This window comes from Ranitomeya variabilis, chromosome 4 (genome assembly GCF_051348905.1).
Source record: "Ranitomeya variabilis isolate aRanVar5 chromosome 4, aRanVar5.hap1, whole genome shotgun sequence".
In the NCBI taxonomy this organism is placed as follows: Eukaryota; Metazoa; Chordata; class Amphibia; order Anura; family Dendrobatidae; genus Ranitomeya; species Ranitomeya variabilis.
The window spans coordinates 278,896,067-279,040,245 of NC_135235.1; the positions used below are offsets into that span (position 1 = coordinate 278,896,067).

The 144,179-nt window shown below is 43.1% G+C and overlaps 1 protein-coding gene and 1 long non-coding RNA gene across 6 annotated transcripts; both read right to left on the minus strand.

The window, feature by feature from the left end:
- Positions 1-375: 375 nt before the first annotated feature.
- TTLL10 (tubulin tyrosine ligase like 10) lies at positions 376-78,818 on the minus strand. 5 transcript variants are annotated; one of them, XM_077249993.1, is made up of 12 exons: positions 78,588-78,818; positions 65,625-65,992; positions 59,236-59,392; positions 45,597-45,715; positions 45,111-45,222; positions 43,059-43,144; positions 41,234-41,399; positions 24,061-24,232; positions 5,133-5,273; positions 4,703-4,819; positions 3,499-3,592; positions 376-2,870 (listed from the first exon to the last, which is right to left on the minus strand). In XM_077249993.1, the coding sequence occupies exons 2-12, from the start codon at positions 65,947-65,949 to the stop codon at positions 2,191-2,193; spliced, it is 2,169 nt and encodes a 722-aa protein (XP_077106108.1). In that variant the 5' UTR covers positions 65,950-65,992; positions 78,588-78,818; the 3' UTR covers positions 376-2,190. The 5 variants fall into 5 exon arrangements, with proteins under 5 accessions (XP_077106108.1, XP_077106109.1, XP_077106106.1 ...); XM_077249994.1 differs by lacking the exon at positions 78,588-78,818 and adding an exon at positions 68,326-68,860; XM_077249991.1 differs by lacking the exon at positions 78,588-78,818 and adding an exon at positions 68,194-68,330.
- Positions 78,819-92,361: 13,543 nt separating this feature from the next.
- Positions 92,362-136,876, minus strand: LOC143764441 (uncharacterized). Its single transcript, XR_013213194.1, has 3 exons — positions 136,325-136,876; positions 103,335-103,418; positions 92,362-92,649 (listed from the first exon to the last, which is right to left on the minus strand). It is a non-coding gene; the product is annotated as an uncharacterized LOC143764441 (long non-coding RNA).
- Between the last annotated feature and the right edge of the window lie 7,303 nt (positions 136,877-144,179).

Below are 144,179 nucleotides of genomic sequence, written 5' to 3' on the forward strand. Positions count from 1 at the left end.
CTGTCACTAAGCACCCCACCGTACCGGAGTGCCAGCCATATTGCCTTCTGGGGTTTCTACTAAAGGTGAGTCGAAATTTTAGGGCCACTAGTCATGGGGGGTAGTAATGAAAAGAGTCACACAGGTGTTATGGGGGGCTTGTATTCAGAAGAGTCACACAGGATGCTGGTATTTGAGTGCCGGGTGATGAAGTTCACGCTTTCTGGGCTAGCTGCAACAGAGCACCATCTTGCACGCCGGACCAGGGTCTTGTGAATCTTTTTACTTATTTCTAGATTCTAATCATTGTGAACCATCTTAGGAAACATAATACTATTATTTCATTGCATTTTTTAATGCAAAATCAGGCATAATAAACACAAGAAAGAGTAGCATAGTAACTGCTATCACAAGTCTTCTACTGTATGTAAGTATTTTAATGTACGAGTTTATAAAATATACATGTTTTATAGCATATAGATTTTGGCTAAATTGATAATACCCGTTTATCCAATGCACCATCTGGAACTCAGAGCAGCAAAAACTAAACAAAATAGGTCCGATTTTATTTCCAGAAATTGTGCCACTTTTGTCTGTAGGCCACAACTGGTAATGCAGCACAGATATGTCGGAAGGCAACCCATGGACAAGAGAGAGGCTACGTTTTTTTTTTTAATACCGTGCAATCCTTTTAACATTTGTAAAACAGGCCACGAGATCATAAACTGGAATACAAGAAGATTTCAGCACAATTAATATGAAATACTAAACGTATCGTATAAAACTGAAAAATAAAATATATTTAGACGACAAGGTTGTGAGCACTCAATGGTAAATTAGAGGACCATTAAACCTAGAAATGAGTGTTTCAATTAAAAAAGGAATATGGTTGTCCTCACTGCTTGTCCTTGATCCTGAAACAGAATAGCAAAAATACTTCTGAAAACACGGGATTTAACTCCTACTAAACAATTCTATCTCAGTTTCCAACAAAAATCAAGGGTGTTTGTGTTAATGATTTTTTTTTGTCCTATTGCACACAAGAGAGTGGGGAGAGGCTTCTGCTGCAGCTAGTTGTCTTACAGCCAGACACTTGACAGTGAGGAGATCCTGAGAAACACAGAGACATTTTTTTCATATATTTGTCAGTTTTGAAGGGAATCTGTCATTAGATATTTACACCTGACAGAAGCACAATGTAGAGACAGAGACCCCGATTCCAGCGATGTGTCACTTACTGGGATGTTTGCTGTAGTGTTAATAAAATCAAAGTTTATCAGAAGGAGATTATCACTATAAGGGTTCTCTCTGATCTGCGTATAAAATCGGAGAGTGCAATGTGAGAAAAAACTTGCATTGCACTAGCACCAATGTTATTCAATTAGGCAGTGTTCATCTGCGAGTTTTTCCTCACCATATATCATATCCACTGTGGCTTCGAACATGAGACTACCATCCTTATATAGACAATCATCTTGGCCATCTCATACATAAATTTGACTTGCAGCTATTTAGCATATGATTAGTTATGCCGATTCTTGTCATGTCACTGCATTGTTACTGTTTTCCTCCTAAAAAAATCTAAATTTTAATTTGTATTATTTTGTTAATATTTCGTAAATGCACCTTTCCAATCTTCTACTGTCCACTACTTGTACTTTTCTACAAACTCCAGCTGACGTTGCTTATGACAATATTAAAGTTGAGTCTTCTTTACTTTTTTTCAGGCCACCATTCCAGACTTGTGTAACGTGTGTTCCTTGGTGCTTGCATCAATGTCTGTGATCTCACCATTATGAAGCTTACGAGCCTCCTCCATTACCATGTTTATCACGCCAGAACTGATAGACCTTGTGATGAGCCGACTGGTTGACTACGATATTTCTCCTGGACGTCCACCTCTTGGCTTCTGAAGTTCTGAATGGATGGGCGGACTTAATTTCATATTCTTCCAACGGTCATGGCCTCACATGATGCAGTTTGTGCAATCATACTAGTCATTTTATCAAAACTGCAGCAAGCAGCCTAGTAAGTGACACATTGCTGGAATCAGGGTCTCTGCGCCTACATCATGCTGATTAACTGCTATATGAAGCAAAACGGGTTCAAACACAATGAGGAGAATTTCTTTTTTTTGTTTTTTGTGTTCCTTTTAACAACACAGAAAGGCATTTCCCATACTTCACACTGACTTTATTGCATATTTTGGACTCAGTCCGTCAACGATTCTAAGGTTATCTGGTCACTGCTATTAGTATCTTGTAGACAATTGAGCCCCCTGGTATCTTCATGCTCCTGTTGGAAACCTGCACTGGAACGTTGAGGATTCTGTCCTTGGTTGATGACGGTGCTGGTGGTTATCATTACTTCAGGTGTGCTCCTCTTCATGTATTGGTGAGTTTTTCTGCCGATGACTCGAAACCTTTGTGGACATGTGAAGGATATCTTGGCTACCGTGGTCTGTTGTTCTGTTTTTCCTCTTCTTTGGCTCTCCTCTGTTACACAGTTTGAGGGGCTTTCATTCTTGGTTTTATGGCTTCTTGTATAAAGAGATAAGTTATCGTAAAGTCCTGTCATGTTAACGGGAGTTACCGCCAACGTTGCCCTCTGAGGAGACCTCGAGAAGGCTCTTTTAGTTATAATGTGGTTACTGTTGTCTGAGGAAGCTTTTAATGGTCTTTGAGGCTTTTCGAGTTGTTTCACAGGTCTATGAAGATTTTCTGTTGGCACGGTCTCCTGTGTCTTCACCGGACTGCTGCTCCTGGGCCAGTTAAATTTTATAGTCTGCTCATTTGTATCTCCGTTATATAATAGTATGAACTTGCTTTGAGTATTCAGGGGTAAAATGTGATTACTTTTTATGCTTTTTTTGAAGATTTCGAGGGCCAAGTCTATAAAAGAAAAATAGGAGAGCGTTCTGTAAAGCAGGGCTAAAAAGAAAGTGAGGTTAAAAACAATCTTAGGTCTAAAATTGCAGGGACTATGAAAGATATTGTAATAAATGGACTATCTCCTAATCACTGTATTCAGAAATCATGTTGTCTTACCACCAAAAATATCACCACAAAGTGCTGTCCCCTAGCTGACTCCTTTTTGTGTAGCCTGATTGTCCTTTTTGTCTTTCTGCTCCTGAGCTCCTGTCTGCCAAACTGCATACAGGAATAACTGAGAGGCGGTGCTTTAGTTCACAGCAGGCAAACTATTGGACAATGGCAGGTGCGATGCATACTGGGGAAAAGAAGTTCCAGCTCCTGGAGTGCTAGCTAAAGGCTGATTAAAGTTTGCAGAAGGCTGATGATAATCAGTTTCTGGACATATTAGACTGAATGTCCTAAGAGCATTTTCAACATGTTGTGGGTATGAGAGCATCAACACTATGGTTTTCTACAGGTTTTGAAAGGACAGGTTCAATTTTTGACTGTTGTTTAAAGGAGATCCATCATTTGATCATGCTGCCTTCTGTAAGACCGGCATATTACAAATGCACATCTATGTCAAGTCCTGATAAGAGCAACTTACCAAGAGTCTCATTGACGACACTGGGGATGACGTCTTTCAATACCTCGCAGTTGGTGTGCAGGGCAGGGTTACAGTTCATTTCCAGGAGCCACACCTGGAAGATCAAAATGGGGAAGTTTATTTCATGTACAAACATTTACAAAGTTATAGAATGTTACAGACTGAAGTCAAACCCAAAACTTAAAGCCTTCACTTTACTGAGCAATGGTCTCAAATTTGGTCGCCATAGAAGCCTAATTAAAGGGGAACAACTTGGAGGTATCAACTCCAGCCACAAACTGCTGACTAAACGTCTCGATACATATTAGATGAAATTGAATCAACGAACAACCGATCATCGATGGTCCACGATACATCAAATTGCATATTTTTGGCTGATGAAACAGCCAGTGGCGATCATCGTCAAAGAAATAATCCAACATGCCTCACTTATGTTTTGAGCAATCATGAATATTATCGACGGTTGTTTGGAGGTCCAAATGGTCGATTATTTAATTGACCCAGCCAGTGATCGTTTGATGTGGTTGAAACCGGACATTTCTTTCAACTCCAATGTGTATGGGTTCCAGTGGTGTAACTTGAAGCTCCTGGACTGCAATGCAGAATCTCCAACAGACCCCATCACCCAACTATCACACGTCTTTAATAGCATTGGTCTTTTCATACACAGGAAACTTTTGGCCCCCCCTTAGGCTCCATGCCCCATGTGAGACAGCAACCCCTATAATTATGCCCCTGGTTAGCTCAAAATATCTGTACAACATGGGAATACTATAGTCAAAAGTAGCACATAACAGTATAGCTTGCTCCCAAAGCCCTAGAACATATACTGTATATTTTGATCATAGCTACTACCAGAGTCGGACTGAGGTGCCCAGGGGCAACCACTGGCATCGATTCTGAGGGCCCATTGTTCAGCTAAGTGGAATATTTCCTGACCCTTTTTCACATATTTGCCTCTAACAATAACAATAATGTTATCCAAAAAAATAAAAATAAAAAGGTATACCTTCTAACCCACAGAAATGTGAGTATATGCAAATTGGTGTTGCCGGTAACGCTCGAGCATGTATCCACCTGACCTTTTGTCTTTTTTCATATTATTATTCAATAAAAATGTAATTTTACTATTGGTGAGTACCATTATTTTTGTAGTCTAGATTTCCACCAATAATGACAGATTTCCTAGGCATGCATTTAATACCTTAAAATCATCATCGATCAGGAAGTCACAGCCGATAAGGTCAAAGAATCCCCGGCGGCACTCCAACTTTGATTTCACGCTCAGGAAACAGTGGATCATTATCTGCTGCATCCTTTTCTATCAGTGACAGGAAGAAAATGACATAAGATGAAAACAAGAGAGAAAATTCCTGCAGGACCCTGCTTCCTATATTCAAGATGACCGGCTTGTCAGAAAATCTTTCAGCAAAGGGTCTACAACCCAACCGTGAATGCATCATGTCTAACGACATGACTGCAGCACTTAAAGCCCTAGGACACGAAATATCCCCAAACGTTGGATGTTCAGTAATATACAATGATGAGGGTTCCTGGAAAGGACTCGTAGACAGAGGAAATCTAACAGTATTGCTTCTTCTTATATCTCTGGTCGATCATCCCTGTTGTCTCACCGTAAAGGTATTCAGGACCCAGTCTTTAGGTAGACCATTGCTTTCTGCAAACTTCTCATTGACGTAGCTGTTGAATCTTTCCATTGTCCATACTGTCTCTTCTTTCAGCTCATTGTAAAGAGGGTTTTTCTTCTGCATGTACTAGGAATAAAATTAAAAAATAGAATACTCAGCAGAGAGATGTTTAAGTCTTCAAATTGTCCATTCAAGATCTGCAGCAAACAGTCATTGGTAATTTAGTTGATTCTCATTAATGTAACATTGGCATTTGAAAATGAGAATATAGTAATGGCTGTACAAAAATACAGTATTTCTACCAGTAGGTGGCATGGCTTTGTAGTAGACATGTCTAAATGAAAATCATATGGACTCTGAACAGCAACCCATATGGTTAGGCATGGTACTACAAGTAAAACGTGCAAAATAGCTCATAACTCTGCGTCATTTATATTACTGTAATTGCTTTTAAGATGCATAAACTATAAAGAGTGAGACAATCACATAACTATTATTATTAACTTTTTTTATGAAGAGAGGAATTAATGACACTTAAAGAAAAACAGTCCACTTAGCACATCAGTCAGAAATTAACTGAATATACTGAAATTACAGGTATAATGCTAGCTGATCCCCAGTAAGTGGCAGGGGTAGAGAGGTAACAGTGGTCACTGGATCTTGAGAAAGCCCAAAATGCGCCAGTATACTTAAAGTCACATGGTACATGAGAACTCGGATAGAGAATTTGCATTGGAGCTGGTAAACAATCTATGGATAGGGGAAAACCTAGAGGAGAACTTATCTTATGGCTATAGATAACCTAGGAGAGAACATCTTATGGATATGGATAGCCTAGGAGAGAACATCCTATGGATAGGGATAACCTAGGAGAGAACATCCTATGGATATGGATAACCTAGGAGAGAACATCCTACGGATAGGGATAATCTAGGAGATAAGATATTCTATGAATCGGGATAATTTAGGAGAGATAATTTAACCTATGGATACAAATAACTGAGGTGAAAAATTATCCTATGAACAGCTTGAACATTTGGCAAAACCCTTTGATGAAATGCTGCACCTTGTTATAATGCAGCCAACACTTGGTAACTGAGGATGAGGAACTTTTTCCTCTACTGCTCAAATTTATTTTCCAGAGCCTCCTTTCAGCTGCCAGTTAGACCAGCAGCTCTTATTTCATTGATATGTGGCACAGTAACACCTGCACGGTTGAAGGCAACATATAACAATCCCTTGAACTTGGAAATGTCATATAGCAGTGCAAGACGTCAGCAAAGACATACCAGGAACCTAAACAGGACGCAGCTGTCAGCTTATCATACAGAGCTTCCATTACTCTACTTCTAGCCGCAGCAGTGAGTCCTCCGGAGGTATGGACGCATAAAACATGTAAGGAGCCTTTTACATGAGAAACATAAACTCCCAGTAAATATTTACATCCTTGAGTCGTTGTCTTTTTGTTTTTTTTTGCAAACTATGTTTCAGACCACACAATGGTTGTCACACTAAATTCCCACACACCTGGGCCAGTATCTGGGTTTTCAGAGCTACATGACTTCATGGCGTTGGCCATTAACGTTAATCAAAATCAAGATAAGTAAAGCAAAGTATTGTAAAAAAAAATACAATGAAAATATAATAGTCATAAAAATAATATTTTTTATTTTTGGAATCTTTTTTACAGAAGAATTGTTATTTAAAAAATGGAGGTTTCTCTTAAAGGGGTTGTCCAGCCCAAACTGATAAGTCTGTGGTCCGGCTGTTTGACTGCAGACTTATGAATTCTCCCCAGCACACATACTGTGTGTTGTGGGGATTCGCCGGTCTCTGACCCGGGACTGGGGGGTATGAACACTGTGTGCAGAATTATTAGGCAAGTTGTATTTTAGAGGATTATTTTTATTATTGATCAACAATTATGTTCTCAATTATTATTATTATTTTTTATCATTATAGCGCCATTTATTCCACGGCGCTTTACATGTGAGGAGTAGAGTGGAGCGACTTTTACTTTTTTCGGATCGAGTCGGGTTTCGCGAAACCCGACTTTGTCAAAAGTCGGGTCGGGTGAATTCGGACGATTATTGCGAAAAGTCCGGGGCGGACTGAAACACGAAACCCAATGCATGTCAATGGGGAATCAAAGTCAGCAGTGAGTGGAGGACAGGAAAACACCTACAGTGCCCATTTTAATGCCAAAAACATCAATTCTTATTACTAAAGCTTGTCAATCTTAATTTACTTTATAATAATAGTTAGGCATTGAAAACTGGAGGTCATTTGGCTAAAGTTGTGGGGGGGGTAGGGCTGGCTCAAGATTTTCGTGGGCCCAGGAAACACGGAATACGTCACGGTGGTGGAGCAGGGAGAGGTAAGTATTTCAACTTTGCAAGTGCTGTGATCCTGAGCAAGCAGGGGGGGCCCACTCATTGGCATTGGCACTGGCACAGGGCCCCTCATAGTACGGCGGTGTGTTTGACGGCGGGTGGCGCCTCCCACCGGCAGAGACACTTTTGCATACTATGATGGGCCCTGTGCCAGTGACGTCGCCAACGAGTATGCCCCCCCACCTGATGAAGGAACCTGCACTTTCATCTGCACCTTCCTCTTTGTCCCCGTGTAAGGTGGTATAGTATGCTGGAAGGAGAACCTGACTTTCAGCAGGGTCAGATTCTGGCTGTGTAGAGTGCAAGGGGAATGTAGTGGTCTGGGTCAATGTACCAGCAGACTCATCTAGCAGTGGCTGGGAAATGGGCAGGATGAGGAGGAAACACAGATATAGGCCCAAATAATAAAGTGAGCTAAATACAGCTCAAATGTGGTAACAGGACTAAACAGGCAGCATTGCTTTGTTCAGTGGAGGACAACTGTAATGAGTGGCAGACACAGTTAGTAGGCCCAAATAATAAAGTAGCCTAAATTCAGTTCAAAATTGGTAACAGCACTAAACATGCGGCATTGCTTTGTTCAGCGGACGACAACTGTAATGAGTGGCAGACAAAGTTAATAGGCCCAATTAATAAAGTAGCCTAAATGCAGTTCAAAATTGGTAACAGGACTAAACATGCGGCATTGCTTTGTTCAGCGGAGGACAACTGTAATGAGTGGCAGACACAGTTAGTAGGCCCAAATAATAAAGTAGGCTAAATGCAGTTCAAAATTGGTAACAGGACTAAACAGGCGGCATTGCTTTGTTCAGTGGAGGACAACTGTAATGAGCGGCAGACACAGTTAGTAGGCCCAAATAATAAAGTGGGCAAAATGAAGTTCAAGTGCGGTAACAGGACTAAAGAGGCGGCATTGCTTTGTTCAGTGGAGGACAACTGTAATGAGCGGCAGACACAGTTATTAGACCCAAATAATAAAGTAGGCTAAATGCAGTTCAAAATTGGTAACAGGACTAAACAGGCGGCATTGCTTTGTTCAGTGGAGGACAACTGTAATGAGCAGTAGACACAGTTAGTAGGCCTAAATAATAAAGTGGGCTAAATGCAGTTCAAATGTGGTAACAGGACTAAACAGGCGGCATTGCTTTGTTCAGTGGAGGACAACTGTAATGAGTGGCAGACACAGTTAGTAGGCCCAAATAATAAAGTAGCCTAAATTCAGTTCAAAATTGGTAACAGGACTAAACAGGCGGCATTGCTTTGTTCAGCGGACGACAACTGTAATGAGTGGCAGACACAGTTAATAGGCCCAAATAATAAAGTAGCCTAAATGCAGTTCAAAATTGGTAACAGGACTAAACATGCGGCATTGCTTTGTTCAGCGGAGGACAACTGTAATGAGTGGCAGACACAGTTAGTAGGCCCAAATAATAAAGTAGGCTAAATGCAGTTCAAAATTGGTAACAGGACTAAACAGGCGGCATTGCTTTGTTCAGTGGAGGACAACTGTAATGAGCAGCAGACACAGTTAGTAGGCCCAAATAATAAAGTGGGCTAAATGCAGTTCAAATGTGGTAACAGGACTAAACAGGCGGCATTGCTTTGCTCAGTGGAGGACAACTGTAATGAGCAGCAGACACAGTTAGTAGGCCCAAATAATAAAGTGGGCTAAATGCAGTTCAAATGTGGTAACAGGACTAAACAGGCGGCATTGCTTTGTTCAGTGGAGGACAACTGTAATGAGCGGCAGACACAGTTATTAGGCCCAAATAATAAAGTAGGCTAAATGCAGTTCAAAATTGGTAACAGGACTAAAGAGGCGGCATTGCTTTGCTCAGTGGAGGACAACTGTAATGAGCGGCAGACACAGTTATTAGGCCCAAATAATAAAGTAGGCTAAATGCAGTTCAAAATTGGTAACAGGACTAAACAGGCGGCATTGCTTTGTTCAGTGGAGGACAACTGTAATGAGCTGCAGACACAGTTAGTAGGCCTAAATAATAAAGTGGGCTAAATGCAGTTCAAAATTGGTAACAGGACTAAACAGGCGGCATTGCTTTGTTCAGTGGAGGACAACTGTAATGAGCAGCAGACACAGTTAGTAGGCCCAAATAATAAAGTGGGCTAAATGCAGTTCAAATGTGGTAACAGGACTAAACAGGCGGCATTGCTTTGTTCAGTGGAGGACAACTGTAATGAGCGGCAGACACAGTTAGTAGGCCCAAATAATAAAGTGGGTTAAATGTCTGCCAAAAAATTGTTCATAAATAAACAGGTGGCATAGCTAGGTACAGAGGTGGGCTCCTCTGCTGAGTAGCAGACAGTGATAGTAGGTGCAAAGTATTAACTGGTCCAAATGGAGGCCAGGGCCCCTGTATATTTTAACTATCATCTATCATTTCAACAAATTTGTATTGGCAGTGCCATTGAAGGATTTAACTGCACAGACTACAAAGTGGTGGAGCAGGGAGAGGTAAGTTTTGCAAGTGATAGAGCACTGTTCGAGCTGGGGGGAACTCTCTCTTGTGGGTGGCGGTACTGGCACAGGGCCCCTCATATTACGACGGTGTGTCTGACGTTGGTTGTGCAACACCACTGTCAGAGACACTTCATTGTACTATGAGGGACCCTGTGCCAGTGCCGTCGCCCAAGAGTGGGCACACCCACCTGTCCAGGCAAACGGCACTCGCACGGGTGCATGCGCCAGGTGGTGACCACGGCCCTGTGGGGGGAGTCAGCCCATTTAGGGAGGTATAAAAATGGCCTTATGGTGGACATTCAGCAGCTGCAAATGGAGGAATTGGAGCAGTCAGTAAGAAGAGGCCAAAAGCAAGACATTTTACAGGCAAGCTACGTGTCAGCAGGGGAAGGTGGGGAGAAATAATTTGAAATCCATGATTGGTTCATTTTAATGAAGGTTAGATCATCAACATTTCGGGTAGCCAGACGTGTCCTTTTTTCAGTCAGTATTGAACCAGCAGCACTGAAAACTCTTTCTGATAGCACACTAGCAGCTGGGCAAGCGAGCTCCTGTAATGCATATTCTGCCAATTCAGGCCAGGTGTCTTTTTAGATGCCCAGTAATCAAAGGGGAATGACCTGTGAGGGAGAACATCGATAAGGGAGGAAAAGTAGTTCGTAACCATACTGAGGAAATGCTGTCTCCTGTCACTTTGAATCGATGCAGCAGTACCTGTCGTGTCAGCGGTCATTGCGAAATCACTCCACAACCTGGTCATAAAACCCCTCTGTCCAATGACACTTCGGATTTGTGCACCTCTAACACCTCTGCCATGTTGCCCCCTACGGCTCGTGTGAGAACCATCACTGCCGCTGTGTGCTGGGAATGCCTGAACCAAACGGTCTACAAGAGTTGCTTGTTTGGTAGCCAATATTTGCGCAAGGTTCTCATGTGGCATGATATTTTGTAATTTTCCTTTATATCGTGGATCCAGGAGGCAGGCCAACCAGTAATCGTCATCGGTCATCATTTTCATAATGCGGGGGTCCCATTTTAGGATATGCAAGGCATACTCAGCCATGTGGGCCAATGTTCCAGGTGTCAATTCACTGCTTGTGCTGGGTTGAGGAGCACTTTCTTGCAAATCAACATCACTTGTGTCCCACAAAAACTCAGTACCTGATCTTGCAACGCCACCAGTTTCTATTGCCCCATGAGAAGCATCCTCCTCCCATAAATATTCATCTCCATCAACCTCCTCCTCCTCCTCTTCGTCCGCCACCTCGTCCAGGACAGTTCCCTGAGCAGACAATGGCTGACTGTCATCAAGGCTTCCCTCCTCCTCGGCTGCAGACGCCTGCTCCTTAATGTGCGTCAAACTTTGCATCAGCAGACGCATTAGTGGGATGCTCATGCTTATGATGGCGTCGTCTGCACTTACCAGCCGTGTGCATTCCCCAAAACACTGAAGGACTTGACAGAGGTCTTGTAGCTTTGACCACTGCACACCAGACAACTCCATGTCTGCCATGCAAGTGCCTGCCCATGTATGTGTATCCTCCCACAAATAAATTACAGCACGCCTCTGTTCGCACAGCCTCTGAAGCATGTGCAGTGTGGAGTTCCACCTTGTTCCAACGTCGATTATTAGGCGGCACTGGGGAAGATTCAAAGATCGCTGATGGTTCAGCATACGGCTGGAATGTACGGGCGACCGGCGGATGTGCGAGCAAAGTCTTCGCACCTTCAGGAGCAGGGCTGGTAACCCCGGATAATTTTCCAGGAAGTATTGCACCACCAGGTTCAAGGTGTGAGCCAGGCAAGGTATGTGTTTCAGTTCTGAAAGGGCTATGGCAGCCATAAAATTCCTTCCATTATCACTGACTACCTTGCCTGCCTCAAGATGTACACTGCCCAGCCATGACTGAGTTTCTTGCTGCAAGTACTCGGCCAGTACTTCCGCGGTGTGTCTGTTGTCGCCCTAACACTTCATTTGTAACACAGCCTGCTGACGCTTACCACTAGTTGTTCAATAATGGGACACCTCATTGCAACACTGGCAGCTGCGGATGGAGTGGTCGTGCGACTGCGCTCTGTGGATGAGCTTTCGCTTCTGGAGGAGGAGGAGGGGTGGCAAACGCCTACAGCCAACTGTTTCCTAGCCTGTGGGCTAGGCAGGACTGTCCCACTATGGCTGTCCCCTGTGGACCCTGCATCCACCACATTAACCCAGTGTGCCGTGATGGACACGTAACGTCCCTGGCCATGCCTACTGGTCCATGTATCTGTTGTGAGGTGCACCTTTCCACTGACTGATTGCCTCAGTGCATGGACAATGTGGTCTTTGACATGCTAGTCGAGGGCTCGGATGGCTTTTCTCGCAAAGAAGTGCTGACAGGGTAGGTCATAGCGTGGTACTGCGTAGGCCATCAGGGCTTTGAAAGCTTCGCTTTCAACCAACCGGTAGGGCATCATCTCTAACGAGATTAGTATAGCAAGGTGGGCGTTCAAACCCTGTGTACGCGGATGAGAGGATGAGTAATTTCTTTTCCTAACGAAAGTCTCTTGTAGGGTGAGCTGGACTGGAGAGCTGCATATGGTGGAACTACCGGTGGTGGTGGTGGTGGACATGGCGGATTGAGAGAGGGTTGGTGATGGTATTCTTGATGTTTGCCTACATACAGTGTTTCCTACCAATAACCTTGTGATTCCCTGACTGCTTTGGCCTTGCGACGATACCTCCACATTTGCTGCTGGTGGTGTCCTAACCGGTGGGCTTACAGTGAGGGAAGCAATGTAGCGTTGCTGACTACCTTTATTCTGAGCAGGTGCACCAACGGTACGTGACGTTTGGTAGTTAGTCCAGGCTTCTTCCCTCTGCTAAAGGTCTTTGAGCATTTCTTACAGATAACTTTTGACTGATCATTCGGATCTTGGTTAAAAAATTGCCACACTGCACTCTTCCTACTATCGAATACTTTTTCAGGCATTGCACGCTGTGCTACTTTCACCGGATGGCCACACTGTCCTAAAACTGTTTTTGTTTTTGACACACGACACGTTTTGGCCTGCCAGATGACAGCTGTTGCGATGTAGATGACTGCTGCGGATCATCCTCCCATGCTTCTGAGCTACTGGCAGTGGCACCCTCTTCCCCGAATGGCTGCCAATCTGGGTCAACAACTGGGTCATCTATCACCTCCTCTTCAATGTCATGTGCACCTTCCTCTGTGTCACCGTGTAAGGTGTTATAGCGTTCGGGGCGGGGCACCATAGTCTCATCAGGGTCAGATTCTGGCTCAGTACACTGCGAGGGCAATGTAGTGATCTGAGTCAATGGAACAGCATAATAATCTCGCTGTGGCTGTGCATCAGTGCACTCCATGTCCGATTCACCTTGTAATGGGCAGTTAACAATTTCCCTTTCTAACCCAGGCACGGTATGTGTAAAGAGCTCCATGGAGTAACCGGTAGTGTCACCTGATGCATCCTTCACTTTTGGTTTGGGTGAAGGACACAAGGAAACGTCTTGTTCCTGACCGGGAGCCTCCACTGACGACTCGCTGCTTTTATATTTGGAACTTTCTGAAGAGGAGGCGAAAGAGCTAGAGGCTGAGTCAGCAAGGAAAGCCAAAACTTTTTCCTGCTGCTCCGGTTTTAAAAGCGGTTTTCCTACTCCCAGATAAGGGAGCCTTCGAGGCCTTGTGTAGCCTGACGATGACGCTGGCTCAACACCTCCAGCCTTAGGTGCTATTGTGCTTTTGCCACTACCACCAGATGCACCACCACCACCATCAGTACCAGCTGGCAACGACCGCCCATGGGCTCTTCCACCAGACTTCCTCATTTTTTGGAAAATCTAACCAAAATAGCAACCATTATATCGTACTGTAAAACAAGGTAGAAGATGTGTATAAACTTGTTGAGAATTTGAATCTCCCTTTTTTGTTGGGGAGACTGAACCAAAACTCAGGCCCAGTGTATAAAACAACACAATGTAAGTGGCAGAAAGTGGCTGGCTGATATATGACAAACTAACAGGACTGAAGTATATCCTCTTTGTGAGAATTTGAATCTCCCTTTTGGGGGGGGGGAGACTGAACCAAAACTCAGGCCCAGTGTATAAAACAACGCAATGTGAGTGGCAGAAAGTGGCTGGAAGATATATGAAAAAATACAAGGACTGTAGTACAATTTCAATCTCCCTACAATGATCTCAGGACAAGTATGGCAGCAATAAAAAGGACTGCTGCACACAAAAGTGCACTGTGGACAAATAAACAAGATAACTGTGCAGAAAGGAGCAACAGGATTTTTGCTTTTAAAAAGCAGTTGGTTTGCACAGCAGCGTGCAAAAAGCAATGCAGCTATCAGGGAGCCTTATAAGGCAGCCTAATAAGCTACAGAGCTGATGCACAAAAATATAGCCTCCACTGTCCATGCAAAAAAAGATGGTGTTGGACAGTGGAAATCGCTACAGCACAAGCGGTTTGGGGGTTAATCTTCCCTCCCTAACTATATCCCTTATTCTGATGAAGCTGCAGCAACCTCTCCCTATGCTAAGATCGGCAGAAGTAAGATGGCGGTCGGCGTGCACGCCCCTTTATACCCCCTGTGACACCGCAGAAAGCAAGCCAATCACTGTCATGCCCTTCTCTAAGATGGTGGGGACCGAGACCTATGTCATCACACTGCCCACACTCTGCGTCCTCCTTCATTGGCTGAAAAATGGCGGTGAAAGCGTCATATGAAACGCGACTTTGGCGCGGAGATCGCCGAAAGCATGACCGATCCCACATTAGGATCAAGTCGGGTTACATGAAACCCGACTTTGCCGAAAGTCGGCGATTTTTTAATTTGTCCAATCCATTTCGCTCAACCCTAGTGAGGAGGGGTATACATAATAAAAACAAGTACAATAATCTTAATCAATACAAGTCACAACTGGTACAAGAGGAGAGAGGACCCTGCCCGTGAGGGCTCACAATTTACAAGGGATGGGTGAGGATACAGTAGGTGAGGATAGAGCTGGTCGTGCAGAGGTTTGGTCGATCGGTGGTTACTGCAGGTTGTAGGCTTGTCGGAAGAGGTGGGTCTTCAGGTTCTTTTTGAAGGTTTCGATGATAGGTGAGAGTCTGATATGTTGTGGTAGAGAGTTCCAGAGTAGGGGTGATGCGCGAGAGAAATCTTCTATGCGATTGTGGGAAGAGGAGATAAGGGGGAGTAGAGAAGGAGATCTTGTAAGGATCGGAGGTTGCATACAGGAAAGTACCAGGAGACGAGGTCACAGATGTATGGAGGAGACAGGTTGTGGATAGCTTTGTATGTCATGGTTAGGCTTTTGTACTGGAGTCTCTAGGTAATGGGGAGCCAGTGAAAGGATTGACAGAGGGGAGAGGATGGGGAATAGCGGGGGGACAGGTGGATTAGTCGGGCAACTGAGTTTAGAATAGATTTGAGGGGTGCGAAAGAGTTAGAGGGGAGGCCACAGAGCAGGAGGTTACAGTAGTCAAGGCGGGAGATGATGAGGGCATCAACCCAAAAGACTCATAAATATCAAAGCTTAATATGTTTGGAAGTTGGAGTGTTTTTTTTTTTAGATTTGGCTATCTTAGAAGGATATCTGTTTGTGCAGGCAACTATTATTGTGTAGAATTATTAGGCAACTTAATAAAAACCAAATATATTCCCATCTCACTTGTTTATTTTCACCAGGTAAACCAATATAACTGCACAAAATTTAGAAATAAACATTTCTGACATGCAAAAACAAAACCCCCCAAAATTAGTGACCAATATAGCCACCTTTCTTTATGATGACACTGAACAGCCATCCATCCATAGATTCTGTCAGTTGCTTGATCTGTTTACGATCAACATTGCGTGCAGCAGCCACCACAGCCTCCCAGACACTCTTCCGAGAGGTGTACTGTTTTCCCTCCCTGTAGATCTCACATTTTATGAGGGACCACAGGTTCTCTATGGTGTTCAGATCAGGTGAACAAGGGGGCCATGTCATTATTTTTTCTTCTTAGAGACCTCTACTGGCCAGCCACGCTGCGGAGTAGTTGGAGGCATGTGATGGAGCATTGTCCTGCATGAAAATCATGTTTTTCTTGAACGATACCGACTTCTTCCTGTACCACTGCTTGAAGAAGTTGTCTTCCAGAAACTGGCAGTAAGTCTGGGAGTTGAGCTTCACTCCATCCTCAACCTGAAAAGGTCCCACAAGTTCATCTTTGATGATACCAGCCCATACCAGTACCCCACCTCCACCTTGCTGGCGTCTGAGTCAGAGTGGAGCTCTCTGCCCTTTACTGATCCAGCCTCTGGCCCATCCATCTGGCCCATCAAGAGTCACGCTCATTTCATCAGTCCATAAAATCTTTGAAAAGTTAGTCTTAAGATATTTCTTGGCCCAGTCTTGACATTTTATTTTATGTTTCTTGTTCAAATGTGGTCGTTTTCCAGCCTTCCTTACCTTGTCCATGTCCCTGAGTATCGCACACCTTGTGCTTTTTGTTACTCCAGTAACGTTGCATCTCTGAAATATGGCAAAACTGGTGGCAAATGGCATCTTGGCAACTTCACTTTTGATTTTCCTCAATTCATGGGCAGTTATTTTGTGCCTTTTTTGCCCAACACGCTTCTTGCAACCCTGTTGGCTATTTGCCATGAAACGCTTGATTGTTCAGTGATCACGCTTCAAAATTCTGGCAATTTCAAGACTGCTGCATCCCTCTGCAAGACATCTCACAATTTTGGACTTTTCAGAGCCCGTCAAATCTCTCTTCTGACTCATTTTGCCAAAGGAAAGGAAGTTGCCTAATAATTAAGCACACGTTATATAGGGTTTTGATGTCATTAGACAACACCCCTCCTCATTACAGAGATGCACATCACCTGATTAACTTAATTGGTAGTTGGCTCTCAAGCCTGAACAGCTTGGAGTAGGACAACATGTATAAAAAGTATCATGTGATCAAAATACAATTTGCCTAATAATTCTGCACACAGTGTACAGTATAAGTTATACACACTCCTGGCCAGTGGGCATGGCCTCACTTCCATACACTTGTATAGAGCGAGGCCACGCCCTCTAGCCAGCCACGCCCACTACACCTCCGCGTTACTAGACAGGGCGCAGCCTCACTCAATACATGTCAGGGAGAGACTTGGTGAGCGAGAGCTAATAACCCGGGCTCCTGCAATTTCCCTAAGACTAGGGAAACCCTGACTGACCCTCTACCTGAAGTTTACACTGATGGTGTGCAGGTTCAGGCCTCGAACCTCACCCTAACTCCTGAGCTCAGCCCTAGGCTGAAACCTCCACCCACCACCCAGTGAAGAGGTAATACTTAAATACCCACAGTTAGCACAGACAAGGGTAAAGGAAAATATACACCACGCCGCAGACACTCAGGAATACACTATAAATGTGCAGGGCAAAATAAACACAAATATAGGAAGGAGTAAATAAGACGAAGGAATATACACCACCAGCAACGAATCTCCAACCACCAGCTCTCCTCTCCAGACCGAGATAACAACGCAAGACAGAAGCTATAATCGGCGACGCCCAATGATCAGGAGAACTATTTAAAGGCCATGGAAATGGCCCAGCTTCCAATCCGAGGATCAGGTAAATTAACCCCGGAACAGCTAGACAAAATCTAGCAGACGCCAATGAGTAAATAGTGGTCAAAAGCGGAATTACCGCTGTCTGTCGGACGACCTGGTCTGAACAGCGTCCGACATGACAGTACCCCGCCTTCTATGAGGGACCCCAGGGCCCTCACGGCTTATAGGACCCGGCTTGTCCGGATGACGGCGGTGAAACAACCTGACCAGCCGGTCAGCATGAACGTCCGAGGCTGGTACCCAGAACCTCTCCTCAGGCCCATAACCACGCCAGTGTACCAAGTACTGTAAAGTGCAACGCACTACACGAGAGTCAACCACCTTGGAGACTTCAAACTCCAAATTACCATCCACCAAGACTGGAGTTGGCATAGGCGCCGCGTCCACAGAACCCACCACCTTCTTTAGAAGAGACCTGTGGAACACATTGTGTATCTTATACACCGTAGGGAGCTCCAATCGGTACGCAACTGGGTTAATGATGGCGGTGACCCTAAATGGACCAATAAACCGTGGACCCAATTTAAGGGACGGTATCTTGAGTCTTATGTTTTTTGTGGATAACCACACCCAGTCATCCACACTCAGGTCTGGACCTGGCACACGCCTACTGTCAGCCACACGTTTGTACCTAGCACCCACACTCAACAGGCGCTGTTTAACTCTCCTCCAGACTGATGACAATTGTGTTCCTAACTGGTCCTCCTTCGGAACGCCGGAAGAGCCCCTCTGACTCAAGGTACAAAATTGAGGATGTAGCCCGTAAACACTAAAAAACGGAGACTCCCCAGACGACTCCTGGTGGTGATTATTGATGGCAAACTCAGCCAAAGGAAGAAAGGTAGACCACTCCTCCTGGTTATCAGAGACAAAGCAGAAAAAAGTACTGTTCCAAATTTTGGTTCATACGCTCAGTCTGACCATTTGACTGAGGATGAAATGCTGAAGAATGAGATAACTTGATTCCCAGCCGTGAGCAAAACGCTCTCCAAAATTTTGCCACAAACTGAGTCCCCCTGTCAGACACAATGTCAGACGGAACCCCATGAAGTCTGACCACCTCCTGCACAAATACCTGAGCCAGAGTCTTAGCGTTAGGCAACTCAGGCAAAGACACAAAGTGCGACATTTTAGAAAAACGATCAACAATCACCAAGATGACCGTGTTTCCAGCTGATGAGGGCAAATCAGTGATGAAATCCATGGAGATTTCCGTCCATGGCTTACTAGGTACCTCAAGAGGAAGTAGTGTGCCAACAGGACAGGAGCGGGGCGTCTTAGCCCTAGCGCACGTGGTACAAGCTGACACGTATGAGACCACGTCCTGTCGGATCTTGGGCCACCAAAACCGACGTGACACCAACTCCAAGGTACCTCTAACCCCTGGGTGACCAGCCAGGACGGCATCATGATGCTCCGCCAAAACCTTTAGGCGGAGATGAAGCGGAAGAAAAGATTTGTTGTTGGGAAGCTCAGATGGTACCTCCTCCTGAGCCTCGGCAATCTCAGCCTCAACCCCGGTAGTGAGAGCCGAAACACCCTTTTTTGGAGGATGGGTATTGGATCCTCCCGAGGTTCTCCCCCCGGAAAACACCTGGACAGAGCATCCGCCTTAGTGTTTTTAGACCCCGGTCTGTAAGTGACCACAAAATTGAACCGCGTGAAAAACAATGCCCAGCGAGCCTTCCTGGGGGACAGACGCTTGGCTGACTCCAAATACAGCAGATTCTTATGATCGGTAATAACAGTTACCTGATGGACCGACCCCTCCAAGAAGTGTCGTCATTCCTCAAAGGCCAACTTAATTGCCAACAACTCCCTGTTGCCGATATCGTAGTTACGTTCGGCGGACGACAGTTTCTTGGAGAAATAGGCGCACGGACGTAAACCACTCAAAGATGAGCCTTGAGATAGTACCGCCCCCACACCAACCTCAGACGCATCGACTTCCACAACAAATGGTTTAGATACTTCTGGCTGCACAAGAATGGGGGCTGAAACAAAACTGTTCTTAAGAAATTCAAATGCGCGCACAGCAGCCTCAGGCCAAACAGAGAAATTTGTACCCTTTTTAGTCATGTCAGTTAGCGGTTTAGCAATGATGGAAAAATCCTTGATAAATTTCCTATAGTAGTTAGAAAACCCGAGGAACCGCTGAAGTGCTTTCAGGTTATCAGGACGTTCCCAATGCAGCACCGCCTGCACCTTAGCGGCGTCCATTTTAAAACCAGAAGCAGACACAATATAACCCAAGAAAGGCAACTCTTGAACAGAAAATACACATTTCTCAAGTTTAGCATACAGCTTATTCTCTCTGAGAAGCTGTAACACCTGCCTGACATGATCTAAATGAGCCTCACAATCGCAAGAATATATGAGAACGTCATCTAGGTACACGATAACGAATTTCCCCAAAACATGCGAGAACACATCATTGATGAAATGTTGGAACACTGCAGGTGCGTTAGTCAACCCAAACGGCATCACCAAATTTTCAAAATGACCCTCAGGGGTATTAAAAGCCATCTTCCACTCATCACCTTGACAGACTCTTATGAGGCTGTACGCCCCCCTGAGGTCAAGCTTTGTGCACCACTTAGCACCTGCCACCTGGTTGAACAAATCTGGTATCAGAGGCATAGAGTATGGATCACGAACCGTAATCTGGTTCAACTCCCTAAAATCCAAACACGGGCGTAATCCGCCATCTTTCTTCTTCACAAAGAAGAACCCTGCTGCCACCGGCGAGGATGACGGCTTGATGTGCCCTTTGCTCAAGCTTTCCGCAATGTAATCTTTTAACGCTTGTCTCTCCGGACCAGAGATGTTAAACATCCTTGCTTTAGGTAATTTGGCCCCTGGTTTAAACCTGATAGAACAGTCATAAGGACGATGTGGCGGCAACTCTGAACAACCCTTCTCAGAGAACACATCCACAAAATCCTGAAGTGACTCCGGAACGCTTGAAGTCACCGCAGCCACACATGTGGCCAGGCAATTCTCCCGGCAGAACTCGCTCCACCGAATTATGTCCTGAGTTTTCCAGTCAATTACCGGGTTGTGCATAGACAACCAAGGAAAACCCAAAACCACCTGAGCAGGAAGATTCCTGAGCACCTTACATGTAACCCGCTCAGAATGTAGAACTCCAATGTGGAGTTTCACCTCAGCCACAAATTCAGTAATCTCCCCCTGAGAGAGAGGAGCAGCATTGATGGTGACCACGCGGATAGGATGAGACAGTTTTTCAATCCTAAAACCTGCTGTGCGCACAAACCCCTCATCAATGAGATTTGTGGCTGAACCACTATCCACAAAAACAGTAATTGGCAGCTCACTGCCAGCAACAAAAACCTTAGCAGGGAGCATGCACTGAGAAACCACCATGGAGGATACACATAAGCTCAGACTGGTCTCCTCCACACCCTCTGAGCGTAGAAGTTTTCCGCCGTTGCGTTTTTCTTAGGCAGCAGAGGACAGATGTTAATAAAATTATTATTATTATTTATTTATATAGCACCATTAATTCCATGGTGCTGTACATGAGAAAGGGGTTACATACAGAGTTATAGATATCATTTACAGTAAACAGGTTTACAGTGACACACTGGTACAGAGGGGAGAGGACCCTGTCCTTGCGGACTTACATTCTATGGGATAGTGGGGAAGAGACAGAAGGTAGGGGTGAGGCGGCGGCAGCGGCTCGGTTATTGTAGGCTGTAGGCTTTCCTGAAGAGATGGGTTTTCAGGTTCCGTCTGAAGATCCGAGGGTGGTGGATAATCGGACGTGTTGAGGCATGGAATTCCAGAAGATGGGGGATATTCGGGAGAAATCTTGGAGGCGATTGTGTGAGGAACGAATAAGTGTGGAGGAGAGTAGGAGGTCTTGGGATGAACGAAGATTACGTAAGGGAAGATAGTGGGAGATTAGTTCAGAGATATAGGGAGGGGACAGGTTGTGGATGGCTTTGTAGATCAGCGTTAGTAGTTTGAACTGGATTCGTTGGGGGATTGGGAGCCAGTGGAGGGATTTGCAGAGGGGAGAAGCAGGGGAGTAGCGAGGAGAGAGGTGGATTAGGCGGGCAGCAGAGTTGAGGACAGACTGGAGTGGTGCAAGAGAGTTAGCGGGGAGGCCACAGAGGAGGGTGTTGCAGTAATCGAGGCGGGAGATGATGAGAGCATGCACAAGAGTTTTGGTAGATTGTGGACTGAGGAAGGAACGGATTCTGGTAATATTTTTGAGTTGGAGGCGACAGGAGGTGGCAAGAGCTTGGACGTGAGGTTTGAAGGACAGGGCAGAGTCAAGAGTTACTCCGAGGCAGCGGATTTCAGGAGCGGGAGAGAGCGTGATGCCGTTCACCATAATAGATAGATTGGGTAGGGGGGATACGTGAGGTGGGGGAAAGATGATGAATTCGGTTTTGTCTACATTGAGTTTTAGGAAACGAGAGGTGAAGAAGGAGGATATGGCTGACAGACACTTCGGGATTCTGGACAGTAGGGAGGTGACATCTGGGCCAGAGAGGTAGATCTGAGTGTCGTCTGCATACAGGTGGTACTGGAAGCCATGGGACTTTATGAGTTGTCCTAGGCCAAGGGTATAGATGGAAAAAAGTAGGGGTCCTAGGACAGAGCCTTGAGGGACTCCAACAGAGAGAGGGCGGGATGAGGAGGTAGTGTGGGAGTGGGAAACGCTAAATGTGCGGTTGGATAGGTATGAGGCAATCCAGGACAGGGCGAGGTCTTTGATGCCAAGGGAAGAAAGAATCTGTAGCAGTAGACAGTGATCGACTGTGTAAAATGACCAGTTTTACCACAGTAAAGACAGGCTCCCTGCTTCCTGAGCTCAGGGGCTCGATGCTTGACATGTGACACCCCTGCGATTTGCATAGGCTCCGTGGGCTCACCTGCAGCAACCTCACGTGAACCTAAACCCTCTCCCATAGGCGGTGTCTCATGCTCCCCCTGACGCAAACGGCGATCAATGCGGACAACCAGACTCATAGCGGAATCTAGAGAAGTAGGAGTCTTGTACATCAGAAGGGCTTTTTTAACCCTTCCAGAAATCCCATGTATAAACTGACTCCGCAATGCTGCATCATTCCATTGGGTATCGATCACCCAGCAACGAAATTCAGAACAGTAATCCTCTGCAAATCGCTCCCCCTGGCGAATAGAGCGTATCTTAGATTCTGCCAGAGCCATTCTGTCAGGTTCATTGTAGATTTTCCCAAGAGAAGAAAAAAAACTCTCCACAGAGACAAATGCCGCAGAATCAGATGGCAAAGAAAACGCCCATGCTTGGGGATCCCCACTTAACAATGACAATACCAGGCCCACACGCTGTGCCTCATTACCCGAAGATATTGGGCGCATGCAGAAATATAGTTTACAAGCTTCACGAAAAGAAACAAATTTACTGCGTTCCTCAGCAAATTTTTCAGGCAACGGAAATTTAGGCTCAGTAATTCTTCCTGTTGCTCCAGCTTGCACATTGGACACTGCTAGTCCCTGTTGCTGCACTGCCCCCCTCAACTCAGTGACCTGTAGGGACAGCGCCTCCAACTGGCGGGTTATGGAAGTCATGGGATCCATGACAAAAAAAAAAGAAACCCCCTTTTTTTCTTTTCTTTGTTGTTGTTGGGCCGATTATAATGTCAGGGAGAGACTTGGTGAGCGAGAGCTAATAACGCGGGCTCCTGCAAATTCCCTAAGACTAGGGAAACCCTGACTGACCCTCTACCTGAAGTTTACACTGATGGTGTGCAGGTTCAGGCCTCAAACCTCACCCTAACTCCTGAGCTCAGCCCTAGGCTGAAACCTCCACCCACCACCCAGTGAAGAGGTAATACTTAAATACCCACAGTTAGCACAGACAAGGGTAAAATATACACCACGCCGCAGACACTCAGGAATACACTATAAATGTGCAGGGCAAAAGAAACACAAATATAGGAAGGAGTAAATAAGACGAAGGAATATACACCACCAGCAAGGAATCTCCAACCACCAGCTCTCCACTCCAGACCGAGATAACAACGCATGACAGAAGCTATAATCGGCGACGCCCAATGATCAGGAGAACTATTTAAAGGCCATGGAAATGGCCCAGCTTCCAATCCGAGGATCAGGTAAATTAACCCCGGAACAGCTAGACAAAATCTAGCAGACGCCAATGAGTAAATAGTGGTCAAAAGCGGAATTACCGCTGTCTGTCGGACGACCTGGTCTGAACAGCGTCTGACATGACAATACAAGTGTATGTAGAGGCAGGCCGATCTGATATTGATCACTTATTAATACGCCATCAATGTCTAAGGAGTGGCAAATGCTTTAACAGATTCCTTGACTCTGTGACTATGGAAAAAAGTCAATTTTGCCGAAAATTTTGCAGAAATTTTTAGAAAATGCCACGTACCTGATTGGTTAGGTGACCGGTGAGGTCATCAGACTCCGGGTCGTAAGTGTTGCAGGTTAGACGAACATAACCATGGCGGAAAAACACAAAGTAGGGTACAGTAGAAGCAATCAGCAGGTAGGAACGAATGTCGAACTTCTTCCCTTCGAGAAGCAAAGGGTTTGGTATATACCTGCAGTGCAGAAAACAGGGTGTGATAATATAGACAACTTTATTGACTGTATTGATGTGCGATCAAAAAGATTAATAATGCAATAAGAACATATTTTCAGCGATTGAATGTGTATAAGGGAATTCTCAACTAGTTGCTAATTTATCTGCAATTTTTCAATTTGTTTTAGTATCTCTATGACAAAACTATCAGCACTGACGTCCTCTCACTGTCCAGATTCACCCGAAAGTGGTTGCTGAATTTCCAGCTTTTGCTTTCATACAGGCTATGATAATCCCTCCTGATTGTCTGTGATATACCATGAGATGTGATAGCTGCTGTCACACCGGTAACGCGCATGCCTCCTCAGCGCCGCACGACTCACTGTGGTCACCACACTGATTCTCCTCGTGTCAGGCCTGCTCGCTGAGTTTGCCTCTTGTAGCGTGCCTCAGCACTACTGCATCAGCATGTGGTTTCCATTTGGCTTTAGGGGGCGTGGTCGGTTTCTGCAAGAATTTAACCCTGAACATTGGTTCCTAGTCTGCTAGCATAAGCATATCTTCATATTCTATCTCCAGCTACCCACCTAGCATGTTTACTCTCTCAGTTTGACTTTTCCATTCCTGACTCCAGCTTTGTATTGTGAACTTGTGCTATCTGCCCAGACCTAAGACTACACCTCTGTCTTGCCCTCCTGTACCCCGCACCCACACCTCTGATCCCCTGAACTGCAGCTGTAGTCTCAAGGACTATTGGCAGCCCAGACTATCCTCTTTATCTGAGTCCTTAGTGAAATCCCAGTCAAAACTTATGTAGTCACGGCCCCCCACAGGGTAAGCCCGGCCCGTGGCGCATTATAGGAAAGCCCACATGGCCATGCCTTAGATCATGTGAGCCTTCTCTTCCTGATGCATCTATAAAGTGGAAATGGTGGAAGCCTTTTTAGGTGATTCGCTCTGCAATTAAAGCCCCTGAACCTGCTTCTTTTTGACATGTATGGCATATTCTGTGGCTATGCCACAATGCACCTGATGGGAATAACTCTTTATATTGACCACTACTTGGACAACCCCTTTTTAAATTAAACAAGGCCCCATTGAATATAAGAACAGACTATATTCACCTCCCAGACCAGGATCAGATACATCAGCCTGGAACACATTTCTCACTTTTCAGTCGTTTTTTGTTCCTTTAGTCTTGATTAAGACATGGCACTGCTCCCTGCCCAGTTCTTCTCACACAATACCCTTTTTACTAAAAACGACCAGGGTGAATCTGGACTTTATTGTAGTCCTGCCATCATCTATTACTCCATGGTTGTTACAGAGCCGTAGTCCTGGGAGCAGACAGCTCTGGTTATTGTGCTACTATTGCTGGTATTATTTGCTGAGGCTTTTTATGTCATTTATTTGTATGGGTCCATTATATTGCTTAGAGTATTGTTCTTAGATGTCAGGCCATTTCTGCCATTATATTCCAATAACAAAGGACAATGACAAAACAGTCTTTTCATTAATCCCTTAATAGAGGCAGAAGAAATGTTGGAAAGCAACTTGGAATTTTTAGTGACATTTTTATTAGTCTTGTTTCTGAAATTGATAAAGAGAACAGCGCGATCTGAAAATGGCCACAAATTTCATGGTAGATCTCTCCATACATATCTATGGTTTCGTTGCAGTTTCTAACCTCCAACCTCCTGGAACAAATATAAGTTTTGCTTTCAGACCTATAAATGATGTGAATATCGATATCTCATCTTTAGGGGTCTTTTGTGTCTTACATTCCTTTCTTTTCCACATTTATGAGATGTTTTTCCAATAAAGGAGCAAAGTAAAGAAGCACTTAATAAGCCATGCACTGTACGTAACAGTTTAAGAGGAAACCTCCTAATTTGAAGATTTTTATGCTGTCAGTAGTCTAACCTCATCCAGTCCTTTATATGAATCCACATAGAAAGGGTTTCCTAGTGGAGCCTATTACGGTTCCACACAGCATGGTAACCATTTCATGCCCCTACAATGCCCCCCATACATTATGATATCCATACAGTACACTCTTCCCAACACACAGCATTACTTCCCCGTCAGTCCCACACACAGTATGATGCCCCACAATACATCCCCTACAGTGTGATGCCCCAATTAGACCCCACCCTCAGAGCCCCATAGACCATATAATGCTCCCACACTACCTGGTCCCCTTAAATAGTTTGATGCCCACCATACACAGCCACCCACAGAGCCACCCACACGGTCTGATGCTCCCCACACGCACACAGGTCTGGTGCATAAACACACACAGATTCATCAGAAGTAAGGACAGGCATTGATGAGCAGTCAGTCAGGATTGATGGGTGAAGAGTTTGTCCACTACTTTTTGAATGATGACCTATTCTTAGGATAGGTCACAAATGTCTGATAGGTCAGAGTTTGACATTTGGCGCCCCCCATTGATCAGCTGTTATCGGTGTCTGTGGTGGCGGCCACTGAAAGGAAGTACTCACATGCCAAGCTGCTCCATCTTCTGGTAGTGGCCGGGGATTGGTACTACACATTTGCCTCTTATTCAAATCAATGGGAAGCAGATGCGCAGTACCCTGCGGTGGCCACTATCAGACGACGGCCAGCTTCGCAAGAGTGTACTTCCGAATGGCGGCCGCCGACACCGATAACAGCTGATCAGCGGGGGTGCAAGGTTTCGGACCCCGACCGATCAGACATTGATGACGTATCCTGAGGATAGGTCATCAATACTAAAGTAGTGGACAACCTCGTTAAACTTTCAAATATGCTTGTACAATCATTTTGAAATGTATATTCAAAATAAATATGCCAACATCATAAGATCCAAGTCTAAAAGATCAATATAATAATGTGCACAGTTTTTTTAATCTTCTACTACGGACACTCCTAAAATCATGTCTCTTGCCTGTTCTGTATGCGTTCTCCTACCACAGGGATGAGGGTCAAATGGAGGAGCTAATAGAAGGAGTATCAGAGCATGAATAAATTACATAGGGTTTATTTGTTGTCTGTCAAGTGCAAATTCATCAAAGTGTTTAGGTAAAACATTTTTAAAAGTTGCCACTTTCGGCCAACTCCACCAAAGTGGGAAGATCTCGGGAGGAGCCGGTGTGCGGTTACGCCCGCCAGACAAATTCATCAAAAGTGGCTGCATACATCACGTTGGAAAGGTTTCTCCAGCCCCTGACTGCAGTAACATTCGTGGTGAGGCGCACGCCACTGAGAAGATGCGTTGAATTCTTCATGAAATCTTATCCCTGAGCACCCCTCATTAAGACTGGGGCACAAAATGCTAGTGTTAATGAATCGGGACATTAGTCTACACAAAATCGTAACTAAACAATTTATTACAAGGTTACTTCATTTATCTGATGCAAAGGCAGGAATAGCTAACCTGCTAAAAGAGGCCACTTGAGGTTTCATTTTTAAGTGCATGTATTTTAGGGCTAAAAGTGATTTTTAAAAGGTAAGATTTTTTTTTTTTATGTGGTCCACTTGCCTCCTTCAGCTTCTATGTCCCCATTGGGGCTCAACATCTACATTCCCTACCAGTATGTCTTTGGAACACCAAAACATGGAGCAAAAACACCACCAAAAGACAAAGAGTTTTTTTAATAGAATAAAATGTTATATTCTTCAATAGCATAATAAATAAAAGCGACAATCAATGAATTAATATTGTGTATAAACAGAGCTACACGAATATGGCCACAGATGCCAAGATGTAAAACATGATGCTACAAGCGAGACAAAATCATGAGAAAAGGTAATGCATAATTATCGACAATAACCCCAATCTGAAAAATAAAGTGCCAGTGCATATTCTCCAAAGATATAAGAATGGCCAAGTCCTAAATGCCATAAAGGTGCAGTAAGTAATACAACACTTCTCAAAAAAATAAAGGGAACACTAAAATCCCACATCCTAGATATCATTGAATGAAATATTCCAGTTGTAAATCTTTATTCATTATATAGTGGAATGCGTTGAGAACAGTAAAACCTAAAAATGATCAACGTAAATCACAACTAATATCCCATGGAGGTCTGGAGTTGGAATGATGCTCAAAATCAAAGTGGAAAATCGAATTGCAGGCTGATCTAACTTCAGTGGAAATGCCTCAAGATAAGGAAATGATGCTCAGTAGTGCGTGTGGCCTCCACGTGCCTGTATGACCTCCCTACAATGCCTGGGCATGCTCCTGATAAGGCGGCGGATGGTCTCCTGAGGGATCTGCTCCCAGACCTGGACTAAAGCGCCCACCAACTCCTGGACAGTCTGTGGTGCAACGTGACGTTGGTGGATGGAGCGAGACATGATGTCCCAGATGTGTTCAATCAGATTCAGGTCTGGGGAGCGGGCGGGCCAGTCTATAGCTTCAATACCTTCATATTGCAGGAACTGCTGACGCACTACAGCCACATGAGGTCTGGCATTGTCCTGCATTAGGAGGAACCCAGGGCCAACTGCACCAGCATATGGTCTCACAAGGGGTCTGAGGATCTCATCTCGGTACCTAGTGGCAGTCAAGCTACCTCTGGCGAGCACATGGAGGGCTGTGCGGCCCTCCAAAGAAATGCCACCCCACACCATTACTGACCCACTGCCAAATCAGTTATGCTGAAGGATGTTGCAGGCAGCAGATCGCTCTCCACGGCCTCTCTAGACTCTGTCACATCTGTCACATGTGCTCAGTGTGAACCTGCTTTCATCTATGAAAAGCACAGGGTGCCAGTGTAGAATTTGCCAATCCTGGTGTTCTGTGGCAAGCATCCTGCATGGTGTTGGGCTGTGAGCACAACCCCTATCTGTGGACGTTGGGCACTCAGACCATCCTCATGGAGTCGGTTTCTAACCATTTGTGCAGACACATGCACATTTGTGGCCTGCTGGAGGTAATTTTTCAGGGCTCTGGCAGTGCTCCTCCTGTTCCTCCTTGCACAAAGGCTGAGGTAGTGGTCCTGCTGCTGGGTTGTTGCCCTCCTACGGCCCCCTCCACGTCTGCTGGTGTACTGGCCTGTCTCCCGGTAGTGCCTCCAGCTTCTGGACACTACGCTGATAGACACAGCAAACCCTCTTGCCACAGCCTGCATTGATGTGCCATCCTGGATGAGCTGCACTACCTGAGCCACTTGTGTGGGTTGTAGAGTCCGTCTCATGCTACCACGAGTGTGAAAGCACAACCAACATTCAAAAGTGACCAAAACATCAGCCAGAAAGCATTGGTACTGAGATGTGGTCTGTGGTCCCCACCTGCAGAACTACTCCTTTATTGAGAGTGTCTTGATAATTGCCAATAATTTCCATCTGTTGTCTATTCCATTTGCACAACAGCATGTGAAATTGATTGTCAGCCAGTGTTGCTTCCTAAGTGGACAGTTTGATTTTACAGAAGTTTGATTTACTTGGTGTTATATTCTGTTGTTTAAGTGTTCTCTTTATTTTTTTGAGCAGTGAATATATATATATATATATATATATATATATATATATATATATATATACACACACACACATCAGGATGGGGACATATGTACAGTATATACCAGGATGGGGGGCCCGATCCAAATCTTGCACCGGGACCCATCTGCCTCTAGTTACAGCACTGGTGTCTCTTATATACATATCAGGGAGTTATTACATTATTTTTTTTTTAGCCTAAAAACAACTTATAATGGCACATTGTTATACTGGACTGTTATTATCTAACTTATTTTGCTTGTGTTTGCATATTTATAGCTTCACTTTTATTGCTTCCTTTTCCTGTACCTCTCTCAGCTGTGACCCTTACTGTAAATGCTTACGGAGGTCCTTTTTTGGTGGCACCTTTTTTGGTGTTAGTTCTAGTGTACTGCGTTGAAATGAATAGTTTTTGGTACATGGACTAGAAGGCTAATATCATATGTCTTCTTTGCTAGTAAAGGCAGAGAGATAAAAAACAAGAGGTGCTCCCTGTGTAACACCGTGGGCAACAGGTGAGGGTGAGTCGGAGTGTTGGTCGCTCACCTGACCAGCTTATGAGCAGCACAACTACGTAAAGAATGATGCACTGTATATTCCAATCATGGCCGCTGTACTCACACCAAGTGAAGAGAGGACATAACAAGTAAAGGAGAGCGGAGTGCGGTGAATCCCGGGCGCTGCAGCCGAAAAGGTTCATCCAGGTGATAAGTAGAAAAAAACCATTAAATTTAGTGCAACTCGTTTCAAGGTAAATCAATTCCTTCCTCAGACAGAACCTAATTTTTACAGGAGGACGGAGAAGGTTCTACTCTGAAACGTGTTGCAATAAATTGGAAGTTTTTTATACTTACCACCTGGATTAACCTTCTCAGTAGCAGTGTCCAGGATCCACCGAACTCCTTTTTTAGCTATCTTTGCAAGCTCAGATGTTTGCCCTCTAAACATTTTTTACCTTTAGTATTGAGGACAATATAAAGTAATCATCATCAGCCATATTTGATCTCATGTTTAATATGCATTATCTGTCATTCAGTCACCAAAACTGTCCTTCTGTCAACTTTCCATCTCTTCCAGGTAATCAATGACTGAAAGACCCGACCCCTCAATCTCTCTCACCAATCAGCACCCCCTGTGAAGTGAAAACATTGGATTTATATGTCCATGAAGCATGGGGCAGACAGGTAAGGCGTAGATTGGTGTAGGTGTAGGTTGGTGTAGAACAGAGAACCCTGGAAAATGCAGCTCAACATTGGCAGCAGTGAGGAATAGTGTTGAGCATTCCGATACCGCAAGTATCGGGTATCGGCCGATATTTGCTGTATCGGAATTCCGATACCGAGATCCGATACTTTTGTGATATCGGGAATCGGTATCAGGATCGATATTAATGTGTAAAATAAAGAATAAAAATAAAAAATATTGATATACTCACCTCTCCGACGCAGCCTGGACCTTACCGATGTAACCGGCAGCTTCCGTTCCTAAGAATGAGCGCTTGAAAGACCTTAGATGACGTCGCGGCCTGTGATTGGTCGCGTGAGCGGTCACGTGACCGCCACGCAACCAATCACAAGCCGCGACGTCATCTAAGGTCTTTCAAGCGCTTGAAAGACCTCAGAAGATGTTGGGTATGGTAAATTCAACTGACCAATTCATTTATTCTCCCAGAAGAAGAGTCCGTAATCCATTATTCCAATCTCCCAATGGATAACACATGAACGCCCGGCTGAGCTGAACGTGCATGTGTGTGGGGGATGTCGGGGAAGAACAGATGCGTCTGAGTTCTACCTAATGTGTATGGGCATTTCAAAAATGAAAAAAAAAAAAGTGAAATCTCAAAGTTTTTCATGCAACTTGTGGCTCATGTTTTACGCCAGTCCCAGCCTCCTTTTTGTAAAGAGGGTGAAACTTCGCAGAGGGGATGTAACCGAGCACGACCGGAAAGTTAATTCTAAATTATGCAAAAAAAAAGTGTCATAAGTTAGGACAGAAAATTGCTCCATTCCGAATTGGAGTAAATTTCTGGAAGTGGTGCAGGGAAACCGAAACATTCGCCTACTAATGAATTTGGCACCTAGTACTCGAGCTCAAGATTAAAATGCCTGTCACGATGAATCGGGGCCTTTGTTTTTAATATATATATATATATATATATATGAGTTTCCTGGAAAGTGGGGCAAGCTGTAGAGGAATGTTCCTCGAATATAATGTCTAAGGTCTTTCAAGCGCTTGAAAGACCTTAGATGACGTCGCGGCTTGTGATTGGTCGCGTGGCGGTCACGTGACCGCTCACGTGACCAATCACAGGCCGCGACGTCATCTAAGGTCTTTCAAGCGCTCATTCTTAGGAACGGAAGCTGCCGGTTACATCGGTAAGGTCCAGGCTGCGTCGTGGAGGTGAGTATATCAATATTTTTTATTTTTATTCTTTATTTTACACATTAATATGGATCCCAGGGCCTGAAGGAGAGTTTCCTCTCCTTCAGACCCTGGGAACCATACATGATACCTTCCGATACTTAGTGTCCCATTGACTTGTATTGGTATCGGGTATCGGTATCGGCGATATCTGATACTTTTCGGGTATCGGGCGATAGTATCCGATACCGATACTTTCAAGTATCGGACGGTATCGCTCAACACTAGTGAGGAAGGAAGTAGCTAGCTTCTCCTCCTATTTGTCTTACTAAAAATCAAAACACTTGGTGGCTTATCATTTGAAGGACCCAATTTGTAGGGCTAATAGTTTTCCCCCTGAGATATACCGGTATATTAATTCTATGGGCTGGTATTATTTTGACAATAGGAATTTTTTTACTTATATTTTACTACTTTTGCGCAACAAAAACTTTAAAAAAAAAACAAGATTTTGTATCTCAGTATTTCAAGACCCATCTCTTTTTATTTTTCCATTGACAGAGCTATATGGGGTCACGTTTGTTGCAGGGTAAGGGCTGATTCAGACGACCCATGCAAGAACCTGGCTGTGGGTCTCCTGCTATAAGCTTGACAGCCTCATAAGCTGTCAAGTTCGGTTCAAGAGATCCACAGCCATGCCTGTAGATGGACGTCAAATGAGGTTTAGGGCCAAGTTTTCTCAGAGTACTATTGATTGCTGGGGGACACTTTTAATCTGGTCACCCCTGGTCAAAATTACTGTTATTGTGAACAGTTAAGCAAGTAGAAGATGAAATGATCTCTAAAAGGCCTAAAGTTAAAGATGACACATTTACTTTGTATTTTAGGCAAATTAAAATTATACATTATTCTTTACATTTAATAATTACAAAAAGTAAAATGGGCCAATGCAACAGTTTGTGCACCCTTGGAGATTTGTGAGCTCAGATAACTTTGATCAAGGTTTCAGACCTTAATTAGCCTGTTACGGTTATGGCTTGTTTGTGATCATCGTTAGGAAAGGCAAATTTCCCAGCTTTATAAAAACCCAGCCCCCTCTAACCTTGTGCCAAGAAACTGCAGCCATGGGTTCTTCTAAGCAGCTGCCTAGCACTCTGAAAATGAAAATGGTGGAGGCCCACACAGCAGGAGAAGGCTATAAGAAGAGAGTAAAGTGTTTTCAAGTTGTCCTTTCGTCAGTTTGAAGTGTAGTTAAGAAATGGCACCTAAGGCCACGTTCACACTTTGCGGCGTCCCTCTGCGGGTTCTCCCGCAGCGGAATTGATAAATCTGCAGGGCAAAACCGCTGTGGTTATCCCTGCAGATTTATCGCAGTTTGTTCCGCGGTTTCCGCTGCGGGATTACTCCTATACTATTGATGCTGCATATGCAGCAATATGCAGCATCAATAGTAATGTTAAAAATAATAAAAATTGCTTATACTCACCCTCCGATGTCCGGATCTCCTCGGCGCTGCACGCGGCGCTCCGGTTCCAAAGATGCTGTGCCGAGAAGGACCTTCGTGACGTCACGGTCATGTGACCCGGGCGTCATCACGGTCATGTGACCGCGACGTCACCGCAGGTCCTGTTCGCACAGCAACTCTGACCGGCCGGCCGGGTGCAGCGCTGAGAGGTGAGTATAACATGATTTTTTTTTTTATTCTTTTTTTTACCCCAAATATGGTTCCCAGGGCCTGGAGGAGAGTCTCCTCTCCTCCACCCCGGGTACCACCCGCACATTAACCGCTTACTTCCCGCAACGTGGGCACAGCCCCATGCGGGAAGTCAGCGGTTCAATGCATTCCTATGGGTGCAGAATCGCAGCGATTCTGCACAAAGAAGTGACATCCTGCGGGTTTTAAACCGCTGCGTTTCTGCGCAGTTTTTCCCGCAGCATGTGCACAGCGGTTTGCGGTTTCCATAGGGTTTACATGTAAATGGAAACGCTATGGAAACTGCTGCGGACCCGCAGCATCAAAATCGCCGCGGTTCCGCGGTAAAAACCGCAAAGAGTGAACATGGCCTTACAGGAAGAGTGCAGGTCAAGATAAGGTCTTTTTGCACATATCATTATTATATAGTGGTCTTCACATATTTATATGCTTTATGATCTAAATGGTCAATAGATGAGCCTGAGTGCATATATATGGGTGTGTATATATATATATATATGCATAGGTGTCATACACATTCAGAAATTATACTATATTCTATATTGAGTCCTTATATATACAAGATAATTTTCTGGATTATACGTATTTACTTTATCTCCTTGGAGGTTTTATTAACCTGATATTTTAATATAAGTGGGTCAGCCTGTATCATCTCCCTTATTGATTTTAATCCTGTTATTATATTATATTGTTCCTGGTGTGCGCACAATTGTCATATTTTATATATTTTTTATATTATATCGCTGCCAATTTAAATAAAGGCATTTTATATTTACCTCTGCTTGGTAGTATCTCTGGGTGGCTCTATACTGGCTGTGGTTGCTATCTCTGGAAGACCAAGCAAAATTTCAGTGAGAGTTGCTCATAGGATTGCTAGAGAGGCAAATCAGAATCCCCGCTTGATGGCAACAAACCTTCACAAAGATTTAGCAGGCTCTAGAATTGTGGTACACAATTCTACTGTTCAGGGACACCTGCACAAATATGTCCTTCATGGAAGAGTCATCAGAAAAAAACCTATCCTGGGTAGTGTTGAGCATTCCGATACTGCAAATATCGGGTATCGGCCGATATTCGCTGTATCGGAATTCCGATACTGAGTTCCGATATTTTTGTGATATCGGAAATCGGAATCGGAAGTTCCTATAAGTTCCCAGGCGTGTGCGGTGCGTATGGTTCCCAGGGTCTGGAGGAGAGGAGACTCTCCTTCAGGCCCTGGGATCCATATTCATGTAAAAAATAAAGAATAAAAATAAAAAATATGGATATACTCACCCCTCCGACGGACCCTGGACCTCAGCGGTGCAACCGGCAGCCTCCATTCCTAAGAATGCAGTGAGTGTAGGACCTGCGATGACGTCGTGGTCTTGTGATTGGTCGCGTGACCGCTCATGTGACTGCGACGTCATCGAAGGTCCTTCACTCACTGCATATGTAGCACCCCCACTGCCGCAGGGCCGAGGGGTACCCGGTGCCGGGCCTCTGAGTCTCTGCTCCGGGGTTGTCACGGTGGCTAGGCCCGGTCCGTGACCCTGTCGTGGGGCGCACAGTGTAATAGGTATAACGGATGATGGTGGTGAGGCTGTAGTGGTGCAGTGCAGTAAATAACGAGGACACCAGGTTGCAGTCTCTTTACCTCTTTACTGAAGATCTCTGGGTCCTCAGTCCAGAATATGGTTCACCAGGCTGCGCAAGTCCGGCCGGTCCAATGGCACTTCCAGAGTTCCCTTCACAGGTGGAAATCGGTGCCTTCCTTCTAGCGCTATGTGTTGCGGTCCTTCCCTGCTGTGCTTACGGAAAGTCCCCACAACTGTTGTGTCTGTTTCTTAAGTTCCCTCACAACTCAATTAGATGGTGTTCTGCTAATTCTCCGTCCCTCCCTGGTGTTCTGGTTGGGACGGCACCCGTTTGACGGGTAGGCTCGGAGCTCTTCCGGGACCCTAGAGTCGCCCCCCTCCACAAGTTGCCCCCCAAGACTGCATAGGTGATTTAGGTTAGACAGCCCGCCTCAGACTGACTGTCCTGCCGCTGTTTGGAGTATTGCTTGAAGCTGAATGTTATTATACTCCCTCGGCGTTCCGGCCACCGGTAGTGCGCCTCAGTAGGATGTTGCCTCGGTCTTACAGCACGACCCCTACTGGTATTTCTCCTTTTGCGTGATCTCGTTTCTCACTCAGCACAATCTATCTCTCTTCTAGTCCTTCCTTGGGCACCGCCGCTATCCTGAGCAGGCACGGTCCCGTTACGTTCGTTCAAGTTGCCAAGCCTCTGTCAGGATCCCACCCCTGACAGAGACCCTACTGTATCTTCCCCCACAACACCCTCTGCCACAAGGTGTTGCCTGGTTCCAACCCAGTCAGCTTTCTGATCTAACTTCCTGCCTGACCCCCAGTTTACCCACTATGGTGGGGAGTGGCCTAATGAATAGAACCCTTAGCTCCCCCCGGAGGCCCGACTGTGAAATGTATTGGTGTCTGTGATACCTGATCAGATGAACTCCTTCAGTGCCATCAGACGTACCATAGCTCCCCTTTAGTGGCGGAGCCACAGTACTGCAACGACCAGGACTCTGGGGCGCTGCACTTACTTAGGAACGGAGGCTGACGCTTGCACCGGTGAGAGCCAGGGTCCGTCGGAGGGGTGAGTATATCCATATTTTTTATTTTTATTCTTTATTTTTTACATGAATATGGATCCCAGGGTCTGAAGGAGAGTTTCCTCTCCTTCAGACCCTGGGAACCATCCAGGATAGCTTCCGATATTTGTGTCCCATTGACTTGTATTGGTATCGGGTATCGGTATCGGCGATATCCGATATTTTTTGGATATCGGCCAATCCAATCCGATACCGATACTTTTGAATATCGGAAGGTATCGCTCAACACTAATCCTGGGTCCTCACCATAAAATTCAGCATCAGACATATGACTAAGAACAGCTAAACAAGACGGATGCATTTTAGAAACAAGTCCTGTGGACTGATGAGGTTAGAATAGTACTCTTTAGCCACAATGATCAAAGGTATGTGTGGAGAAAAAGGGCACAGAATTTCAGGAAAGGAACATTTTGCCAACCATTAAGCATGGAGGTGGATCAATCATGCTTTGGGGTTGTGTTGCAGCCAATGGCACAGGGAACATTTCATGGGTAGAGGGAAGAATGGATTCAATGAAATTTCAAGAAATTCTTGATGCAAACATAACACCATCTGTAAAAAGCTGAAGTTTAAAAAAGGATGGCTTCTACAAATGGATAATGATTCTAAACACACATCAAAATCCACAATAGACGACCTCAAAAGGCACAAGCTGAAGGTTTTACAATGGCCCTCACAGTCCCCTGATCTGAACATCATTGAAAATCTGTGGCTAGACCTCAAAATTGCAGTGCATGCAAAACGACCCAGGAATCTCCCAGAACTGGGAGAATTTTCCAAGGAAAAATGGAGGAAAATTCCTCAAAGAAGAATTGAAAGACTCTTGGCTGGCAGCAAGAAGTATTTACAAGCTGTGATACTTGCAAAAGTGGATGTTACTAGGTATGAACAATGCAGGGTGCCCAAATTTTTTAATAAGTCCATTTTCCTTTACGCAATCTTTAAAATGTAAAAAATGACAATTTTTTTTTGCCTAAAATACAAAGGGAATGTGCCATCTGTAACTTTAGCCCTTTTAGAGATCATTTAATCTTCAACTTGCTTAACTGTTCACAATAACAGTAATTTTGACCAGGAGTGCCCAAACACTTACAAGGCTCTGCAGGGATTGATCAAAATGGAGAGCCTTATTAAAAGAGGAATTTCATAGTAAAATAATATGAATGATTTTTTTTTTCCGCTAGTTGCGGAATAAAGCCTGCGAAATTCGGACACAAACATTGCATATACAGTATATTATAAGTCAGACAAAGAGAGCAACATTGGTCACATCTCTGCAGCTTTGTTGATCATTTCCTTGAATTTGCAGAGCCAACCGATCAAATCCTGACCTATAGATGGACACCAGGGGGAGCTCTAATAAAAGGAAACATGATTCTGTCCTCGGTGCAGCGTGGTTACCTTAAATATCCAAATGAGATTTGTTCTTTTTATTTTTTAGTAAATGCACAGTGTATAAATAAACCTGATGATACAGTGTTACAGTGTGATATTGCCTCTGCTATGTAACTTTCGTGATGTAACTACGAAAAAATATCTGCATGAAGGAAGAGGATTATGTCACCGTAATGTATTGGATAAACCATATTTTACATAGCCAACAGTGATGAGCGAGCGTGCTCGCATCAGGTTTTATCTGAGCATGCAGTGACTTAGACGTGTTCGGAAAATTTGTACGAGTCCCTGCGCCTGCATGTCTTGCAGCTGTTTGACAGGCACATATTTTTCTAGCATGCCAGAATCACTCGATTAGCACCCAGTGAAAGTGCTCGAAGTATACCTTATCCGATGTTTGCTCATCACTAATAGCCAACCATCTAAATCCTCTTCGGTCTTCTCTGTGAGCTAGCATCCCACAGTGTCATAGGGCGGGAGGGTCACAGAAGCGGCTGCAAAAATCTTAGAGCTGCAAAATTTCAACAGAAACCAAAATTAAAGCAGCCGTGGTGTCACTATTAGATCAAATGCACTGGTTCCAGACTTCCGAATCTATCAGTGACCACCACTTTGAAATATACTGGCATCAGTAAATGGCCAATGCCACTGAATCATGTGGCAGAGCAGGGAGCCTACAATCTATATTTCAGTGTGTCGGCACAATAACATCACTGCTTTGTGCTGCCAGTGCCGGCCTGGTGTATGTGCAAAGGAGATGAGAATTTGGTCTCTTAGGTATTTTTTTATTACTGGGTGGCACACACAAACTCAGGTGACATCATCACTGTGCTAGCGAGCACAATTGGTGCCTTACCTAGGGAGCTGGCAACTTAAGTGTCACGACTCTGTTGTGGGTGTCCCGGGACCAGGGGCTCCTTCCCTGTCACTAACACTAGGGGCACACTAACTCACCTTGTTCCCTGGATTATTCTGATGGTGAAGATGCCAGGGCCACATACCTGGCCTTAGCTCCTGAATCTGCTCTCAGTCTGTACCCTTCCCTCACCCAGGGAAGAAGGGGGCAGTAGTGTACCAAAATACACCAAACAGGCAAACAAGGTAATAAACACAGGGATAAAGTAAAATACAAATCGTACAAATCTACACACACATATAACAGAGGAATGCACCAGGGAGTGGAAGATGGGGTTAAACCAAAGTAGTAGAAGCAAGGGAATTATCACACACTCAAAACTTAGTAACAGTCACAGATAAATCCACCAAACGCCTTCTCCAATAACAACCATCAACAACCAACAACCATGCAGGAAAAGTTACTCTGACAATGAGTGCTAGCCAGGACCCAGATTATATAGGAGATGGGAGTGGCTAACAGTGCACAGCTGCGAGCCTTAATGCAGGAAAGCTTCCAGGAGCTCTCAACTGAGCAGATGAACCCCTGCACTGCTAAAAGAAACTCATACCATTTAATATGAAGGTGAAGTGCTTCTAATCAGTGCAGGAGTAGGAGAAATCAGATGCTAAGGTCTTCTGGCTCCTCTCTGTCTTGGTGACCCCGTGACACTATGCTTCATCGCTTTCCTATTCCATAGGTCTTTCACCAAATCTAGTAGGTTATGAATAGAGGTGTGATGTCCCAACCAGGACCTCAAGGGCTCATGAGCCATCCTGCTACTAAAAACTGGATTTGCTGAGATCTATCTTGCCAGTTATTGAAATAGTAGTAGGGGAGGCACCTCCTATATACAGATATCGTCTTATATATTATATGCATAACAAGCTTACATTTTTATTTTACCTAAATTTCTGTATTTCGGGCTAAAAATATTTTTGCAATTGGGTTTCATTAAAAAGTTTTTGCCGTTGCTTTTTACAGGCTCCTTGTTTCACAGTACATTCAACTTTGATGTGATCCGTGGTCATAAATCAGCTGAGAAGAGCTCGGGAAAAGACAGATAAAAGAGTGGTGTTTTATACAACCCTAGCCTGAACTAGACAAGGACTTTCCTAATTTCTCAGAAACAGTGTCAGCAAATTTGTGGTTCCCCAAGAAAATTAAAGGAGTGGGGTTTACGCAAAGCCTACTTACAACTGGGAGTTTTGGGTTGGGATTGAAGTGGAGCCAGAGGTTGGGACTAAACAACAATGTTGCTAACAATAAGATATGTTTTAGGTGTCGAGTTCCCGCCGCTGCACAGGGGGAATCTCGAGCCACCTCCGCTGCGGTCTCCCATTCTTCTTCAGCCGCAGTGGAGCCTGTTCAGCAGAGACGTCGGTCCTAGCGTCTGGCTCAGTCAGATACTGTGTGCTTGGTTACTGCTAATCTTCCAGGCTCAGCCATTGTAACCAACACTGTTCAGCGGCGAGCAGACGCTCCTGGGAGTAAGTCCTGCTTTTCCTCTGGGCTTTGCATGCCCAAGGTACGACCTCTCATTGGAGGTCGGGGGTCACATGCTCAGGTCCCGAAGCAGTTCCTATTGGACCACTAGGAAGGTCCTGGAGAGCTTTCTTTATAAAAGGTTCGCATGGCCGCATGGCCATGCGCTAGTATCAACTTATGTTCATGAGAGTATGAGCTTAGCTACTTTGTGGTCTGTGCTCAGGGACGGCTATAAGCCACTAGAATTCCAGCACCTCCGGAGAGGAGTTTGTTTGTGTGAATTTAGGGCTGGCGTATAGCCTCTAGAATTCCAGCACCTCCGGAGAGGAGTTGTTTTGTGTGCTGTTGCTGACTGTATGACCACTGTATGCTACCTGCTCCACTAGTGAGCTTTGATCCTCTGGGAGGTTAACAGAGTAGAGCGTTACCTTTAATCCCGGCGACTCTGTGAAGCAACAGAGTTCACTCCTATACAGACCGGGTGACGGAACCCGTGTCTATTCAGGCGTAGTACCGCCATATAGTGCCGCCATTTACTAGCAGCAGGTTCCACTCCTGCATGGTGGACCCTGGGCTGTGTACGCACCTATACTATCTCTATATTTACTTGGTGCGTTCCGCCAACCCTAACAATATGTGAAAGTCATATACTTTTTTTTCACTTTTTCTTTCATAAACTGACCCAGGCACTACCCGTAAAAATTAATGAGACCAATTCTCTGGCCAAGAACAGCAACTGGGGGCCTCTCATGAAGCCTCAAAGGTGTGACCTTCATCTATTATATTTTTAAGATCTACAGTTTTTGTAAATGCATACTTTGCTTCTACTGGCAAGTGAATGATTCAAAAGTCAGCTCCAAATTGAATTTTCTTACTGCTCAACCTTTGGGACCCATTATTGTGTCAGAGCCTGGGCTCCTTGGAGGATAGCAGCTCTAATCCCATTGAGGACAAGATAAACCATTTCTTCACAATAAGTTTTCATAAATTCCTCCTGTTCTAAACTCCATCCAGCAGGACACCTACCTTTGCACTATTCGGGCCTGTGGACCTTTTGATGGAGGTTTTCTAGAATCTTCAATTATACTAAGCATTTGGCAGCGAAGGGCAATGATCTGTTCTTGGTTTTTCAGCAAATAAATACCGCGCCCCTGATTCAGCCCAGTGGGTTTGCAAATCCATATTTGCCCATCTGAATAAAGAATTAATATCGCACTGGTCATATCATTACAAGACAACCGAGTCCTTTACTAACACCATGGAGCCTGGAACTGTGATTTCTGATTTTGCCCTTGTTCATGTAGTGTGTAAGATTCAGAAGAAAACATGTCCCAGATATGTGATATGACTTTAGCATCTAGTTGTACCTGTCAACCAACAAGCACTTATATCACCTATAAATGCTTATTGTACGGAGGAGCTGTGTATATAGAGGGGTTATCAGTCATTGTACAGGAGGAGGAGGTGAGCTGTGACATCACATATTGTGAATGGTGGATCCTGTGTTATCTCCTGTATATAGAGGTGTTATCAGTCATTATACAGGAGGGGAAGGAGGTGAGCTGTGATATCACCTATTGTGAATGGTGTATCCTGTGTTATCTACTGTATATAGAGGTGTTATCAGTCATTGTACAGGAGGAGGAGGTGAGTTGTGACATCACCTATTGTGAATGGTGGATCGTGTGTTACCTACTGTATATAGAGGTGTTATCAGTCATTGTACAGGAGAAGGAGGTGAGCTGTGACATCACCTATTGTGAATGGTGGAACCTGTGTATCTACTGTATATCGAGGTATTATCGGTCATTGGACAGGAGGAGGAGGTGAGCTGTGATATCATCTATTGTGAATGGTGGATCCTGTGTTATCTACTGTATATAGAGGTGTTATCAGTCATTGAACAGGAGGAGGAGGTGTGCTGTGACATCACCTATTGTGAATGGTGGATCCCGTGTTATCTACTGTTTATAGAGGTGTTATCAGTCATTGTACAGGAGGAGGAGGTGAGCTGTGACATCACCTATTGTGAATGGTGGATCCTGGGTTATCTACTGTATATAGAGGTGTTATCAGTCATTGCACAGGAGGAGGAGGTGAGCTGTGACATCACCTATTGTGAATGGTGGATCCTGTGTTATCTACTGTATACAGAGGTGTTATCAGTCACTGTACAGGAGGAGGAGGTGAGCTGTGACATCACCTATTGTGAATGGTGGATCCCGTGTTATCTACTGTATATAAAGGTGTTATCAGTCATTGTACAGGAGGAGGAGGTGAGCTGTGATATCACCTATTGTGAATGGTGGATCCTGTGTTATCTACTGTATATAGAGGTGTTATCAGTCATTGTACAGGAGGAGGAGGTGAGCTGTGATATCCCCTATTGTGAATGGTGGATCCCGTGTTATCTACTGTATATAAAGGTGTTATCAGTCATTGTACAGGAGGAGGAGGTGAGCTGTGATATCACCTATTGTGAATGGTGGATCCTGTGTTATCTACTGTATATAGAGGTGTTATCAGTCATTGTACAGGAGGAGGACATCTGTGAATCGATTTTTGTACATAATGTGATGTTTGAGTTAAGTATGAAGCCTAGTGGTAAAAATATACAAAGTGATATGGAAAATTGAATAAAAAACGTTATCAAATGTAAGAAAAAAATGTAATATCAAAGCCTGATTTAAACAACAGTTCATTTATCCGATGGCACATTCCCTTTAAATAACTCAGGAAACTATTGTATATGTACATTTTAAGCACAAAACCAATCGCTCCAAGAGAAGCATAACATTTTTTTTAGAAAAGTTAAGAAAGTCACTGAGCACTAGAAACTATGTATTGTTACCTTCATATGTAGAAAAAAAGACTTCTGCTTCATCCTTCATGTCCAAGCGGACAGTCTCAGGAAAAAATTCAGCCATTTTCAGCACCCTAAAAAGCAAATAATCACACAATTGTCACACTGTATCTATCTGTTTCCTTAATTGATTTAGGCCACGTTCATACGTTCAGTATTTGGTCAGTATTTTACATCAGTATTTGTAAGCAAAAATCAGGAGCAGAACAATCAGAGGCAAAGTATAATAGAAACACGTCACTACTTCTGGATTTTTCACCCACTTCTGGTTATGGCTTACAAATACTGATGTGAAATACTGATCAAATATTGACCGTGTGAACTTGGCTTTACGGATTTGACACTCATAGTTTTGTCTCCCTCTATACTGTGATAAGAGTCCAGCGCTCTATACTGTAGGAATGGTGGTAGTAGTCATATTTCCCCCCATTATGTAGGTACATTGAGAAATCTCTACTTGTTGGAAGTGTGCTTTGACAAGGTCAATTTTTCTACAGCATCACCACTGGAAAAAGGAGGCATGACACGGTGTCCTTTTCAAATCAGTGGAATGTTGGTGTAATACATGACAGGACAAGTCCTCCAGAGCAAGAGACGCTCTTTGCCACCAATATTTACTCTAGAGAAGAAATGAGCTCCATAAAAAAAAAAAAACAACTCCATCGAATTTAAAAAAATAGAGTATATGTATAAGAGTTTTCAAAGGGAGAGTTCAAAAGTTTGTAGGAATAATTCAGCTTTGGATCTGCTGTGAATTCACCAAGATTCCAACAAGAGCGGGGAGGTCAAAGACAGAAAACACATTTTGCATCAGAATTAATGATGAGCGAGTATGCTCATTACTCGAGTTTCTCAGAGCATGCTCGGGTGGTCTCCGAGTATTTCGGCATGCTCGGATTTTTAGTTTATGTTGACGCAGCTGCATGATTTGCGGCTGCTAGACAGCTTGAATACATGCAGGGATCCCCACATGTATTCTAGCTGTCTAGCAGCCGCAAATCATGCAGCTGCGTTGACATAAACTAAAAATCTGAGCATGCTGAAATACTCAGAGACCACCCGAGCATGCTCTTAGAAACTCGAGTAACGAGCATACTCGCTCATCACTAATCAAAATCCACATACATTTCACACCATTCACTGCAAATCATGCAGGTTCTCCAAAACATATTGCGAATGCTCTGCGATGGCTGGAGATTTATGCTCCCTGAAGCACAGGCAGCATGAATCAGGGATTGTCTATATTATTGCAGCTGAGGGTGTTTTACTCTGAAATGCTGAGAAAAAACATAGCTTGAAAAGTCAGCCAGGAATAAGTCTGAGGTCAGTCAATGGTGGCTTCTTCCCGACCCACTGTCTCACTATGTATGTTTATGAGGAGAGACCTGTCCATCTAGGAGAGCATGGTGGAGAAGAAACCTTTCCATCTAAGGGAGCATGGTGGAGGAGTAACCTGTCCATCTAGGGGAGTGTGGTGGAGGAGAAATCTGTCCATTTAGGGCGCATGGTGGAGGAAAGACTTGTCCATATAGGGGAGCATGGTGGAAGAGAAACCTGTCCATCTAGGGGAGCATGGTGGAGGGGGGACCTGTCCATCTAGGGGAGCATGGTGGAGGGGGGACCTGTCCATCTAGGGGAGCATGGTGGAGGAAAGACCTGTCCATCTAGGGGAGCATGGTGGAGGAGAGACCAGTCCATTAGGGGAGCATGGTGGAGGAAAGATCCGGTCATCTAGGAATTCATGGTGGAGGAGAGACCAGTCCATCTAGAGGAGAAGCCACTAAGGACTCACGTTGGACTAGTCATTTGAGAAGCATGACCCCTGTTTGACTTTTCAAGTTATATTTTTCTGAAATGCCTTTCAGATTAAGACACACAAGGCAGTAATAACTCAACCAGTGTTTAATTCACGCATCCCATGGTTTGGCTGGCATGAATTTGCTGTCACTTTCCCTTTAACAATGCTTTCTTACTTGTTCTTATTAGGTTTTGAAGTTGCCATACTTATACATTTGTGAATATTTAATATTCATCTCTTACCTGGCTTTATTGATTTTCTGCATGACCCTTTCATATTCTCTCAGGCTGTTTAGGAGCCCAATTTTGGTGGTGAGTACTTTATTGTTGGGTATTTGATACAGAAGTTGTTCTCCTAGCAAAAAAAACAACTAATTACGTAAGGAATCACCCAAACCTGCTGCCAAAATTCTACTTGTACTCAAAAACAAAAATTCAGATACAAGTAGAGTTGACCTCCATGCTCCCATTCATCCATACAGTATACTGAGGTGGAGAACATCCCTGGCTGGTTCCTTTTCCTGTTCATCAGTGTTGGTTCTTGGTTCTGCTCTACGGAGGAAATGTGTTTTATGCCAACTAATATATGGGGAAGTGGTGTAAGAGTTATAGAAAGGGCATGGAGATGGAAAAAACATCGGCCTTTATCTTCTGGGTGGAGGAACTTTGGTCACTAATAAGGGCCCATTTCCATTTCCTTCTCTTTTTCCTACCCTACTGATCACTTACCTTCTCGGAAGGCATAGTACATAGCAGAAGTCTTGGTCTCACACCACTTCAGCTTGTAATCATCCCTCTTGTTGTTGTAGATTCGTTGCCATCCTTTGCTCAGGCAATAAGCACTTACCCTACAAGAAAGATATATCAGCTACCCGGAAACTAATTTAATTCTGTGTACCTTTATTTTTAAGGTACAGTGACTTGCAATGCAATTAGCTAATTTTGGTCACAGTGTCTGGCTACACTATTTGGGCACTGTAATTGGCAGCGTTATGGGGCAGTATGGCTGCATTCTGCTATTAGACTAAGCTGGAGTGGCTGCATAAGTTATAGGGAACTTTATCAAACTGGAGAAGGGAGATGGAATTTTTGATGAGTAGTTTAAGAGCAGGTTAGCCAAAAATCGCTTAAAAAATGCTCAAAAGGCTCTTTCTATTGTAAGCCAAAATTGCTGTTCATATGTTGGTCATCCAAATATCCATGCTTTGCTACATCGTGTAATCCATACAAGGTACAATAATGATGCTCAAAGACCTTATAAAACTATATTCTTCTAACCTATCTTATTTCCATTCCACCCACAGAGAATATGCCCTGGTGACCAAGCAAAATGGAGAATATAGAATTATACCTTTTGTTGTTTACTTTGCCGAGTCCCTAAGTGCGTCTTGGGTTTACTATAAATATAGGAGCTTACGTCATGGAGCCATGGCACTCATTTACCCCGAGGAGTCCAACTGTGACTCAGCTGAGCTGAATCTCAGATTGGGTTGAAGTGCGGAAGGTGTGGAGTCTCGAGTCTGGAGCACTGAATAGCACCACACCCCGTAAGGGCGGCATCATGGGAGGATGCCCTTTGACCAGATCAGGCTCTCCCTACAGTATGGAGTACTATCGCGCAATCTACAAATAACTATATCAGTTATATTTTCCATACAATCTGGTGTCCATCTACAGCCAACCAACGTTTCCATCCAATGCCCCAAATAACAATTGTACTCAATGCCTCCTGCTCCAGATACTGCCAAACTAGTAAACTATATGCTGCCTAAGTAGAAGTGCCGCACTGTTTCTATAGGATCTGCCTTTACCGGTAGTCACAATCTTTGGGTACCAGGTACCCCTTCAACCTGGGGTGGCCAATGCACTCTCGGTGACGGCACAGGTAGAACTTTTCTGATGCCTGCCCTGTTACATTTTCTGTCTCCGACCCTGCATTTCGGGACACTTTAGATATCTCATTCAGCGTCTCATGATGAGCTGCCCCACTTACCGGCCATACAATGTCTATTCTATGGCCATGATTGATCGTTGCCTTTGCACCTGTTTTTTGTCTAATGTTCTGTGTTTTGTTAAACTTTTCAAAACGTTGCAAAATTTGTCAAAATTTCACTCCCGACATCCCTTTCCCCCCACCACCCATCCGGTTTATTTTCCAGTATGCAAACATTTTGGGACAAGTTTTACGACTTTTTGGCACCAAACTGCAACTTTTGGAGACAAAATTCGCAAGAAAAGTTCAAGACATTTTTGACTTGGCGCAAAATTCATAAATCACATGCGCCATCTTGATACTAATACGACAAGACCAAAAAGGAAAGGGACTTGGAAAGAAAAATGTCAATGATAAATTGGGGCCTATGAGTTTATCTGCTGTAACAGCTATTGCACAGGAGGGGGCACTCTACTTTCACTCACAGATTTTGCTTGTCCTGTGATTTTATTGCACGTTTTTACAGTTGGGAGACTTTGACACAATGACAGTTACCTAATATAAGGTGTTTTGTTGCAAATGTGATTGAAAGTTAAAAAATCGGACATGTAAAATGAATGTGACTTTTTTTTTGAAAAGACCTGTTCATTCTGACCTTCTACATTCAGATGGATAAATGCAAGATATTCATGTGTTTGGACCTATTACAACAAAATTCCCCCAAAAAGCATTATTGGTTACTATGGAAATGAATAGTTTTTAGAGCAAAAAAATATTTTTTTCATGGTCAGCTCTTGAATCGAAAATACAGTCTTGTGAATCCCTAACCCTAACAATCAAACAATAGAAAACATTAGCACAATGCCGTCATTATGTACATCCGGCCTCACAAGCAGCAGAATAAAAAGTTATTTAAAAAAAAGTCATGCCCCCCCTTCCCCAACGAATCTGCTAAATCCCCCCTATATTCAGTGCCGAAGCTCTGCTGGTCCCTGATGGGCATTATTCACTTTGCAGCTAAACAGAACGTACAGTTGTGAGAATGTGGACTGTATTGCCCAGTTCCTACCCTGGAGACAACTGCCATATGCAAAAGTGTAATGTGAACAGTGTTATTAATTTCTATGCATTTAATGTGTATGTGTACAATCCCTATGTAATGTGAAGAATAGTGGGGTTAATGCGGGAACCCCATGATAGCGCATAAAGAATAAGTGATAATAGTAGAAAAGTTATTAGTAATATACTGAAAGGATAGGAAATACATAAGGAATAATGTTAGGTACAAGCCCACAGATGGGTGGGGCAATAGTGTTAATAAAAGGGGAAGGACTTCCTGATTGTAGAAAGATAGGAGGAGATGAAAAGATAATTTGGTTGACTGTGGAGGTCACATGCAGTGGGCTGCTAGGGTCAACATGAGCCTATGACTTGGAGCAGTATATTGCCACATCACCATTACATGCAGATCCGTCTGTCAGGCCCGGGACCTCACGACTGGTGTCAGGGACATCAGGCACATCAGAATTGTGGGGAAAGATGGACACGGACTCCTTAGAACTATATATTTAGCAAAAATATTTATACACTGTACATGCACACACATTTTAGAGAGAGGGAGATAAACACCGAATTACAGAGGATGTAAATAAGGGTTCACTCATACCTGCATTAAAAAAATAGGAATCATTCTCTTCTGGGAGAGAGGGACGATTTTTTCCCACTTGTCATCTGTGTGCAATCCATTTTTTTAAAGGGAACCTGTCACCCCCAAAATCATATATGAGCTGCAGCCTCCGGCATCAGCGGCTTATCTACAGCATTCTGAGCGCCCCCACGTTAAGGGCAATGGGGTACTCGGTACCGGGTCCCTCTGCCTCGGTTCTGGGGATGTCACGGTGGCCCGACCCGGTCCGTGGCCCTTCAGAGGGGCATCCAATTAAAGGTGAAGTTTGTCTGGTGTTCGTGACGCCACCTGTGTTATTCGGTCAGGGTGACCGACGCTGCTTAGGGGTCCACTGGGGTGATGGAATGGCAGCTAGATGGTATACCTTCCCACAGGTGAAGTATGTCCCCAGGGCTTCCCAGATGTGTAGGTGGTGATGGTGGACGATGTAAGGCGCAATGAATAACGAGGACTCAAAGGTTGCAGTCTCTTTACCTTTTACTGAAGACTTCAGGGTCCACAGTCCAGAGTACCGTTCACAGGGCAGGCAGAGTCCAGCCGGTCTGAAGGCACATCCAGAGTTCCCTTATCCAGGTGGAAATCAGTAGCCTTCCCACTAGCACCTGTGTGTTGTAGTACCTCCCTGCTGAGCACCACGGGATAGTCCTCACAACTTTCGTAGATGTTTCTGATGTTCTCTCATTCTGTCCCCCAGATGGTATGGATAGGACAACCCGTATGACGGGGTAGGCCTGGAGCTTATTTATAGGGACCCTAGAGACGCCCCTCTCCCACAATTTGCCTCCATGTCTCCTTAGGTTTTAAGGTCAGGCAACCAACTTGGAATTGACTGTCCTGCCGGTCTCTGAAGTAATACGTAGCGTCAATTACTCCCTCGGTGTTCCGGCCACCGGCTACGTGCCTCAGAAGGAGGTTGCCGATCTTGGGGCAGAACTCCTCACGGTATTATCTCCTTGTGCTGTGACTTTGTTTCTCACTCTCCACAATACACTTCGCTTCGTGTCCTTTCTTAGGATGCTGCCGCAATGGGTGCAGGCGCAGCTCTGTAACGTTCTATCTCGTGCTTGGTCTCTGTCAGGATCCCACCCCTGACAGGGACCCTCTGTCTGCAGCTCAGATGTTCCTCCTTCTCCCCCTGTCTGCCTGACAGGTCCTCTCTGGGTCAAACCCAGGCAGCTTCTGACTAACTTCCTATCCAACCCACCAGTTTTACCTGTATGTGAGGAGTGCCCTAATAGATAGAAGCAAGGCTCCCCCTGGTGGACTGGAGTGTGAAGTGTGGTGTGTGACTTGTGATACCTGGTCAGGTGAACTCCTTTAGTACCATCAGACGTTATATCACTCCCCCTGGTGGAAGAGCGACATTACTGCAACGACCAGGACTCTGGGGCGCTGCACACCTGCACCGGAGCTGCAGCGTGAAGACAAGAAGAGGACGTCATTGTATGAAGATTAGAGGCGCCGGAGCGGACCGCGACGCCCATCGGACCGGACCGCAGCGGGACCGCCCCTGGGTGAGTATAATATAACCTGTTTTTCTCATCTTTCAGGTTATATCGGGGGCTTATCTACACTGTGTTCCAAATTATTATGCACATAGAGTTTAGGAGTGATAAGGTTAGAATTTTTTTGTTTGTCATTTAAACTCATTGATGGTGATGTGTGTCAGGGCTCTTTATATCACTGAAAGCAATTGCACATACCTGTGCAAATTAGTTTGGCAGGTGTGTCCAAATAAAGGCAAGACTACTTAAGAAGGCTGTTCCACATTATTAAGCAGCCTACATTTTTTGCCAAAATGGGAAAGAAAAAGGATGTGTCGGCTGCTGAGAAGCAACAAATTGTGGAGTATTTAGGTCAAGGCATGACTACAATCAACATTGCCAAGACACTTCATCGTGATCATCGCACAATCAAGAAGTATGTAGCTGATTCCCAGCACACACGTGTGCGTGCTGATGAGGAAAAATTGAGGACTCTTTCCAACAGGCAATTGCGTAAGGTTAAAAGAGCAGCTGCAAAAATGCCTTGTTATAGCAGCAGACAAGTTTTTGAAGCTGCTGGTGCCTCCAATGTTCCCAGAACAACAAGATGCAGGGTCCTTCAGACGTTTGCAGCTGTGCGTAAGCCATCCTGTCGACCACCTCTATCCACTGCACACAAGCAGAAATGGCTCCAGTGGGCCAAACCATACATGAAGACTGACTTCCAAACTGTTTTGTTCACCGATGAGTGCCGTGCAACGCTCGATGGTCCAGATGGATGGAGTGGAGGATGGCTGGTTGATAGACACCCCATGAAAACACAGCTAAGGCACCAACAAGGAGGAGGTGGAGTAATGTTTTGGGCTGGAATCATGGGGAGAGAGATTGTCGGCCCCTTCATGATCCCTGAAGGGGTAAAGATGAACTCCATAATCTATGTGGAGTTTCTAAAACAACACTTCCTGCCATGGTTCAAGAGGAAGAACCGTGCTTTCCGCAGCAAGATCATTTCCATGCATGATAATGCACCGTCTCATGCTGCAAAAAACACGTCTGCATCTCTGGCTGCTATGGGCATAAAAGAGGACAAACTTATGGTGTGGCCACCATCTTCCCCTGACATCAACCCCATTGAGAACCTCTGGAGCATCATCAGAAGCAGTGTCTATGATGGCGGGAGGCAGTTCACATCTAAGCAACAGCTCTGGGAGGGTATTCTGTCCACATGCAAAACAATTGAAGCAGAAACCATCCAAAAACCGACAAATTCAATGGACGAGAGAGTTCAGAAGCTTCTTTCGAACAAGGGGTCCTATGTGCAAATGTAACATCACCTAGAATAAAGTTTTCACTTGAAAACTGTTTGATTTCATTGTGTAATAAGCTGATAATGCTTATAACTTCACAACTGACCATTTTTTTGTTCAAAATAAAAAAAAAGGTTGAAAACTCTGCTGTGCATAATAATTTGGAACATGCATTTTGAGTGTTTATTTTTTTTTTAAAGATACTGTTTTCATAGGCAGTTTGTTCCAAAACATTGCAATTATACTAGAATAGTAGATGACTGGAAAATAACAATGACTGCAATTCAGATAGGTAATTTAGAGAAAATGTGAGGAAATATTATTTGCATAATAATTTGGAACACAGTGTATAGCATTACAGAATGCTGTAGATAAGCCCCTGATGGCGGTGGCCGCAGCTCGTATACGATTTTGGGGGTGACAGATTCCCTTTAAACTCAGCAGCTATTCATTATTTACAGGATGATTTACAGTTTCCTACCTTACAGAATTGTAATGTGTCCATAAAAATCAGGTACAGTAATAATAATAATAATAATCTTTATTTTTATATAGCGCTAACATATTCCCCAGCGCTTTACAGTTTGCACACATTATCATCACTGTCCCCAATGGGGCTCACAATCTAAATTCCCTACCAGTATGTCTTTAGAATGTGGGAGGAAACCAGAGTACCCGGAGGAAACCCACGCAAACACGGAGAGAACATACAAACTCTTTGCAGATGTTGTCCAAGGTGGGATTAGAACCCAGGACCCCAGAGCTGCAATGCTAACCACTGAGCCACCATGCTGCCAGTACAGTACTGATGGTCCATACGGCACACAATTTTTTTTCTCGAATTGTCCGATTTCGGAGTGAAATTGCTGCATGCCGAATACAGCTGAGAAATAAATATGCGGATCTGTACGGCCTCATTGAATAATATTGGTCACTTGTCCGATTTATATGCAAGTGTGAGTGAACCCATGCACTGATGTAATCCTCTGTGCCCTGTATGGAGGGGCTGCAGGAGCAGGGGACCCTCTTTGTGGATGGAGGCCCTGGGCATTTGCCCAGTTTCCACCCCCATAACACCACCGGTCCTCATGGATTTAGAACTTGTGCAGTCCCCCATGGTACATCAGCTGCCATGTGAGTGTTGTATGTCATATAATTGCCACCAGGGCCACCAGATTGGTGGTACTAGAGTGGCAGAGGCTTTCATTTTATTTTCAGAACATTTTCTTAACCCCTTAGTGATATGGCGATTTTCCTTTTTCATTTCATTTTTGTTTTTGCTCCTCATCTTCTAAAAGCCATAACTTTTTATTTGTCTATCATTATAGCAGTATGAGGGCTTTTTGCGGGAGGAGCTGTACTTTTGATTGACACCATTCATTCTACTATATATATATATATATATATATATATATATATATATATATATACACTCACCGGCCACTTTATTAGGTACACCTGTCCAACTTCTTGTTAACACTTAATTTCTAATCAGCCAATCACATGGCGGCAACTCAGTGCATTTAGGCATGTAGACATGGTCAAGACAATCTCCTGCAGTTCAAACCGAGCATCAGTATGGGGAAGAAAGGTGATTTGAGTGCCTTTGAACGTGGCATGGTTGTTGGTGCCAGAAGGGCTGGTCTGAGTATTTCAGAAACTGCTGATCTACTGGGATTTTCACGCACAACCATCTCTAGGGTTTACAGAGAATGGTCCGAAAAAGAAAAAAAATCCAGTGAGCGGCAGTTCTGTGGGCGGAAATGCCTTGTTGATGTTGATGCATTTTAAAATGCGCGCGTCTCCTGCCTCCCGTGACGTCACGGCTTGTGATTGGTCGCGTCGCCCATGTGACCGCGACGCAACCAATCACAACGCCGGAACGTAATTTTAAAATCCTGAAGGACCTAAAATTACGTCACGGCTTGCTGTGATTGGTCGCGTCGCGGTCACATGGGCGGCGCGCGACCAATCACAAGCCGGGACTTCAAGTAAGGAAGTTAAAGCGCGAATTTTAAGCAAACAACGCTGCCGGTTCCCTCACTGAAGTCCAGGCTGCGTCGGAGAGGTGAGTATAGCAATATTTTTTATTTTAATTCTTTATTTTACACATTAATGTTGTTTCGATACCGATACCCGATACCACAAAAGTATCGGATCTCGGTATCGGAATTCCGATACAGCAAATATCGGCCGATACCCGATACTTGCGGTATCGGAATGCTCAACACTAGTGGCGACATGCGTGTAGCAACTTTTTGTGTGTCGAGTTGCGTGTGACAGGTTAGTGTAGCAAGTTGTGTGCAGCAAGTTTTGCGCATGGCGAGTTTTGCGCGTGGCGAGTTTTATGTGTGGTGGCTTTTGAGTATGTGCAAGTTTTGTGTGAGGCAACTTTTGCATGTGTTGCAACTTTTGTGCATGTGGCAATTTTTCCGCGTGTGCAAGTTTTGCGTGTGGCGAGTTTTCCATGAGGTGAGTTTTGTACGTGTGGCGAGTTTTGCATGTGGAGAGTTTTGCGCGTGGCGAGTTTTGAGCGGTGACTTTTGTGTTTCGACTTTTATGTGGCGAGGTTGGTGTATGTGTGGTGAAATGTGCACTGAGGGTGGTATATGTGTTCGAGCACATGGTAGTGTGTGGCGCATTTTGTGTGTGTGTTCATATCCCCGTGGTGGTGTGGTGATTATCCCATGTCGGGGCCCCACCTTAGCAACTGTACAGTATATACTCTTTGGCGCCATCGCTCTCATTCTTTAAGTCCCCCTTGTTCACATCTGGCAGCTGTTAATTTGCCTCTAACACTTTTCCTTTCATTTTTTCCCCATTATGTAGATAGGGGCAAAATTGTTTGGTGAATTGGAAAGCGCGGGGTTAAATTTCACCTCACAACATAGCTTTGACGCTCTCGGGGTCCAGACGTGTGACTGTGCAAAATTTTGTGCCTGTAGCTGCGACGCCTCCAACACTTTTCCTTTCACTTTTTCTCCATTATGTAGATAGGGGCAAAATTGTTTGGTGAATTGGAAAGCGCGGGGTTAAAATTTCACCTCACAACATAGCTTTGACGCTCTTGGGGTCCAGACGTGTGACTGCAAAATTTTGTGCCTGTAGCTGCGACGCCTCCAACACTTTTCCTTTCACTTTTTCCCCATTATGTAGATAGGGGCAAAATTGTTTGGTGAATTGGAAAGCGCGGGGTTAAAATTTCACCTCACAACATAGCCTATGACGCTCTCGGGGTCCAGACGTGTGACTGTGCAAAATTTGTGGCTGTAACTGCGACGGTTCAGATGCCAATCCCGGACATACACACATACACACATTCAGCTTTATATATTAGGCCTCTTTCACACTTCAGTTGTTTGGCGTCAGTCTAAATCCGCCATTTTCCTCAAAAAACGGATCCGTTTTTTTTCTCGACGGATCCGTTTTTTTCCCCATAGACTTGCATTAGCGACGGATTGTGACTGATGGTCGTCCGTTCCATCCGTCATGCGACGGATCCGTCAAAATTTGGCAGACGTCATCTAGACATTGACGGTCATTGCAACGTTTTTTGTCTGCGTTGAAATGGCGGATCGCGACGGATCCGTCACGTCCGTCATTTCATAGAATGGCCACCTATGGGCGACGGATCCGTCGCGACCGTCATTTCGGCGGATCCGTCGCCCCAATCCGTTTTTTTCAATTTTTTTCAATTGCGCATGCTCCATAAAGTATATACAACCCCCGAGTAACGGATCCGTCAAAAAAACGATCGTCGATCCGTCATTATGTCGGAAGTGACTGACGCCAAAAAACTGAAGTGTGAAAGAAGCCTAAGATGGGGCAAAAGGGGAGTGAATTGAACTTGTGTGGGTTTTTTATTTATTTATTTTTTCATATTTTTTTAAACTATTTTTCACTGATCACTTCTGCAGTGCATCTTCTATTTTTCCCTACTCTATGTAGAAACAGGAAGTCTCTTTTCCCTGCATTTACCCTCTTCACCTCCTGCCCGAGCTGCTCCCTCCTCCCCTCTGCCAGGAACTTTTGCAGTGACTCATGACTCACATAGGGAAAATTGACCTCCTGTTTCTACATAGAGCTTAGGAGGATTCAGCTAGTAGTTTTTAATCATGTGATGTCATAAACCTAATGGAAAAGAGAAGAATTATCTGGGTAGAAAGGCAAAATGAGCAATTGCAAGTACACAGTGATGTATAATATGATGACTGCAATATACACTGCTCAGAAAAATAAAGGGAACACTCAAATAACACATCCTAGATATGAATGAATGAAATATGCTCCTTGAATACTTTGTCCTGTACAAAGTTGAATGTGCTGACAACAAAATCACACAAAAATCATCAATGGAAATCAAATTTGTTAACAAATGGAGGCCTAGATTTAGAACGATACTCAAAATCAAAGTGGAAAATCAAATTACAGGCTGATCCAACTTCAGTGGAAATGCCTCAAGACGAGGAAATGATGCTCAGTAGTGTGTGTGGCCTCCACGTGCTTGTATGACCTCTATACAATACCTGGATATGCTCCTGATGAGGCGGCGGATGGTCTCCAGAGGGATCTCCTCCCAGACCTGGACTAAAGCATCCACCAACTCCTGGACAGTCTGTGGTGCAACAAATGTAGAAAAGGAAGCAGCATCCATTCCAGGTGAAGGATATATCAAAAACAGTCTTTATTCCGCCATCATATCATACAACGTTTCGGCCATGTTGGCCTTTGTCAAGTATGACAAGTATACTTGACAAAGGCCAACATGGCCAAAACGTTGTATGATATGATGGCGGAATAAAGACTGTTTTTGATATATCCTTCACCTGGAATGGATGCTGCTTCCTTTTCTACATTTGTGAGTATTGGTCCAGTTGGATCCATGGACTTTGGAGCGTGCATCCTGGTCATTTGAGTGCTGTTGGTTGTTGCTTTACTACAGTCTGTGGTGCAACGTGACATTAGTGGATGGTGTGAGACATGATGTCCCAGATGTGTTCAATCGTATTCAGGTCTGGGGAACGGGCAGGCCAGTCCATAGCTTCAATGCCTTCATCTTGCAGGAACTGCTGACACACTCCAGCCACATGAGGTCTGGCATTGTCCTGCATTAGGAGGAACCCAGGGCCAACCGCTCCAGCATATGGTCTCACAAGGGGTACGAGGATCTCATCTCGGTAGCTAACGGCAGTCAGGCTACATCTGGTGAGCACATGGAGGGCTGTGCGGCCCTCCAAAGAAATGCCACCCCACACCATTACTGACCCACTGCCAAACCGGTCATGCTAAAGGATGTTGCAGGCAGCAGATTGCTCTCCACGGCATCTCCAGACTCTGTCACGTCTGTCACATGTGCTCAGTGTGAACCTGCTTTCATCTTTGAAGAGCACAGGATGCCAGTAGTGAATTTGCCAATCCTGGTGTTCTGTGGCAAATGCCAAACGTCCTGCACGGTGTTGGGCTGTGAGCACAACCCCCATCTGTGGACGTTGGGCACTCAGACCATCCTCATGGAGCCCGTTTCTAATGGTTTGTGCAGACACATGCACATTTGTGGCCTGCTGGAGGTAATTTTGCAGGACTCTGGCAGTGCTCCTCCTGTTCCTCCTTGCACAAAGGCTATGGTAGCGGTCCTGCTGCTGGGTTGTTGCCCTCCTACAGCCCCCTCCACATCTCCTGGTGTACTGGCCTGTCTCCTGGTAGCACCTCCAGCCTCTGGACACTACGCTGACAGACAAAGCAAACCTTCTTGCCACAGCTCGCATTGAGGTGCCATCCTGGATGAGCTGCACTACCTGAGCCACTTGTGTGGGTTGTAGAGTCCGTCTCATGCTACCACGAGTGTGAGAGCACAACCAACATTCAGAAGTGACCAAAACATCAGCCAGAAAGCATTGGTACTGAGATGGGGTCTGTGGTCCCCACCTGCAGAACCACTCCTTTATTGAGGGTGTCTTGATAATTGCCAATAATTTCCATCTGTTGTCTATTCCATTTGCACAACAGCATGTGAAGTTGATTGTCAATCAGTGTTGCTTCCTAAGTGGACAGTTTGATTTCACAGAAGTTTGATTTACTTGGAGTTATATTCTGTTGTTTAAGTGTTCCCTTTATTTTTTGAGCAGTGTATTAGGAGGATAAAAATCGTTAACATACAGTTTCTTTGTCCCAGTGCAAAATCTGTAACATCAAATAACTGCCATTCACAGTATGAAACTGGTACGTTCCTATGTGGCATTGGGGTTTTTGCTCCTTCCCTTAGGCACCAAAGTTTGAGTGATTATTCCCTTTGCAACACTATAGATTTACTACTGCTTCAAATATATCTTTTCAAACACTGAGCTACACCTGACTAAAAAATACGGTCATGGAGTGACTAAATAATTCCACCATACAGTAGTTATTTACCACCATATAGTCACCAAACAATACCATTCTGTGTGACACAAATCACCTCTACTTTTGCCCCATTTGTAGCTGTTCTCTGCTATAAACATGATCTTCTTTATCACTGCTACATGACTGAATAATGCTGCATAGTGTCACCGAATAATACCACTGGACAGTGATCAAACAATACCATCTTTCAGTGACCAAAGATTTCTCCACCTCTGCACCCCTGTAGTTATACCTCTGCTAAAAAAACTTATTTTCTCAAACATTGTGAGCTATACATGACTGAATAATACCACCATAGAGGGACCAAATAATACCACCATATTGGCCAAATAATACCACCACACAGTGACCAAATAATACTACCACACAGTGACCAAATAATACCTTGTATGTCCATTAGCACCAACAAAATGTTCAGGATAAATAAGGTATTTATTTACAGTATATCTCTATCAATATGTTAAAAGAAGGCACAATTAATATGGAGACAAAAGAAACATGACGAGGACTGACTCATTTCTGACCTTATGGTCTTACTCACAGTCCATCCAAATAATACTACCACACAGGGAACAAACAATGCCATCTTAAAGTTACAGAAAAGACCTGTATTTTTGTACCCCCATGGCTATTCTTCTGCTACAAATGTATGTTATTAAACAGCTGTAAGCTATAAATAAGTGAATAATACCGCTATAGAATGACTAAATAATACCACTATTCAGTGATCAATTACAAAAATATCAAGACCTAATTATACTATCGTATATTAACCAGAAATACCTCTACACTCCTATACTTTTACTACATACAGTATACGCTACCAAATACTGAAATATACCGTACTTGACTGATTATTCACCAAATAATGCTGCTATACAGAGACCAAATAATACCATCTAAAATTGACTGAAAATACCTCTACCTCTGTACCTCTATAGCTATTCTTATTCTATAAGCATATTTTATTAAGCACTGTATGCTTTACGTGACTAAATAAAACCGCTATAGAGTGACTAAATAATAGACTAAATAGTGCCACTGTAGAATAATCAAATACTACTATACAGTGACCAAATAGTACCCAAAACACCTCTACCTCTGCACCAAATGTAGCTATTCTTTTGCTACAAACATATCACCAAATAATACCACTATACAGAGACCAAATAGTACCGTCTTAAAAGGTATGGAATTTTCTGTGTACTCCTTTTGCTATTCAGCTACAAATGTAAATCCTCTAACAGTGTGAACTATAAATGACCATATAATACGACCATTGAGTAACCAAAAATACCCACATACTGTGATCGTAATCTACCTTACAGTGAATAAACAATATGATTTTATATTGACCAAAAATACATCCACCTCTGCCGATTTATAGCTATGCCCATGCTACAAATGTATCTTCTCAAAAATGGTGAGCTATGTGTGACTAAATAATGCCGCCACACAGTAACCAAAAGATACAACCATCCATGATTGACTTCTATAGCGTGAGTGAACAATACCGTCCACTCTCAGTTACACAGTACATGAAAGATAGGTTACTTACAATTGTGCCCCGTTACCGCCACCAAAGTAAAAGAAAGGTCCTGGACCCCGTGGCTCATCCGGCCTCTTCTCTGGGAGATGGGATGGCTTATGTTGAGCTGTGGATGTTTCCATTTTCGATGCCTCTAAGGCCTCTACCTCTGCCGCCTCCATTCCAGCTTTTTAGGATAAGATAAGTGATAGGTAAATGCCAAGTTGTACTCATCATTCATCTGTAGGGAAAAGTCATTTATCCAGCGCCATATCTGTCTGCGCCAGATTGCTAACACACATATATTCGTTCAACCTCAGACCTGAAGATCAGGTCAACACCGGACAAATGCCGGCTATGGCAAAAGGATGACAATGATGAGTCCATCCCAGATAAAAGGCAATGACTCTGAGGATGATACTGTGGGGAAAGGAGGACATGCAAAGTATTCATAGAGGTAGCCTGATGTTATTATACTGTACCCAAGTCTATAGCCGCTGATGCTGGTCACAATGTAACAACAAAGTAACAGAAGTAATACAAAATCATTTCTGTGTGTCTGTTTGCTGTATTGTCACCGCCATATAGTGACTGAATAATACCATCATACCATGTCTGAATACTACCATACAGTTGCTCAATATTACCGTCATAAAGTGACTGAATAATACCACACAGTAAATAAATACTACTATACAGCAAATGAATAATACCACCATAGAGTAGCTGAATAATACTCCCTACAGTGACTCAATACTACCGTACAGTAACTGAATACTACCGTAGTGTGACTCAATAATATTACCATACAATGACTCAATACTACCGTACTGTAACTGAATACTACCGTAGTGTAACTGAATAATATTACCATACAGTGACTCAATACTACATACAGTAATTGAATACTACTGTAGTGTGACTAAATAATATTACCATACAGTGACTCAAGACTACATACAGTAATTGAATACTACTGTAGTGTTACTAAATAATACCATCATACCGTGACTGAATACTACCATACAGTGACTCAATACTACTATATAGTAATTGAATGCTACTGTAGTGTGACTGAACAATATTACCATACAGTGACTCAATAATACTATCATACAAAAATTGAGTCATACTACCATATAATGATTGACTAATGCCGCAACACAGTAATAATTCTACCATACAGTAACCGAATAATACCTTCATACAAAGACTGAATAATACTACCATACAATAACTGAGCAATACTACCATAGGGTAACTAGCAAACACTAAGAAATAGAGGGCACCATCAAACAAAATATTTTATGTACTGAACCCGCAGCATGTCAAATATGCACAATGATAAACCAAAGAAAAGAGACATGCATACACGGAGGGATCAACAAACGTACAACAAATACGTGACGATACGCGTCGGGTGGGCCGCATGGGAGCCGGTTCTTCTTTTTCTACCTCAACCTCCTCAGCCATATACAGGGTGTGAGCATGTCCATTAGGAACTTATTCTGATCATGAGCTTTCTAGTATGTATTCTGAGCTCTCTAGCTTATTTGCCTAATAACATTGATCCTTTTTAGGATGTATACTTAGTTAAGGTATTATATTGGCATTTGTCTATCTAGGATATGGTTATTACATATATTTATTATACTGCTGAACCTCTCTGTTTTCTATATTGGGTACCAATCTATTTTTATAGGATTATTTCAAGGTATTAAAGAGAGTTAAATATTATACTATTAGCATGGTATGTAATTTTGGAGGTAATTTGATAAGAGACCGTTCTCCCGTGTGTATAATCTATTGTCTTCCCTCTGTCTTCTTGGGTATATTGTTTTGTTGATTGTGTTTTAAAATGTTTTTAATTCAAGTTGTGTGGTCTTAGGACCTTGAATTAATAAAATTTGCTATACGTTTGTTGATCCCTGCGTGTATGCATGTCTCTTTTCTTTGGTTTATCACCATAGGGTAACTAAATACTACCATACACTGACTCGATAATATCACAAAGACTAACTCAGTAAAACTACCATACAGTGATTTAATACCACCATACAGTGACTCAATAATACCACCATACAGTTATTGAATAATATAACACAATAATAGCACTATCCTAAAATGACTCAATACTATATTAATATTACTACCATACAATGATTGAATAATGCCACCATACATGGACTGAATAATACTGCCATACAATGACTGATTACCACCAATCAAAGACTGAATAATACTGCCATACAATGACTGAATAATACCACCATACATGGACTGAATAATACTACCATACTGTGACTGAATACTAACACCATACACCATCTGAATAATACCACCATACTGTGACTGAATAATACTACCATACACGGACTGAATAATACTACCATACCATGATTGAATATTACCAACATACACGGACTGAATAATACTACCATACTGTGACTGAATAATACCACCATACACGGACTGAATAATACTACCATAGCATGATTGAATATTACCACCATACTGTGACTGAATAATACCACCATACTTTGACTGAATAACACCACCATGCAAGGACTGAATAATACCACCATATTGTGACTGAATATTACCACCATACACAGACTGAAAAATACTACCATACTTTGACTGAATATTACCAACATACACAGACTGAATAATACCACCATACTGTGACTGAATACTACCACCTTACACGAACTGAATAATACTTCCATACTGTGACTGAATATTACCACCATACACAGACTGAATAATACCACCATACTGTGACTGAATACTACCACCGTACACGGACTGAATAATACCACCATACCATGACTGAATAATACCACCATACCATGACTGAATAATACCACCATACACGGACTGAATAATACTACCATACTGTGACTGAATATTACCACCATACACAGACTGAATAATACCACAATACCATGACTGAATAATACCACCATACACGGACTGAATAATACTACCAAACTGTGGCTTAATAATGCCACCATACACAGACTGAATAATACTACCATACTGTGAATGAATATTACCACCATACATGTGACTGAATAATACCACCATACATGGACTGAATAATACTACCATACTGTGACTGAATAATACCACCATACACAGACTGAATAATACTACCAAACTGTGACTGAATATTACCACCATACACGGACTGAATAATACCACCATACCATGACTGAATAATACCACCATACCATGACTGAATATTACCACCATACATGTGACTGAATAATACCACCATACACGGACTGAATAATACCACCATACAGTGACTAAATAATACCATCACATTGCAACTAAATTGATTAGCTGTATAATATCAATGAATAATGAATGATGGTTACTACCATTCTGTAGCTATGTAGTAGTTATTACTACCATACAACAAATGCATTATAACGCTGTCGAGTGACCACCAAATATCTGCTAAAAAATGCTACTAAATAAGCACTGGATATTACTATCATACAGTGACCCTCAGAGGCTAATACCACCATAAAATGACTATATAATAACACTATAAAGTGACAGAATAAAATTACCACCGTACATTGATCAAATACCACCATGCCATAACCAAAGTATGCCACCACAGAATAGCCAAATAATATTGCCACAAAGGGACCACATAGTACCACTATACAACAAGAGAATCATACTACTGAGTAACACCATACAGTAGATATTATCACAAAACAGTGACTCAATATTACCGACATTCCAGTATTGAATACTATCACCATACCAGGACTGAGTAATACCGCTATAAAGTCTCCTAACAATACTATCATACAATGACTAAATAATACCACCACACAGTAATGGAATACTGCTATACAGCAACCGAACAATAACACCATAGCATGACCAAATAATACTTATTAACACCAAATAATACCACAGCCACTAATTAATATTACCATAGTGAGTGAGTATTACTACCATATAGTGAATAAATAACACCGTTATACAGTGACTAAATATTACCATCATACCATGACTGACTATGAGCACTAGTGATGAGCGAGTATGTTCGGATTAGGTGTTATCTGAGCATGCTCATGTCCTAATTGAGCAATCGTGTGCACCGGAATCCAAAATTTCTGAGAACCTACTCCGACCATGGATGACTGTAGAGCAGCACTTGTTACTGGAATTCGATCTTATCACATGGCCTGGAGAAAATTATACCACAAGTGTGTATTTTATGGATTTTTTTTTAGGGAGGGCGAGTAGCGCTCATATCTCCTAAATCATATTTCTTTTAGTAGAACCAGATGTAATAAGGCTGAATGCCAATCCGGAAATGTCAGGCGGCAGCGGTTAAAAATAGATGTATCTAGGGCATTACATGGCTAGTTCCAGTAGTGCCTTTGATGACTCATCCTGCCGCGTAATGAGCAAGCACAATGCGCTTCGCGCTCCTCTTTCTGTTTAATCAGGGGATTTAGTAATAACGAGCTTTACTTGCTGAAAAGCTGATTAGAGGGCTTCTTTTCCTTTAACACTTCATGGTATGATCAAGGCCAGATTATAATCCCAGGATTTAAATAAGTATAATCAGAGCAACAAGTAAAAATTGAAGAGAAACCTTATTAACTTTCCAAGGATGGGTGAGTTCACATATTTATGGCTACCCAATGTTTCTGCACCACTCTGGAGTGAAAGTAAAGTCAGAAGTGATCACAATATTGTCTACTTGGCTCTGGAGAGATTGGCCACCAGATTTCACAACACAAGCTGCATTTATTAATAGGTAGCTCTTTTAGACCTGATGCAGCCAATGTATGTGCTTTGATACTCCATGATACAATGGCTGCAGTTTCTTCCAACCCAACCTGACTGACAGCTCCTCAGGGTCCCTCCTCCCTGCTGCTGTTAAATCTCTGCCCACCTAGTCTAATTAATAGCTCTTCAGTGCCCCTCCTTGCTGCTGCTGTTACATCTCCACCTACCTAGTCTAGTTGATAGCTCCTCAGTGTCCCTCCTTCCTGCTGCTGTTAAATCTCCACCAACCTAGTCTAATTGATAGCTCCTCAGTGTCCCTCCTTCCTGCTGCTGTTAAATCTCCACCTACCTAGTCTAATTGATAGCTCATCAGTGTCCCTCCTTCCTGCTGCTGTTAAATCTCCATCCACCTAGTTTAATTGATGGCTCCTCAGTGTCCCTCCTCCCTGCTGCTGTTAAAGCTCCACCCACCTTGTCCTTGTCTAATTGATAGCTCCTTAGTGTCCCTCCTCCCTACTGCCGTTAAATCTTCACCCACCTAGTCTAATTAATAGCTCTCTAGTATCCCTCCTCCCTGCTGCTGTTAAAACTCCATCCACCTAGTCTAATTGATAGCTTCTCAGTGTCCCTCCTCCCTGCGGCTGTTAAATCTCCACCCACCTAGTCTAATTGATAGCTCCTTAGTGTCCCTCCTCCCTGCGGCTGTTAAATCTCCACCCACCTAGTCTAATTGATAGCTCCTTAGTGTCCCTCCTCCCTGCAGCTGTTAAATCTCCATCCACCTAGTTTAATTGATAGCTCCTCAGTGTCCCTTCTCCCTGCGGCTGTTAAATCTCCACCCACCTAGTCTAATTGATAGCTCCTCAGTGTCCCTACTCCCTGCTGCTGTTAAATCTCCACCCACCTAGTTTAACTTAAAGCTCCTCAGTGTCCCTCCTCCCTACTGCTGTTAAATCTCCACCAACCTAGTCTAATTGATAGCTCCTCAGTGTCCCTCCTCCCTGCTGCTGCTTTGATCGCACAATGCTCAGTACAAGCTGCAGCTATCAGATTGGGTGGAAGCTTTTTGAATATATTTGCACTCAATACCTTTCTCACTCTTGGCGGCAAATTTATCAGTCCATACAAGCAGGACATCTGTGCTGGTTTCCTGTTCATATAGAATGGGAACGCTGCAGCCAATCAGTGGCCACTAATTGCCTGCAGCCATTTCTTGACACCACCAAATGTTGATGCCAGCAATCTGACAGAGAATACAGGATAAAGATAAGTGCAGTTTCTTTCTCTTTTTTCATTACAACCCCCTGGGCAAATGGATCTTAGTTGCTAAAGTGTTGTAAAGCACTTAGAGTATTTTTGCTTAGTCTGCTCCAAAAACTGCACACAAAAGTGTGCACATAGCCTTTGGGTGTGTTCACATTGAGTGTTTTTTGCTGAGTTTTTTGGAGTAAAAACTGAGCAGAAACTTGAGGTTTTTGGGGAGTTTTGAGTTTCCGCTCAGTTTCTGCTCCAAAAATCAACCAACAACGTAATAAAATCTGCTTCAATTGTGAGGTCCTCATCAGAAATATTGGTGAAATCTTCTTTTAAAACCAAGAAAACACAATTTTGTAAATAATTTAATTAACGACACACATCTCTGAACATACCTGGTAAAATCCGTGAGTCTGAGCAAAGCTGACTCCTCCTTTTCTTTTTTGCCGTGGAAGGTGCTTTTCTTGAAGAACTCGGAACCTTCACGGTTTGGCTTGTAGACCGATGATGGCTTTTTTCCTGTGAAGGATTATTTTCCATCCACTCGTCTTTGTCATTATTGGCTGCGGATGGTGTTGCTTCTTTTATAGCGTCCTTTGTATTATTTTGCCTTTCATGTTTTTTTACTCCCTCTGGCTCTGGATTATGGTTTGATGTGTCGTACAATCGTTGCTGTGAGGTTTCCTCCTTTGGCTCAGATGGACCGCTCTTCAGCTGCATATCGGGAGAGTCCAGGTCTGAGTCATGAACCTAGGCCATTGTACTAGTTTGGTATTTGAGGGTGGGGAATAAAATTTAGAAAACTTTAGAAACATAGAAAACAATTAAACATTATGGATATGTGCACACAGAGATATTCTAGAAATTTTTGAAGCAGAAACTCCACGTTTTTGAGGAGTATTTGAGAGATTTTGCTTAGTTTCTGCTCCAAAAGGACTCCATGTGAACATAGCAAGTGTCTGCTCCAAAAACTTCCCAAAAAATACAGTGTGCACATACCCTTAAGCTATGTTTACACAATTTTTCTTAGAGTTTTCTTAGTGGGCACTACTTCAGGAAATGCTCTTTTTTGAGGGAGGATGAATTTGTAGCAGAGCCACTGACAAAAAAACGACAACACAGCCAGCAGTGAATCTATTCAGTATAAAGATGGTACATGTTTTCCTAAGGCCTGTCCCACACGTCCAGATAATTCCGGTACCGGAAAAAATCGGTACCCGAGTTATCCATGTCCGTGTGTCCGTGAGCTCACGTAGGCCATCCGTGTGGCACACGTGCGGCAGCCGTGTGCCGCCTGGGTACCACACGGACTGTGCAGGAGAGACAGCGCTACAGTAAGCGCTGTTCCCCCAGCATGGTGCTGAAGCCGCCATTCATCCGTTCTCTCCAGCGCTAGCTGGGGAGAAGGGATGAAAAATCTTTTTTGGGGGGTTTTTATGTGTTTAAAATAAACTTTAGGGCATCCTCCCCCCTCCCACCCCCTGTGCGCCCGGCCGCCGGCATTAAAATACTCACCCGCCTCCCTCAACGCTTGCTCTCCGCCCCGCAGCTTCTCCTGTATGAGTGGTCACGTGGTGCTGCCCATTACTGTTGATGAATATGCGGCTCCACCTCCCATAGGGGTGGAGCCGCATATTCATCACTGTAATACGTGCGCTCCCACGAACACTGACATGTCTCTGTGTTTGGCACACGGAGGCACGGTCCGCAAAAAATCAATGACATCTGCACAGATGCATTGATTTCCATGTGTCTACGTGTGTCAGTGGCTCCGGTACGTGAGGAAACTGTCACCTCACGTACTGGAGCCACTGACGTATGAAACTGGCCTAACGTGGATTTGCCTAAGAAAACTTGACAGAAAAAAAAGCGTTGTGTGCACGTACCCTTAAACTATATTTTTTTAGGACTTTTTGGGAGTGGAATTGCTCCAAAATCATCCTCCAAAACAACTTCTGAATTGTTTGGGAAACTCTTCCTTCTCATTTATAGGGAATATCCACCATGTTGTTCATATGAGAAGTTTTTGAGAGTTTTTTTTTCTTAAAAAGATTCTGAAAAATGTCTGGTGGGCAAAAAATTAAAAAAAAGTCACGTCTTTGATGGGCCTTCTCATCTGCTCCAAACTAGGCACTGTCCAATCAAAAGACTGCAAAAAAACCATACCAAACTCTTCATTATCTCTTCAAGAAAAGAAAAACTCATCCAAAATTCCCTGAAGTGGTTTTCGCTTGAAAAAACGAGTCGTTTTTGAAAGTCTCAAGAAACTCTGTATGGTTATGTGCTCACAAAGTCTTTCTGCTGAATTTTCGGAGAAAAATCTGAGCAGAAACTTCACGTTTTTGAGGAGTTTTTGAGATTTGGAGGAGGATTCGGAGAGTTTGTGCTCAATTTCAGCTTCAAAAAACCTCATAAAAAACATCAGTGTGCCCATAGGCTATGACTATAATCTTCCTATAATTTCCACTTCTAATTGTTTGCCTAAGTACGGCCATGGGGTCACTGCATTGTTTTATCGGCTGATTTTAGAAATAAAATCTACGAAAAACATCACAATGGCAAAGATGGGATAGGTGATTCGTAGAACAGTCTTAGAAATTATTTTGGCCCTGTATAGACACCATTTGGGAAATACTTGCTTGAGAAAGCTTTGTGTGAGGCCTAAATATTGGACTGACTACTGTCAGTAAACAAGTTATTTGTTGCCCATAGCAACCAATCACAGCACAGCTTTCGTTTTATCAGAGCAGTTTAAAAAATGAAAGCTGAGCTCGGATTGGTTGCCATGGGCAGCAGAAACAATTTCAAGGTACTGATCAATTGACGTTTGGGCCTTATCACTCCCGTTGTCAACGGCTTGTTTCACCACAGCCTGTCATGTCAGCGCGTAGGGACGTAGACAAGGGGAATGGTAGCCATAGATTGTTGTTCCAAATATAGACAAGTCAAGAGCCCGTTCCTCACATGGGGAGAGTCAGCGATCAGAACTAGCCCCTATCGCTGCTGTGTAACCAATTAAATGGCGCTGTCATTCTCTAACAGAGGCATTTAAGTAGCACAAACTTGTTGGGGTGTCTGTTCGGTCACCCATCGCACCTCCCCTTTTGATGAGATCGGTTGCCATGGCATCCAGTGGCTGCCATCTTGGTACTCCTGTGAAGCCAGGCCAAGGGCTTTATAGGAGACGGTGCATTTCACTATGTACTGTAAAACCGAAAGACTTGAAGTATATAGTACAAGCGATCAAAGAATTGAAGGTTCGGGTCCCCTCTGGGGCCTAAAAAATAGAAAGTTGTAAAGAAAAGTTAAAGATTTAAAAAAAAAAGTTTTTAATGACCCCCTATTTAAAAAAAAATAAAAAAATTATGGTAATAATATAATCCGCCATGTCTGTACAAGCTCAGGCTATCAAAATATACAATTATTTAACCCATAGTAAAAAAAAAAAATCAAAACTTCAGAATTGCTGCTTTTTTAAGTCCCGCACCTTCCCCAATATGCAATAAAAATGTAATATGTGCCCCAAAATGACATCAGTTAAATATATAACTCAACAGGCAAAATACAAACCCAGCCCAGCTCCAGATTTGGGGTTTGTTTCAAAAAGTGGCGACATTTTTTTTTTTTTTTACAAAAGACTGAATATTTTTTAACTACCGTACTAAAATATATAAAGAAACATACGAGTTTGGTATCGAGGAAATTGTACTGAGCTGCAGAATTATACTGTCAGGTCATTCTTACTGCACAGTGAAAGACATAAAATAAAACCCAAAAACAAGGTTGGAATTGCTTTTTTTTGGGTTTTTACATTTGACAGCAAATTTCCTTTTTTTTCAGTATATTGTATGGGAAAATGAATTATGTCATTTAAAGCTACAAGTATTATTTTTTTTTCCTTGCATGCATTTGGGGCAAAAAGTCATTTTGACATTTGAGTTTCATTAAAATGTTGCATCATTTGATTTTTCCAAGCTTTTTGTTTCCTACGTTCCTCCTTAAAGTATTTTGTGTCAATAAATCAGCTGAGAGGGGCTCAGAAAAGATAGATAAAAGGATTACAAACTCTCTTCACCAGACAGTCACATTGAGCTCACTGATGGATCCTCAGTTAACTCATTCTGCAGCCAGCAATAAACAGTGCAACACAGAGATTACAGAAGGAAAACATTTTTAATGAAACTCAATTGCAAAAGAATATTTTTTGGCACCAACTGAATGAGTTCAAGTAATAAATAAATTGTGGACAACCTCTTTTCTACACTGGGCAACCCCTTTAAGAGTGGAAATACTTTGCAATAAGGCTTAAAGGAAATCTGTCAGCAGGTTTTTGCTATGTAATCTAAATACATCAGTAGATAGAGGATGAAACACAGAATTCAGGGATGTGTCACTTGTCAAAGTGTGTGCTGTTGTTTACTAACTGTGAAGGATTTATCACTAAGAGATTAACATTTTTGGACTTGACTAGCAACGCCCCCTCCTGTGATAAGCACCTCCTCTTTATGGACAGAGAACCTGGTGTGGGCAGAGTTAGCTTTCTCAGCTCTGCTGCAGTCTGTAAATAAAAGCTCTGATTGTGTCAGAACCGCTTCACCCAGTAAGCTAAGTGATACATCGTTGGATTCAGCTTCTCTTTGCCTACATCATTCTGCTCTCAGATGAGGTAGCAAAAACCTGCTGACAGATTCCCTTTAAACTGTTGGCGGCACACCAGATGGCAAAGCACAAGTCGCCAATGCCTTCAGGTGGTTTTTCACACGTTGGTTTTGCCAGCAGCGCCTGGTGCAAGGATCTCAGATTTAGTTGTTTTCTTCTTCTGCTCCTTTTGCAGGTCATTGTATACCCGGAAAAAGGGCAAGTGTGAATACAACAGAAAAGACAATGACCTGGGTGAAATCCAATCTACCTATACTGGAAACTGGAGACCTGACATGCCAAGTTACTTATTAATAAAAAAAAAAAAAAGAAAAAAGAAAGCTGCTGGCATGAATGAAAATGAAAAACAGACGACGGCTCATAACTTTCTAATCTAAAGGAACATTTTGCACTTGCCAAAAGCTGATCTCCTGCCCATAAACCGAGCAGCTAGAAGTAGTTGTGTTACTTTCTTGGATGAAATTTCATATGGCGCTTAGGTTCTGAAATGACCTCATCTGTCTTACGACAGTGACGGGTTGTGAAGAATGACTTGGCCGGGACTCCGGTGATAATTTCTATTCTGTCAGCACTGATTATTACGCTCTACGCTCTACATAAATGATGACAAGTCGCGGCCAATTCACTTCGAAATATTAGGCACTTCACAGGGTCCTATGGAAGTCTTCCAGCGATCAGACGGTCCGTTCACATCAGGCTGCTGAAATCTCCAGTGATCAAGCTCTAAGACCCCATTCAGACATCTGTTTTTCACATTCATGATCTACGTACCCATTACAGCCTATGAGGGGTTGTTGAGTATTTTTTTTAAAAAAAAACAGATCCAGAATACTGAAAAAAAGTCATTTTTATTTTATTTATTTATTTTATTTATTTATTTTATTTATTTTGCATATAAAATATGGATTTCAGAACTTTTTTTTAGTAATAGGGCACAAGCATTTTGTTTCTTTAAAGGTTTTGTAGGCATTATCATTTTATTAAATGCATGAATTTTTAGCTAAAAAATTATTTTTGTAATTGTCCTTTCATTAAAAGTTTTGCACTGTTTGCCTTTTATAGCATATGAATTGCACTGTTTATTGCAAGATGCAGAATGACCCAACTGAGTGATCGGTCAGTGAGCTCCAATGGGAGAGTTTGAAACTGTTAATTGACTTTGTCTCAGCTCATCTCCTCTGATTTATTACCACAGACCACATCAAAGTTTAATGTGCTGGAAAATAAAATGTTGGTAAAAGCAAAACGATACAAAAGTGTCTCTCTCATAGGGAACACAGGAGGATTCAGGAAAGCTGAGCGTCCCTGCCTGGGGGACTCTGGAGAGATAGTGTGGGGGACTCTGGAGAGATAGTGTGGGGGACTCTGGAGAGACAGTGTGGGGGACTCTGGAGAGACAGTTTGGGGGACTCTGGAGAGACAGTGTGGGGGACTCTGGGGAGACAGTGTGGGGGACTCTGGAGAGATAGTGTGGGGGATTCTGAAGAGACAGTGTGGGGGACTCTGGAGAGATAGTGTGGCAGACTCTGGAGAGATTGTGTGGGGGAATCTGGAGAGACAGCGTGGGGGACTCTGGAGAGATAGTGTGGGGGACTCTGGAGGGACAGTGTGGGGGACTCGGGAGACAGTGTGGGGGACTCTGGAGAGATAGTGTGGGGGATTCTGGGGAGACAGTGTGGGGGACTCTGGAGAGATAGTGTGGGGGATTCTGGAGAGACAGTGTGGGGGACTCTGGAGAGATAGTGTGGCAGACTCTGGAGAGATTGTGTGGGGGAATCTGGAGAGACAGCGTGGGGGACTCTGGAGAGATAGTGTGGGGGACTCTGGAGAGATAGTGTGGGGAAGTCTGGAGAGATAGTGTGGGGGACTCTGGAGAGATAGTGTGGGGAAGTCTGGAGAGATAGTGTGGGGGACTCTGGAGAGATAGTGTGGGGAACTCTTGAGAGATAGTGTGGGGGACTCTAGAGAGATAGTGTGGGGGACTCTGGAGAGATAGCGTGGGGGACTCTGGAGAGATAGCTGTTAGCTGAACGATGGCCGAATGATTGTTCATCCAACAACTAGACATTGTGCATGGGGGTGCAGGGGGTTAAAGGGAAGCTATACTCAGAAAATTACCTATTGTTTAAACTAGATTTTTAGGTTAAGTGCAATGTTTTAAACATTTTGACATTTTTTTCTTCATATCACAATCTGCATTAAAAATAAAAAATAGAAATATTGCAATTTTCACATTGACCACTAGGGCTTTTATAGACTGTAATTTCCTGTTATTTCAGGAAACAACACATGCACATAGTCACAACGAGCAGACTACGATCTTATAATTTGTATTGAAGTACTTTATAAGCCTGTGCAAAGATCATTATGAAGGGGAGGGGAGCAGAGTCAGCTGTGACATCGCCTATTGTGATTGGTTATCCACTGTATATATATAGAGGTGTTATCAGTCATTGTACAGGAGGAGGAGGTGAGCTGTGACATCACCTATTGTGAATGGTGGATCCTGTGTTATTTGTGTTATGTGGGGATTGCCTAGCAACCAGGCAACCCCCACATGTACTCAGGCTGGCTAACAGGTGTAAATCATTCAGCTGCGGAGAAGAAAACTAAATCTCCGAGCACTTACAAATACTCGGAGACCACCCGAGCGTGCATGGGAAAACCCGAGCAACGAGTATATTCGCTCATCACTAGTTATCAGTCATTGTACAAGAGGAGTAGGAGGTGAGCTGTGACATCACCTATTGTGATTGGTGGATCTCTTGTTATTTAAGATATTTATAGATGTTACTGTCACAAGAATACCACAACAGAGAGGAGTGAGAAGACCACAGTGTCTGATTGCTCCTACTCCTGCGCTGAAAAGAAGCACTTCACCTTCTTTTTAAATGGTGTTAATTTCTTTTGGCAGTACAGGGGTTAATTGGCCATGTTGGGAGCTCTGGGAGTCTGAGCTCTCAGCTGAGCTCAGTTAGCAACTCTAGCAACTGAGCTCCCTTCTCCTTTTTAATCTGGGTCCTGATTGAAACCGATGTCAAAGCTAGCTTTTGCTGCATAGCTTGGAAGAGAGGTGTTTTGGTGCTTATTATGATATCTGTGACTGTTGCGTGGGTTTGTTAGTGTGATAATTCCCTTCCTTTCTCTTACTTTTTCCTCGTCCTCCACTCCCCGATGCATGCCTCTGTTATAGATGAGTGAATATTTGTATTCCTGGTATTTCCAGTTACCCTTGTTCATGTTGCCTTGTTCAATGGGTTGGTGTACTGCGATGCAGAGCAGCTCCCCTCTTCCCTGTGTGGGGAAGGGAACAGACAGAGGGCTGATTCAGGAGATAAGGCAAAGCTGGCGGCCCTGGCATCTTCACCTTCAGAAGTATCCTACGGAATAGGGAAAGCTAGGGCGCCCCCTAATGTTAGGGACTGGGAAGGAGCCTCTGATCCCGGGTCACCCGACAGCTGAGTTGTGACAGTTACCTTTCATTCTAATCCTGCATCTGATGATAAGAAAACTGCTGAAAACTCTTCCTCAAAGGACTGTAAGTATATTTGTAAAAAAGCAAGTGGCCAGTGGAAAAATTACAAGATTGCTGATTGTGTTTCTTTATAAAAAAAATCATGATTTAGAAAAAATGCCACATTGTGGTATTTAAAAAAAAAAATACATATAACACAAGAATTATTTTCTATTATAGCTTCTCTTCAAGCCTTAGATCAGAGATTGCTTTGCCCGTATTGTCATTGTTGGCAGTCATGATGGACCCACCGTGAGGGACACGTGAGCGATAAGGGAATCTCCATTTAATCGGCTAAATTTCCGGTTGATTCTTCGAAGAGTCTCAGTTGAAATTGAGTTGATTAAATCCATCATTGTCCATACCTGAAGCTTAATATCTGTAAGAATAGACTCTGGCTCCAAAATAAACTCCAAAACTTAAGAAGCTCCGTATACAATGGCCCTAATAAAGGTGTCATACGATCACAGGAAAGAGGAGGCTGAGCCATTTCCTGGGATCACATCCACACCCTAGGCTTCTCCAGCAGACTGAGACATACAACACTCCTGTTTTCTCACACAAGTCAAATTTCTTTTTTCAGGGACTATTAATAGAAGCCAAGAACGGAGCAGGCTCTGGGGGTCATCCTTTTGTTCCACTAGAATTCTCTTTATATAGGAGATATTATAGGACTACAAAGGAAATGCAGATGTCTGCTCACCGTCAAGATCTGGACCTCAAAATTCGAGCTCAGCTGCATTTAGACACCAAGAGCTACTTAACTCATTGATTGGCGGCAGCTCTGTTGATGATGTCAGAGCTGCAGACAAACGGCAGAGATTGGTGGCAGTGCCACTGAGCTCAATGATTGGTTACAGAGCTGTTGACCTGATGTCCGTGAGGTCCAAGATCTCAGAAGCTATTGAGTGCCAGTGCTGTACCCAAAGAGGGTAAGGTTTTTTTACAACTATTTCTTCTTATAGAGGAAGGTTTTCTGAAAAGGGACCACCCCGTTAAGACTGAAACCACCCTGAAATAAAAATAAACTAATTTTGAGACTTTTCGTGAGGACAGAAGTGGATGTGGTGTCCAATGAGACATAGTTTAGGCCATTGATACTCTCTTGCATATTCTGTACGTGTGTTCTTCATCTTCATCCCTTCTTGACATATGACGAATATTTACGTCACATTTCGGATCCCTGATGCGCGAGTCCTCATCTTGCCCGGCAGATGAAGTCTGCACTCCACTGCTATGTATAGTGGAAGTAATCAGATGATCGCAGGTTCAAGTCCCCTAAGGGGACTAACAAAAGCAGTAAAAGATTATAAAAAAATACAAAAGTTCAAAATCATCCCCATTTGCCCCGTTAAAAAAAAACACATATTTAGAAACGTAATTTCCATACTAGTTCGATCTATCAAAATATAAAATTAATTATTCCAATAGTTAAATAGAGTAACGAGAAAAAAAATTGAAAACCCAGAAGTATGGGGTTTTTTTGGCTTCTGCAACATTGCAATAAGAAGAGATCAAAACATTGTATCTACCCCAAAATGGTATCAGTAAAAACTTCAGCTCGGAGCACAAGAAATAAACCCTCACCCACACACAGAACCTGAAACGTTAAAACTTTCCGAGTCTCGGAAAATGGAGATTTGATTTTAATACACAAATTTCCACATTTTTTTTCACCACTGATAAAAAAAAAAAAAAAAAACTATACATGTTTGGTGTCTGTGCACTCGGACTGACCTGGGGAATCCAATTTCTAGCTCAGAGTTACCCTATAGGGAACATGGCACATAGAAATCCCCAAAAAACTATTGTGGAATTGCACTTTCTTTTGCAATTGTAATGCACTTAGAATTTTTGTTTCCCGCTTTCCAGTGCATCACATGATAAAATGAACAGTGTCATTCAAATGTACAACTCGACCTGCAAAAAAAAAGCCCTTATATGGCTATGTGGACAGAAAAAGGAAAAAGTTATGGCTATCGGAAGAAGGACAGGAAAAAACATTAACAAAAAAAATAGAAATTGGTTGCGACATGAAGGCGATAAAGGGGTGATATAACAACTAGATATGTCGTAAATGTGTTTAATCAGTATGGGACCCAACAAAAATATGTCATAAGTTGTGATCTATGGGGGTCTTGATCCTCCTCCAATCTCTACAACAAAGGGCAAAAGTACTTAGGTGGTATCCGCTACCTATTCTACTGCTGCTGAATGAGACAGTTGTGGTGTGGCAGTAGATTTGTTCCAGTTTGTCAGGATTAGTTTGGGCACTGTGAATAAGGAGATGTAATACATTGCATTGTATACCGATGACTCATAAATGTGCTGTTCTGCCATCTACTGGGCAATGTGTGTATGAAAGCTAAGTGATTATTCTCCTCACAACAAGCTGCCATAGAAACGGCTGGAAGGAGCCTCCCAGCTTAGGACTCTCAGACTTCCTGAGATAATTCCCAGCTTAGGACTCTTAGACTTCCTGAGGAAACATCCAGTTCTGGGCCATTCAAGCTGCTAAGGAAGCAAACACTACCTGCACCCAGACACTAGTGCCCCCGGGGGGTCCTATACCATCCACAAGTGCCACCTCCCGCTATTGACAATTGTTGTGGACATCAGGAAAGTGTTGAGGGGTCCAGCGACCCACTTCAGCTACCGTGATATCATTATCTGCTGCCAGTGGGACTACATGCCCCAGATGGCCGTTCTGCATCATCTGGCGCCTTGCCTGTGTCTCACCACACTTGGGTGACAATTGTGCCCTTAAAGGGAACCTGCAAGTTCATTTTTTTATATGGAAGTAGTGGTATGGCTTGATGTCTACAAAACAGGGATTATGTCTATTGTAGGACAAGCACCAATACAATGTGCCAATCATGAGAATCTAAGATGAAAGCCATATGTAAATCAGGCTGAAGTGCACTTGGGATGGGTCACTGTATGTGGACTGATTCTTCCAAGAGCACTGACATGCCCCAATGCACTTTCAGCCTGATTTGCATATGATTTCTACACTAGATTTCCCAAATTGGATCTCTACAAAAAAGATTCATCTTTATTGAGGGTCGAGCACCTATACAGCCATAGCATGGGGTTTATTTTATATTCAGAGACCCGTAACATTTTTGTTTTTCCATTGATGGAGCTCTGAAAGGGCTATTGATACCATTCTGGGTTACATACAAAGTATTGATCCTTTTTATTCTATTTTGTAAAGTATTGTGAAGACCAATAAGGCTGGAGTTCTGATTTTTTTTCCTCTTTGGGGCCTTTACCACTTAGGTTAATTAGTTTTACATTTTGGTAGATCAGACTGCTATGAATGCCTTTTTTTGTTATTTTTAAAGGGGGGGAATGGGGTGATTTAAATCTTTATATTTCTTTTTTTTAATAATTTTTACATTTAAAAAAAAACTTTTTTTTTAGCGGACTTGAACCTGTTTTAGAAATTTCAATACAACTGTATTTAACATCTCCCTAATGAAGCCCAGCCTGTGTCTGAGCTTCACAGGAGGACAAAAGGCCACCAGCAACTATGGGAGCGCATGAGCACCCCGCGTCTTGTTGTAAGGGAGCAGATGGGAGCCAGTGGACCCACGATTGCGTCATTTAAATACCATTGACAGCAGCGATTGGATTGTTACACACATGGGTAGAGTGCAGGCTCAGCTCTTGAGCCCGCAGCATATATGGAAACTGGACATATGCGAAGAGTCTCACGACCGTATAACTTGGACGAGGATCACAACACAATGCTCGGACTGGTCGTCGGTTCTCCCCATTCAATGGGACAGCTGCATAGGAATACATTGAGGTGGGGAGAGGTGTGTCCCACTCTCATCTCCAAAGTTTTCAATGAACAGAAATAGCAATTGATAAATGGAGAAAGTAGCATAGTTTTCCAATAAGATACATTTGCTTGCACAATTGATTTGCGCAAAGTTTGGTAAAAATTCAGAGAGCATTTAGTTTTCAGTATCCTTTTGATAATTATATGGTTCTATTCCCACAATTAGCTTTTGGTGAGTTTTGGATGTTGCAGATTTTCTGCATTTACCGTATTAGGGTAATTTTTACAGCTTTTTTTGTGTTTTTTTTAATGCAAATTTTCAGCTGCGTTTTACAGTACCAGCAAAGCCTACACGATTTCAGAAATCTCATGCATACACATTGTTTTTTTTTATCATCAGTATTTTGTGCTTTGCATGGTTTTTCGCACGATAGAACATGTCATTTCTTCCATGGCTTTTTCAGCGTTTTTCACCATCACATTGACGTGAATGGGTGGTGAAAAAAAACAATGAAAATCTGCAGCAAAACCGCATATATCAGGTTTTGCTGCTTTTTTTTTTGTGCCAAAACCTCAAATCCTGATTCTATAGAATAGGAGGACTTATTTTTCTTTTGCACTAAACTTTATCAGCATGCACAGGAGGCAAATCCAGCATGCCAAAACCGCAGAAAAAAAGGGCCAAAAAATGCAAACCAAGCAAAAACTTTTTTTTTTTATCAGGTTTTGCTTTAGAACCCCCCCCAAAAAAAAAAAAACGTGTAGTGTGAACCTACTAACACATGAAGTTGTATAAGACCTGGGTCACACTGTGACATCTGACACCTTCATCTCCATACACTACACCGCTTCTTTGGATACTTTAGGGACACAGAGATTGAGGCAAAGTATAATACGACGTTACAATGTCACAATATTGTATCCCGTCGCTGATTTTCCTGCCATCGTTTGCTATTAGTGCAGTTTCTGCAGGGAATAAAGGAAACCGTTCCCTCTTTCCTTATTTACCTGATGTCTGTTTGTTCCAAATCATTTTCAATGTGATAAATTAACAAATTTTTACACATATAAATCTTACTGTTTTTACTTATTTATTTGTTTTTTTTTTGCTTTGCTTCTATTGTTGTACCTTTTGTTCCCTGCAATGCTCGCTCCATAGTCAGTGAAATAAGCCTGAGACTCCTCATTTTTCAGGTCTTATCTGCACCTATTCAGTTCTGTAACCTTTCACATCCAGTATAATAACATGTATGAAGATAAAATGAGCAATTCTGCTTGTTATTACCACGATTCCTTCACTACTTTGCTGCATTCCTGGATTTTCAGCATCACCCCTCCTATTTGTTTTTTTTTATTATTTTATTTTTTTAGCAATAAATCCCCATAAGCACTAACCTGGCTTCCCCTGTGTGATAGTGACAGATCCACTCACTGCAGGAAGTCATTATTTTTTTTATCTTGTAGAAGAAGCTGCTTCTCTTGTTGCTGGGACACCGAAGGGTGTTCCACAACTCTGGCTTGTCAAAGTGTAGCACTGCCTACAAAAGCAACCCCCTCCTGCCTTCTCGCAGCCTGTTCCCTAGCAACTCTTGGCTGGAGACCATATTGTATAGGGCATCGTCCACTGTAACACAAGCTCCATTGTCTGATACATCCTGCTGCGACGGAACACAAACTTGTGTCAACTTTACAAAAAGCAACTGTAAATATCATAGAACCCTAGAATGTTAGAATTGGAAGGGACCTCCAGGGTCATCATGTCCAACCCCCTGCTCAATGCAGGAGTCACTAAACCATCTCAGACAGATGTCTGTCCAGCCTCTGTTTGAAGACTTCCATTGAAGGAGAACTCACCACCTCTCGTGGCAGCCTGTTCCACTCATTGATCACCCTCACTGCCAAAAGTATTTTCTAATATCTAATCTGTATCTTCTCCCTTTCAGTTTTATTCCATTGTTTCTCGTGTTTCCATGTGCAAATGAGAATATTGTTGATCCCTCTACACGGTGACAGCCCTTCAGATATTTGTAGACAGCTATTAAGTCTCTTCTTAGCCTTCTTTTTTGCTAGCTAAACATTCCCAGATCCTTTAACTCAGTGATTTTCAACCTTTTTTGAGCCGCGGCACACTTTTTATACTTAAAAAATCCCGGGGCACACCACCAACCAAAATGGCACAAAATGACACTAAAACAGTACATATTCTACATATAGTTAATAATATAGATTCTAAATGTATTTATACTCACTCAGTGTGAAACCTGGGCCTGTTTCGATAAACACAAAAGGGATATCCTGGCATGAATGGTGGAAAGACACACACGAAGCTCTTCCTCAACAGTTCTCAGTCTCTCCCTGTTTTTAGTTTTTTTTTGTGCACATGCCCTAACCCTACCCCTAACCCTAACCCTAACCCTAACCCTTACCCTACCCCTAACCCTAGTTCTAACCCTAGTTCTAACCCTAACCCTAGTGGAAAAAGAAAAAAAAATATTTTCTTTTTTTTTATTATTGTCCCTACCTATGGGGGTGATAAGGGGGGGTCATTTACTATTTTTTTTATTTTGATCACTGTGATAGGTTATATCTCAGTGATCAAAATATACCTGGAACAAATCTGCCAGCCGGCAGATTCGGCGGGCGCACTGCGCATGCGCCCGCCATTTTGGAAGATGGCGGCGCCCATGGAGAAGACGGACGGATACCGGGAGGCCCGGTAAGTATGAGGGGGGGGATCTGAGCATGGGGGGTGGATCGGAGGATGGGGGGTGGCATCGGAGCACGGGGGGAGCGGGCAGGAGGACGGGGGAGCGGACAGGACGACAGAGGGGAGCGGGGCACCGGACGGAGGACCGGAGAGGAGATCGGTGGTGGTGGGGGGTACATAAGTGTTTCCAGCCATGGCCGATGATATTGCAGCATCGGCCATGGCTGGATTGTAATATTTCACCAGTTTTTTAGGTGAGATATTACAAATCGCTCTGATTGGCAGTTTCACTTTCAACAGCCAATCAGAGCGATCGTAGCCACGAGGGGGTGAAGCCACCCCCCCTTGGGTGAAGTACCACTCCCCCTGTCCCTGCAGATCGGGTGAAATTGGAGTTAACCCTTTCACCCGATCTGCAGGGACGCGATCATTCCATGACGCCACATAGGCGTCATGGGTCGGATTGGCACCGACTTTCATGACGCCTACGTGGCGTCAAAGGTCGGGAAGGGGTTAATGAGCTGTTGCTGACTTAATGATTATACACAGCATTATTGGCGGGCATTACCTTGGCGGCGGGCAAATGCGAGAGTCTCTCTGCTCTCAGGATGACGCGCCGGTCTCGGTGACGTCATTAAGTCGCGTGAGCGTTCAAAGCTCGCGCATGTGTTATTCCGTGACTGCGCATCGCTGCGCATTGCCGGGGAACAAAACAAAGGGGGCACCATAGTTTGGGGAACTTTCCCCGCGGCACACCCGACCATGTGTCGCGGCACACTAGTGTGCCGCGGAACACTGGTTGAAAATCACTGCTTTAACTGTTCCTCGTAGGACAGTTTACAGTCCGCTCACCATCCTGGTTGCTCTTCTCTGAACTTGCTCCAGTGTTTCAATGTCTTTTTTAAAATGTGGTGCCCAGGACTGGACACAGTATTCCAGATGAGGCCTGACTTCTGTTTATATACATATACACACGCACATATACATTGACCAGTACAAATATATGATCCATATGTCACGAGGTTACCGTGACAGAGAGCAGCCAGATGACTGTTGCATCTCCTACTCCTGCACTGATTAGAAGTACTTCACCTTCATATTAAAAGGTGCAGGTTTGTTTTAGCAGCGCAGGGGTTAATCTGCTCAGTTGAGAGCTCTTGGAAATTCTCCTGCACTAAGGCTCCCAGCTGTTCACTGTTATCTTCTCCCCACCCCTATATATTCTGAGCCCTGGCAAGCACTCATTGACAGAGTTAGTATTTGCTGCAGGGTTAGGAGATGGTGGTTTGTGGTTGTTTATTTAGAAGGTGTTTGGTGGATTTATCTGACACTGTTGCTCCGTTTTGGGTGAGTGCTAATTCCCCTCCTTCTCCTACTTTGGTTTTACCCCATTCTCCACTCCCAGATGTTTACCTCTGCTTTTTATGTGAGAATATTTGTGTGACTGGTATTTTCCTTTATCCCTGTGCATATCACCTTGTTATTCTGGTTGGTGTATTATGGTATGCTACTATCCCCTTTCCCTTAGTGGGGGAAGGGAACTGACTGAGGGTGGATTCAGGAGCTAAGGCAAGGTACGTGGCCCCGGCATCTTCACCATCAGAAGTAATCCGGAGAATAGGGCAAGCTAGGGAGCCCCTACCATTAGTGACAGGGAAGGAGCCCCTGGTCTCAGGACACCCAACAACAAAGTCATAAAACCAGACCTTTGCAGGTCTCAAATCATCGAACCACTGGCTACAATACGAAGAAGCCAAGAAAACAGGACTCCAGAAACTATTTCCAAAATAACGGATTTTATTTGCCCTTACGTGATGACTATTCAGATCACAAAATAATGAGCCCATCTCAAGCCATTATATATGTGTGCATTGGGACTGGCAGCTTTCTGCCTATGCACAGGGTACACAGAAATCTGCCAATCAGGTGTGTGGGAGGAGTTATGTAGAACTCAGAAAATGAGTAGATCTGCAGCAGATAACAAAGTGGTTTTATTAAAACTGCAGCAGACAGCCCAGGAAGTGACACATCGCTGCAATCAGGGTCTCTTCCCCTACATTATGCTGCTCTCAGATGAGGCAATAAAAACCTGGTGACATATTCTTTTTAAAAAGGTTATCTGTTTCAGAACTTAGTTGTGTTATTTCATGAGGACTTCATGTTTTAGATGCTGCTAGCGGCTGCATATCCCCAGGTATTAAAGCTGAATTCCAAGGGGGTCCAGACAACAGGGAAATCTTTAGTGAGCATTTAATATGTCGTCTCCATATTGCAGCTCTATAGAAAAGTCCAGAATTCCCGCGATTCACTATTTAACCAACAGGTGGCGCCAAGCACAGCCTGAAATGATAAAGTGGGAAGAATGAGAAGAGAAGAAAAAATAACTGACACATCCATAATATTAAACCTGCATTGTCCATAAACACATATTACATCACACCACCACAACGGCTGCAGTGTCTGCGATAGAGAATGACTCCACAGGGACACCATAGCTGCCAAATGGAAGACACAATGGAAAATATCGAAGATAAAAAGGCAGATTACGAGTTTTTGCTTTCATAACAGATTAAATTGCTACATTTAGTTCTGCGCATTAGATTATTTTTCTTTAACCGATTATTTAAAAAATGTTAAATTATCCCCCATCTCAGAGATGGAATGGACCCCAGGGTTTTCACCATGTTTGTGGTACTCCTTTTATTTCACTGTTGGCAATGCTACATAATAAAAGAGATTAAAATACAATTATATATAACATATAAGGATGAAGACCACCAGGACTTTTTTTTACCCCTTCATGGTAACTCACATTTAGTGCTTACAATGGCTTTCTATTTGGAACTTTGGTTAAAGGGGATGTCCAGGACTTGTTTTTTAAGCCCATAGTAAAAAAAAACAAAAACAAAAAAAACAGGCAAGTAGTGCTTGTGTGGTATGTCTAAAAGTGGCTACTAAACTCTGGGGGTATTAGCCCTGTTCTACCCGGCGCCGGCACAGAGCAGACATCAACCGCTCCTGCCAGCAATTCAGCTGATCCATAGCAACAGAGCAGCTCTTCTTCTTTTGGGCTGCTCTGTCGACAGGGCGTAACTGCCAATATCATGTGAATTTACATCTGGCTTCCCGCAGTGAGGCAGCGGAGAGCCAGTTGCCAATCAGAATGACATCGGCACTCACGCACCATCAATAGAGCAGATCTTCCTCTTTTGGGCTGCTCTGTCGACAGGGCGTAACTGCCAATAGCATGCGAATTTACATCTGGCTTCCCACAGTGAGGCAGCGGGGAGCCAGTTGCCAATCAGAATGACATCAGCACTCATGCGTCGTCAACAGAGCAGCTCTTCCTCTTTCGGGCTGCTCTGTCGTCAGGGCGTAACTGCCGATATCATGCTAATTTACATCTGGCTTTCTGCAGTAAGGCAGCTGAGGGCCAGTTGCCAATCAGAATGACCGGCACTCTCGCCCCATCAACATAGCAATGCGGAAAAGAAGTCACTGCTCTGTCGATGTGACGTCAGCTTAAGTCACAGAATCGCCAGAAGGAGTGGTCCAAGCCCTGTGCCAGCAGAGATCGGCACCAGGTAGGAAGAAACTATCTGCCTGTTAATTTTTAGGCCCATAGTAAAAAAAATATATATTCTAGGATAAACCCTTTAAGGCTTTGATGGAATGTAAATACTGTATTCTGTGCAGATTTGTACTACACAGGCATGATGATTACATTATACAATGCTGTTGCTAGATACATGTATGCTGTCTCTAAGGGCCATTTCCTTACTATTTATCTCAAGCTCCAAGTACTTAACTGCCAGATCGAGTTCTGTATACGTCATGGAATCATTTATGGTGGTAAATGCCCATTATTGTTGCAGTATTTACATTGGATGCAGCTATGAAGTGGGCACACCTTACAGAAGACCTGTCACTTGCCATAAACATGTTTGTTTTTCTTAAACCTGGTGTAAACACTACCGTTCTCCTGAATCCCGCGTTGGTTTTCTTTTGTTCCCGCTCCTCTCTGATCCTGAGATATGACCCATTCTTTCCTTTATGTAAATCTAGTCTTATTAACCAAGTGGGTGGGTCCACTACTGCTTACTGTCGGTGTTTTCTCCAGGACCATATGGTCTTAGGTATAAAGACGAGATTTACATACAGCCAAGAGAGGGCCATATCTCAGGAACGGAGAGGCGCAGGAACGAAAGAAAAACATCGCCGGATTCAGGAGAACAGCGGTGTTTACACCAGGTAAAAAAATACATATTTATTGCAAGTGGCAGGTCCTCTATAAGGTGCTTTCTTGGTTTTAAAGTGAACCATTGTTTTAATTTTGATACCATAAATCAACAGAACGTATGATAATAAGCAACTTTGCAATACACTGCTCTACTACACTACAAAAAATAGGGATATTTGGCTTTCGGGTGAAATTTCTAGATGATCCTAAGATGCCCTCTAAACTTTTCAGGTGAACTTAATGTGACCGTCTCTAAACTTTTGGATGCACACTTCCAACTGTTCATTGTTTCAGTACTTTTTGCAAAATCTGCTGTCCTCTAACAAGGAGCTTAATGGTAAAATTCAAAACAGGTGGTTGATCAAGAATCAGCCATCACACTGTTCACATTTTGACATCGTGAGACCAAAATGACACCTAATAATTGATGAGCAGTACTCGCCATTGAGAGGCTTCAAGCAGGATGTTCTCAGATAGAAGTGGCCACTGAGCTTTAAGTGTCACAGAGTCATCAGCAGGATGCTACAGAGATACAAGGAGACTGGAAGAGTCACAGAAAGGCAGAGAAGTGGACATCCTCTGCCACATCCCACACTGATGAGCGCTTCATTGTAAACAATTCCCTTTGGAACCGGATGATGAATGCCACACAACTACAAGCGAGTTGAGAGGTACCCAAGTGTCACGTCACACCATTTGAAACCATTTACATCAGCATGGTCTGCGCTAGACTGCCTGCAAGGGCACCTGAGCACACCACCAGGCACAGGCGTCATCGTCTTGCATGGGATCAGGGCTGGTGTCAGAGAGAGGCAAGCTAGGCATTTGCCTACGGCCCCCACTACCCAGGAGGCGGTGTGCTGCTAATAGTGGCAGACCACGCAGCCGCAATAGGGTCCATGAGTCATCAAGGCTCGGTGCAAGTGTCGGCTCTGCCTCCTGCATCGAGCATTAAACTCTATCAGCATCCTAGATGACTATACAGTTGAAAACAATGATGGATGAGGTAGCGTCAGGTGACATTCCCTTTCCCATAATTCCCCATCTGACACAGTCACTTAATCTCGCCACGTTGTGTCGGGCAGTGGAGCTGCTGAGGAGATGCGCTGTAGAGACCAGAGCATGGGGGAACGGGGAGAGGTGAGTATGTTTTTTTTTTTTTTAATCTGTGAGTACAAGGTGGCTATAATACTGGAGGACTATGGGGTGTGCATTATACTATATAGGAGGCTGCACTGTACTATATGGGAGGCTGCATTATACTCTATGGGGGCTGCATTATACTATATGGGGCTATATTATACTATATGGGGCTGCATTGTGCTATATGGGACTGAATCAAGGACTTACTATGGGGTATGCATTATAATATATGGGAGGCTGCATTGTACTATATGAGGGCTGCATTATACTCTATAGGGGTTGCATTATACTGTGTGGGGGCTGCATTATACTACATGGGGCCATATTATACTATATGGGGCTGCATTATGCTATATGAGACTGCATCATACTATATGAGGCTGCATTATACTATATGGGGCTGCATTATACTATATAGGGCTATATTATACTATATGGGGCCGCATTATACTCTGTGGGACTGTATTATACCATATGGGGTTATATTATACTATATGGGGCTGCATTATACTCTATAGGGCTGTATTATACCATATGGGGCTATATTATACTATATGAGGCTGCATTATACTATATGGTGCTGCATTATACCACATGTGGGCTGTGTTGTCCCATATTGGGCTGAATTACACCATATGGGGCTGCGTTTTACCATATGTTAACTATATGGAGCTACATTACACTCTATCAAGGACTGACTATGGGGTAAGCATTATACTATGTGTACTATATGGGGGCAGCATTATATTCTATCGAAGACTAATGGGGGCATTTTACTGTATGAAGGACTATGGGGAGTGCATTATACAGTATGAAGGACTTTGGAGTGCATTATACTATGGGGAGTGCATTGTACTATATGGAGAACTATGGGGTTGAATAATACAATATGGAGGACTTTGAGGTGCATTATGCTGTATGGATAACTATGGGGTGAATTATACTATATGGAGGACTATGTGGTGCATACTGATGTAACCCCTTCTCATGTACAGCACCATGGAATTAATGGTGCTATATAAATAAATAATAATAATAATTCTACGTATATGGAGTTCTATAGGGTGCATTATACTATACGGAAGACTATGGGGGATTATACTATAAGGAGGACTATGGGGTGCGTTATACTATGTGCAGGACTATGGTGTGCATTATACTAAACATTATAGTAAACAAACAAAATGCTGCCTATTCATTGAGAGATTGGATTGTTTATGCCGGATCAAAAATTATTGTTCTCAGCAGCACATCGCCCTGTGAAAACTGCAGACATGCTGCTGATAACATGATACTGTACACAGACAGGTTGATCTATTACTGATCATTCTGTGCCCATCATTCTTCCTCAGCAGGTGTAAAGAGGCTGGGAAACAAGCATTGAATGACTTCAATATTGTCGATCATGCTCGTTTAACGGCCTGAACTAAGCGCATGTAAATACAACTAAAATGTTTCTGTGTGATGGTGCAATATGTTAGCAATTGGGGCCCCACTTTAAACTTTTTGTCCAGGGCCCTACTTTGTCTAAAACCGGCTCTGCATGGACCAGAAACCATTTACGCTGGACGATGGACCAGGGGGCCTCAGTGCTGTTCACTGATGAAAGTGGATTCCTGCTGAGCAGAAATGATGTCTACCAACGATGGTGGATAAGTCAAGGAGAGCACTATGCAAAAGCCACTGTTGTCACCAGACGAGCCTTTGGTGGTGGTGGTGGTGTTACAGTGTGGGCAGGTGTGTTTAGTGAATACAGAACTGCCCAACATTTTATGAATGGAGCAGTGACAAGCCCCTAATACTTGTATTACATCATTAATCCAGTCATCGTGCCTCTCCACGAACAACACAGGCCTAATTTCATCTTTATGGATGGAAATGCTCCAGCTCATCGAGGTCGCATCATTAGGGAACAGCAGCTGTAGACTGGTGGACCTCACGTGGAGTGGCCTGCACTTTCTCCAGACCTGAATACCATAGAAAAACTATGGTATCAGCTGAGTCTTCGTGTACAGGCTCGTAACTTTGTACCCCAGAACCTCAATGACCTGAGGGTCGCTCTTCAAGAAGAGTGGGACGACATGCCTCAGCAGACAATAACTCCACTTGTAAATAGCATGGGATGTCGTTGTCAAGCTGTAATTGATGCTCAAGGCCACATGACAAATTATTGAGACATTGACATTTTTTGTTGGGGTTTACCCACCACTGTTGTTGGCTTTTGTTTCAATAAATTGTTTGAGATGAGGAAATCCCTATTGATGCTTCTACTTAAATACCCGACTTTCATGATAACATATAACTGTAGAGGGAACTTTTTACGTTTTTCATAAATTTTGCCTGGAATCCTAACTTTTTGTGAGTATTGTACATCTTATCAGGGAGACCTGCTTCTTTCACCTCCTGGACAGATCTTTCACTCTCAAACTCCTCAATTCATGGATAAAATCTGTATTCAGTGGAGACAGATTGTTACGTTACTCAGGTAGGAGATGACAGATGCTATATAACCCTATTCGTGTTCTACGGCTTAGTAAAGGGGTCATTCCCTACCTCCATCAGGTGGCATCAAAAAGCTATCTTTCTTGCTTGTTGAATAGATCTAATTTACATACCTAATTTTCCCAGGATGCATTGTGAAGACCATAAATCTCCATATGCTATGTAGTAGTCTCAACAAGTAGGAGAATCTGTGTTTGCTCCTTCAGCTTCTTTTTATATAGTGATCATATCCACTGCAGCTTATCTTAGCAATCCTTTTTTATAAGCAAACACTAATTGTGAAGTTCAGTAAAAAGAAAATGTGCAGGACCCAGCTCCGAAGGCCATGTAATTAGTCCATAATTACCGGACCGGAACTCTATGAAGCTTCTCCTACCTGCCGGCATCCCCAGCACTTTTTAGTAGACCCGGACCGATGTCACTGTTACGGCATGATTTACACATGATGACACTACCAACCATGATCCTGCAAATCTTTTTGCTGGACCCTATTTTTTTCCTTTACCCTATTCTGGCACAGGTCGAAAGAAATGAGGTTGTATAGGTTGTGGTTGTGACGTAAAAAAATTAAATTTATCACGTAGCAACTCTTATATTTCCCCTTTCGCAGATGTATATTGCTGAATTTACAGTTTTGCGTTGTAGTGCTTTAACGTACAATTAGTCTTCCTTGTCGTGATGTTTCCTCTTTGGGTCTTATTGTTCGTACTTGTGCTTCCTGAGCTAGTTTTATACCATATAGAACTAACTATAGATCTTGTGTCCGAAACATGTCACATAAGCGCAATAAAGAGTAAGACACAACTTGCAGACACAACGTCTAATAAAAAAAGCCTAATAATGAGATTCTAATTACCAACATAGATTTGCTGTCTGATCTGCTCAATGATAATTGGAGAAAAACTACTTATTGGCTTCATTATATTATGATTATTTTGTATTATTTATTTTGTATTATTTATTTTTTATTTATATTTATAGTTTGTTATCATTATTATTTTATTATTATTCTTTATTTACCCTTTTTTTTGTTTTATACAGCATTTCAAGGAAAAAAATGACAATTTTTAATGTACATGTATTTTTGACTTAAAACAATGGTTTGGTAATGGGGTTTAATATTTGGGGCTGTTTGGCTTCTACATCCTCTAGAGCAGGGGTCTATCATCATCTGGAGAATGTTCCCTTTGTCCAGTGTACTATCAGTACTTTCCTCCTTTCAGCCCAACTGGTCTCCTCCTCATCTTCCTCTGTTGGTACCAGGGACCTTCTATTTGGCATAACAGCTTCCATGAGACCCATCATCTTTTCCTCTCGCTTAGACACGTCCGACATCTTCCTCACCGGAGAGACATGATGCTCAATGCCTCTTCTGGGTCCTAGGCCTAAAACTGCCGCGTCGTCCTCATAAAGCTTCGGATGTGTCCTTGGTGACTTGGCACTAACAGAACCCTTTCACCTCTGATGCATACGCTGTGCTGGAACCCTTTGAGCACTGTCAGTGTCTAGCGCTTCCTTAGAACTCCCTTGACACACTTGACTCTGAACTTATCTCTCCCAGACTCTACACTCTCAAAACTTCCCTTCTTTACTGATGTAACCCCTCCCAACTAGTAGGCTAATCCCTTGTGTTAACTATATACTACCCTGTGTAATGCAAACCATACTGCTATCCCTGTAATGGTTCCCCTAATGGACAGACCTCCCTATTCCCAGGGACGGCCTCGAGGATAATACCCCCAGGAAAACGGAGACACAAACCGGCCATAAGCATAAAATGCAACACTCTTTGTCGAACATATAACCTAACACATTGTCATATAACACTATTCACATTAACTTCTTCTTGACACGACGTCTTCAGTCACCCCCCCTACATGTGCTCAAAAGATTATCGTTCTCGGCAGAGCATTGTCATGCCGCTAACAATGGCAGCTTATTCTCACTGAGGGATCCATTACAAATTGTTCAGTGCACATTGAGAGTGGTGTCTGCGTGTGTACACATGCTATTTAATGACCACCAATCAGCAATCAGTTGGTTGCTGCCATTTAGTGCCGCCAGTCGGTTTATGTAAAATAACCTTTTAGGCTAGCCATAGAGATTGCTCATTGCATTGCAATCTATCTCGAAGCCCCTATAAACATCCATAGCATGCATGTGTTCTGCTTAAGAAGTAGGATATGAGCCGTTGCCAGACTCTTCTTGCAATGCCATTAAGTATCTCATCAAGACCAAAAGAATCAGTTGGTTCAAGAATTCAGCTGTTCAGTCTTTATCTGCCCTGAAGTTGGGGGATTGGACTATAGGTTTAGTCAATATACAGGACATCTAATGTGTATTTCTAATTGCCAATAGTCCAGAAGCTTTAGAAACAATCCTGGAAAATTGTGGATGTCCTGAGGCTAAAAAAGGCTTGGGTTGCTGCTCATTGGATTTGGCAGCATTCCTGGGCTGGATGGAGGGCAGAACCTAAATGTCTATAATTAAGCAACAACAATGTTGTTAAAGTAGTATGCTCATCTTTTGTCTTCAAGACTGCACCGCACCTCTGCCTCCAAGCTTTCTGCTTCCCGGGGATGGTGTGCTCCTAAAGATTGATATTTCTGACCAACAGTTGCAGTAGTGAACTGAGTGAAACTGAATATATTTTACACCTACTTGCCAACTCCACCGGAAAATTTGGGAGGCTCCCAGATAAAGAAAATTGTTTCAGCGGTTTCAGGAGACATGCCGCGATTTCTCATTTCTCTTGGAGCCTCCCAGACTTTCCAGAAGAGTTGGCAAGTAGGAGTAAAATGTGTCCACTGTGCAAGCATAGAGGGGTGTAGCTTCTAAAAAGAAGGTTTGACCATGGCATGAAACATTATATATTTTTTTTATTTTAATACTATGGCGTTCTGTTCTATGTTAAAGCTTCTAACTAAATTTTTTGTTTGTGTCGCCTCCCCAAACAAATAGGAAAAATTCACAGCACACTCCAATGGAATTCCACAGATGGTTGCAAATCATTCCATTAGAGTGTGCGGTGAATTTTTGCTATTTATTTCAGGGACGACCACGGTCCGTTCTACCAGCACCTCGCTTCTACAGTGACCTTGAGTGCACACCAATACCTACTAGCCTCACCAAACAAAACACCTACACAATTTTATAGAATTTCATGTTGGCTGTGTAGTCACCAGATTGGCTTTCAAATCATTTGGTCAAAGCAAAAGCTAGAGAAACATGAACAATTTTTTCAAATGTTTGGTATGTAGACAAGTCATAGAGCAAGCAGAACTTCTTTAGAAAATCCCCCAGGGTCTCAAGGTGACCTGTAAACATCTAACCGCCAAAAATGACTGGTTTGACTGCATTCATTGGAAGAATGTGACCTATATATCCTCAAAGCAGCGTTCAAAAAAAGAAACTTTAGTTGGAGACGAGTTATTCATTGAACGCTGCCTGTAAATTCTAGGACAGGGCAACATTGGTGTAGAACAAGTTATTGCTTCTCTAAAGGTTTATTGTGTTGTTTCTGTCCAAGGGTACGGCTATTTTTGACTATCATTTACCAAAATCATGACTGTGATAAAATGGAATATGATAAAATGTAAATATATATGTAAATAGTGGAAGATATAAGACTACATCAACTTATCCATCAACTTATATGGGCTGGCGCAGATTTGTGCACTAATTTTAAATCAATCCTTCATGTGTACAATTTAGTATATGCCACTGGAGCAAAGTTTCACTCAGTTTTCAAAAAGTTTCCATGGGTAGGAAAAAAGAAAAAGTTAGTGCGTAAATAAGATATGCACATCAATAACACAGGTCAACAAAAAAAAAAATTTTTTCTGGTGTCCAAAATATTTTAATGAATTTGGGGTATTTTTGGGGTGCTGATTCTGAATATGCTATCAGTTTTGCCAGATTGGCTCAAGTTTTTGACATTTTTGGTATCTTATTTATAGCACTTGTTGGTAAATGCGACGCATCATCTCATTAATTTATTTGGATTAGTACTTGAACTGAGCAGTTCTCAATATAGTTTTGTGTTAATTAGTGTTCTAAAAGTTTGTTCATAGCTTGATTTTTGCACTAACTTTATGTTGTTGTCTGTTTTCCAGTGAAAAGCATGAACTCATCAAGAAGAAGTTGTCTTAACGATCCAGACTCATTCTGTTACATTTGTGGTGAATACACACTGCCAAAACATAGAAGAAACATAACAGACTTCGTAAAAAAAGTGTATTTTGCCTATTTTGGGGTTATGCTTGGGGACCAAGACAAGTTTTGGGCACCACACATAGTGTGCAAAGCATGTATCGAATTATTACGAAAATGGAGCAAAGGACAAAGAAAAAGCTTCAAATTTGGTGTTCCAATGGTGTGGAGAGAGCCAAAAAATCATCATGATGACTGTTATTTCTGTGCAGTGCAAGTGCAAGGATTCAATAAGCATAAGAAACGAAAATGGGAGTAACATGGAATCTGCAAGAAGGCCTGTCCCTCATTGTGAAGATGTGCCTGTACCTGTGTTTACCATAAATAACAGTCATCATGATGATTTTTTGGCTCTCCGATCAGATAACGACCAAATCCTTAAAGAACATTTTACTGCTGCTGCTCAGTGACCTTATGATGTAGCTTCCATCCAGGGAGAAAGGTTGCAGGCAGGGCACAAAGTCTCTAGAGTGAGACCTAATCCATAGACAGGCCAAAAGGTCAGAAGCAGAGGGACAGCTAAAAAAAATGTTCAATCAATGCCTAGGGTTAAGGTGGGCAAAGTTTAGGCTTATTCAGATGGAGACAAGCCAGATCAGGTACCAGAAATACTGCCTCCTCTTAGTACAAAAGAATAGCTTAGGGCAGGTAACCTGTTAGAAAGGAAAAGAAAAAAGATCAGAACAAATTCTATAGAATGTAGGAAATTACATTTGAGCCATTCATTGCATTCAGTATAGTTTAATCAGGGGATACATTCTTCAAAAGTTAAAAAAAATATATATATTGAAAAATCATCTGAATAGAATTATTTCCATCAGAAGACCGTGCACCACTTACCTGTTACATGTCAAGAATTTCCTGATGGAATAAAATGCTGATGTTGATATTTGTCTTTGGAATTTTTGTAGCGCTGGTAATTACTTTTACATTTCTTCTCCATAATCATAACTATTGGCACATCGGATCTCACTGACTCTCATGTCTAGCTTTTTATTACTTGTCACCGGGCATTAGTACTGGCACAGTAGATCTCATGTGGCATTATATTTGGCATGCATACTAATTTATTTACTCAACCTATTTTTTATTAAATAATTTAACATAATCAAGAACACAACCTACAAAGAGAATGTCTACCAAAAGAATCACAACTTATAACGTTCTCTGTTGTGAATTAGACTTTTTTGGCTCCCTCTTGTGGTCACTAGTGATATGACTCTGGGATTGTCTTTCCTCAGTTTGGCACCCACCTGGGTCGTTAGTCCAGGGGTGTTGCTATTTGAACTTCCTGAATTCTCAGTCTGGTGCCTGGCATCGTTGTAATCAGTTCTTTCTGTTTGCTCCTGTCTGCTGGTCCTGGTTCTTGCATAATTAAGCTAAGTCCTGCTTCCTTGTTTTTTGGTTATTTGTATTGCTATTATTTTTTGTCCAGCTTGTACTAAATGTGATTCCTGATTTTGCTGGAAGCTCTAGGGGGCTGGTATTCTCCCCCCGGGCCGTTAGACGGTTCGGGGTTCTTGAATATCCAGCGTGGAAATTTTGATAGGGTTTTTGCTGACCATATAAGTCATCTTACTATATTCTGCTATTAGTCAGTGGGCCTCTCTTTGCTAAATACCTAGTTCATTCTTACGTTTGTCTTTTCTTCTTACCTCACCGTTATTATTTGTTGGGGGCTTGTATCCAACTTTTGGGGTCTTTTCTCTGGAGGCAAGAAAGGTCTATCTTTTCCCTTCTAGGGTTAGTTAGTTCTCCGGCTGGCGCGAGACGTCTAGAACCAACGTAGGCACGTTCCCCGGCTGCTGCTATTTGTGGTGCTAGGATTAGATATACGGTCAGCCCAGTTACCACTGCCCTATGAGCTGGTTTTTTGTGTTTGCAGACTTAGAATTTATTTCTGAGACCCTCTGCCATTGGGGTCATAACAGTTCTCCTTCTCTCTTCAAGTTTTTGGTGGGGACCTATATGGCTCCGATGGCAGTTCCCAAAAACCCTTTTTGCCTAAACTCCTGCATGGCAATCACATCTAATTATATAGTGACAAATATCTACCAGGAATAGGAATCTAGGTAGACTTTTAAATATGGAGAGTCATTGAGATCATAATGATTGTTCTTGAAACTATTGAGTTATTGGTATACCTGCCAAATGGGCCGGTAGCTTAGTTTCTGCTATCTAAATGTGTCCCTCACTGCCTATTAAGAATCTGAGTTTTTTATATTTGTAAGATAGACAGAACTATCCTAAAGGTGCCCATTAACCTTCCATAACTGAAGGAAGTAGAAGATTCACTACAGCTATTCATCTCGAGGCCACATACCCTCAATGGCGACAGAGAAGTAAGCCAATTCCAGACACCTCTTTTGGCTTAACTCCCTTGAAAGTAAAGGACCTTTTTTCCCCTACATCATCTTTGAGGTAGACAAAGGTCCAAAATCTAAGTCACCAGACGTTCTCCTCCGATTAATCGCTTTATTAAGTTCCAGCATGCACAGAACGAATAACGTGTAAAACTTCGATTGCATAGGGCCTTTCTCAAGCCATTAGTGAACAGAAGTCTGCAGATCATCGTTAAGGTTGAGTTGGAGCCTTCAGAGACATAAGATGGTTGGCTTATGATGATCCCGTGGAAATTCAGCAAACTTGACTCCTGTATTTAGGCATCTTAAGAAGCTCATAATCTACTGTTCAGATGTGTTCAAGGTGGACTCCGTTCTTGACAGTAATGTGTGTAGCTAAAACACTGTATATACAGATGTTGCAAAGGTCATCGTGACTTATAACACACCATCTTGATAACTGGTCACAGAAGGTTATCTTGCGTAAGAAGATTCTGGTAACATAACATTGCAAAAGCCATTGACATTCACTTGATATCCCAGCCTGTTTTATCTGAGTCTAGGTAAAGGCTGAGTCACACATAACGATATCGTTAACGATATCATTGCAACGATCCCGCTAACGATGTCGTTATGTGTGACAGCGACCAATGATCAGGCCCCTGCTGGGAGATCGTTGGTCGTTGGGGAATGATCAGGACCATTTTTTGGTCGCTGATCACCCGCTGTCATCGCTGGATCGGCGTGTGTGACGCCGATCCAGCGATGTGTTCACTTGTAACCAGGGTAAATATCGGGTTACTAAGCGCAGGGCCACGCTTAGTAACCCGATATTTACCCTGGTTACCACTGTAAAAGTTAAAAAAAACCACTACATACTCACATTCTGATGTCTGTCACGTCCCCCGGCATCCACGGGGTTAAAACTGCTTTCGGCCGAGAGCTTACCTGCACTGACTGTGTCAGCGCCGGCCGTAAAGCAGAGCACGGCGGTGACGTCACCGCTGTTACTGCCGGCGCTGACACATTCAGTGCAGGGAAGTTCTCGGCAGCAGCGCGTGCATTAGCAGCGCTCTTGCCGAAAGCAGTTTTAACCCTGTGGACGCCGACGGGGGACGTGACAGACATCAGAATGTGAGTATGTAGTGTTTTTTTTTTCACTTTTACAATGGTAACCAGGGTAAATATTGGGTTACTAAGCGCGGCCCTGCACTTAGTAACCCGATGTTTACCCTGGTTACCCGGGTGCTGCAGGGGGACTTTGGCATCTTTGAAGACAGTTTCAACGATGCCGAAGTCGTTCCCCTGATCGTTGGTCGCTGGAGAGAGCTGTCTGTGTGACAGCTCCCCAGCGACCACACAACGACTTACCAACGATAACGGCCAGGTCGTATCGCAGGTCGTGATCGTTGGTAAGTTGTTTAGTGTGACTTAGGCTTAACTTTGTCTAGATCTGTAGATAATTGGATAAACATCTATAAACCAAGAGATCTTTTACATGCTCTCAAGAAACCAGAATGCTACACTCATTAATGATGCGACGGCTTAAGTGTCAATTGATAATATAACATCTAGCTATCAGCCAACAATTTCTAAAGTTAAACCCCAAATACATGCATGGTCAGTCTCACTTAATGGAAATTGTTTCCTTGAAATATATTGAATCCAAACCCCAACAAAAGACATTTTAAAGAAAGCCACACTGAAACATTTTTTCTTTCTGTTGCATAAATCTTTACAATAAATATCTTTTATCTTTTTACCGATTTCTTTTGCTGACTTTATTTAATAATGAAATGATATGTCCCCTTACTGTTGGGGTTCCTCAAGGATCGGTTCTAGGCCCCCTCCTCTTTTCTTTGTATACTGCCCCTATTGGACAAACAATCGGTAGATTTGAGTTCCAGTACCATCTCTATCCTGATGACACCCAATTAGACACCTCTTCTCCTGATACCATGCCTGCCTTTTTAGAAAACACCAATGATTGTCTTACCGCTGTCTCCAACATCATGTCCTGCCTCTATCTGAAACTGAACCTGTCAAAAACTGAACTCCTTGTGTTTCCTCCCTCTACTAATGTACCTATGCCAGACATTGCCATTTACGTGTGTGGTTCCACCATTATTCTCCAGCAATATGCCCGCTGCCTTGGGGTCATACTTGATTTTGAGCTTTCATTCACCCCCCCACATCCGATCACTGGCTCGCTCTTCTTATCTGCACCTCAAAAACATTTCTAGAATTCGCCCTTTTCTTACTTTCGACTCTGCAAAACGCTTACTGTTTCTCTTATTCATTCTCGTCTGGACTATTGTAATTCTCTACTAATCGGTCTCCCTCTTACTAAACTCTCCCCTCTCCAATCTGTCCTGAATGCTGCAGCCAGGATCATATTCCTCACCAATCGTTATACTTATGCCTCTACCTTGTGCCAGTCATTACACTGGTTACCCATCCACTCCAGAATCCAGTACAAAACTATTACCCTCATCCACAAAGCGCTCCATGGCTCAGCACCACCCTACCTCTCCTCCCTGGTCTCAGTCTACCACCCTTCTCCTGCTCTCCATTCTGCTAATGACCTGGGGTTAACATCCACAATAATCAGAACCTCCCACTCCCATCTCCAAGACTTTCCACGTGCTTCGCCAATTCTTTGGAATGCACTACCCAGGTTAATATGATTAATCCCCAATCCCCACAGTTTTAAGTGTATCCTAAAAACACATTTGTTCAGACTGGCCTACCGTCTCAATGCATTAACCTAACTATCCCTGTGTGGCCCATTCAAAATTTTTTACCATAACAGGTTCCTCGCATCATGTTCTCATACACTTCATGCAGTTAATAGCCCTCTGTGTCTGTATTCTTACATAGTTAGGCTGTTAACTGGTTCATGCAGCTTTACATGAACACCCGAGCCTTACACTATGGCTGGTCCGAACAACGAAAGTTATTGTTGCCATCCACCTCTCGTGTCTCCCCATTTCCTCATAGATTGTAAGCTTGCGAGCAGGGCCCTCATTCCTCCTGGTATCTGTTTGGATCTATGTGTTTATTGTTATGCTGTAATGTCTTTTGTCTGTACAAGTCCCCTATAAAATGTAAAGTGCTGCGGAATATGTCGTCGGCAGCGGCGCTATAGAAATAAAATTACTGTATTTTCTGGCGTATAAGACTACTTTTTAACCCCTGAAAATCTTTTTAAAAGTCGGGGGTCGTCTTATACGCCGGGTGCCTTCTTGTACGCTGAGTGCAGACACCAATGTGTATATGGTGGGTGGGGGGGAGTGGTCCCGATGATGAAGAGGGGGCGTCTCACAGGAAAGTGTGAGTGGAGTATCCCCCATTACCTCATTGTAGCTGCAGCATGGGGTCTCTGTGCTGGGGAGAGGCGGCAGCTGCTGTCCTCTTTGTGCCGCATGGGTGCTGTGCTGTGGGGCGGTGGCCGCCGCCGCTCCCCAGCACCCCACACTGCAGCTACAATGAGGTAATGGGGGATACTCCACTCACACTTTCCTGTGAGATGCCCCCTCTTCGTCATCAGGACCACTCCCCCCCAAAAGGCACATTAGTCACCAGCCCTATAAGACGACATACGGCGTATAAGAAGACCCCTGACTTTTAAGAAGATTTTATATTTTAACTGGAAAAGTTGGGGGGTCGTCTAATACGCCCAGTCGTCTTATATGCCGGAAAATACGGGTATTATTATATGTCTGTGTTTTCTCTGGCACATCCGCTTTTTATGTTTGAACTTTGTCCTCGACCACATGTGACTGTGCAGCGCCCCAGAGTCCTGGTCGTTGCAGTACTGTGGCTCCGCCACTAAGGGGAGCCATGGTACGTTCGATGGCACCGAAGGAGTTCCTCCAATCAGGTATCACAGACACCAATATGTTTCACAGCTGGGCCTCCGGGGGGAGCTAAGGGTGCTATTCATTAGGCCACTCCCCACCATAGTGGGTAAACTGGGGGTCAGGCAGGAAGTTAGAGAGAGAACGCTGACGGGATTGAACGGAGCAACACCCTGTGGCAGGGGGTGTTGTGAAGGGAGAGACTGTAGGGTCTCTGCCAGGGGTGGGATCCTGGCAGAGGCTTGGCATTGAAAGAACGTAACGGGTCCGCGCAAGCTCCTGGAAGCGGCGGGACTCAAGAAAGGACTAGAAGCGAGACAGATTGTGCTGAGTGAGAAACGAGATCAAGCAGAAGGAGGATACCAGCAGGGGTTGTGCTGAAAGAGGCAGCACCTTGCTGAGGCGCAATACCGGTGGCCGGAACGCCGAGGGAGTGGATTAGAATACAGCTTCAAGCCATACTCCAAACAGCGGCAGGACAGTCGGTCTCAGGCGGGCTGTCTACCACATATCACCTATGAAGTCTTGGGGGGCAATTGCGGGAGAGGGGCGACTCTAGGGTCCCGGAAGAACTCCAGGCCTACCTGACAAACGGGTGCCATTCCAACCTGAATACAGGGAAGGGGTGGATTACAGAGGAACATCAAATCGAGTTGTGAGGGAACTTAAGAAACAGACACAACCGTTGTGGGGTTACTTTCCGTGAGCACAGCAGGGAAGGACTACAACACATAGCGCTAGAAGGAAGGCACAGATTTCCACCTGAGAGGAGAACTCTGGAGGTGCCATTGGACCGGCCGGACTTGCGTAGCCTGGTGAACCGTGTTCTGGACTGAGGACTCAGAGATCTCCAGTAAAGAGGTAAAGAGACTGCAACCTGGTGTCCTCGTTATTTACCGCGACTTACACCCCACAACCGCACCGCTACATCGCTACCATTACTACCACCTATTTCACCGGACGTCCCCCACTGACGGACAGGGCCACGGACCGGGTCTAGCCACCGTGACAACCCCGAGACTGAGAACTAGAGGCCCGGCTCCGGGTACCCCTCGGCCCTGCGGCGGTGTGGGGGCGCGCCGCAGACTTGGCGTCACGAACAGGATCTACTTAAGCCTGAAGAATCAGGTCATGTGTGCCTAGAGACTGTGATTTGTTGTGCTTGGACTGTACTTTATTACAAAGACTGTGCTGCGCCAGTTGCCGCCAAAATCCGCCGCCATTGCAGCGCTGAGGAGAGCGCAGGAAGAGAAGAGGGGCGTGGAGTGGGCGTAGACGAGCTGGAGAGCGCGAAGAATAATGGCCGCCCAGTCTAAATATTTCTGTGCAGTGAGGACGTGTCCGTCAGCAGCAGAGATCCGCCTCCTAATCCTTAATGGGGGGCGGAGGCAGAGAAAACGAAACTGCTCACGCAGGAGAGAGCGGGAAAAAGACCAGGAAGCGACCCACGTGGAGGACGCTATGGCCAGCAGCTCCGAACCCGACAGCGGGGTTGAAGTGGAAGTCTCCCCTGACTACCCGGGTGAGCCCGGCAGCCTGTCCTCCGTGGATAACACCAAATTCCTGAGAGCCGAGATGGAGGATTTATATAACCAGCTCCTCCAACTGCATGTAAGAGTCCAGGCCCCGCATCAGGTGGGACCGGCAGTGGATTCCCGGACATCGGAAGAACCAGCGGGACCTGTTGCGGAAAGTGGAATCGTACCAGTGGGTGAGTCCGCCGATCCTGCCCCACCAGCAGAGGGTGTGTTAGTGGGTCCCGTAGCAGCACCACCTCTCCCGGGGACCCATAGACTTCAGCGCCTGTTACCATGGGAGGAAGCCACGGGCATGGAACACCGTATGCGAGCCCCTATCACCCCCACTCCCTTGCCGTGTGAGGTCAGCGCGGAACGCACGGTGTGCCACTGGGTGAACCCTGGATCCAATCTCATGGGGTTCCCCGGGGTGGAGACCCAGAAGGGAGAGATGGTACAGGCCCTAAGCTGGGAAGAATACCAGATCCAGCTAGAACAGCGGTGGCGAGAGGAAGAGGAAACACATCAGGCTAAACGGGAGGCCTACCATAAAAAAGATTTGGCGGTCAAGGACCGGGCCCGTAAGGACCCCACCACTCACCAGGCCCCGCGCAGGCAGGGCATCATCACCGTCTTTAAACTCCAAGGAGGCTGGGGCTTCATTAAAGAACCGGGGCTATACGCGGAGGTCTTTGTTAACCGACGGGATGTCGAGTCACACCTTAGAGAGGGTCACCCCGATCGAGACCTCTATCCGGGAGACAGTGTTACCTACACCCGGCATCTTGGGGAAAAGGGGTGGTTTGCTCTGAACGTCTACAAGAAAGAGAAACCAGCCCCTGTGGCCAAAGTGCCGCCGTGTGACCGATCTGTAACCACCCTGGTCGGCCCCACCTGCCTGACCACAGAACTTGCGATCTGCCACCCGATCGCCGCCACCACCGTCGTGCCTAAGGAGGTGCCCCTTCGAGTGACCGATGTTCTGGATGTACCAGCACAGAGAGAAGTGGGGACACAGACCTTGATCGCCGCGCACGACCTGGTCGTGCAACAGACCCGAACCCATGGGGTGTATCTGGCAGCGGGAGTGGACCTGAAACCTGAATTGCAGGGGTCCGCCCGCCAGGTGGCGCCTCATGGAAACTTCTGAAAGAAGAGTAAGATTTCGCTTTGTGAAAATGTAAATAGTTACTGTTTGTTCTTTTAAGTTGCTGCTAAACCTGTCCAGGGTTAATGGATCCCTTTGTTGACCCGGGATCCCCTTTGTTTGTTTTTCTTTTTCTTGAAGTTTTTTTTTGCACCAAGTTACACAAACTGCAGAAATCATGGACTGTGCATGATTCGAACTTTCTTTTGTAAAAAGTTTGCACCTTCTTAAAGGTGCTCCCTACTGGTTTTAACCAAAGACACTTTGCGAAGATATTTGCCCTATTGGTTTGAGCCAGAGACACTTTGTGAAGATACCTTTTCTACCGGTTCTAGTTAAAGACACTTTGCGAAGATACCATACTGGAACCTTTGCGTGGGCTGGTAGGCTGAGAAGACGAGCTACCTCAGAAAGACTTGGTCCCCTCTTAAAGGGGATGTGTGAAATTGAACTTGAGAAAGATACTGTTGCAGAACAGTAATGCCATGATGATGCTTTGAAAAGAAATGTAACTGTTTTACATGCTAAGTTATATGTGTTGAATTTGTTGAAATGTGAAATCTAAATAATGTTTTGCAGAAAGAAAAGATGCAGAGAGCCCGTAGGGGTAGAGATAGAGATCTGCATAGCTAAAAGTAAGGAAGTAATGATGAAGGTGAGGATAGAAGGTCAACCCTGCGTCCCCATAGAAAGTTACTTTGTTACTAAGGACAGAAAGCGAACCCGTAGGGGTTAGAGAGTGAGTCCTTAAAGGAGCCGAGTAGAGCGGGCTCAGAGTTCTTTAAACGAAAGGAATGTTATGTCTATACTATGTATAGTAGCGAAAGGCAGTAGGCCCTGGCTGAACGGGGCGGTCCTGTAAAAGAAAGGAGAGGCAGTAGGTCTGGTGCCATAGGGACAGGCGGTCCTGCAGGTTAAAGTAGGAGAATGTGAAGTTACCTTACCCTGTAATGTGATTATAGGAAGGCCTTTGGTAAACTAAGAGTGTATGTTTCTTAAAGGCAATGTTAATTTATTGTTCCAGAATTTGCACTAAGTAGAATACCCGGTTGGGTAACAGGAGTTATTTATAGCCTGTAATTTATAATGTTGACTATGTTTGTAACGTTAGAAGTGTCCTCACCTCCCATAAAGGGAAGCCTGTTCAAGTATACTTATTGTTTTGCACTCAACAAAATTGTATGTCTTTTTGCTAATCTGTATTGTTGTTTTTCTTCCCAGTCCCGGAGTACTGTGTTTAACCAGGGGGGAGTGCAGCGCCCCAGAGTCCTGGTCGTTGCAGTACTGTGGCTCCGCCACTAAGGGGAGCCATGGTACGTTCGATGGCACCGAAGGAGTTCCTCCAATCAGGTATCACAGACACCAATATGTTTCACAGCTGGGCCTCCGGGGGGAGCTAAGGGTGCTATTCATTAGGCCACTCCCCACCATAGTGGGTAAACTGGGGGTCAGGCAGGAAGTTAGAGAGAGAACGCTGACGGGATTGAACGGAGCAACACCCTGTGGCAGGGGGTGTTGTGAAGGGAGAGACTGTAGGGTCTCTGCCAGGGGTGGGATCCTGGCAGAGGCTTGGCATTGAAAGAACGTAACGGGTCCGCGCAAGCTCCTGGAAGCGGCGGGACTCAAGAAAGGACTAGAAGCGAGACAGATTGTGCTGAGTGAGAAACGAGATCAAGCAGAAGGAGGATACCAGCAGGGGTTGTGCTGAAAGAGGCAGCACCTTGCTGAGGCGCAATACCGGTGGCCGGAACGCCGAGGGAGTGGATTAGAATACAGCTTCAAGCCATACTCCAAACAGCGGCAGGACAGTCGGTCTCAGGCGGGCTGTCTACCACATATCACCTATGAAGTCTTGGGGGGCAATTGCGGGAGAGGGGCGACTCTAGGGTCCCGGAAGAACTCCAGGCCTACCTGACAAACGGGTGCCATTCCAACCTGAATACAGGGAAGGGGTGGATTACAGAGGAACATCAAATCGAGTTGTGAGGGAACTTAAGAAACAGACACAACCGTTGTGGGGTTACTTTCCGTGAGCACAGCAGGGAAGGACTACAACACATAGCGCTAGAAGGAAGGCACAGATTTCCACCTGAGAGGAGAACTCTGGAGGTGCCATTGGACCGGCCGGACTTGCGTAGCCTGGTGAACCGTGTTCTGGACTGAGGACTCAGAGATCTCCAGTAAAGAGGTAAAGAGACTGCAACCTGGTGTCCTCGTTATTTACCGCGACTTACACCCCACAACCGCACCGCTACATCGCTACCATTACTACCACCTATTTCACCGGACGTCCCCCACTGACGGACAGGGCCACGGACCGGGTCTAGCCACCGTGACAACCCCGAGACTGAGAACTAGAGGCCCGGCTCCGGGTACCCCTCGGCCCTGCGGCGGTGTGGGGGCGCGCCGCAACTGTATATCCACTCCCACATCTCCATGGCACCTTTTTTTCTAATTTTGACATTTATTTACCATTTTTTATGTTATCTGTTGCTTTGGTAGTCCTGAAGAAGGAGTCAGAGGGATTCTTAAGATGGTCAACCGGCATCAGGAGCCCTTAGATATAAAGGAAAATCAATATCAAAATTATATTTTTATGTTTTTACTAATATTTTGTTCCATAGATATTCTAAGATAATTACTTTGTAGAAAATAAAAAGATGATTGGTGAAATATCTGCTTATCCTCACTGTGAGATACAATTATCATAAGACGTTTTTCAACACGACTAATAACATTCAATGAAGACATTGCTTGGGATTAGAAAAAACGCCTAACACAGTGAGAGGAAGCAGTCATATTTTTCTAATCTTCTATGAACCTGTTAATTGTTTCTTCGTAAAAGTTCTATTCATTTTTAGTTCATTAATACTAATCTTTAGAGTTACTTTTCTAGATGTTGCCGTTTGTTTTGTGCCTACAGACTAAAATGTGCATGACTTCTCTTTATCATGAGTAAGATCAGATATTATCTACTGTATAAAAGTTACCTATTAACATTTCTCCACTAGATCCTCAATACTCTGACCACACCAGATTTCCGGAACATAATTGTGATTGATAATATTTGGCTACCATTGAAAGCTCCAGATGATGGACATCACTGGCTCAACAGATTATTTTATGAAGTTAGACTGGACTAGTGACAAAGCGTAGGTTGAGGCCTACATTACTGGATTTGGGGAGAGGGGAAAGATACTGTGGTCCATGCATTGAGTTTTGGGGGGTTCTAATCAGACCATAGCAAAGGTCAATATAAAAGGGTCGGGATAAGTTAAGTGCCACTCTGTCTCACCAGACAGAAGAGAGAGAACCTTCCACTAGTCATGCCTCATTTATATTTATAATCTTCATTTTGTTTGGTATTAATATAGTTTATAAGGTTACGAATAAAATCAGATTGGTCAGGTTAGGGTAGTAGTAGATCCTCGGAATTGTGATAGAAACAATGATACAGCTAACCAAAAATGATTAATGTCCATCTGAATTCCATTAGTAGGCATTAATGTTTTTTGGTTAGCCGTAGTGGAGTCCCATACATGCAGCGCCCCAGAGTCCTGGTCGTTGCAGTACTGTGGCTCCGCCACTATGGGGAGCCATGGTGCGTCCGATGGCACTGATGGAGTTCATCTGATCAGGTATCACAGACACCAATACATTTCACAGCCGGGCCTCCGGGGGGAGCTAAGGGTTCTATTCATTAGGCCACTCCCCACCATAGTGGGTAAACTGGGGGTCAGGCAGGAAGTTAGATCAGAAAGCTGACTGGATTGGACGAAGCAACACCTAGTGGCAGAGGGTGTTGTGGAGGAAGAGACAGTAGGGTCTCTGTCAGGGGTGGGATCCTGACAGAGGCTTGGCATTGGAAAGAACGTAACGGGTCCGCGCCAGCTCCGGGAAGCGGCGGGGCCCAAGAAAGGACTAGAAGCGAGATAGATTGTGCTGAGTGAGAAACGAGATCAAGCGATAGGAGAATTCCAGTAGGGGTCGTGCTGTAAGACCGGAGCAACACCCTACTGAGGCGCACTACCGGTGGCCGGAACGCCGAGGGAGTATTATAACATTCAGCTTCAAGCAATACTCTAAACAGCGGCAGGACAGTCAGTTTAAGGCGGGCTGTCTAACACATATCACCTATGAAGTCTTGGGAGGCAATTGCGGGAGAGGGGCATCTCTAGGGTCCCGGAAGAACTCCAGGCCTACCCGACAAACGGGTGCCGTTCTAACTGTAACATCAGGAAGGGACGGACGATTAGAAGAACATCATTTAATCGAGTTGTGAGGGAACTTAAGAAACAGACACAACAGTTGTGGGGTACTTTCCGTAAGCACAGCAGGGAAGGACTACAACACATAGCGCTAAGAAGGAAGGCACCGATTTCCACCTGTGAAGAGAACTCTGGAGGTGCCATTGGACCGGCCGGACTTGCGCAGCTTGGTGAACCGTATTCTGGACTGAGGACTCAGAGATCTCCAGTAAAGAGGTAAAGAGACTGCAACCTGGTGTCCTCGTTATTTACCGCGACCTGCACCCCACAACTGCACCGTTACAACACCACTTACTGCACCGGACGTCCCCCACTGACAGACAGGGCCACGGACCGGGTCTAGCCACCGTGACAACCCCAGAACTGAGACTCAGAGGCCCGGCTCCGGGTACCCCTCGGCCCTGCGGCGGTGTGGGGGCGCTCCAAACTTGGCGTCACGAACAGGATCTACTTAAGCCTGAAGAATCAGGTCATGTGTGCCTTGGAACTGTGATTTATCGTGCTTTGACTGTGCTTTATTACAAAGACTGTGTGCTGTGCCATTTGCCGCCAAAAATCCGCCGCCATTACAGCGCTGAGGAGAGCGCAGGAAGAGAAGAGGGGCGTGAGGTGGGCGTAGACAAGCTGGAGAGCGCGAACAACAATGGCCGCCCAGTCCAAATATTTCTGTGTCCTGAGGACGTGTCCGTCAACAGCTGAGGTCCGCCTCCTGATCCTGTTTGGAGGGTGGAGACCATGGAGACGGGGCCGCCCACGAAAGAGACCGCGGGAAGGAGACGCGGGAGAAGAGACAAAGATGGCAGCGCCAGAAGCCCCGCACGAGAAAGATCGGGCGCGGAGAGAGGTTGGGCAGCCCGATGTAGCCCGGGGTACGCCGTCACCGTGGGAGCTGACCCTTGCCGGGCCAACGGTGGGCCGACCTCCCCGGCCGCCGTCGGAAGCAAGCATGACCGCGGCAGAGGCCCGGCAGATTGCTGCCCGCCTGGAGGCCGACGCCCGCGTGATTGCTAGGCTGGGCCAGCCCACAGAGATCTGCCTGGTTCCAGTGCCCCCTGCTTCTCCCAACCTGGCCGCGGCTGAAGGTGCGCCGCAGGCATCGGGCCTAAAGATCACGCCTGAGGCCGAACACCTGCGGCACTTGATGGCTGCATGGCGAACCCGACCTCGGCCGGCCGTGCAGGTGGACCTGACCCCCACCGCGGAGGTTCCCTCATCCCACTGGGGGGTCGTGATTTCTTTTAACCCCCAATATGGACGCGGGGTTATCCAGGAAATCGGGGAGCCGCTACAAATCCACGTGGATCGGGAAGAGGTGGAGCCCTGCAGCGGAAGATTCCCCCGCGACCTGGAACCCGGTGACGCGGTGACCTACACCAGATGGAGGAGGGCTACGGGAGAGGCTGGCTGGGTAGCGCGGGGCATGCAGCGATGTACTGCCTTCCAGGCTGCTGCCGGAACACCGGAGGAAGATGATCCCGTGGGGAAAGCAGCAGAGCCCGGCCCCGCGGAACCTCGAGAAGCCCGGTCTCGCTGTGCCCCGGAGGGACGTGTGCGTCTGCCAGTGAGAAGGGCCTCCCGACGAGGGATTTTATCGCTGCTGGGACCGGAACCGCGTCCTGGCTCGCCAGTGCGACCCGTTGGCCTGGTGAGCCCGGATAGGAGACCACCTTCCGCTTCACCACAGTAAGATTTTATTGTTTTTCTTATCTGTAAATAGTTACTGTACTGCTGCTATAACCCTTCCAGGGTTAAACCTTTTTTTTTTTTTATGGATCCCTTTGTTGACCCGGGATCCCTATTGTTTGTTTTTGTTACCAAAAGTTTTGCACAAGTTTTAAAAACTGCTGAATCATGAACAGTGCATGATCCGAACTCTTTTGTATATAGTTTGCACCTTATTAAAGGCGCTCCCTACTGGTTTTACTTAAACAAGGACTCTTTGCGAAGATACCGCACTGGAACCTTTGATGAGTATGGACTGGTAGCTTGAGAAGATGTGCTACCTCACAGAGATTTGGTCCCCTCTTAAAGGGGATGTTCATTTGTTGCACGTAAATGGTGATATTGCTTTAAGATCGGTAGCAATAATGTCAATGGAAGAAAATGATGATAATATTTACATGTAAAAGTTATATGTATGCCATTAGTTAATTGTAAAGGAATGCTGATAATGTTCTCTGAAAGAAAAAAAGGAAGTAATGAGAAAGTTTAATGTTGTGAAAAGAAGATAGTTGATAATGTTGATAAGAAAAGGGGGGGGATAGAAGGTAAACCCTGCGTTCCCCATCGAAAGTTAGTAATGTGTTACTAAGGACAGAAAGTGAACCCGTAAGGGTTAGTGGGTGAGTCCTTATAGGAGCCAAGTAGAGCCGGCTCGGTGTTCTCAAACTGAAAGAAAAGTTATGTTCTATACTGTGTATAGTAGTTGAAAAGGCAGTAGGCCCTGGCTGAACGGGGCGGTCCTGTAACAGAAGGGAGAGGCAGTAGGTCTGGTGCCGATAGGACAGGCGGTCCTGCAGATCCAAAGTAGGAGAATGAAAAAGCTAAAAATACCTTGTAATGTGATTATAGGAAGGTCTTTAGCGGACTAAGAGTGTATATCCTTAAAGGCAAAGTTAAATTATTGGTTAATAATGTTTGCACTTAGTAGAATACCCGGTTGGGTAAGAAAAGTTAATTATAGCATGTTGCTATGATATTTTTGCCATGTTTGTAACGTTCAAGTGTCCTTACCTCCCATAAAGGGAAGCCTGTTCAAGTATACTTATTGTCATTGCACTCAACAAAATTGTATGTCTTTTTGCTAACTTGTATTGTTGTTTTCTTCCCAGTCCCGGAGTACTGTGTTTAACCAGGGGGGAGTGCAGCGCCCCAGAGTCCTGGTCGTTGCAGTACTGTGGCTCCGCCACTATGGGGAGCCATGGTGCGTCCGATGGCACTGAAGGAGTTCATCTGATCAGGTATCACAGACACCAATACATTTCACAGCCGGGCCTCCGGGGGGAGCTAAGGGTTCTATTCATTAGGCCACTCCCCACCATAGTGGGTAAACTGGGGGTCAGGCAGGAAGTTAGATCAGAAAGCTGACTGGATTGGACGAAGCAACACCTAGTGGCAGAGGGTGTTGTGGAGGAAGAGACAGTAGGGTCTCTGTCAGGGGTGGGATCCTGACAGAGGCTTGGCATTGGAAAGAACGTAACGGGTCCGCGCCAGCTCCGGGAAGCGGCGGGGCCCAAGAAAGGACTAGAAGCGAGATAGATTGTGCTGAGTGAGAAACGAGATCAAGCGATAGGAGAATTCCAGTAGGGGTCGTGCTGTAAGACCGGAGCAACACCCTACTGAGGCGCACTACCGGTGGCCGGAACGCCGAGGGAGTATTATAACATTCAGCTTCAAGCAATACTCTAAACAGCGGCAGGACAGTCAGTTTAAGGCGGGCTGTCTAACACATATCACCTATGAAGTCTTGGGAGGCAATTGCGGGAGAGGGGCGTCTCTAGGGTCCCGGAAGAACTCCAGGCCTACCCGACAAACGGGTGCCGTTCTAACTGTAACATCAGGAAGGGACGGACGATTAGAAGAACATCATTTAATCGAGTTGTGAGGGAACTTAAGAAACAGACACAACAGTTGTGGGGTACTTTCCGTAAGCACAGCAGGGAAGGACTACAACACATAGCGCTAAGAAGGAAGGCACCGATTTCCACCTGTGAAGAGAACTCTGGAGGTGCCATTGGACCGGCCGGACTTGCGCAGCTTGGTGAACCGTATTCTGGACTGAGGACTCAGAGATCTCCAGTAAAGAGGTAAAGAGACTGCAACCTGGTGTCCTCGTTATTTACCGCGACCTGCACCCCACAACTGCACCGTTACAACACCACTTACTGCACCGGACGTCCCCCACTGACAGACAGGGCCACGGACCGGGTCTAGCCACCGTGACAACCCCAGAACTGAGACTCAGAGGCCCGGCTCCGGGTACCCCTCGGCCCTGCGGCGGTGTGGGGGCGCTCCATACACAGCAGATGAACATGGTCTAAAGAGCTTTCATCCGTTCAGCAATTACACCAAACACATTTCAGATATATCAAACAATATACAAATAAAGGCTAACAGGGCAGATGTCCCACTAGATATCAGCCCCTTGCTGATTCACAGTAGTGTCCCATCCCCTGATGAAGCCGCTAAGGAAGTGAAACATGTTGGGCGATATTTGGAAGGTGTGTTATTGTTTTAAATACACTGCTGATCACTCAACGAATGAGCGAAATGCTTGTTTGTCAGGTGATTCAATCTTTTGGTTTTCTTATAAGATCATCGTTCTCAGCAGCACATCCTCCAGTGAAAACAGGACTTGTGCTGCTGAGACCAATGGCAGCCTACAAGCACTGAAAGATCTTTTTTTCTGATCATTCTTTGCACATATGAAATGTGGTCTGACTGTCGGAAGAGGCTATTAAATGACTTTAAATCTGCAACCAAGCAGCTGATCAGTGATCACTTAGTGCAGCGAGTCGAGCAGTTTGAACTTACACAAACACAACAACTGCTTTCAAGTATCTTGTGTACATAAAGGTAGGAGAACTGTTAGAAATGTGTGGGCTTTGAGGACCACTCCCGTAAACTTATTTGTGTTGAATTTGGAGACCTTAAAGATGTAAGGTCAATAGGCCTGATTCCTCAAGGTTGGCATTGTTCACATCGGTCTTGATGAGGAGATGTTCTGGAGTCAGACACTGTTGATTCATGGAATGGCGTCTGACTCCTACACTCCTTAACTGATGAATACTGTACTTGACTACAATAAGTGGCCATGGATTTTTACTAAATAAACTGATCAGTCATCCCAATAAAATGATCTGTCAAATATTATGTAGAATCAATCTACAAAAACAGCTTGGACCCAAAGAGGCCTACAATCTACAAGACCTCTGAAGGTGTCCTTTGGTATCGTATATCAAGACATTAGCAGATATTGTAGCTGTCAATTCTTAGATAATTTTAACTAGTCTAATCAATAGGATTGGTTCGCCAAGCATAAACATACCCCCATTTTGCAGGCAATAACCATTTTCAGTCTCTCTTTCCACCCATGAATGTGCATCTGGATGTAGGGGCTAAATCTAATGAGGCAGCAGCACCTCAAAATCACCCACAGAAAACAATCAGGCAGAACTGCTCCCCAAGGAATTCCTTCAGTGTCCAGATTTGCCACCCCTTACGATAATTGGGAGGTCTCCCCTTTTTCCAAGAGCCTCCCAAACATTTTGGTGGAGTTGGGAAGTTTACATTAGCAGGTGATTCCATAAGGCCCCCATAACCATTAGAATAAAGGCAGCAGAAGAAGTGAATATTGGTAGGATTGGCTGGCCACCGACTTGCCTCCTAACACATAACGTCAGGTGACAGAAGAATCCAATCATTGGAATTTTCGGCACAGAAATAAACTAAATGTGTCGGGCAGCATCTCTCCATCTCTCTTATAGAGAATACAGAAGCACTCAACTGAACCAAGCCCATCTAATTTTAATGGCTGCCTTCAGTTCTGGCCATAGACAATAGATGATTGCTGTTAGAACGATGCTTCGGTCGATTGTTTGTCCAACAGCCATATCAAACTGAGAAAAACAACTTCACATAAGGCAACGTAATAGAAAATACATATATATATATATATATATATATATATATATATATATATATATATATATCTTTATTTGCACACAAATTGTAGAAGGAAGCACAGCAAAACCCACAATACAGGAAAAGAAAGGTGGAGTACCTCTGAGCGTCAACCCCTAGATCCTATTTTTTAAAGTCATGGTAGACTAGCACATTATATATAGAATAAACTAGTACTCCAAGTGTACCATACAGGATAGTAAAGTGCAATTAGGCACATACTACAGATTAGGTAAATAAAATACATGCATATCCAAATAGGGGATACATATATCACAAAATAGCAAGAGTTCTGTATGTGCACACAATGAGCAGGCATGCAACACTGTAAGCAAACATATTATATCAAATGCATAAGGACCAGGGTATAGTTACCAATTGGGGGAGCGCACGGAGGACCCACCACACCCGACGCGCGTTTCGCAAGAAATGCTTCGTCCAGGGGTTTCAACAGCCATATCAGCCAACACTCCCATACGCAGGAGGACTCATTCAGCCTCTGTGCTGTCTATGCAAAAGCCACCGACTGAAAAGAGTCATCTGGTGGCTTATCCCCCCGGGAGAACAGTGTCATCGGCAGTCCGAAATCGAACATTCTTGGTTAAAATCACTCCAGCCAGCGTCCCCATACACATTAGAACACCAGTCAAACCCATCAATATTGGTGGATTTGGCAAACATTTGTCTAATGGGTATGGGATCCTTAAGTTATGTGGTGTGGCCTCCATAGATCAGATAGAGCTCTGAGGAGCTAGGAGGCCAAGTAAACATCTTGAATTCTATGTTATGTTCCTCAAATCATTCTTGATAAAAAATTTTCAGTGTGATATTCTGACTGGTCTGTGGCTACGCTGCCCTATACCCAGCGAGATGCGATGCAATGTGTGATTGGACTCCTTTCTATCGCAGCCAGCAGTAACTTTTTAGCAATTTATGATCCAGTTGCTTTCCTATGGGATCGGTCCAGGTAAGCTAGTCCATCCATAAATCCTGATACCTAAACTGCTAAGAATGTCCAGTATAACGTCACATGGCGCCATAGCGACATCTTTCGCGGCCTATAAAATCAATTTTAAATATCCAGTCTGCCATAACTGTGTCAGTGAGAAATCATTAACCTCTTGCTGTCTCTTAAACAGGAGTGGTTGCTTTCCTCTGCTTCACTTCCTTGTGCGAGATAAGATAATTCGTACTAAGGTCACACAAGTTTTAACCTTTTAAAAACTACTGAAATCTTATCCTGAAATACTTCCTAGCATGACACTAAAATATGGGTTGGTTGCTTTTAAATCATTGCCCCAAAGAAAAGCATGCCTTCCTGAAACAGTGCCACTCTCGTCCATCGGTTATGTCTGGTATTGTAACAAAGTCCTATTCGAGATGATTTTCTGATCCCTTTAAATTATACCTGATTGCTTTCTGAAGTCTGGAGCGTTAAGCAAAAAATGATCCTTTTCAAAGGAAAGAAAAAACGATGGCTAATTATCTGGTCCGTTTTTCCATAGATTTCAATGTTTAAAAAAAAACGGATCCAGTTGAAATCAGTTTTTTTCTAGCCGATTAAAAAAGTTATGTCTGCACAATATTTTTTGTTAATGGACTGCTGCTGGATTCATTCGAACTGATGACATGTGAACATATTCTTCGATGAGTCTTCAAAAGAGAACAGATAGAGGATGAAGAGTTGTCCGAGGCTTATGGGCCCCAATGCAAAATCTTCAGTTGGGCCCCAAATATTCATAGCAATCATTTTCTCATGTGGGCCAAAGTGATTTCTAATGCCTTTGTGTGACTGCAGCCCCTACACTCATTATAGTATAGGTAAAAAATACACCCGCCATATGCTAAATAGAGGTTGTACACAGAAGTTTATATAGTAGAACCTCATTTCCCAAGGTAATGTACGCAGGAAAAAATTCTAGAGTCAAATACCCTCATGAGGAAGTACAAGAAAAAATCCAAAGAAGAAGTATTCAAAGTGGTACAAAGGTCACCTCTTGTGGGTGATGGTGACTGCCTCAATGCATGTTTCGGTTGCTGCCTTCTTCTGGAGCAACCATATATATTTTTTATAGATATATATAAAAGGTTGATATTTGCCCTAAAAGACCGAATATAGCAAAAGTTCCTATTGAAATATATTTAAGTGGGATATACCAATTAGTAAATTATAAATACTACCACGGGAGATAGTTGTTAAATTACCTGTTCATGAAGAGATAGCGCAGGGATGATGGTCCCAATTGGAGAAGGTCCTAGCGATCTGCAATTAAAGTGCTTGTGCGTACTTGATTAGTGCAATGTGGCTTCTTTCACCGCAGGATTTCACAGAGCAAGATAGATTCCTTAATGGCGGGGGCGCCGTCCCGGCCGGTGACAGTCGCCCCTGTGGTTTAGTAAGACAATACCGCGTGCAGGCAGTATCAAAACCGGCATCTAACCAACAAGGTGCAGGAAACTGCAGGACCTTGTGTGACTTGCAGATCGCTAGGACCTTCTCCAATTGGGACCATCATCCCTGCGCTGTCTCCTGTGGTAGTATTTATAATTTACTAATTGGTATATCCCACTTAAATATATTTCAATAGGAACTTTTGCTATATTCGGTCTTTTAGTGCAAATATCAACCTTTAATATACAGTATATCTATCTAAAACTGGACAAAAAAAGGGCGGTATTGTCTTTTTATTTGCAGCAAAGACCCGAGACCCAGTGCAGCGCCTTGGACTATATACTTTATATATTACATGTATTATATATACTTTTTTATATTTATACATATATGTTTTTTGTTTGTTTGTTTTTACGTGAATACAATTTGTATTTCTTTTTTACAATTGGTTCTTGAGTTAATTTTTTCTTTTCTGATATTATAGGTGTGGACTTGTCTAAAGTGTTTGTACAACTGGCCACCAATAGCGCTACCATGTGTTTATCTTATAGGGTGGACATGGCATCTCTGGGGAACATAGCGCCTCTCACCATACACAGGTACTTCGTTTGGAATGGAAGACAATTTTGATATGATGTATATTAGGTCTGGATTATCTGGCAAATATGTTATGGATAGAGATGAACAAACCCGAACTTTGTCTCCGGTGTTAAACGCCAAACATGGACTTCCCCCTGAAGTCCATTGCAAAATTCAGAGTTCCGGGGGAAATCTGGAGCGCCCTCAGACGCAGGGCCACGGGGTACTCGGTACCGGGCTTCTCTGTCTCAGTTCTGGGGTTGTCACGGTGGCTAGACCCGGTCCGTGACCCTGCTAAGGAGCGTCCAATGAAAGGTGTAGGTGGTGGTGCGTGGTGCAGGTCGCGATGAATAACGAGGACACAGGGTTGCAGTCTCTTTACCTCTTTACTGAAGGCTTCAAGGTCCTCAATCCAGAGTACGGTTAACAGGGCTGTATGAGACCGGCCGGTCCGATGGCACCTCCAGAGTTCCCTTTGCAGGTGGAAATCTGTGCCTACCTTCTAGCGCCTGTGTGTTGTAGTACTTCCCTGCTGAGCACCACGGGATAGTCCTCACAACTGTTGTGTCTGCTTCTGATGTTATTTCCCACAACTTATGTCTGTTCTGATGTTCTTCTCTGTCCCCCAGATGATATGGCTAGGACGCACCCGTATGACGGGAAGGCCTGGAGTTCTTCCAGGACCCTAGCGTCGCCCCTCTCCCACAGTTGCCCCCTATGTCTTCTTAGGTGATTTTGGTGAGACAGCCAACCTAAAATTAACTGTCCTGCCTCTGTTTGAAGTAATGCTTGGAGCCCAATACTTCCTCGGCGTTCTGGCCACCGGCTGCGCGCCTCAATAGGATGTTGCCTTGATCTTACAGCACGACTCCTACTGGTGTTATCTCCTTTCTGCTGTATTCCCGTTTCTCACTCTTCACAATAAACCTCGCTTCTTGTCCTTTCTTGAGATACCGCCGCGATGTAGTGCAGGCGCGGTTCCTTAACGTTCTTTCCTGTTCGCTAGGCCTCTGTCAGGATCCCACCCCTGACAGGGACCCCCTTGAATCTTCCCCTGCAACACCCTCTGCCACAGGATGTTGCCTGGTTCCAACCCAGTCAGCTTCTCTCTAACTTTCTATCTAACCCCCAGTTTTACCAGATTGTGAGGCGTGACCTAATACATAGCACCCTTAGCTCCCCCTGGAGGCCAGACTATGAAGTGTATTGGTGTCTGTGATACCTGGTCAGGTGAACTCCTTCAGTGCCATCAGACGTACCATCACTCCCCTTAGCGGCGGAGCATCAGTACTGCAACGACCAGGACTCTGGGGCGCTGCAAATCCATTGCAGACAGAGAAAGAGAGACAGAAAATTTCCTTCCAGATCCAAAGTTCCCATTGATTTCAATGGAGTTTGGGTTCTGGTTCAGGTTTGGGTATATTTCTGGCACCTGAACCAAACTTTTGACAAAAATTTGGGTGTGGTACAGAACCCGAACTTCCATGAGTCCACTCACCCTTAATTGTGGACTCGTTTTTATCCTTTTTGCATTTCCAAGGGAAAAGCTATAAAGACTGAAGAGTGAAGAGGTATTAGAGTACCTAAATCTAAAGGCTCCAGTATTATAAATAGTTCCATGGACGGACATACCAATGGTGCAACCTCTGCAGCCTCCCAAAGGTAAGGAGTAGTGATGAGTGAGTGTCATCATTGCTCGGATTTTCCCAAACACGCTCGGGTGGTCTCCGAGTATTTATTAGTGTTCGGAGATTTACTTTTCATCGCGGCAGCTGAATGATTTACAGCTACTAGCCAGGCTGAGTACATGTGGGGGTTGCCTGGTTGCTAGGGAATCCCCACATGTAATCAAGCTGGCTAATAGCTGTAAATCATTCAGCTGCCATGATGAAAACTAAATCTCCGAACACTAACAAATACTCGGGGATCACCAGAGCGTGCTCGGGAAAACCCGAGCAACGAGTACACTCGCTCATCACTAGTAAGGAGGCCAACTTTTGCCTCTGAAGCACCCCATAAAAAGCTGCATTTTGATTAATTATTGGACTGTAGAGGGCTTCACTTCTGATAATAGCCAAAATAAATGGAGGGTAATGGTAAAGATTTTGCAATGGGAACTCATGTCACAAAGAACCAACAAAGGATAACTTGAAGACGTCAGATGGAATCCATTGTACACAACTCTTACCTTTAGCATCTTAGAACCATCCCTTTGAGCAAATAAACCATCCCAACTTTATCTACAGATACTGTTTGGTTAATCGTAATTTATTTTTCAATGAATCATCAACACCAAGTAGTTTTATTACAAGGTGAGGTCGTCAAGGATTCCACTTTAAGGCCATGTTCACACGTTCAGTATTTGGTCATTGTTTTACATCAGTATTTGTAAGCAAAAACCAGGAGTGGAGGGATCAGAGGAAAGTACTTTATAATAGAAACACGTAATCGATGCATTTATGATAAGATATGGATCGTGCTTGTATGTGAAAAATTTTCTTGATGCACATCGGGGCACATGTTTGTGAAAATCTTTCCCCGCAGACGGATTTGCTTAATGGTGTTTTTTCAGCCGGTCTGTAACCAGCGCAGAGCGCTCATTTCTCTGCATGCAAATTATATTGTAACTACCTGCAAAAAAAGCGGAAATTTCAGCTGGATGCTGCAGGACGGAACAGATCACCTAGACCTTTGTGCACTGAGTAAAAGCCTTTAGATTTCAGTACCGCTCCCTCTACCCTGACTGCAAACCCTCAGGTTACCTTTTTAACCGTCATTTAATCCCCGGCTGTTTGTGATGTGTTTATCTATCATTAACAAAAGAAGACAATGGCGTCCCCATGCAGAACCACCACAAGAGCGGGATAATGAGCCGCGAGGTAGAAGAAAGGAGTGTCTACGAGCTCAATGTTAGATGTGTAAATAAAATTAGGCAGCTGAACGTCCACGTCCCATTATGTATCTCTTACATGTTTGTTCAGTTCTCCCTGAGCCCCTCCACCAAATAATTCACAATTGCTAATGGCGCCTGAAAAATACTCATGACTCACGCCATAAAAAGTAGATTATTTCTATCTCATGGCAGCCAATCACAGTCTCTAATCTGCTCTTGAAAAATAAAAGCTGCCCTGTGATTGGTTGCTAAAACTTCAGAACTTGCAAAAAAAATTGGTTTCTGCCAACCTTTATTTTTCAGTCCGAGGCCTTATAAGAGAGAGAGTTTTATTGGGACCAATTTTGGGGCACATTCAACTTTTTGGTCATTCTTTATTGCATTTTTAGAGTGGTGATGTACAGTGATTAAATTTTTACTTTTTAGGCCTTTTACCGTACAAATTGCTTAATTTTATATTAACTCCTCATACCTGCTGATTAACCTATCATCTGCTGTAAGCATTACAAAGTCTCTTATCTAGAGTCTGTTCAAATTAACCCCTTAACAACCAGTGGTATTTTTGGTTATGCATTTTCATTTTTTGCACCCTTTTTCCCAGAGCCATAAGTTTTTATTTTTTGGTCAAAAAATGGCCACGTGAGGGCTTGTTTTTTGCGGGTCGAGTTGTAATTTTGAATGACACCATTGGTTTTAACATATCGTGTACTGGAAAATGGGAAGAAAATTCCAAGTGCGGCGAAATTGCAAAAAAAGTACAATCCCACAGTTGTTTTTTTGGTCTTTTTTTTGAACATGTTCACTAAATGCTAAATCTGACCTGCAATTATGATTCTCCAGGTCATTACAAAACATGTCTAGGTTCTTTTTTATTTAAGTGATGAAAAAAATTCCCCCCCCAAAAAAATGGTGCCATTTTCTGAGACCCGTAGCGTCTCCATTTTTTGTGATCTCGGGTCGGGTCGGGTGAGGGCTTATTTTTTGCGCGCCGAGCTGATGTTTTCAATTATACCATTTTGGTGCAGGTATGATCTTTTGATCGCCCATTATTGTATTTTAATGCAGTGTTGCGGCAACCTTAAAAACGTAATTCTGGCGTTTTGACTTTTTTCTAGTTACGCAGTTTAACAACCAGGTTAATTCTTTTTTATATTGATAGATCGGGCGATTCTGAACGTGACGATACCAAATATGTGTAGGTTTGATTTTTTTTTTTTACTGTTTAATTTTGAATGGGGCGAAAGGACGGTGATCTGAACTTTTATATTTTTAAACATTTTTTTAAATAATTTTAAAAACATTTTTTTTGCATGCTTCAATAGTCTCCATGGGAGACTAAAAGCTGCCATTACTCGATTGCCTCTGCTACATACAGGTGATGATCAGATCGCCTGTATGTAGCAGAAATGCTCACTTGCTATGAGCGCCGACCATCAGGTGGCACTCAGCAACCTGGCTATGACAACCATAGAGGTCTGCTAGAGACCACTAGTTGTCATGTTAACCCATCGGTGACCCGCGATCTCGTGATGGGGTCATTGATGGGCGGGATTTCCGGCGCGCTTTCCGGAAGCGCGAGTTAAATGCTGCTGTCAGATTTACTAATTTTGGGTTTCTGAACCAGACAATACTTAAAGAGTTATTTTATTCTTCATAGTTGGGTATTGTCAGACAGTGCTTGTGAAAGCAAACACTTTTGCAATTGACTTTTTATTAAAATTTTCATCCATTTTTTTAAAACACTAACATTTTCTTTTTCTTTATTTACAGCTCATTGCCTCGGAGACTGACCACTGCTGCTGGACGGACGAACGTGCATAGTGCTTTCAACCTGTTTTCTGTTGAGTTTGGAAGCGCTGCTTTGCAGCTGGCCAGGATCGCTGGAACACACTGTTACCTTCTGATCCTGGCCAGCTTCGGCACAGCGCTTACAAGCTACATGGCAACGGTGGTCGGTCTCCTAGGGAACGAGCTGTAAACAAAAGAAAGGTGTTAATATCTCAGCTGCCAATTTGAATTTTTTTTCAAGTGTTGTGCAACAAGACTCAGCGATGGAGGTGGGAATAAACGTTTAACGAAAAATCAGCTGTAACCCCATCTTTAAAGCAAATGCCCCAGTTTAAAGGGAGACTGTCAAGTAGTGTTTACCACCAAAACCATTGCCACCCTCATTGTGTTTTATTGCAGTATAACGAATATGATGCAACTAAATCAGAAAAATCACTTTTTAAACTGGTAAATGACTATAGAAAAATCACCTGGGAGGTGGAACCATAAGGAAAAGTCACATCTGGTGGCATCATAAGGAAAAGTCACATCTGGTGGCACCATAAGGAAAAGTCACCTGGGAGGTGGCACCTTTAGGAAAAGTCAAATCTGGTGGCACCATAAGGAAAAGTCACCTGGCAGGTGGCACAATAAGGACAAGTCACATCTGGTGGCACCATAAGGAAAAGTCACATCTGGTGGCACCATAAGGAAAAGTCAGCTGGGAGGTGGCACCATAAGGAAAAGTCACATCTGGTGGCACCATAAGGAAAAGTCACATCTGGTGGCATCATAAGGAAAAGTCACCTGGGAGGTGGCACAATAAGGAAAAGTCACATCTGGTGGCACCATAAGGAAAAGTCACATCTGGTGGCACCATAAGGAAAAGTCAGCTGGGAGGTGGCACCATAAGGAAAAGTCACATCTGGTGGCACCATAAGGAAAAGTCACATCTGGTGGCATCATAAGGAAAAGTCACCTGGGAGGTGGCACAATAAGGAAAAGTCACATCTGGTGGCACCATAAGGAAAAGTCACATCTGGTGGCACCATAAGGAAAAGTCAGCTGGGAGGTGGCACCATAAGGAAAAGTCACATCTGGTGGCACCATAAGGAAAAGTCACATCTGGTGGCATCATAAGGAAAAGTCACCTGGGAGTTGGCACAATAAGGAAAAGTCACATATGGTGGCACCATAAGAAAAGGTCTCCTGAGAGGTGGCACTATAAGGAAAAGTCACATTTGATGGCACCATAAGAAAAAGTCACCTGGGAGGTGGCACCATAAGATAAAGTCACATATCGTGCTCCAATCCTGATCTTCAAACTGTTCTTTTTGGTGGTTCCAAAGATCTCTAGACCCTACACTGGTTATGTACAATGGTTAGAACTTTTTCTTTTCCCTGCCAGAGATAATGGGGGAGGAGGACAATTCTGATGCAGATATAGCTCCCATGGACAGACAGTCTGCACTTACCATGACCTTCCAGGTAGCTTGTTGAAATGTCATCTGCTCAATTGTGTGGAAGTCCACTTTGAATGTGAGGAAGCCATGCGTAGTGGCAAAGCTCATTTACCCTTGTAGGATTCCATTTTGGCTTAACCCTTCGTAGGCAGATGGTATAACTGGAAGAAGCCCAGTAACGTGTAGGTTATTATATCTGGCTGTAACATTATTTTTTCTCTGTAATTCGGGCAGAGAAGGCAGCGTTTAGAGTCAATGCGCACATTGTTTCGTTTCATCGAGCATTTCAGGCAAAGTAGAGTATAATAGACTGGAGGCTAGACTGGAAGAATGTACTCAGCGTTCATTTGTAGATGGATCTGAGCAGGGATGAAACACAGCAGCTCTTTCAGCTCCCGTCGAGTGAATGATCCACGCTAAAGACAATTGCAGTGTTGTAATATAAAGTGATTAGGGCTGTGGTGGAGTCGCAGTCACATTACACATCTCTGCCGTACACAAGGACTCTATTGTCAATTAGGATTTCTTCTAAATAATGAAAATTGCCCCCCAAAAAGGTTAGACTGAATCATTAGATCAAACTAAATAATGAAATATTTTTAGATTTTTTTTTGTTTAATGTACAGTTTAAAAAGCACCCATTTTACTAAATACTTGGCATGAAATTACAATTTATTTTTTTTTAGAACTTAAAGGAATATTCTAATCTCCAAGATCCTATCTTAATATGTACTAGCTGTAATGATAATAATATTAGCAAATATCTCCAATTCAAAATGTAGTATAGTTCTTCTGATTAGCTGTTTCTCTTATCCCATGTGCAGGACATTGCAGTAGCTTAGATATCCATGGTTACGGCCACTAACACCTAACTAACTGAAACTATGTGAGTGGCCGTAACCATGGATCCCTAAGCTATTGCAATGCTCTGCACGTGGGGTAAGCAACATCGCTAATCAGAAGAACTGTACTACATTTCTTATTTGAGGTATTTGCTATTATTATTATTATTATTACACCTACTAGATAGCAATATATGGGTGTGTTCTTACACACTTGAAGCACTGATTGGACAGGGCCAGATTATGTCAGGTCTTGCCTATGGATAAAGGGAATTGCCTGGAGGAATACACAGAGAATAAAAGATGACATTATGGTTAGAAACGAAGCTCCAAAATTAGTATTTATTTAGGAGAATACAATTATTTTTTTAAATAGACATTTTAGGAAAAATTACAGGTCGTCTTTGGAAAAATGTAAAATTGCTGAAACTTTAGAAGTTGATATTTCAGTATTGGGTAAATATTAAAGGGGTTGTCCATTTAAAAAATAAATGATACATAATTGTGCCTAAAAGACTAAGGTATATAAATAACTAATATACTTCAATTATGCTAGGTGCCCTGATTTTCAGGTATCTGCTCTGATCCAATGTTCTATAGTTTTATTCCTGGTTCTGGGCATGGCAGAGCATTTCCTGTTTCAACATGTGTAGGGAGCTGGCTGGTTGCTCATTTACATAGCTAAGCCAGCCCCTTTCTCTGTCATGACCAATAAAGGCAGAGACAAAAAAAGAGGGCTGGCTTAGCTATTCAAATGAGTCAATCAGGGCTCCCTCTTCACGCACAGCACTGACCACATGCAGACACAGAAAGCGCTCTTCTGTAAGTGGAGCAGCCAAATCTCAGTTTCGAGAGGACCAATAGTAATCATGGCATCTGGCACAACTGATTGCAGTTACTTTTTTTAGCACAATATTGCATTATTTTTTTATCCCTTAAAACATCAAAAATCGTACCTGAACTCAGGTTCGGAAGGGGTCATTTAGTTTTGTAAAATCATTCGGGTAAAGGCAAAAAAAACCCTTCCTGATATGTAAATTAGAGCAAATTCTCTAAATAAAGGGTAGGACAAATTTGCATACAGGGCGCCACATTTTCCAGCCTACCATAGAGTTGAATATGGCAAAGCTAAGTGACACTTAGGGGATGCTCACTACTATTATATTGATGACCCATCCTTAGAATGGGTCATCAATATCAGATCAGAAGGGTATGACACCTAAGTCCCCACTGATCAGCAAGTACCGGATGTAGACATATGGAGCAGAACACCACAGCACCTCACACTGTTTAGTGGCCATGGTGGGGTACTGCAGATCAGCTCCTATTATTGGAATAGTGGCAGAAGCCACCAGTGTAAGGTGCTGTAGTGTTCCACTCCATACATTGTACACATAAAGCCAGTGCAACAGCTGGAATGAGCTGATTTGTGAGTGTACCGGGTGTTAGACCTCCACTGCTATCTTAAGAATAGGTCATCAATATTATAGTAGTTGGAATCCCCTTTAAAAATGACTAGACTCTACTGGTAAGCCCCCATAAACATTAGACTAGTATCGGCAAGATCGACGTAAGTAGGGGCACCGACCATATGATTGTTGGTGAAGATGTCAATCGGGTATGTCCAGTAATGGACTGCCGATCACTTTGTTCTGTTGGCATCTTTCTCATGCAGAACACAGGAATGCTCAGTCAAAAGAGTGCTCCTGTGTACTGGAGAGTCAGCCAAGATGACTGATGGCCGAATGATAAGGACTAAGCAGCCGACAACCATCTAATGTGTACAGGGGCCGATAAACCCAGTGTAGCTGTCTTAATCTTCCCTAGTGGACCTATATATGTGTGATTCATGGAGCAGGTTACGGTAATATTGAAGACGTGTGCGGCAGTAAGGGCAGAGACAGACTGCCGTATTTCTCGTGCGAGGATCGCGTCGCACTGCAGGAGAGCCGACAGCCAGTACGAGGTTTACGATGCGATTCTCGCACGAGAAATACAGCAGTTTGTCTCTGCCCTAAGGTTGAGGCTGCGCAGAGATTTTGGCAGCAAGCGTGGCCGCAGATCACTCTATACCAATGCTACATCAAAACATAATGCAAGTGAATGGGGTCACATTGAGACCCACCATAAAAAAATCCAATAAGTTCTGACTTTTTACGACTTAATACCCTATTCACCTGCATTATAGAGTGATCTGTGGCCGGGCGGCATCAGTTTTCTTCATGGTGTACATACGGTAGCGGTGGGTGTGCCCTAGGGTCTCTGTAGATAATGGGGCCCAGTTCTCTTGCACTCCAGAGAAGAGAAGATGGAAATCTGTCTTGCATGAATCCACAGGGTTTGTCAACCATCAGGATATATTTTTCTGAGCCTTCAGGATACATACATACATGCATTCCTGTGTCCTAGTAGTTGAGGGCAACACAGAAATCCATGGTGGGCCACATAGTACTCGTAGATCACAAGTTGTTTTACCTTTGTTTCTGTACTAAACATACAAGGTACCTAATACATCATCAAGGAGAAAACCATGAGGTTCCTTTACCAAAGCTCCACCCTGTGAGGAACAGTGACTACCAGGAGACAGTGAGGTTTCAGGGTAAGTTCACACGAGGCGCTTTTTCAGCATTTTTTCACCACCTATTCAAGTCAATTGGTGAAAAACGCTGAAAAAAATGCTGAAAGAAGTGACATGCTCTATGTCCAAAAAACCATGCAAAGCACAAAATACTGATGACAAAAAAAAAACAATGTATGTGCATGAGATTCCTGAGATCTCATAGGCTTTGTTGGTACTGTAAAAAGCAGCTGAAATTTAGCATAAAAAAGTATTAAAAAAGCAACAAAAACACCTAGTGTGAACTTAGCCTTACTTTTGATTCTGCTTATGCATGTTGCAGGGAAAATAATTTTTAAATATGTGAAAGAGTGTAACTATTTTGGGTGCAGTCAATCACTGAGCTTGGCAGCTCGTGCCATCTATCTCAGCACAGCTGCTGAGCTCAGTCATTGGCTGCAGCGTTGATGTCTGCTGTTTGTCAGTACCCGCTGTTTGTTATTTTAGAACATTTGGGATCCACTTACCAAAAGATGAAAGTTGATCCCTTTAACTTGATTGAACGTGCGGGTCATAATAAAGGAGTAAAAAATGAGCCAGGAACACATGAATTAATTTGATTTATTTTTTTATTAATCTATAAGTAATAGACATGAATCTATATTTATTGGCAATAATGTATTGTACTTCTATCAAACATATATTACAATGCACTCAGTTGTAAACTTATTTCTTGTAGGTCCTTTCATCATAATTGTATGGCCTTGGCACATTAAATACACAGATATGATTCATCCGGTATCCAGGTATATGGACATTGTATATCTTCAGCTTATTGCGCCTTTATGACCACTGAGATAAGATGGACTTTGATCTCCTTCCTTGGACTTTAGCTTAGAATCATAAGCTGCGTGTAATTTTCAACTTACCATCACTCCACTGTATGTCCTCCATATCTAGAAGGCTATAAAACATGTAAGGAATGGATTGGGTAGAATACATGAAGAACTCAAGCTGAAGACTCGGCCAACTGTGACCAACGGCATTACCAGACAGTATTAGACAAGGATACGTAGATCTAACCTTGTCTGGTAAGACATCGGTCAACAGGCAATTGTTCTGGATACAGACCGCTCAGGAAAATAAAATGTAGTCTATTCAACACTTAACAATTACAAGCAAATTAGGAAACAAAACGGCCAGCAATTACGCACATCTTGTAGGACTTCTCAGTTTTGTTAGCACACATGAGACATTTTTTGTTTCTGTTGTTGTCATCTTGATTGTATTGAATGAGTTTGTCCAGAAATTTTTCCTTAATTTTTCTTATTTTTTTTCTTAGAAAACATGTAACACCAACATTGTGTAGGCATCTGCACCAGTAGCTCAAGGCTACACACATTTCACGTTGGAAACCTTTTTGAAGGTTAGAACTTGAAGCGTAGACTTTAGAATTGTCTTAGGATAGAAGAGTCAACTTTTAGAAAATATAAATAGAAAAATATTTTTGTACTAGTGTTTCAGCTGTAAGGTTCAAAAGACTTAAGTCAACTTGCATAGTTCCTTCAAAAAGAAGACCAAGGAAGAATGATCAGAACAACGATGTAGGAAGAACTTCTGAGCTTGAAGTGAACAAGTTGAAGAGACTCTTCCCAGTGGAATGAGATGAAGAAACAATACTAGATGTGAAGTTGTGTATCGAGCCTGCCATTTGCCAGGTCCTGCCCTCTCCTGGGCCGCATTGTGTGTGTCAGACCAGTGTATCTACCTTTTAGGCTTGGATAAATAAATGCTTAACAAAAGCCGGCTTTATTCCTGGACCAAGCTAATCAGCTCCATCCCTCTTAGTAAATAAAGGAAGGCACCACTTTTTTTCTTTTTTGTGGGAGTGGAAAAAAAGGACCCAACACAGCTAATATTTTACACATTTTAAAACTCAGCTCTTGTTTTTCAAGACCCCTTATATAAAGAAAGAAATCCTCAATTATCAAATTCCATTATTTAATTCACCCTCGAAAAAACGTTTACATTTTTTTCATCCATTGTGGGAATTTAAAAAAAAAAAAGTAGATCCCACTTCTGTCAGTTCTGAAACATCAAAGCATGCAATTTCCACCAGGAAAAAATATTCAGGCTGAATTGATCCTTAATGTAAATTTTTTTATAGGTTTCTTAAAACTTTTTGAAAAATTTGTAGGAAATTTGGTTTTCATTTTTGAAATTTCAGTTTATGAAAATATATTAAATTCTCGTAAGTATCTACATTATCCTTTCACAGAATTGAGCATGGCTTCTTGGCCAAGGTTCACCAGGATTTTACAAGTAGCAACATAATATTTTTAGAGAATTGAAGTTACAAAAAGTTTGAACAAAGTGAGATAAAAAAAATATTTTTTAAAATATATACAGTATTTATCAACATGACCATCAATCATTTGTCTCATCAAGTTGCAGAAGGGATCAGGTCATAAACATGCAGATTCTGCTGTTTGTTCTGAGACACTTGACGTGACTATCGTCTTGAAGAACAAATTACTGTTGATGTAATTCAAGTCATCTGTCCATTGGCTTTTCGCAGTCTAATGTCTGATGTTGAAATGTCTCCATGAGTCATAAAATATTGGAAAATCTGAATCTTAAGTGCTATCTTCAGTAGAACATGGTATTTCTTCATATATAGGCCAATTATTGCAACCTTCTATCTCCTACCAAATGGTGGTAACACATTAAGGGCCCAATTCATCAAGGTATTTATGAATTATGGCATAAATCACCTTGAGATGGTGTAACATTTTGCACACTTCAAAGTTGTGACTTTTGCCAATTTTACTCCAGTTAAAAAAAAACTTCTCCAAAGTAGGCGGAGATGGGGAGGGACAAGGTGTGGGGGAGGAGTGACGACTTTATGGAAATTATACGAGAAATGTACTCCAGGTCCTGACTGCAGTAAGATTTCTGGTGGAAGCATTTGCATGTTGTAAGATTCACCTATTTCATTAGGTGGCATGAGCCTCTTAATAAATTGGGCCCACTTCCTTCAATAAGACTGGCATTTTGCACATATTGGATTCCAGTAGTTATGTAAGATATGGATATGTTAAAAGTTGTCTCATTGAGACAACCCTTGCCCATTAGACAGGGTTCCTGGCTAAGAATTCCAACTATGAGCTTGTCAACTCTATTCTTGGTGGACTCGATACATGGATAACATTCATTGGAAATATCTGGCCAGAGAACGTTCTCCATGGAGAGCTCAAGCGGATTGTATAAATGACTTGTAATATCCATTATCCATGTCCAGCAACATGATAAGGTTGCTAGAGGTGTTTAAAGACTTGTGAATGCCAATGAAGTTGTACAGCAGATGTTGCCAACCTCATGCATATCTATTGCCTACAGGGATGCATTTATATGGTCCACTGACTACCATCACTACCAATATGTTTTTCTAGACCAGTGGCATGACCACTGTTGATGAGGGTTGCTTTGACACCACTTACTTCTACATTATGAGGGGACCTGCACTGCTGATGCCCCCTTGACAGATACCTATCAGGTGTCAAGCACACACCCTGGCAGGTATCTATTGTTGTGATGTTATCAATGCCGCTAATCTCCAGCTGCAGAAGTGACTGGTGCCAGAGCAATTCTGTAATTGATTGATGTTGGGTCTAAGGAGGTACATTTTTCCTTGAGGAGAGTGCCAAGTCAGTGTAAGGAGACTTATAGGCCATAGAATGCTCCTCCAGGAATTTCAATATGCAAACATTACCTTCAGAGAGGAAGGGACTAGAACTCTACAAAATAGGTAGGAATAGAGTTATAGTCCTCTTCCTCTCTGAAGAGACTGTTTGTATATTGAAATTTCCAGAGGAGCATTGCATGGCCTATGTTTCCTTAGGGTACCGTCACACAGTGGCATTTTTATCGCTACGACGGCACGATTCGTGACGTTCTAGCGATATAGTTACGATCTCGCAGTGTCTGACACGCAGCAGCGATCAGGGACCCTGCTGAGAATCGTACGTCGTAGCAGATCGTTTGAAACTTTCTTTCGTCGCTGGATCTCCCGCTGTCATCGCTGGATCGGTGTGTGTGACAGCGATCCAGCGATGCGTTCGCTTGTAACCAGCGTAAACATCGGATTACTAAGCGCAGGGCCGCGCTTAGTAACCCGATGTTTACCGTGGTTACCAGCGTAAAAGTAAAAAAAAAAAAAACGTACATACTCACCATCTGATGTTCGTCAGGTCCCTTGCTGTCTGCTTCCCGCTCTGACTGTCTGCCGGCCGGAAAGTGAGAGCAGATCACAGCGGTGACGTCACCGCTGCACTCTGCTCTCACTGTACGGCCGGATCTCAGTCAGAGCAGGAAGCGGACGGCAAGGGACCTGACGGACATCAGATGGTGAGTATGTACGGTTTGTTTTTTTTTACTTTTACGCTGGTAACCACGGTAAACATCGGGTTACTAAGCGCGGCCCTGCGCTTAGTAACCCGATGTTTACCCTGGTTACCAGCGAACCTCGGCATCGTTGGTCGCTGGAGAGCGGTCTGTGTGACAGCTCCCCAGCGACCACACAACCACTTACCAACGATCACGGCCAGGTCGTATCGCTGGTCGTGATCATTGGTAAATCGTTATGTGAGACGGTACCCTTACCCTGACTTGGCACTCTCCATAAGGAAAAATGTTTCCCCATAGACCCTGGTCAAAAGCTTCTCAAAGATCAATATCAGACCTTCGGCTTTGCAAGAATGATGGTCAAACACCCCGAAACGTGTCTGCAAATGGATTGTTTAGTTTGGCTTTTTATCCTAAATGATATTACAAAGCTCAAGGGTTAATATTGACTTTTCGGATTGCTGCACCCAATAGGTGAACTTAAATGTTGTAATGCAAACCCAGGTCTTCCTGTTGAAATATGTCTGATAAATAGATTGAAAATACTAGAAGTGAAGGGAGAAATAATTACTTTGTCCCTGGGAAAATGTAATGCTTACCTTTAGTAAATCCTTTGCCTACATTCTTATCAACTGATCCCAATAGGGGATATACTACAGACAAAAAAAGTTCCGACATTTCATCGACCTCTTATCTTCAACAAGTTGTGTCAACATATGGCAATGTGCAGATCTTCACTACATCAGAACAGATAAGAATAAACTTTAGGTAGAGGAGCCATTGCTAGGACTTGGACTATGTTCCAGGATCTCTCTGATATTTTTTTCCATTGCATGTCCTACGTGTAACGTAAGCTTGGCAAACAGCAGGTGACAGAACAACAATGTCACTCTGTTGGCTTAAGACAAAACAATTTTTCTAAGGTTACAATTAAAGTTGTTCTCTGGGTTTTTACCCTTAAGCCAAGAGGAGCAAAGGTTATGGTGTAATCTTGGGTTTGGCATTTCCATAGGGGAGAACTTTTTAAACTGTATCTAAAACTTCTCATTTTCACATTCAGGCAATTCCTATGTATCCATCAAGAATAATCATTTTTCTTTCTTGGAAAAATATACCCATGGAAATGGACTCCAAAGCAAGGGATCAGCCATGACTACAGGCTGCTTGAATCATGCCATTAATTATAAAGTCTATGACTTGTATAAAAAGTGTAAGGTTGAATAAAACCATAAGAAGAAAATTATCATTGATTTGATCTTTTGTAATGTCACTAAGCAATGATGTAATGGTTAGAGTTTACATGTCGACTCATTGACCTTTGCATCTAGTGGATGCCTACACGATATTGCCATTTGGGGTTTTCCACCATGAAATTATGGTACCATGCTCTCAATTGATTTGACAACAGCAAAAATAAAAACATTTGGAATAAAGTTTTGATGTAACTTCATACCTCATACTGTCCTTCACATCTCCAAAGGCTCATCCATGGGTCTTTTGGTGCACGTAGTATATTGGTTCACTCTTTAAACATCGTTACCAGACAGTGTTAGAAAAACTTAAATAAATCCAGCACTGTCTAGTAAGATGTCCATAAAGGACCAGATTGATATTCATCACTAGGGAAACACCAAGGAGGTCAACGATCACCTAAAGTCAAACATATCTAAAAGTCGAAGAAACTATATCAGGAAATGTGCAGAACTAGTACAGATTATTCGAAATAGACCAACCTATTTATTGAGGTGGCTTATCTCTGCTAGTGACGTTGGAAGAAGATATAAAATTGAAAGGAAGCAGTGACTGGTGTCTCGGTTAAATAAAGATTTTCACCTTCTACAAATTATTTCCACCAGAGGAGAGTTAAAACTAACATTGGTCAACATCTCCAACATCAGTAGACATCTCCAATCCTCCACAAATTGGAACTACTCATCCAATGTATGTTAAGAAATTTTTATGGCTTGTGAAAATAATCATTTAAATCTAAAAAATTAAGGTAAAAAAATTGTAAGATTTTGACAATAAATTTATTTGAATCCTGATTTTCTAAACATTTTTCCAATAGGCAGATGTAAATTGCCACTTAGGATTGGACAATGGTTAAATCTAATCAGTTCCAAAAAAAATTGCATATATTTCATACCCTTTGGCAACCCTTAACTCACGTTGTGTGTGGGACACCATAATCATCATTACCAGGCAGTATTAGAAACAGAGATAACATCCAATGCTGCCCAGTAAGATGGCAATAGTGTCACATAATTCGCGGGGGCGGGGGGAAGCATCTGAAAGAAGTGGGCATGAAGAACAAGATGACAGGAAGATAAAGGAAGATAAATTAAGAAGATGGGGTCATTTTACCTCTCACTTACCGTACCACGAGAGGAAATGTAAGGTTCCTGTTTTCCGGAAATCTCATGTAGAGGTAATGATGTGACGGAAGAAAGAAGAAGAGGTCAACATCGTAATAAGGTTCATAGAAATACCAAGTTTAACTGGACAACTTGAGAAGAATTTAAATGCATTTTAAGGGAGTGTGTATTTAACCCTCAGGTATTTGGCAGCTACTTGTTCAGTCTTGTTACCTCATCCACAATTTACATGGCCATTCCTTCCTAATGGAATTTTTTTAAAATCACAAATTTACCTGTAAAATCTTTGGCATTACACCCAAAAAAAAAAAATGCAGACGTCCTAAAGGAATGAATAAAATAATTTCCGAAAGAGACCACATTCTTCAACCGTGATTAGCATATAATGAGCATAGTTGGTCGACTTTCACATTAAAAATGTATATGTATAATTATTAAATCAGGTTTTTCTTTTTTTTTGTAAATGTGGATGTGGACGGGCATTGTTTCCACCATCAATGTAACCATTTTGTCTTGTGGAGGGAAAAGTAAAGGAAGAAACTGCAAAATGGCCTCCAGGTTCAAATCCAGAGAATGTGGATTTGCAGCTGCTTCAGAACACCCACATGAAAAAAAAAAAATAGTAAGCGAGCCGGATTTTGTGAGTCAGCCTGCTGCATGGCACATTTACTGGGGGGAAGGTTGGAACGAGTCAGTTATCGTGATAGAGCAAGAAAAACAGAGTCAAACGAATAAAATGTGCCGGTGCCGGGAAGCTGCGGTAAAAATCTATGCAGCTCATACTGAGAAGCTGAAAAGAGGCGAGTAATATATTTTACATTATCTCAATCATCTTCGCATTACATCGAGCTTAACATGAGTGGTACCAGAGCTTAATGGACAGAGAAGCTAAGCAACTATCAAGGGCCGACTAGAATGTCATGGCGAAAGGAAAGGCCAAACAGGACACTAGTGATTTAATTAGAAAAATTGGACAGCCATTTATTTGTTCAATGTCAACGACTTGTGTTGTATCAAATGGCTCATGTTTTTTTTTCCCCGTTGGAAGGCTGCAAATTTCATGTTATGCAACCCCATAGAAATGATAGCAATGGATGACCTTTTCTAATAAAACTCATCTCCAGTGTGACCCTTTATGCAGGAGAAGTAACAATTCTAAAAACCAAAAAAATTTTTAGGACTATGTAAAAGTACTTTTCCAATAGGGTGTAGACAAATAACAGCTGTCATCTGATTGGTCACTGGCATTGTGCCAGGCAGAAAATACATCATGGTCCAAGTCATGGTGACATTTGACATCGAATGGGATGGGCCAGTTGATGACATCAGACCCAGGATCCCCTAGGAATATGCAATGTGTTCTTTTTTAGGCCACATGTATTAGACAAAAATTAGACCTTTCTTGAGTTCAGCGCAAAGATTCAGTTCAATCCATTATTCAAATTCTTTAGGTAAAGACTTGACTTGTTGGCTTCCAGCATCCGGGCAAGTGCCCTACCCAACATCTCTGAATCCAACCATCATTGAAATATTGTTCTAATTGAAATGGGCCTCTTTTCACCATTTTAATTTGCAAGCTGGAGGCAAATGTTACTTGTATTACAAAAATAATTTAAGGGGCAAACACTTATCTGGCAGAATTTTTTAAACACATGTAGTAAATCCCTATATACATGGAAATAACTATGGTGGGTGCAGGAGCTAAGGTTGCACCAGGGCCCTGGAACCAAGGAGAGGCCCAACAGGTCCTTTTATCCCATATAGAAGACCAGTACTATTAAAGGCCTGAGATGGATTGGGGCCATGTTGGAAATTTTGCATTAAGACCCAGAAGAGTCATGTTCCCACGACTTGAGTAATTGTTGACATAACTGAGGGAAGCCATTCAGCTGCACTATGATGTTCATTAATGTATTTGTATTATATATTTCTAATTATGGTAGATTGATTAGTAGAAAATTTTCATTCAGCATTTTTTTTGCACATTTAGTATGACAAGACATTGCAGGTTGCAAAAAAATCTCCATTATGTTACTATTACATTGTGCAAAGCTGAAGAAGGTGCTGGAACAGCCAACAAGAATCAGTAAGATGTTAACCTAGCGTTACCTATCTGTAACTGGCTGTGCACTATTTTGTAAACAAGGGTGTCTGCCTGTGCTATATCATGGGATCAAAAGTATATATTTACACATGGGTATATACTGTATATGTGCAAATATGCATGTATATATGTATGTATATAAAATAAATATATATTGATATGTGTATATATTTATATATAGGTAATGCCAGGTTAACATCTTAATTCTTATTGATTACTATGCAAAGATATATATTCATATACACACACAAACACACAGAATGGGATCAAAACAACATTGTTTCATTCATATACAAATATATATGCATATATATATATGTGTATATATATATAATATATTCACACATATATATATATATATATATGTGTGTGTGTGCATATAATCTCTCTATACAGTATATATATATACATATATATACTGTATATATATATATATATATATATATATATATATTAGATATAGATGTATATGCAAGACAAATGTTGTGCACATATTTTATATATATATATATATATATATATATATATATATATATATATATATATATTGCATGTATTAATATATATGCAAGTCCTGGCCCAACGATAGCAAACTGGATAACTATAAAGTAATTGAATCATTAATTCATCGATTGATAACTATTGGACATTGATAAGCCAGAGGACTATCCTGCTCAATCCTGCACCTGTCACTTATGCTCGGACTCTAGTTATAGCCATTGGAAAGGAACAGGAAGAAGAATAAGTATACAACCATGTTATCTCTGGGTGTGCCAGACAGCATCAAAGGGGAATAATATTTAATTATATTTTACACTTAGGTCTAGTAATATCCTAGAATATGTGAGCTTCATTATCACGGCCTACAAACATTAAGCACTACCTGGCATGACTTAAAAATTAGATTTTAATATGTGTTGTTTTGGATCCATACTCCAATATTTTCGCCATTTTTGTTCTATCATTAACTATTGTACAAACATGAATCCATAAAATTGTCCTACACCGTAAGGAATAGCAAAAATATATCCAAAAATTATGAATTTTTTAAACATTGCACATAAATAGTAATAATGGAGTGACCATCGTTTCCTTCTAAACTACATGAAGCAGGCAGGACACTTAAGTATTGACCTCTACAGATGGATCGCCTGGTGACACAACATGATTTAGCTCTCCGTTCAGATCCGACATAGCACTCTCCCAGCTAAACAATGAGGCCTTATTTCCAGGCGACAAATATGGCAGACATCTTATTGTTAATACGTTGCTCGCGTCTGCATTTCCTCTCTGCACCACCGCACAAAACCACATAAGCAACCTGCTGGAAAACTGTGACCGCCTTTAACCACTTAATCCTCCATATGTAACTCAACCACTACAGCCATAAGTTCACAATGCACCGGGCCGTAGAAAAAGAAAGATGGTGACTCGTTACAATATACACGTAGACATATCTCACAGCCTACCAGCCCAAGAAGAAGAAGAACGGCTTCCGTGCAAACAACCGGAACAGAGAGCGAAGGGAAAAAAAGGGAGGCAGGTAAAGAGGAAGGAACACAAGTAAGAGACCAAAAAACTTTACCTGGAATTCATGACCGAATACCATGAAAGCACAGGAAGAAGAATGAGTAGAAAGTTGAAAATCTCACGCTTCCACAGGTGCTAGGAGCACGGCTTCATTCAAGCATCGGGTCCTCTTGAAATCTAAAACCCACCTCGTGGTCTCCCAGGTTACAGTTACCACTTAGTTAATCATCACCGTTATTAGCAGTGACCAGGCCTTGGGCAAAGCGACGGAGAATGCAGAAAGCATAGAGCAAAACAAGAAACTGAACTAAGCCAGCTCCACCTCTGAAGCCAGTAATTATCTTCCTTTACCTGGTTTACCTATGTCCTCCCCGCCCGCTGCTCTTCTCCCGCCCAACTTCTCCCCCCTCCCTCTTCTCCTGCTAATTCTTTACCCATGTTATTTCCAAGCTGCTATGTCCTGGCCTTTTGCATAGTATCAAGTATCAAATAAAAGGCCTGTTAAAACTTTCATACCTTGCTTAAGGTAGCTCCTACCTCAAATAGGAATGCGACTCCAGTGCAAAAAACTAACCTGCTGGTTAACCCCCAGCGTCAAATCTTAATCAATAGTAAAGAGACTGTGTGTTCAACAAAGCCTTGTAAACCTATACCTTTATCTACTGCTTGAACAGATAAGACACGCAGAGTCTGGCCACAACCGCCAAGATCTAAAAGCCATGGCTCACATTTTATACCTCTCACCATTATTCTAAATAAAAAAAATGCAACCTGAATCCCATCAATAGCAAAAATTCCAACATCTCACCCACAATGATGACAATCCAACAACAATTTTGTAAAAAAAAAATTAAGACTTGACTTGCTTACAAAGGGTTAACCATTTCCTGCTACATTATGGCGGGAACCGGTAAAGGGGATTATATCCTTTTAGGAAAAATGTAGCACGTCGTATAGAATGACTCAAGACGTCCACATTAATGTCCATCTTATATCAGAGCTGAGCATCAAATGCAAGAGCTGTCGCAGCAATGAGGGCGGCAAGTTGAAAGGAAGATGAGAAGCCATTTTGAAGAAATAACGTGACTTTTCATATCTCTTTATGAATGAACAAGCATTATCAATGACGTTGCAAACACTTTTACCCATATTAACTGGAAACGTAGTTATATAGGATAACGGTAATACAGTAAAAACATGAATTATTGAATATTCGTTACAATATATAAGATACATAAATAATAATAAATAAATATAGTATATCTATATAAATGGAAACTTGAAAAAGACTAACCCTTCGAGAAAATTAGATCCAATTTTTTACCCAATTTTCCCTTATATTTTCGATATATTGGTTCAGTTTTATCAAAAGGGCCGAACCATTAGAAAACTGGACTTTGGTGGTCATAGGAAAGAGGCTTCACTATATATATATATATATATATATATATATATATATATATATAATGACATGAAAAAAATCTCACGTGAAGGCATAGTATTAAAATGCGACTTTAGCACCTTCTACTTTATTGACAGTAGACTCGTCAGTTGGATATCTCACAATCTGACTTAACTTTAGAAATCCAAAAGTCTGAGAATAATTCTTAATGCCACAAAACTATGCAAAGAACAAAATAAAAAGAATAATCAAATTATAATAAACCCATAGGACTCGTTAGCAAGACCGTGAAAATTTTTCTCCACCATCTCAACGACATCAATTAATAAAAAGAAATCTATCCGCCAGACTCTACCAAATACTATCTCACGGTCAAAAACATTAAAAATGACTTGGATTGTTGTGTTTTGAACTAGTTGACTACTTTATATTGTGACACCCGCAGGTAAGAGCAGGTCTATGCTGACAACAGGGGTCAAACTCCAGTCTCAGCTTGAGACGACTCCTAAGAACATTATTAAAAGATTTAAAAGAGATGGGACAACTGATAAAAAGCTAAAGAGACACAGTGTCGGTGACTAACAATGAAACTCAAGATCTAATGCACCACTAGTTGGAAACAATAGTTATCTCTTCACGAGCATCGCGGCCATATTAGAACATGCTTAATCCTCAGGAAAAAAAAGGGACTTTTTTTAGTCATTTTTTTTCCTGTTGAATTCATGCTGTTCTAACCCAACCTTGATAGGTGAAGATCTAGAAAGAGGATCTGGTAAATATTTTATTTTGGCAATTTTTTTTTCTGGCCTCTCACGTTCATACGTGTGCAATTCTATAGCCAGAATCCATTCTCTTCCCCCACTATAAATCTCATGTAACGTCTGCTCTGTCTTTGTACCCAATGCTGAATGCCTTGCGGCTGCGTGTGAGTACCTGCCCTAACTGGTTGGGCTGGTTGAGGGCTAAAGACTTTGAATTCATACTCTTTACGCATTACAGAACAAAATGAAATCTGATATCGAAAAAAGAAAAAAAAACAGCAATTCTGGCAAACCACCTAAAAACCTTTAAACCCCAAAATAATAGGAAATTCAGTTCTACTTTTTTCCCCTTTTAGGATGTGATACTGGGCACAATCCTCACTACGGCACACAATGATAACATCTTGACACCAGAAAACAAATTTGTAGTAACGTTACTTCACCAAGATGAGCCTTGTTCTTCAGGACCAGAAACCATCGAGGCCGCAGCAATAAAAAAAAGAGAAGAACAAACACAACAAAGGGGTCTCTGTCCTCTTTGTCCAGTTGCATCCAACTGATGTCTTGATCGGTAATGTCTACCTTCTTTTTCTACCAGGTGACACATGGAGAAAAAAAAGATATAAAAAAGCTAAAAAAAAAAAGAAAAAACCAAAAACATTCAACTAAAATGGAAAATATAACAAAGGACAATTAAGGACGTCTTAAAAAGTCTTCAAGTGGTGAAAGATGTTCTTCTTGAGAGCCCTGGAGCAATGCTGCTTGTTTAAGAGGAGAAACAAGAAGAGAATGAGGAGGCTAAGGGCTTGGCTTACATGTAGGTCCTCACCCCTCCCAATACAGGTGCATTCTTTCCAACAAACCAATCTCAGTGTTCAAATTCTCAACAGGTGTGTCTTTCTCAAATGGGATAGGCCAACGTAGAGCTGACTTGTGTATTGCAGAAGATATTTCGTGAGAATTACCTCCCGCCCATTCGTCCCCCCAACCCCACCTCTCCGTTACTGGCATTCCAGCCCCCACACCTTTTCCACTGGCTACGTCAAGAAGAAAGCAAAGTGTAGGTGACAGGAAAAAAAAACCTGCCAAATCAGGCTCAAAGAGATATCCAACCGTTTCCAAGCTCAAAGTTTGCTCTTAATATATGCTGTGTGATACATGGGAATGTAGACAAGCAGGTGGAATAGACAGGTGTCTCCATGAGTGGAGTGGGGTAGGGCAAACACCGGTGATTTGCATCCACCTTAACTCACTCGACTAAGGTCAACAAACTGACATCTGACTGATCAGGGCCATTATATCTTATCTAATTACTAATGGTAGCTCAGCTAGGCTGTGTTACTGAATCCAAGGTGGGAGGAAGGTTTTTAATGCCCAGTGGACATTAAATTTTAACCGTACTTTTGTTATTTCCGTATTGGATCATTAGTGTGTTCGGAGTTTCAGATCCTCTCAGATGGCTTTTGAGCTGTTTTTCTTGTGTTATTAAAAAAATTTAGAAAAATGGTTGTTTTGAATTTAAGGTCTAACTCGAGTTCATTTTTGGCAAATTGACTTTTGATTAACTTGAAAACAAAAGTTTGATTTTTTTGCTTCAGAAGGCAATATTGTGGCCATTGTGTGGTTCACAAAATACTTTAAGGGGGCTTTACAAATATTAAAAATAAATATAATCTGAATTGAAAAGAAAAAAAATAATTTCATATTCTGCTCAACTTCCATTCCATGCCCTACTACCAGGGCCTTCACCACATATTGTTCTCATTGTGAAGTGATGAATGATATTTTCTCTACGAGTCTGTCAGAGAAAAAATAAAATGCAGCATGCCCGATTTACATCCAATATTTGGATATCACTCGGCTATCCAAGTCAATGAGTACATGGAAAACATCAGACTGCACTCGGATGATATCAAAGTGCTGTCTAATATTCACGTACTGACGGAATGGAGAAGATGAGGTATTTCTTTTTCTACCTTTTCCTCATTCAAGAAAATCAGATCACAATGTGATCACACTCTGATTAAACTGATCAGAGTGTTCTCTTTATAATCGGCCCAATTCTCTCGGATGAAAGAAAATAAGGTGGTGTGACCCTAGCCTCATATGAAGTGGAAGAGCCTAATAACTATCAATTTTTGAATTCCCTTTTAATTGTAGGGGTTGTTCACCCTGTTGCAACAAAAATTGTTTCCAGCTCTAAATTTTCCAGTTATCATTATCAATACCAGTATTTCATATAAAATGTAAACACCATGATATGGGCAAACCATTTTAATATCTTGACTTCCAATTTAAAGGGGGTATTTTCAAGTTTGAAACTAGGAGATAACTTCCTGATCTCTGGAGGTACAAATGCTGGGGTCCCCACTGATCTTGAGAACTGACGATCCAAAGATAAAGTTATGGCCAATCATGCACACCTCCAGTCCATTCATTCCCTGTGGGACCACTGGAGATAGCCAGGTATGGCACTCAGCTCGTCTTCGAATGTGCACATGATTGACCATCTATAATTTATATAGCTGAGGTTTTGAAGGTCTTCGTGTGAATGAAGTGCAGGTCAATAATGCGTACATCCAATCGCTGGAGGTTCAACTGCTAGAGTCCCCACTGATCTTCAGAACTAGGGATCTGAAGAAGAAGTGGTGGTCAATCATGCACAAATCCGGTCCATTCATCCTCTATGGGAAGTCAGGAGATAACCAAGCGTGGTGCTCAGCTGGGATTCGAATGTGCACATGATTGACCACCTATAACTTATATAGCTGAGGTTTTGAAGATCTCAGTGTGAATGAACCAGAGGTCGATAATGCGCACATCCAATTGCTGGAGGTCCAACTGCTGGGGGTCCCCACTGGTCTTCAGAACTAGGGTTCTGAAGATAAAGTGATGCTCAATCATGCACACCTCTGCTCTATTCATTCTCTATGGGACCTTCAGAGATAACCAAGAGTGGCGCTCAGCTGGTCTTCAGATGTTCACATAATCAACTACTGCTTCATTCACATAGGGATCTTGGGATTTGTGGGAGCCCCAATGGTCAGACCCCTAGCAATTGGGAAGATATCCCCTATTCAGTGAATAAAAGATAACTTCTAAACTTGAGAATACCCCTACAAGGCCACAAATTAAATCCAACCCAAGAGATTAGTTACTCCTAAATTTACAAAATTAACAGAATAATATTGCAGAATTGTCCGATCCTTGGTTGCAGACAAAGTCTTATAACACCTTGGGATATTTTTATGGTCATCTCTATATTTAGGATTCCTATGGGATAAATATTACCTTTTTAATTTCAAATATAAGAATTTGAGGTGGAATTTGACAAGCAGAAATCCATGCTATGTAATTATTATCCCACGTGAATTTTCAGATTAGAGGGCGTATGAATGACAATGTGGATTTGGTGAACGGAACAGGAAGTACGGGGCAATTTTACATAGCAGAACCTCATCCAAGTGTTACATTTTTGTATTTTTTGAGCTCCTACGACCTTGTTATCATTAACGTCAACTATGATCAGTGACCAAAAAAAAACATAAAAGCAAACAGTATTTACAATGTGCCCTGCAGTATCTGGTTTGACTAGTGAACACGCCCGGTTATTCTCTTATCATAAATCCCTTAGGAAGGAAAATGAGTTCAGGCCAGATTAACCCGTCAGCTACTAATGCGAACCTTCTTCTAGGAGGACAAAAAGTGCCCAACGCTCTTTTTTTCTGCCTATTAATATCAGGAGAGAAAAAACATGTAAAACAAGTAGTAAATGGATGCCATAGCTGCTTGTATAACATGCATTAGCTGCATTGTTGGATGAGGCAATTAGATGAGAAATTGTGCACCAAAATCATGTTGTCTTCCTTCAATTTTATTAAAGGAGTAATAATGTTATAAGTGAATAGCGCCACTTTGGTTCATTGGCTGGGTTTGGAATTAAATAAAGAGGGTTGAGCTGTAATACCATCCATGGACAAGAGGGGCACTGTTTGTGGAGGAAAGTGACCATGTTTTTCTAATCCTATAGATCAAAAGTCATCTGGTCATTAAATGCACCTAAAAAAATCGATTAAGTACTACAAATAAAATATACATCCTACTTGACCAAAGACTGTCAAAAAAGGTCCAACTTGATCGATCTATGTCTTTCTCAAACCTCTATAACTATACATACAAGTTTGGTATTGGGGATGGTGGGAGAAGTTTATACAATCACATTATTATGGCCTTTAATATTCACAAATTTTTACTATTTTAGATAACTAAAAAGAAAAAAACATGTTTAAAAATTACTCTTAATTCAGCTAGAATTAAAGGGGACTTTTACACTTATGGCCTACCCTTAGGATAGGTCATTAATATCGGATCGGTAAGGGTGCAACACCCAGCACCCCGGCTGATCAGCTGTTCCCGGTTCTGGCAAGGGGCGTCAGGCTTAGTGGTGGATTTGCATAGCACAGCTCCAATCAATAGTTTAGCTGCTGCAGCCTGGTACTGCAAAGCTACATCTTATTGATTGGAATAGGAGGTGGAGGTAAAGTACATAGATGCAACCACTATGCAGTTGAGGGAGCTGTACTGTGCAGCTGCACAACTAAGCAATTCTGCCGCCAGCACTGGAAACAGTTGATGGATGGGGGTACTGAGTGTTGCACCCTCACCGATCAGATATTGAGGACTTATCCAAAGGGAAGAATCAGATGTCTGCATAACTCGAAGGTGGATCGCAACGCAATCCTCATACTTGCCACTGACTCTCCCAACATGATTGTGTCAGCTGTGTAGAAATACATGCTGTCACGCTCGGGTTGTGAGAGCTGACAGCCAGTCCGAGCATTGCGTTGCGATCCCCGTCTGAGTTATACGAACGTCTGACTCTTCCCTAAGGATTGGCCATCAATGTAAATGTCCCGGACAATCGCTTTAAAGATTTTGGAAATTCAAAGCAAAAACTTTAATTGTGAAAATGTGACTTTTCTCAATCCCAATGGTTGGCTCTGAATATTATCTATCCTATACACTCATTTATCTTATCTAGTATGTGCCCAGAACTGTATGCAATGTGTGAATTCATGTTACATCACTCAAAACAGTCCTCGAGTCAACGAGGTTTCGAAAGAACATTTAATCTTGACTGTGATGTGACTACCGCTATATGTGCTCGAATTTTAATTTTGCAGCTTATTTTAGCTCTATCATTACGGTTTAGTCCGAGTGTCGTAGCAATATTGATATTTTAGCATTTTGCATGCTGCAAAGATCCAATTTTTATACTGTATATGATGCAATTGATTCTTTGGTGACCTTAATTGCACTCTGAAGACCAGTCGTTATAGACAGACGGAATAATAAAGTCTTCTACTTACAACTGGTGATGACCATAATGGTGTTAATATGAATAAAATTGTGTTTTGCAGGACTGATATAAGCACTGTATCCCCTTTACAATCATGCACATGTGTGATTGCCCTTGCAGCTCAATCCTATTAATTTTAATAGGACTACGCTGCGGTCTCCTGCATGAATGAGCCTGCATAAACCAAAAATGGGACAAGAAACTTGGTGTAGCTTGCTGGCCACTTTATTCTGAAAATTAGCTCAATGATACATAGGTCAGCAGTTTTCTCGAAAAACTCTTTCACGATGGCAACGATAACGGTGAATTGAAAATGATTTTGTATGGTTATTTACATGCAGCAATTATAGATAATAGCAATGAAAATTCATCATACGATTCCCAAATTGGAGCATGTAAACCCAACCTTAACATAGTAGCAATCGCATAATAAGGTCAATGCTGGACCCATAGGGCGCTAATTAGTTCCACAATGAAAACATACTGTATTACTTTTTCCACTGTAGTACAAGCATGATGGTGCTATTGGTTGGGCAGGCCGTCTAATACATAAGATATGGATGGCTTACTTACAAAATAATGAAAACGCTTTTTCCAGTCCCCAAAAATGGACTATGATACTTATTTTTGGACTTCGGCTTTGTAAAAATAAAGAACTACAACCCTGATATTGGATGCTAGGCCCCATCTTTTTTTCAGTAAGAAAACATATTGTGAGGCTCACCTGGTCAGTTGGAACCTTCAAGTCCAAGGTCCAGGTGGGCATTGGTGCCATAAGCAACTGAGGCAAGCATCAAATAGGTAGCAGAGGTCCTGGAGACTGCAGGCAGACATGAGACCGCAAACAGGTAGCAGAGCTCCTGGGGATTGCAGGCAGACCCGAGACAGCAAACAGTTAGCAGAGTTCCTAATAATTGCAGGCAGGCAGGGGACCGGGAACAGGTGGCAGAAGTTCTGGACACCACAGGTAGACAGGACACAGGGAACAGTTAGCAGAGAGCCTGGAGACCACAGGTGGACAATGACACCAGGAACAGGTAGCAGAGGTCCTGAAGGCTGCAGGCTAAAGCTACCAGGATGGTGAGCGGACTGCAAAGTATGTCCTACGAGGAACAGTTAAAGGATCTGGGAATGTTTAACTTGCAAAAAAGAAGGTTAAGATGACACTTAAAGGGAATATGCCCCCCAGGACGTATATGACCTATTAACCCCTTAAGCCCCGAGGGTGGTTTGCACGTTAATGACCGGGCCAATTTTTACAATTCTGACCACTGTCCCTTTATGAGGTTATAACTCTGGAACGCTTCAACGGATCTTGGCGATTCTGACATTGTTTTCTCGTGACATATTGTACTTCATGATAGTGGTAAAATTTCTTCGATATAACTTGAGTTTATTTGTGAAAAAAATGAATATTTGGCAAAAATTTTGAAAATTTCGCAATTTTCCAACTTTTAATTTTTATGCCCTTAAATCACAGACATATGTCATGCAAAATACTTAATAAGTAACATTTCCCACATGTCTACTTTACATCAGCACAATTTTGGAACCAAAATTTTTTTTTGTGACGGAGTTATAAGGGTTAAAAGTTGACCAGCAATTTCTCATTTTTACAACACCATTTTTTTTTAGGGACCACATCTCATTTGAAGTCATTTTGACGGGTCTATATGATAGAAAATACCCAAGTGTGACACCATTCTAAAAACTGCACCCCTCAAGGTACTCAAAACCAATTTCAAGAAGTTTATTAACCCTTCAGGTGTTTCACAGGAATTTTTGGAATGTTTAAATAAAAATTAACATTTAACTTTTTTTCACACAAAATTTATTTCAGATCCAATTTGTTTTATTTTACCAAGGGTAACAGGAGAAAATAGACCCCCCAATTTGTTGTACAATTTGTCCTGAGTACGCTGATACCCCATATGTGGGGGTAATCCACTGTTTGGGCGCATGGCAGAGCTCGGAAGGAAAGGAGCGCCATTTGACTTTTCAATGCAAAATTGACTGGAATTGAGATGGGACGCCAAGTTGCATTTGGAGAGCCCCTGATGTGCCTAAACATTGAAACCCCCTACAAGTGACACCATTTTGGAAAGTAGACCCCCTAAGGAACTTATCTAGATGTGTGGTGAGCACTTTGACCCAACAAGTGCTTCACAGAAGTTTATAATGCAGAGCGGTAAAAATAAAAAATCATATTTTTTCACAAAAATGATCTTTTCGCCCCCAATTTTTTATTTTCCCAAGAGTAAGAGAAGAAATTGGACCTCAAAAATTGTTGTGCAATTTGTCCTGAGTACGCTGATACCCCATATGTGGGTGTAAACCATTGTTTGGGCGCAGGGCAGAGCTCGGAAGGGAAGGAGCGCCATTTGACTTTTCAATGCAAAATTGACTGGAATTGAGATGGGACGCCATGTTGCATTTGGAGAGCCCCTGATGTGCTTAAACATTGAAACCCCCCACAAGTGACACCATTTTGGAAAGTAGACCCCCTAAGGAACTTATCTAGATGTGTGGTGAGCACTTTGACCCAACAAGTGCTTCACAGAAGTTTATAATGCAGAGCCGTAAAAATAAAAAAATCATATTTTTTCACAAAAATGATCTTTTCGCCCCTATGTTTTTATTTCCCCAAGGGTAAGAGAAGAAATTAGACCACAAAAGTTGTTGTGCAATTTGTCCTGAGTACGACGATACCCCATATGTGGGGGTAAACCACTGTTTGGGCGCATAGAAGAGCTCGGAAGGGAAGGAGCGCTATTTTACTTTTCAATGCAAAATTGACTGGAATTAAGATGGGATGCCATGTTGCGTTTGCAGAGCCCCTGATGTGCCTAAACATTGAAACCCCCCACAAGTGACACCATTTTGGAAAGTAGACCCCCTAAGGAACTTATCTAGATGTGTGGTGAGCACTTTGACCCAAC

Coding starts and splice junctions, on each gene's coding strand:
- TTLL10 (XM_077249993.1), bottom strand. CDS start 65,949: ATGCAGCTGAAGAGCGGTCCATCTGAGCCAAAGGAGGAAACCTCACAG. Junction 45,716..59,235: donor GGCGGTAACGGGGCACAATT/GTAAGTAACCTA, acceptor TCTTTCTTGTAG/GGTAAGTGCTTATTGCCTGA. Junction 2,871..3,498: donor TGTCGTCAATGAGACTCTTG/GTAAGTTGCTCT, acceptor TTTCTTTTATAG/ACTTGGCCCTCGAAATCTTC.